Genomic DNA, 142,768 nt, shown 5'->3' with positions numbered 1-142,768 from the left:
AAGCATTGATAAAATCTTTCTTTGATGACACTAGGGTAAAATCAAACCATACCATGTGAATGTGAACTTCATGTGAAAGTAAAACAAAATCTAGAAGAAATAACATTTATAATTGCTTTCTTATAAAACATTTTCAGGAAAAGGAGTACTTACTCAAGGGCTGAAAATGCCAGATATTATGCTGTTAAGAAAGTGAATACAGTAGGAGGACAGAAGCCATTAAAAGCTAAAAAATATATTCTCAGATGTTTTTAATGGCACAGAATAGCTATCAACAGAACACAAAATAAAGTTAGCAGAATTCAAATTCCCTGTTGCATGTGTGCCAACACATACTTAGAAGCACACTTAGATGAAAACTTAAGGAAGAAATTAGACTTACTGCTCTGAATCCAGAAGAGAGTACTGATACACTTTTAGAATGGGTCTTTTGTCTACCAGCTCCAAAAGAGGAAGCAGAAACCTTTTACCCACACCTTGAGCTTAAAAGACAGAAGGAGAGGGACTTTTTATAAGAGAATGAAGTGACAGAATAAGGGGAATGTCTTCACACTGAGAAAGAGTAGAATTAGAATGGGTATTTGAAAGAGATTCTTCCCAGTGAGGGTGGTGAGGTGCTGGCACAGGGTGCCCAGAGAAGCTGTGGCTGCCCCATCCCTGGAAGTGCCCAAGGCCAGGCCGAAAAAGGCTTGGAACAACCTGGGAGGTGCCTCTGTCCATATCAAGGGGTGGGATGAGAAGAGTGTAATGTCCCTTCCAAGCCAAACCATTCTGTGATTTCATGTTCTACCCATCCCCGAAGGGACCAAGCCTGTACAGATCTCCTCATATCTACCAGGAAGAGTGTTTCTTAATAAATGCATTTTCCCCCTCTTCCTCTCATCTCACCCTCATTAATTCAATGGGGTGGTGGAAAATTTCTTTAGAAAGAAAATTATAGTCTGTGAAATTTTAACCTAGACCCTCTAAACACAGTGCTTCCCTGTAAATATTAGGCTGTGCTCTGCACCCATATAATTTCCTGACAGGATATCCAGACATGGGAATACACTGAAGTTTAGGGATGGTATTTTGCTGTGAATATAAACAATAGAAGGGTATCATGGACAGGGAGTTGGGGCTGTAAGCTTGGAACATAACAGACAGCAATGTAAAGGCAGAAGTGAATAATTAACTTCTATAGGAAAACCAGGACTGATCTAGGGGCCCTTCTAGGCCTTGGGGGGTTAGAGATGGCTATCAATATTTCTTTACTTACAGAGAAGGAAAGTACACATGAATGATAAATTTGGCTGGAAAAAAAATTCTATCCAATTTTACCGCCCTAATTGTTGATCTAAAAAACCTTAGTCTGCAAAAAATGTGTACAAAACACATTAATAATAATAATAATAATAATAGTAATAATTAGCCTAGGAACAGCTTATGAAGAAGACACCCTTCCTTTGATTGTCTGGTGGTAATTCCTATACAGAATCATCACCTGGACCTGCTATGTGAGGTCTTGCAACAACATTTTTTCAACTACAGAAATCATCAGACTGTAGGTAATGCTGCAGGAAACATAAAAAAAAGGGAATGCCAGCAAATATGGACAGAAAAATTAAAACTTCCAGTGCTTATGCATGCACAACCCTCCAGCTCCTCGTTTGCCAAAGCAGGCTGTAAACTGCTTGTGCCAGTGGTGGAGAAAAGAGTTTCACAAACAGAAAAAGTGATTTCAATTGCAGATGGATGATTTACAGCCAGAATATAAACCTGAAAATGATCTTGTGTCAGCAGACACTCTGTCTGAGTTTTCAGTAAAAGAGAGGTGGTGCAAACACCAGAGTCTGATGTTGCTCATGTAAATAGGTTCAAGAAATTTTCTGGGTCTCAGGCAGGATGCGATCGGTCACTGCAAGAGACAGAAACGCAAAAATGAGACTTTGCCAAAGGTAATGCCAGTGATTGAGGCTGACTTCTGAGTGCAAACCTACTCCTCTTAACAACTTAGAAGGAGAAATTTATGTGGCATACAGCACTCTGCTCAGAGGTTCTATCATTGGTGCATAAAATTGTAACGTAGGAAACACAAAAGTGAGTACATGCAAGGTCCGTGGACACCAAAAATGGAGGGTTTAAAATCACAAGGTGTTTGATTCCAAATTAATGCAGATTCAGGGGAGAATAAAGCCCTAACAATACAATAGCAAATGCCAAAAATAGGAATATTCAGAAACTAGAGGGGTAGGGGAGAAACTGTAATTTTAAACAACGTAAGACCTCTAGACCTCTACGTACATAGACAAATAAAAATTCATGTTTTGGTTGGCAGGACAGGCAGATGGAGACTCAAGATGTGCCAGAGGAAGTTTAGGTTGAACATCAGGAAGATTTTCTTCACCTACAGGGATGTTAATCATTGGAAGGGGCTGCCCCGGGAGGTGGAGGAGTGTCCACCCCTGGAGGTGTCCAAGGGATGCCTGGATGTGGCACTCAGTGCTTGGTCTGGGTGACATGGTGGGGATCAGACACAGGTTGGACTCAATGATTTTGGTCTTTTCCAGTCTTAAAAATTCTGTGATTATATGGTTATTCCTAATTTCCAGAAATATGATCATTGAAGGTCAATGATTGTATTCATACTCAACCATGAAATTTGTGACCACACATACAAAATCTCTGTTTGCATAGAAGTTACTTGCCTTGGAGAATCAAAGATGGTATTAACACATTTTTTGTAAATTTGTAAATATATTTGTAAATGTATTGAAACAAACTGATACAGAAGACACTGTGACAGTATATCACATGACTAAAAGTCTTTTTATGCACATAATAGCACACTGAAGATACGTGACAGCAAACACAGTTATGAAAATCACTCGTGTCCTGTAAAACAAGTTCATTCATTTCTCTGAGATTACTGAGAAAGTCCACACAAATAGTGTCCCCCTTAAAACTGCACAAAAGAAAGAGGGCAAGCAGACATCCTGAGGCTCCAAGATCCCAATCAGAGCAGACTAGAAATGGAGAGGGAACTGGCCAACACCAGTCTGAGAAGTGAACAAAGCATTGTGGAGAGCTACAACCCAAGGAGCACCAGCTCAGAGCCCACTGGACAGCTCTGAAGAATTTGCTGCATCATCAGGTAAATTTTGCCCCCCCTTCATGAAGAAATTTAAGTCCTCAGTGAGGTCCAAGACCTTATTTTAGTTTACACCTACCAATGAGCAGCCTGACCTTGCTCTGGGAGCCATCTCCTTTTCCCCAAACTCTTCCTTTGAGCACTTGTTAGCTTACTTTGAAAATGCCAAGTCATTTTTTTTGGCCACCAGCTGAAGACAAAGGATGAGCCTCATAGAGCTTGGAGTTCAGGTAGACAACCATAATGATGGTAGATGGGAAAAGGGAAGCAACAGAAGCTGATTGTCAAGAGGCAGGCAGAGGGAAAGGAAACCATCTCATTCCTTCAGTATGTTACTAAAAGTTTCCATTTTCATCTCCACCAGAGTATTTTTCAAGGCCATCTTCTGGGCAAACTGAGTTCTGCAAAAGAGCGGGTGAGAGACATGCAATATTTGTAGGTTATATAATAATTTGCTTCACAGGAAACTGCCCCAAGGCTTTGGGGTGCAGCTGTTCTGCAAAGTCTGCTCCTGCTCAGCTGCATTACTCACCCAGAGTTGATCAATATTAGCAGCTCAAGATCCCTGAAGTAACTTTCTAGACTTGCAAGATTTATTATAGCCATTTTGTCTTTATCCCTCCCTAGATTTCCCCCCTGTTTTGTGTATTTAGACGTCAATGGAGGAAAATAATTTAGAAATATACTTAACATTAAAGATGGGATTAATGCCTAAAGACATCAATAGCAGGTAAGCACATAATTACTTGTGTCTAAAATAAAGATGAGATTTGTGCACTTTAAGTGCATTCCTAAAAAGATTTCTTAAGGGAGATTTTTTTTCATCTTGCTCTGCTCTCCTGTAAAGTGCCTAGCACAAAAATTTCTGTTAAAATAAGGAAACAACAAACAGAAAAAAACCAAACAAAAAGCAGAAATGTTTCATTGCAAAGATGTTTAAAAGAGAAACAAGATTTTGATTTGTTTGGAACACAGTATATTTTAACACACATTGATTTTTTCAAACATTTGCAGAATCTGTATGAGGGGATTTTCAAGGCAGTGTAATGTATCTTTTGATTTTTCAAGAATAGTATCTATGCCTGTACTTTTGATTTGGCCACATTAAATAAGAAAGTTTCCTTCCCTTTTTTTACAAGGCCTGTTTGATGCAGTTTCTTCATCTTGAATTAGTTGTTGCCTCATATCAAATGCAAATCAAGTCCTTTTACACTATGAATCATCGCTGCCCTTGGTTAAGGGGTAAGAGGAGATGAAAAGGGAAACAGAGCATTTCTGGACAATGCTGATGATTGAGGGCTGGCATGACTCATACTTAGGAGGTCTGCTGCATTTTCAAGTCAACAACTGAGGAGATTAAGGAGCAACTTCAAACAGGGTTTTCAAAGGGAGAAGAAAACAGGAACTGGGGTAAGGTACAGGGAAAGGCACACAGCCACATCCTGGAGCCCTCACTGATGCAAAATTCCCAATGATGTTACCCTTATGGTTTCCAAGCACTTAGCCTTATGGTTTCCAAGCACTAAGCTTAGAGTTCATGGTTTAAGACTGGCTGGGAGTTCCAAAGAGCACAAAGTCCAGACCGTAAAGTTTTAAAATTATTATTTCTCGTAACAAACAGGAATACAGAGAGTTGTATGTAAATTTCCTCAAAAAACACTTTTTCCCCTCTCAGCATTGTTATGAAAAGTGTTGGCATATCTGTGGTTAGAAGGAAGCAGATATAAACAGTAACATTTCCATTTGCTGAAAATCAGGTGGGGAGGAAAATTCTAATAAGTATCAAATCAATAATTTTTGTATCCTATCTAATTTTACTCTATATGGAAATTTAATATGGAATTAGAAAAAAAGCTGTCCATGCAGCAAGGCATCTCTTTGCTGATGAGAAAGAGACAGAAATAACATATTACAAAATCAGTAAAGTCAGAAGTGTGCCCACTTTGCTGTTTATCACTGACAGATAACATTTTTTCACAAAAGTGAAGAATACAGGTTTTTTTTTCAGTTCTAAAAATTGAAAGAGGTTTTTGACTATCCCCTTTTACCCTGTCTGGGGGAGGGAGGTGTTTGGTTTTTTAATCAAAGGTAATTCCATTAATTACTTTCCTACCTACCACGTACATTATGGCACATGAACCCCTGGTGAACCCCCTAGGTTTGATTGCAAAACCCATGCTGCCCTCTTTGGAGGACAAGGAATCAACATGTCTTTTGTACATGAGCTTTAATCCCATAAAAATTTTCTAATTGCTTTCATATTCTTGTCACTGGTGTTTAAGAAAAAAAAAATTTGGCCAAAGGGCTTAAAAAAGCCTTCCTTGCACAAAAGTTTAAAAAGAGCAAGGAAGAAGAGATTTACCTATCCTTAGAGCAGCAGTGAAACAAATGCTTTTACTTTTAAGAGTCCAGATGACTTAGCTGAGATTAATTTTGGATTAAAGAACAAACACAATTAGGATTAGTTGGCAATTACACTGGGGTACTCAGCCAGCAGCGATCCTGCACAGAGATATCTTACTGCTATCACTTCTGCCCTAAGGAGGGCATTGTGCTGAGTGCCAAAGATCCAGCCTGAGCCTGCTATCAGCAGGCAGCTGTCCATCAGCCCTCCTCCTCCTCCTCCTCCTCCTCCTCCTCCAAATTCTCAATCTTGTCCCCCTCCTCTTCACCATCTGCTGGGGATCCACGGGAGCAGGAGCTGCTCTGGCTCCATCCCCTCCTCTGGACGGTACCAACCAACTGCACCAAACCACACATTCTGATATGACAGATTAAACACCAAGAATGAGGAAATCAAACAACACACAAAATCTGCCAGGCGAGTTCCCTGGACAAATATTTCCAATTAACTCTGCAACGAGGGCCAGGTTCAGTGGAGCTGGCTCTGAAACCAGAAACCTCACAGGTGGCCAGGTGGGTTTCATGTGGCTGTGCTGTGCTGACACTGAAACAGCTTCTGTAAAATATACCACAGATAGCTTCTAATTTGAATATATTTGCATTAATAACAATGTATTTCGTGTGCATTCAGCCAGCTACATCCTCGGTTAAAAGAAAAAAGCTTCTGAAGTGTTTGAGAGAATCAGTGCACGGAAGGGACTCTACATTTGTGGTGTCTGTTCTTATCTGTATAAAATGAAAATTGGAAATCAGGTTGCTTAGGTTTTCCATTTGAACATAATTTTCTAGTTGCCATCTGATGCCAAACTGCTAATTACACCCAGGTGGTGTAACAGTCAAGTGGTGAAAGTTTGAGGCTTGTGGCACAGAATACTTACAGTGTGCAAAGGCTGTAACATTTTCCACTGGGCAATGTGATACCGGATTTAGAGCCATAAAGTTGTGACCCCAAACTCCCACTTGCAAAGACACAGCCCAGTGAGTAACAACTCCCACTATCCAAGAGTATCTCTGTGCACCTCACATCAACCTCTGATGGAACTGATGCATGCTTGTCATTCATTTAGGTGAACTTATATTGGCTTTTCTGCTTTAAATTAGGTAAACTTATGTCTTGGGTTTTCCTGCTTTAAATTCCTCTCTTTAAAACATTGATTCAGATATCTTAACTTTTACATGAATATGCTGGAGGAATAAACTCCCTGTCAATTTCTATCCTTTTTTCCCCCTTTTTTAAAATAAATAATGTTTTGTCACATGTTACATAACAGCATTTTCTGTTTCCTCAAACAAAATGAGATTATAAAAAACCAGCTGTGCTAGGCTGCAGTCTCACCCACACCTTCCTTTACATTACAGCAGAGCACAGATGTATCAAGGGCAGCTAAATGGTCTCTGCTGCTGATTCTTTGCCCTGGGGGTGGCTGTAGCAGTGTTGCTTTGCCTGGCTGGATCAGGGCATTGCTTTTACCTGGATGTGTGGAGTCTGCAAGCCCTGAGGAGCAGCTGCTGCCCTGTTCGTGTGTGTTGGACTCCTCCACTTCTTCTGGGCTTGCTAAAGGCTCCTGGTTCCTCCACCCTCGTTGTTTGTGACCCCAGCCTGCAGACACAAGCTCCTGGAAGTTAAACTGCTGCACCCAGCCCTGTATACACCCATTTACTCAGGCCACCATACATAACTGATTAACAGAAAGGAACATTCAATATCAACATCCCCTGCTCAGGTCATTCCAGCCTAGATTTTAGATTCATCCACAGGGAGCTTCAGTTTGGTCCTGCATTTATTTGCTCTGAGGTGCTGTCACCATGAGCTGTGACCAGGATCCCACCAATTAGTCCAAAGGAACATGCACAGGAGCAGCAGCAAGAAGCAGCAGTGCTCCAGAGAGCAGCATGAGCAAGGAGGAGAGGTGGGAGGACAAACAGATGGCAAAGACACTAGACAGCCTTCCAAAAGGCTGGAGTAATTTAGGAGCAGAAGTCTCACTCACTTTCAAGAGGGCCAAGGGAGAGGGAACAAACCCAGGTCCCCAGTTTCTCTCATACAAGAAACAGAAAGTCACATATTTAAGGAACAATCTTGAATTCTGGTTTGGGTTTTCTTTGATGCAGTATTTTATTTTTCTTATAGTGTTTTTTTAAATTTTTTTATTCTAGCATGATGCCAGCAATAGCAAACTATGTGCTGCAAGAGATGGCTGCCCGGGTGAGTTTTGAAGGGGTAAAACAAGAATTCCTAATGTCTGAGACAACTGGCCTGGCTTTAAGGTGCTGAAGGACAATCAGCATGGGGGACAATCAGTCCCAGCCTTCATCCAGTGAGTGGGTTAAACATAATCCAACAAAACTATCTGGAATTTTCCAGACTTTCTCTAGACAGCCCCAAAAGACCAGGCAGGGGAAATGTTTATGCTGTGCTTGGAGAAGCGATGGAGGAGCCACCAAACCCCGACTGCTGCCCAGGAACAACACACACCTGCACATGCACAGACCCAGGCGGTCACTCCGTCACACAGGGCAGCCCACCATCCATCTGCACGTGCAGAAGCTGAATTTTGTGAAGCTATCCTTGCCCTGCCTTGTGACAGAAAGAGAACTGGGGAAGTTTGAGGGCTAATGGTTTTAGGAAAAGGAAGTGGATGACAGAGGTACAAACGTGGAGATTGCTCTGAGCAGAGAAGCTTTTAGAAAATTGAGTGAGGCAATATGGACCTCCTCTGGTGACAGTGGTGTGCATCTTCACCTGGGGTGCACACACATTTTCCCCAAAAACACAGCCTTGCAGTGAAGAATATTCCGAATTTGCACCACCAGTTTCTCCTTCCTGTAAGAGAAATTCAAATAGTCATGTTACCCACTCCACTGAGCTCTGCAGAAACACTCAGGTGACTAATGTGCTTCTGTAAATGATCCTGTTAAACAGATTCACAACTGGCAATTTAAATTCAACTATGTTTTTAACTGTGGCACAGTCTGTTAGTCCTGCTCCCTCTTGCTCATGCAGCTGCCAGCTACGTGATGGCAATGTTCAATGGAAAAGCATAATTTTCTTTTGAATAATGGCAGGTATCTTCCCTTGGAAAAATCCAATCCTGCAGCTTGGTTTTGCTCCAAGCATGCCAGCTCTCAGGAGCAGAGTCTGGGGAGCAACTCCTGAATTTTGCTGTGGGAAAGGCAGGTTGTTTTGCTGAGAGCTGTTTGCAGCCCAGTATGCAAAGAAAAGGGAAAATAATTCAAAATAATGGAGCATTCAAAAATCCTTTATTTGGCTAACACTGGCAGTAAATATCTCACTTGAAATACTGCAAGGAAATTCAGCTTGCCTGCATGGGAGAGCTATGTCAGACTGGGATGTTAAACACACAGTAATTAACAGTGAGATTATAGCTCTGACAACATAAAGCACAGCACAAGGAACTTTCTAATATTTTGCATTTATCTATAAGAACAAGGGTAGAGTTCAAAATAATGCAGGGGCTTGGGTGAAAGTTAATCATTCAACAGCAGCTCCTAGCAAGGATCCCCTGAATCACTTCTGGAATGGTGTTGGACTCTTTGTGGGCATTCAGGTCTACATAAGTAGATCATGTTTTGCAAAATTGGTGCCTGATATGCCAGCTAAAACAGTCCAGCCTTATTGCTTATGCACAGAGTGGTCTGAAGCAGATACAATAGAAGTACAAGGGAAGGGATACAGGACTTGCCTGATCATTCAACCGTAAGGGTGTGCTGAAAGATTTCTTTCTGAGCCTCCTCCAGCACAGCCCCACAGAGAAAGCTCCTGCCTGGGCCCACAGAAGTCTGATTACTGTGCACACCGTGCACTAGCTCGGCAGTTAAGTCATTCAGTAGTCTGATTAAAATAACATCTTCTAATTCCCTTTTTGTTGTAATTTACAGTCCCTCTCCTTTGGCTGAACCTGCCAGCCATCCTGGAGGTGAACAAAGAGAATGTGCTAAAGTTGCCAATTCTGGGGCCTGGTGTGAGAGAAAGCTTTTGTTTCCAGAGGTTGTATTTACTCTGGAGACAGTTAATCAAAGCTCCACAGAGCATTGTAATTCTTCTGTTCCTTTGGTAGGGCTATGAACTCTCGGTGTCTGATCCCTGCGACTGTCTTTCAAATCCCCTCAGTAAGCTCACTCCAATGAAACTCACACTAGGGCTGGTTAAGAAAGATCCAAGCTTTTTCAAAATGGCTTTAGATAATGAAATTACATCACTTGTGCTGTTGTATTTCCTATTAGCACCATGGACACCAGCTAACACAGCTGAAATGAGTGTCAGGTACATTTCAGCGGGAGGACATTTAACACTCACAGCCCAAAAGGGGACCTGGACGGAGGCAGTTCCATTGAGGAAGTGAACATTTGGGACTATATGGAAAATTCATAAAATGGCTAATGTAAAATTGAAGGACAATCCATATAGAGATATACAAAACAGACAGGTGATAAAAGAGTCTCACATCTTCTTATCTTCTTAATTTGTTATTAACCCTCCTCTAATATTCCACATTGCCTTCAACCATAAAACCTGCGTATAGAGAATCAATGTGTGATAAGTCATTTGTCTTTCAGCTAAAAATCACACAGAAAACTCTCTCTAAAGTCCTCTGGTGACTGTCTCACATACTTTTTTTCAAGTACAGCTGAACAAAATAACAATTCCAATTCAGGCTCTTGATTTGATTTAACACCACGTCTGGACTCTATGACAAAAGACCAAGGCAGAGCAAAACTAAACTGGAGCAACTGGTGCTGCTGAGAATCTGACAGGTCTCATTTTCTTTGTTATGTCAGTAAGTTTTACTATAAAGCACATCTTCCTCTTTTCAGCATAGAATTATATAGGAAAGAAACTTTCTTGATAAAAGAAATTCTATGCTACTCAACATGCAAATATTATAAGCCTCATTTCAAAAACAGATACTTAAATAAACAGATTCATAAAGGCAGCAAAGGTTTTTTAGCATGGACATGGATGCCAGTTATCCTAGATAAACATTAGCTATGAAGATCACTCACTTATTTTTAAACTGCTATTTATTTTTTAAATGGTTCCATTACACAAATGGAAACAAAGCAGGCCAGAAACAGAGTGCTCTGAGACAAGTCCCCTGAGCACTGCCTGCGTGCATAAATCCAGCTCAGAGTATGCCCTATGGGCAGTGAACTCCAAATAATTTCAGCCTATCTCCTTGGAGAGAATGCAGTAGTATCTAGGATCAGTTCTGGGTGGTCTCCAGTTGCATTGGAGAGACTGTTTTAATACAGATAATTTAACATTGCAAAGTATTTTGGACTCTGGGGAACAATGACAGTGAGACAACTGTGGAAACTGTGGTATTTGACTCAGCTCCTTCACCATGAGATGAACCACACCAACACCTGCCTATGTCACCTTCAGTTTGTTTGGACTGAAATTCAGCCAGGTGATTCCAGTGTTAGCCAGATGCTGGAGCTTGGAAAGGTGCCCCAAGGCACCGAGTTGGGTGGAAAAGGCATTGAACTGGGACACAGAGCTATGGATTGAACTGGGACATTGAGCTGGGACACAGAGCTACAGATTTGTCCTGGGCTCGCTCACTCCTGGCCCTGGTTCACTTTGCCTCTGCTCCAGTTTTAGCTTTGGTGATGTCTCAGCACAGTTTTGTAGGACTATCTGCAGCTGCAGGGGCAGGCTGGGGCTGGTGTGTGTTGCAGCCCTGAACCCCAACAGCAGCAGCAAAGCACCAGACAGGCTGTGCCATGAACTGCTCAGAGGAAACCTCACACCAAAGCACAGAAATAGCTCAGAAACCAACTCCCACCTCTCCTACAGGGAAAGCATCAGGCTAGTGCAGCTACACTCCGTATTCCCCAGGCTGAGGCTGCTGAAGTTGCCTCATGGTGTGGCATTTGCTTCTTGCCTTCTGAGCAGTGGAAACCATATATACAATATCTTTCCTGCTCTCCCAGGATCACATTTCTGTTAAAATCATTGCAACAGATACTACAGAAGCACAGTCTGTGCTCAGAAGCAGCAGGAAAGGCGATCTGTGATACAAGCTTTGTGTGAAAATGTAGTCCACCACACGAATGCAATCAAGTCTCTGAAAGATAGGAGAGGAGAGCAATACAACCCTAGCCCACAAACCAGGGCATTCAGATGCATTCACAAAAGATTAGGGCCAGTCACACAAAGATACTTGAGCACAAAGCCCTTTTGTGGCATCAGAAGATGATTGTTATCTAATAAGTTCAGCTCAATATCACCTGGAGCACTCTCGATTTGCCTCTGTGCTTCCTCACTTTTGCTTTCTAGCAAGAGGTCCAATCAAACCTGAGAAAAGCTGTTTCCAATGAGCCACCTAAATTCTTATCCCATGCACTTTCTCCACACTGTGCCAGCACACACCATGCCAATAAAGTAACAGGAGGAATTCTACAAACAGTTACATGAGGGCTCCTTTCTTGTGCAAAGTGCTGCTCTTCGAAGTGGCAGCATTTTGACTCTGTCAGGAGCTAAGGTTGTGGCACTGAAAATCTATGGTGAAATCTGTTCCCTACTGAATGGCAAAACTCCCAGCAACTTTACCAAGGCCAGGATTTCATGTCCTGTATCTATAGCAACTCAGAGGCATAAATTGCATTTGTGGGACCTTAAAAGTCAGAAAGCAATGGGTGGTAATCATAACAAAGTTGTTTTTCCCAGGATTCTTAGAAAACAGAAGACAAATAAATAAAAAATTCAGAATATTTTAACATTTCATTTCCCCAATCCCTGTTCATGATCAGCTACAAGTCCTCAGATTTTCCCACTGCCAGTGGTCAATGATATCATTCACAGTGATTTTTCTACAACCTTCATTAGCTGGCCTTTCTTAGAGTTGTTAGTTTCCTGTGGGCTTTGGTCCGACTTGTGTTTTTCTTGGCTGTAAGCTGACCTGAAAATATGAGGCTATTTCAGGCAAAAGTATCAAAAAATAAAGCATGCTTTTTCAAACAAAATGACCACACCCCTGTGCCTCCTGCCATTCTGTCCAGTTAGTATTTTTTAAAGCACTTTATTTATTTATTTATTTATGCATTCAATTGAAATAGCAGGATTGCTGGAGGCAACCAGAATATAATTACAGAGGCAATAGAAATCACACTCTTTCAAAAATAATTTCAAGTCCATGGGGCCAGATGGGATCACCCAGGGGTACTGACGGAGTGTTGGGTGCTCTGCAGAGACAGGCTGGAAGGAGGTTATAGTAAGGTGAGGTGTTGGTAGCAAGGGACAAGACAAGAAAAAATGGCCTAAAGTAGTGCCAGGAATGTTTGTGTTGGATATCATGAGAAATTGCTTCACTGAAAGGGTTATCAAGCTTTGGAAGTGGTGGAATCACTGTCCCTGTAAATGTGTAGCTGGGACACTTACAGCATTGTCTACTGGTTGATTTGGAAATGATGTATTAACTTGATGATTTTTGAGGTCTTTTCCAACCCGAATGGTTCTATGATTTTAGAAGTTCTCACAAAAAGACACTTACAGAAGCTGTGCCGTGTTTCTCCATAGTTTCTCCCATCATCCAAAACTGGCTCCTCTTGCCACAGGATGCCACTCCATGCCCCTGGAAAAGCAGCCATGTCCCTGATGACCACCAGCATCACTCTGTATGTTCTTTGGGATTTTCTTTCCCATGACTTTCCCCATGAGCAGGTTCTGATGAGGTGGCAGGATTAGGCGATACCACAATACATGCTAAAACCTGCACTTCCAGCCTCCCCTTCCCTTCTCAGGAACCTTCCAAGCTTGCCATAATACAAATTGACATAGCAATTTAACAGATTGGCTATATCTATGTGGACAACCAAATATATAATTGAAGGAATACTCTAATATTCAATTAGTCATATTTTTCAACTGGTATGAGCCTAACACTGTAATCATGACATTACAGGACACTTGCATAGTTTGATGTGGTTGTTTTATAATAATATACGAGGCAATGGCATCATTTTGTCCAACTGAAAATCTACATGGTGGCACTGAACCTAAGTTTTTCCAGTTGCCAAAATGAATCTCACTATTTAACAAGAAGAGATGAAAAAGTCCTCAAGTGAATTACATTTCTAATTTACTGAAAGCTGCATATAAAAGAAAACAATCTCTCACCCAGAACCCTGTAGATTTATCCAGTTTTTCTTGCATGTAAAGGTACAGTCATGAAACACCTGTAAATTATTCAGGATTTGTCCTTATTGAATAAATGCACATACTGAAGTACAGACCAGCCAAACTGCTGCAAAACTACTTTGAAATAAAGGAAATAAAGTGATTTAATAAAATGGGAACCAGTTTTACCAGTGGGATAAAGTAAGTGCAGACTCTGATATACCCTGAATTTCGTCAGGATTTTGACAGATTTGCAGGGGAAGTGATATACTCTGAATTTTGTTAGGATTTTTGACAGATTTGCAAGAGAAGTCACTTATGCTGTGATACAGGAAAGCAGATGAACATGGAAACAACTCTCTGAAACAACAGAGCCCATTCATTTACCTGGGGTAAAATTGGAAGTCTTAAAGGGTATCCACCACCTAGGTGAGTCCTGTAGAATTTTAACTCAATATAGCTTTGGAAAACATCCAGTTTGTGGCTCCAACAGCCTATCCAAGCTTGTTCTATGATCAGAAAAATTGTGGAAGAGCTGTTTGGACCAGGCCAGAGGGCACAGCAAACACCCCATAACTGCTCTGCACCTGAATCTGTAACTTTCATCTTCTCAGTGCTCACCTTCAGGAGGAGCTTTGTCTGAAGGCATCAGGACACTGGGGACACCACTTCCTTCAGACTTTTGTTGCAACACACAATTACTCCTCATTTAATAATTTCCTTCAGCTGCTCTAGTGACTCATTATAAAATCAGTGATACCCACCCACATAAATGCAAGCTCATAGGACTTCAGACAAAAAATATGCAAAGCTTTTTATCTCTGCTTTTCATCTGCAGCTGACTTCTGTGCAGCCTTGCTATGGCTGCTTTGATCTCACATTGGCCAGCTTCCATGCCATCTTTCACTTCATTTGGGAAAGACTGCACTGAGTCATTGGCAGCGTGGTTTTATGCCAAGCTCCTTCTGCTCAGAGATGAAATTCCCCAAGTGGTGCTCAATTCTCCTTTCCTAAATTCTTATTTGAGCACTTTGGTTTTTGGTTTTCAAAGTTTTGGAGTAAAAGGCTTCTTCTGACAGGAGCTTTCAGGTGCAAGCCCAGCTTTACGGAAAACATAGGTCTTGTTTTCATGTTCCTAAATAGCAAATTAGAATTACAGGTTTTCGTTTGTGGGTTCAAAGATCTTGACAGGAATGCCTATCCACTGTTTATGACCTACATCATTTGGCAATCCACATCATTTGGCAGCAATTACGCAAGTTGCCACGAGCAGTTTAAATCTTCACCAGTCACATAATTTGCTCAATGGAAAGCAAGTAGCTGGGTAAAATCAGATGGTGCAGGACCAAGATGTGAAGAGAGTCCACAAAGCTGGGTCTAATAAATACAGTTACAAGACCTCTAAATGATACCAGAAGTAGGTGAGCGCCACATCACAGTTCCATAACTTCATTAATTTTCTAAGTATTTCTGGACTGCAGCATATTGCTTTAGAGTGGGATTTGAAACTTTCATTCATCTGTGTGTTTCACCACCATAAGATCTATTTAAAATTATTTCATGTATTTACCATTAACTCTGTGAAACACTGACTTTTAGGGTTAGTCTGGATTGTTAACCTGGCTGTAGAGCAAAACTCACTCCTTTTTTGGATTGGCAGCTTCTAAACCCAATGGTATTCCACAGATTTAAGGGTATCAACACTTGAAGTGGCTAAATCATCTGAACCTTGTTGAGGCACAATTTCCTCTATGGACTTTTAGGGAAAAATAAAAAATGGCCCAGTACTCATAGAGTAGCTGCAGGCAAAAACTTTGCTGTGGAAATGCTCCTCCTGGACTATATTAATTTAGGAGATAATTCCCTGGACTAACCTGACTACTGTACCTTGATAGGGACTTTTGGGATTACAGAATAAATTTGTAATGATTGGAGACCACCTATTTCACTTCTTAGCCAGTGATCCTCCTTTCTGATCTACCCTTCCTCAAAACTCCCCCTGCACAGCACCATGTCCTGCAGCTCCAGGGCTCCTGAGCCAGCCAGCAGAGCCTTTACAAGGATGGGAACTGAGATGCTCCCAACACTCTCAGTTTCTAACTGGACCCCAAACAGAGGCTTGCCCTCCTAAAGATCCTACTGGGCAGCATCAGCCAGGAAAAGGAGAATTTCTTTGGAGTACAGCAACCACTGTGCCTGGTCCACTCCTCCAGTGCAGTGCAGTCTTGCAGCCAAAGCCTAAATTGATGTCAACAGCCTCAAATTTTGTGCTTTTTTTTTGTGCCACTGTTGTCACTCAGTATTGAAGTGACGTAAAACCAGACATAAGAACCTGACAACTTTCCCCACAAAAAGCAGAAACTTTGCAAACACCCCCAAAAGTTTACCCTGGGGGGTAACCCTGTCATAATCTATGATGAAGGCTCTAAGTTGTTAGAAAGCTGCATTAAGCTGATTAGATTTCCTTCACATCCCTACCTTTCTCCTTGTTAATCTAAGGTAGCTAAGGCCAATGCACAAAAAAATCTGGTGGAAATGTTAATCTTGATCTCTGCCTGCCAACAAAAACTTGTAGGCTGACTGGTACAAGTTTAGGACATTTCCCATATGCCTACTAAAATTAATGGCAAAAGGTCTTGTACAAGCATATTCACTGCAGTTTTTTGATGGGAGGCGTGATTTCAAATCCTATTGTATTTAATCTCAAAATTAATTAATTAACATTTGCATAATTACATCTACATTTAAAATTAATTAATTAACATTTACATCATAGAAAAAAAAGAAAACTTTACTTTTAAAAGAGCCACTACTCTCTTCTGTCTGAGCTGTAGGTGAGAGGTTTGCTATTATCTCTGTGATATGGAATAACACTTTCTCCCATAGGAACTGGAGTAATATGGCTTTATATGCCAAGAATTGTCCTTCAAAGCTGCATCTTCTTCTCCTGAGTCCAAAACCAACTGTGATGTTACAAATCACAAGCCAAGGGACATGGTCTCCATGCCTTTGGTTCCTTGCAGCCATGCCCTGTGTGAATCCAGGACAAGATCATGGTACTGGAATTACTGGAAAGCTTCACAGAAGTCAGGAAAAGAAACATCAGTGAAAACAATATTAAATCAATGTCGTGCTACAGCATCAAGCTGCTCCAGATGGATTGTAATGACCAAAAGTGCAGCTGTTCTGACTGTCAGCTGTACTAGAAATCTAGGCTGAGTCTGATTTGTAGATTTTTCTTCTTCACCCCCACCTTATTTTCATCATGTCCTTTTAATCGTGTTCTCAAAGATCTCCAAGTGAGTTTGGTTCCTTTGGAACAGAGCCCTGAACATAAAATTATCTAAAGCAATCTTTCTTTTATTCTAATACTGACATTCATAATCCTCTAAGGACTTAGAAGAAATAGAAGGAATAATATCAATTATGGGAAAAAGGCTTTCATAAACTGAAAAGGCGTTTTGATCTATTAAAAAAAAATTCAGTCATTTGCATTACATTTCCCAGGCTAATCCCTGGTATAATTCAAATGAGATGGTTTAGCACACAGAAAATCAGAGAAATCCTTTTTATGGGACAAACCCACAAGGTTTTGTTTATTTAAGATAATTGCAGCTGTGGGATAAAGAACTTTCACTGTACCAAATTATCTTCATTCAGATATTACCAGAAATTGCTTCTCTTCATTCCTTTTAGAACAGAGAGGTGATTACAACGACAAAGAAGTCTAGAAAATTTTAATTGTAGACTATTACAGCTCTCTGGAAGACACAGGATCATCTATACTGCCTTCAAGGATACAGGAAGGAATAAAAAGAGATGCCTTGAACAAGTAGGAGGACATCATCCTCCTCCTTCTCCTCAGACAAGTGTATTAATAGCCCTGGGTGAGCTGCCTTTTGAGAACAGGTCTTTTATTTTATTTTTTTTCTCCAATTTTTAAAATCAGCTTATAGCTAATGCTCCAACTGCCCAGCTATTGAGCTGTACCATCCACCCCAGGGAGATGCTCTTTGTGTGGTAGTTATGGTCCTCCAACTTATATCAGAGTAAACATAATCCTTGGCTCTAGAATGCCTCATGAAAACACAAGTGTTTTAGGAATAAACCTAAAATCGTGGTTCTTCTCCCCACTTCTACCTATGCTTTCACTCTAGCACATAACCAACAAAACCAACTCTAGCACAAACCAACAATGACCAACAAAAATTGCAATTCCACTAATGGGTTAATATTTGGGAGGACTTAGCTTAATTCCCTGCATTTCCCCAATTTTTACATTCTTCCATGTTCACTGAAAGAATGTGTAAAACAAATAAACAAAATATTTAAGTCTTTTTACACTTGCCTGAAGAACAAACTAGGAGCAGCCCTGAGGTCTGGTAGCCATATGCTTGTTAAAGCTGGGACAGCCTGAGGAATCATGAGTCTAGATTTTATTTTATATCAAGGTATTCTCATTAAAGTGAAGAGCAGAACCTTAATCCATCCTCTGGGCATCTGCAGTTAGAGTCAGGACTGGCACTAGAGTCAGGAAAGGATTCACATTTCTCTGCTCTAGAAAGGGCACTTTCTACTCCTCTGTATCAAAACACAACAATCTTAGAGTTTTGCATTTGCTGTCAGACTAATTATATCCCCAAAGCTCATGGACTCTGCAAGACTCTCTCTGTTCCCCTCAAGCCCAACTTGGAAAAGTCATGTGCAGTTTATGAATGCTGAAAAGGGGTGGTGAAACCCCAAAAGAGTTGCCCTAAGCTATTTTTTTCCTTTGACTGCTGGACCCAACTTGTCCAGCTTTTCTACTCTGTCCTTCTGTAATTCCCTGAAGAAATGTTCTTGTGCCACATCCACTTCCAGCTGAAAGAGTTTCCAGGCAAATACAAAATGGAAAAGTGTGGGAGCAAGGATGACAGGAGCTTTCCCAAAGTTCATGCTTAACTATCAACAGAGCAAACAGCAGCTGAGGTGAAGGTAAGAGTGATGTATTCACTTTTTATGAACAGATTTCAAACCAGTTCATATTTCATGATGGTTTTATTATCAAACTCTTTAATCACATAGAAATATCATCTCTCATTTTAGCATACTCCAGTAAATTATTATAAAGTGAGTTCCTATATCAGGTGGACACCAACTGCATAGCTGACAGTCAAACAAACAAAATGAATTGGCATTACCCTGTTTCTATGGAGTTGCACTGACATATCTCACATTATTTGATGTCAATACATTTTACAGCCACCAGGAATTTTTAGAGAAAAATGTATTGCCAAACCAGATAGCTGCAAAAAAAAGCTAAAAACTGTAACCAGTGTTTATGTCCAAGGTTCAACCCTGCCAGTTTCATATTTTTGCATTCCACATTTTTAATCCAATCATCAGATTTGCTTTTTTCTTTAACTTTAGCAAATGCAACACACTTAAGAAGCACAGGGCCTTAAAAGTGCTGTACCATTAGTTTCACCTATGGATACTCTGAAGCCAACTAGCTCCCAACCATTTACTCCAAAACTTATCAAATCTTTAGATAATTTAAAATGCTGAAGATTTCTGTAAGATTCAGAAGTTCAACAACATAGGGAATATAAGCAAGAGGAATTGTCTCCATCAAAGGCAAACAGATGTTGCTATAACCTTTTAAAAAAACCCTTGCTCTTGGAAGTGCTATAGTAAATATGTAAATATACTTTGAAATTGAATATTCTTCCTGAAGTGGAAGGCCTGGAGTACAAGAGCTCTTTGAGAGTATGTTTTGGTTTCATGGGGTCATATGTATGCAACAGTGAGCTGTGCCTGGCAAAGCCTGGAGTCATTGCTACCATATCCTCTGGCAAGAAGGTTGCAGGGAGGAGAGCTGTCCCAGGGAAAGAACAGGTAATAAATGTGTGTGCATTAAATAATAACATATAACAATTTATGCATTGCGATGGCATCCACATGCCTCTCACCAGGCACCCAAAATATATACATACCCCCAAAATTCTGCCTTGATATAAAACAATCTGAAGCATCTTCCAATCTCCTTCATGTGGAGTTCATGTTCACCTCATGCAGCTTTTCACTTCTCTGTTTACAGATATAAAACAGAAATTTCATTGCCATAATGAAATTAGAAAGTTGTTGCACTTTCTTTGTTTACTTTCTTTTAACACTGAATCACAGGCTGGGTGAGGTTGGAAGGGATCTCATCTGGTCCAACCTCCCTGCTCTAGCAGCGCCATCCCAGAGCACAGGGCACAGGATTGTGTCCAGAGGGTCTGGAATATCTCCAGTGAGGAGACTCCCCACCCTCTCTGGACAATCTGTTCAGTGCTTGGGCCCTGCCCAGGACAGAAGTTCTGCCTCATGTCCAGTGGAACCTCCTGGGCTCAGTCCCTGCCCGTGGCTCTGGTGCCATTGCTGGGCCCCGGAGCAGAGCCTGGGCCTGCTCTGAGCCTCCCTGCACACAGGGGACACCCAGGGCTGAGGGCCCCTCTCAGCTGGGGCTCCTCTCCAGCCTGGACAGCCCCAGCTCCCTCAGCCTTTCCCTGCCAGGGTGATGCTCCAGGTATAGTATCTGGGCCTATCCAGGTATTGTATCTAGACCCTTCTGGGCCTAGTATCTCCAGGGAGATACCAGGCCCAGAAGGACTAGCCAACCTGCAACTAAAAGCAACCAAAGCTGCCACCACCCTCCACTCCGGCCTAATCAAAGCTTACTTAGGATCATTCGCTTTATCAATTCTCATCATCCTCATATCCACATACAGAAATCATCTCTGCAGCCCCTGCCGGCCCTGCTCCAGGAGCTCCATGTCCCTCCTGTGCTGCTGATCCCAGAGCTGGACACAGCTGTCCAGATGTGCCTCACAGGGCTGAGCAGAGGGGCAGGATCACTCCTGCCCTGCTGGCACCGCTCTTCCTGATGCACCCCAGGGTCCCACTGCCCCTCTTGTCCCCCAGGCACTGCTGGTTCATCTTGTCCAGCAGAGGCCTCAGGTCCTTCTCAAACATTTTGCCATCTCAGAGGTTTTCCCGCAAAGGGTTCTGGCTCCAGCCCACCCATATGCTGAAGAAGATTGAGAAGCAGAAGCAGCCTTTGGTCTTTGTCCCCAGGAGACTGTTCCCAGTTGTGGAATATGGGTTAGTGCTGCTCTGCTGAGTTATGTCCCAGGTGAGATGCAGGAAAGGACATTTCTGGGCCAGGAGAAAAACAGAGCAAACACAGATGTTTCACAGTTTTGGGGTATTCAGGAGGAGCAGAAACACAGACACCACGTGGAAGAGACCACACGGTGCTGGGACCAGAGAAAGCTCTCCAAGGAGATGGCACAGGATGATGATAAATTGTTTTCTGTCAGTCCAATGCACTGAACTTAAAAACTCTTCAAGGGTGATATCTTCCCCTTGCAAGCAGCCAGTCTGAACAGTGGGTAGCTCACAATCAGCTCGAATGACTGAAACAAAATCATGTTACAAAGCATTTCATCTTCTGCTCAGCTCCTCTCATAAATTTGAGGCGGGGGATTCATAAGCTACCCATTGCTTGTGAAGTATCTTCCACAAATATTCCCTTGGATCACCTCCCAGGGAAGAGCACTCTCTTTTTCAGCTCTGAAGCTCCTTCAGAAACCTACAAACAGCATCTGGAGGAGCTCAAATGCAGAAAGATCTAAGAACCCTCTGCTTTAGGGGTGTAACCCCAACATTTCAAAGGGCTTCTCAGAGGGGTTGCCAAAACTTTCCCTGTTCCCAGACAGGGATCAGGCAGTAGCACAGCAGTGCCCACAGCTGTAACACCAGGGTGAGGACTGGGCTGAGATGTCACCCTTGACCAGCGTGGGGAGGCTCCTGGCACGACTCCAGGGCTCCTCTCTGGTCTGTCCCACATCAGGGCTGGGCTGCAGCTCTGGCAGGCAGCCCTGAGGAGGAGCCAGGGGAAGGAGCTGAAGAAAAAGCTCAAGGAAGAAAAAGTGACTGTTTGGTTTTGCTTTTGCACAAGCAAGATAGGAAACAACTGATTTACCTAATCATGTTTCTAATTATCACAATGGGAAGACAGGGCACATTGACAGTGCTGAATAATCAATCCCAGACCAAAATCACCCAAACTGCAGCTTCATCTTTTATTTTTGCCTTTTCTGCACTCATAGAAGGGCTGGAAGTTGATAATGGGGGAGGGTCCTCATCTGCACTGAACTGACTTGCAAAGGCAGTCATCCAAAACTAATATTCTGGGTTGAGTTCCTGGAGAGGGATGTTGGGGTTTTGTGGTGGGGAAAGGTTGGCAACCTCGACTCTGATCTGTAAAATTCCTCCTTTAGCCCTTATACATTTATTAGCTTGTTTTCACACCTTGCCCTCTTTGAAGGATTATATGCAGTAACACGATGCAGTCTGCAGCCTCAGCTTTTAAAGGTACATTAAGCTTGAAGCAAACCCTGACACCCCAGAAATTTCCCCCACACTGAAGGTCAGATCTGCATTGACTGGTTTCCTAAACTTTCCCTGCCTCTCTGTTTTTTTTGTAAGAACTGTGCAACTTATGTGTGTTCTAACACATCCTTTTTAACTCAACAAAAATGCCATATCTAAAGCTTAAACTGCCATATGTCCCATATAGGCATATGAAGCATATTTCTTTTTAATTCATATTTTATTGGAAGCCTTACAAAGCACACAGAACAGATGCCAGTACATCAAATTCATCATGCCTAGCCTTGATTACACAGACCCAGAAGCCCCAGCCCTGCCATACAATCCTTCCTTTCAGGAAATAAAACCCAAAGACCAGTTTTCCCGCAGGACCACTTGTGGGTAGAAGCTGAAGCCCTTATTACTGGAGGTTCCTTGGATACAATTTAAAGTTTGAAAGTTCCTCATATAGCTGTTCACTCATCACAACGTGCCTCTCAAAGCCCAGGCATGCTGCTCCAAGGAGGAACGCCCGTCCAAAACCAGGGAAGCACTTGGCCAAATCTCTACCCCAAGCTTAGCAGCAGCTTTCTCTTTTTCTCTGGGCAGGAGTGCAGCAGATAAAGAGGGATATGAGAGTGATAACCACCACCAGGAGCTGCTGCTATGTGTGAGGAAATGCCACGTCAGTCACAACAAAACAGGGTTGTCACCTGAACAAAATCTACTTTGCAAAGAGATTTGAAAGTCCCCTGAGGCCGTGACGTGCTATGCCATGACAAAATACCAATTAAAAATAAATTAACAGAGCAGATTCTCACTGGCCTGGAATTTCCTCCTATAGTTTGTGGTGTAAATCAAAGCGTGATATGCTGCAAAATTTTAGATGTATTTACATATGTTTGGGCTGCCCATGTTTACTCACTCAGGGTTTCCACTCCACCACTTGTTAATGCATTTGGCACGGTCTCATGTAAATACATCTAGGATTTCAAAGGAAGGTCACTCTCTATTCCCCCCTCCATAGGGAGGGAACATGCCAGAACTGTGCTGAGGATATGGAATGAGATCACTCAAGATCAGAGTCACTGTGGGTGGGTAACCATGAGCTTACCCCTATGGCACATGTCAAAGTATTGCAAACCCTCATTACAGCCATGATATGTTCACAGGAACACAACAGCCCCATCTTCGAAAGTGTTCCTTGATTTCAATTCTACTTGCTGCTTTATGGAAGTCCCTCCTGCAGTAATTTTCTGCTGGTGTAATGCTAAATGGCAGCAAATAGGGGAAAAAAGGCAGCAGGGGTCATGGATAGAGGAATTTTCACAACAGAGGAGTGCAGAAAAGGGAATGCAAGGAAAGGATGGTGGAGGAGAATGGGAGAAAACCAGGACACCAGCATGCATTTGAGGGTGTAACTTCACAACAGTTGTAAGCCCCAGTTTGTAAATTCCTACAAGGAGTCAGCTGTGTGTGTGATCCCAATGCCCAGTGGAGCTTCCCTGCACTCAGATTCACTGCTCTAAGAATCAGACCTGTCCACTCCTGTGCTTCTCTTTCATTATTTAGAGCTCTTCAGTCAAAGCAAAGCTTCTTGAAACTCAGCCAAGCAATGAAAGTTGCAAAAATTTCCACGGTTTTTGGTCAAAAAGGCTTCAGTGCTATATAAGAAAGGAGATGCCACTATCAAATATAAAAATGCTGTCCCTACAACAATTTCTTTCCAGGCAATTGCCCCGGTCCTTGCCCAGGAAATGCTCCTGCAATGCACAAACATCAGTTCTCATCCCATGTGACACAGATTTTTGTTCATATTTATTCTAAACTGTTGTGGAAATAAAGTCTATGTTGGTTTTCAGCTTTATTTTTTAGACTTTATGGTAAAGAGTTTTGAATTTATTTTTCTTAGAATAGAATTTTATTTCTTTAAAATACATCTGGCTAGTTGGCATAAAATGAAACTATAGCTGGCTCAGTCCCTAGAGTTTAAAGGAATATTTCTGGTCACAGGGGACTTAGCTCAAAATCTATTTCAGGATTATGCACTTGAGGATTAAGGCAAAATACAGCCCATGCAACACTTACTATTTTATATTTAAAATTTAGAACTGCTTTGAAAAGCCCAGCCAGAACTTTTTTTTAACTTGTAAAAGATTACTGTTTATCTTTCAAATTTTAAAGCTGAATTTATCTTTTTAGGAACTGTGCACATCAGTGAAACACCTCTTTGCATAAAATGACAGGATTTGTTGAAGTCATACTTCAAATGGGTTTCTTTGTTTTTTTATTTCTTTTCAAGAATGCAACACATTGACACCCCTAACTCTTCTTCTGTAATTAGGATGGGATTTCTGAAAGCTCTTTTTTTGCATCTAACTTTAGTCCAGCTCAATCCCAATAGTGGCTTAAATGGGAGCAGGATTATGTAATTTCAGAAGACATTTGAAAGTCCAAAATTGATGTCCATTTTTACTTAATTTAGATCACAACAACTCATTTTTTTGCAGGGTACTGAACTAACCCTCTTAAGATGACAGCTTTCCATTACTCAAGAGGAATCTAAGATGGAACTTTGACATCAGGATTTATGAAAGCCCAGAAACATTGAGCTGTGTGTGAGAGACCAGCTGCAGGACGGATGCCCGGTGCTGTGGAGCTCACAAGGCAGGTTTTGAGCAGGTGTAAAAAACCACACACAGCTCCTCTGAGACATAAATTTCAGTGAAACTATGGCAGATGAGCTCCTTGTGTCAGGCTTAAAAGAACCTCTATCATTTACAGATTTATTTACCTCTATCATTTACAGGTTTATGTCACTGAGGGGCAGTTGGTACCCTTAGGTGAGACCTCACCTGCAGAGCTGCCTCCAGCCCTGGGGCCCAGCTCAGGAAGGACCTGGAGCTGCTGGAACCAGGCCAGAGGAGGCACCAAGATGACCAGAGGGATGGAGCAGCTCTGCTGTGAGGAAAGGCCGAGAGAATTTGGTTTTCTCAGCCTGCAGAAGAGAAGGTGAGGGGTGACCTCATTGTGGCCTTCCAGTACCTGAAGGGAACCTGGAACAAAGATGGAGAGAAACTATTGACAAGAGCCTGGAATGGCAGGACAAGGAGGGATGGCTTCAAATTGAAAGAGAATAGGCTTAGACTAGATATTAGGGGGAAATTGTTCCCTGTGAGGGTGGTCAGGCCCTGGCTCAGGTTGCCTGGAGAAGCTATGGCTGCCCCATCCCTGGAAATGCCCACGGCCAAGGTGGATGGGGCTGGGAGCAACCATGGACAGGGAGTGCCCCTGTCCATGGCAGAGGGTGGGATGAGAAGAGTTTAATGTCTCTTCCAAGCCAAACCATTCTGTGATTCCATGATTTTGATATCCTGATGGTTCCCAGAAGGAATTCCTAGAGAGGAGAGCACAAGGCCTGTCACTGACTCCAGTGATTCACAGAAAGCAGGGTGTCCACACCATGACAAACCTCACTGCTGCCCTGTCACATCCTCTCCATCCTTGTGTCTCCCACGTGTGTGCCCAGCTCCAGAGCCAACCCTAAAACTCCTGGCCACACAGTCCCCAACAGCAGCATCACCCTGTGTGCATTTCAACCAGTCCCAGCTAACGTTGCAACAGAAATAGGGTACAAAAGGGTCAAAACATCTCTTTTCTCACCAAGCTACACATCAGCAGCTCAATATAACACAGCAGATAAAAGATTTTGGAGAACTGAGAAATTTAGGGCTGCTCCTAGGATAGGAGTATGCATTATAGGTGCACACCACTTCAGGTGGCTTCCAGGTTTATGTTTCTGTAATTACTTGTCTGATGCAACAAAATTCTCAAGTATATTAATCTTCATGTGAAAATATACTGAAAAAAATCCCTATATCTTAAAGATCACAGATAGATAGATACAGGTTGATCTGATTGCAGATCAATACAGGTTTATGAGCTGATTTCTAAAAAGCAAAAGCAGAAATGTAAAAATGAACTTGTTTCCTGCCTTCCAGTGTTAACATCACTTTCCCTACATCACATTCAAATATTATCTTGCCCTTTCAGCCGGCTCCTACTCGAGCTGACCACAGCAGAACTAACAGCTCTTTTTTGCCATTTGCCAGTTCAGCTGAATTAAATTTTTGTATTAAACTATGCAGCTTGGATGAGGGGCAGTTTAAATAGTTCTTGGGAAGGCAAAAAGCTGTGCTAAGAGGGATATAGCACTTCCAGAAACTAGCAAAAATAGGAGAAACTCAGAGAAGCTCATCACACCAATGAGCAGTGTGAGGCTTGACAAACCCATGTTGAATGAAGGAACCATGGTAGCACATTCAGCTCATTGCTTCCCTTCAGAACAGATATTCTATATTTTTTTCCTTTTTTTTAACTAAAATTTGATTGAAACTCATCATAACCAAGCCCATTCACTCACCCACGGCTTCACAGCACAGTAGTTGTGTTTGAGAAGCACAAGTGGTTTTGTGCAGGGTTTGTGGATATATCCCTCATGGGAGGAGGAACTATTTCTAGACATGTCCTGATGCCTCATTGTGTTTATGTAGAAAATTTAAAAACAGTTGGTTAGAGAAAATTTGACTTCTCTGTTAGCACATGAGTGAGAGCTGACTCACATTTTTATTATCTGAGTGGGTCTCATCTACTGGAACCACTGTTTCCAGTAGTTGCATCTAGCACTTCTCACATCATCAGTTCCTCGTCTGCATGTCTCTCCCACACATATTGAAACTTTTGAATATCAAGAATAAGGGAAGTGAAAACAGCATATTCATTTCAGGATGCAAAATAAACCTCTCTTTTGGGGTTAAAATCAGAACAGCAATTTCAGGATATAGTTACTGGTCAATTAGCATCTCCCAAGTGCTCTGTGCAAAGGTTTTCTGGAAGATCAGAATGAAGCACCAGCAAGCAAAGGCTGCCATGATTTTAACAGGGAAGTCTTTGCTGAGCTGTGCCCAAATAAAGTAAATTATGAGTGATCTTTAAGATATAGGGATGTTTCAGTATGATGTTTTCACATAAAGACAACAGTAACAGCAGTACATTTTATAGCTGTTAAAAGTATTTGCTGAAGCAGCTAGACTCTACAGCTAATAGAATATTTTAAGGTTAAATCCTATTTTATTGTTTGTGACTAGAAAGAAAAGGAGGAACTTGGTATTTATTGGGATGGTGGGTATATCTTCTTATATAGGAAAATGTAGTTGTTGATGGGTTGATATTTGTTATGAATGACTTGTATCAAAATGAAATCTGCATTCACAAAGATGGACTGAAACTTTGATGTTACCTGTTTTCCAGGATGCCATGATTTGAGAATTGGTGAACCTTCAAAGCATAATTATTTTATTAGGGAAATGTGAATGATTTTTTTCCATGCTGTGTTACAGTAACCATAACTAACTGGTGGTTACTTTTCATTATCTTGAAATAATGTTCCTAAAGACAAGTAATTGCAGAATCATAAACCTGGAAGCCACCTGAAGACAATTTATAATGTACACTCCTATCCTAGGATCAGCCCTAAATTTTTCAGTTCTCCAAAACCTTTATCTAGCCACTCATGCTCAGTGATAGAAATGACACCCATTTCCTAGGCAGTCAGGTCCCAGTGATTCAGATTTTTATTATTAGTTTCTTTTTCTAATGTCTCTTTAAACCCAGCCCTTCTTCTAGACCCCTCTGGCATAACCACCAGTTTTGCTTTTCCCATTGAGACTTCCTACTATGGTAAAACAAAATTTCAAGTAAGAGGAAACATTTCCAGACTGTTTTCCAGAAAACAAACCCAGTGTTTGAGATTGCAAAACATGAGGCCTTCCTAATGTTTATTTCTTTGTTTTAATGTTTGCATGCATGTCTTTTCTCTCTGGTTTTAGTCAAAATTGTTATGAAAAAAAATAAAAAAGGTGGTTTTTTTGGTGTTTCATAAATGGAGTCCCAATCTCATTATGCAATAAGTCAGAAAAGGCAAGCTACTCTCATGGGACTGAAATGCTGCTTTCTGGACCAGAATGGTTTCAGAAAAGCTAAACATTAAGATTTTTATCTGAACCAAGCTATGTGAGGCTCTCCCATCACTTGTTGGTATCCTGGTTTTTCACCTCCAGAGACTTCAGTTTAAATCCTGGTTTAGGTCACAGTGAGAATGAGAGTTTGGTGGTTTGCATCCTAGTGGACTTCTGTCAACAGTGAAAAACCACCATACAATCCTACACCACTGGAAAGTTCTGCTGAAGAGAAAGCCTGGACTGGAATATCAGAGGTCCTTGCAAGTCAGGACAGAAGGGGAATGCCAAAACTGCATGGGGAATTGGGAACAGTACCTGACACAAAGAAATCCAGGGACAAGCACTATAAATTCATTGCTGGCTTAAACTGAGACATATTTATCATTTTTCCAAACTCAGTGACTTTGTCAAACTCATTTTGAAACAATAACTTCACCTATTATTCAAAAAAAATCTGGTGAAAACCTCATACGCAGCAATGGTGACAAGGAAAGCAATCTCAGGCACTGCACTTTAAATCAAATGGCTTGGAATGTGCTTTACCATCATCCCCACAGAAAATAGCTGCTAGAGAAATTATTTGTTGAACAAAAAAGTTTCTGTATGAAATTTAAAAGTTTGATACCGTTGATCTCAAGGGAAATACAAAAAATAAGGGAGATAATAGAAAATGGTGAGTTGCAGACCAGCATATGGATTTTACATTTACCATGCTAAAAAAGAAATAAGCCTAAAGTAAAATAAAAAATTGCAAATAATATCTTCCTTACCTTTTACTCCAAGTTGCCCTTTTCTCCTTCAGTCACACACACACAGAAAGACAGAAGCCCTTCTCAGCTGCTCTGCAAATACATGGACACAAAAAGAAGTAGAAGCACTTTTGTTTATAGGCAGATGCCAAGCACAGGTTTCCCAGCTCAGGTGCTCCAAAGCTGTGAAAGGGCTCCCTGTCCTGTATCCCAAAGGACTAAGAGGATTTCCCACCAGCTTTCAAAAAAAGTTCACAGGTGATTTTGGACTAGAGATGATAAGTTTCTTCTCCCCATAGGAGTATCTGAGGAAAAACCACATGGAAATGAACATATTTTGCTGTGAGTGTGGATGTCACTTCAGGTACTGGCAGAAGACTAGGAATTCAATAATTCACTCACCTGTGCTGGACCTTGCAGCTTTTAATAGAAAAATACCAGAAAAATTGTGCTTTTTTCCTTTTTTATTTTTTCTACCACAGTTGCACTAGATGTTTATACCCACCATGGCAAGGGATTGAAAGTATATGATCTTTCAGATCTTTAAGGTTGAACCATTCTATGATTCTGTGATTTAGAGGACAACATAAATAAGTTTAAAAAAAATGTTTTCTTGAGTTTGTGGTGTGCCTAAAATGAGACTGGAGTCATGTGAAAAGTCACATGCATCTCAGCAGAATATCAGCCATGAAGAGGGAAGCTAGAGTGACCCACAACATCTTTCAATCAAATTTATTTGATTGAAAACATGAAAAAAATCCCTATGAAAACTATGGCACTGATTTTACCATTCATTTACAAAAATGAATTCAAAGTATCTATTTTTCTGGTGCTATCACAGCTTTGTCTATGGGTTATTTTCTGAAGAATTCAAGTTCAAAATACATTCCACCTTGACAGCAGCTTTCTCATACAGTGAAATCTACTGCATAATACAGTAACCCTAACAAAACATGTTCTTACAATAGTTTTCATCTACTTTTTAAATTCTAAATTATTGACACCCACAGCCCATAGCAGATTGCCAGCTGTGGGACTGGATCAAAATTCAATTCTGCAGTCCCTTATGAAGGGTACAACAGATATTCAACCACATATCAGCTGAGGAGAGGTAAAAGAGTTTGCATTCTCAGCAAGAAGACTGATGGATTTATGCAAACAGTGAAATAAAAATTAACGTAAATGTAAAAAGAGTTAAAAACACACATTAGTTTTTTTTAAAATGGAAACACAAGAAAGCAGACTTTGGTAAACAAGCGGATTGTCTTTACAATGAAAGGCTCTTGATTGCCTCTTCACAGCAAAAGTGAAGGTTCTACACAGGCCAAGTTCCATTGTTGCTAATGTCCACCTCAGAAACATCAGGGATCAGCTGGATGCATTTGAAGCCAATTGTCACAATCCCATTAATTGCTGTATCAGCTGTGAGCACAATTTAAGAGCCTGAACCTAATCAGACCTCAAGCCTTCCAGGAGAGGATTGACCCCAGCAGTGAGCTCCTGCTTCCTAACCCCGTTTAAAGCATTTATTTTTGAACGAAAAGTAACAGAAACCTCAATTCTTTGAAGCATTCAATTCTCGTGGTGACTTTTTCTGCAAGTATTTAAATTGCCAGATGGGATTTCTGCACCAAATTCCATTTCAGACAATAGCAGTTTGAACACTTAGGTGTAATTTTGGGTTGAAATGTTATTGCCAGTGCCTTGCTGTGGTGCCATTTTCAGCTTGGAAGTAGACATTTCAGGAACTGCAAAATGTTCTTGAGCATTCAGGACCTGCAACAATCTGTAGCATGCAGCAATTGAATCAGCATGGTAATCTTCTGTTTGGAGCCCATTAAAGTCAAACTTACAAGAGCAGCCTGCTTCCAAATAGAGTACAAATGTAGATCTAATGCAATGATCAGATAATAAGATCAAAAACACGGAGGAAATGCTTTCTTCCAAAACACATGATTAAATTGCAGACCTCACTAATACAGGAGGCTTGGGATTGAGATAAAAATCAGAGAAATACAATGACAATACATGTCAGTAGCTATAAAAAACAGGAGTGCAGACTGAACCTCTGGCCAGGAGAAGCACCAAGAGAAGTTTTTAAAGTAAAATGCAAAATTTCAAGGGGATTCCTGTGCAGAGACATCTTTTTCCTCCTGTCCTGTTCAGGAGCAAGACAAGAATCAGAAAGGCAGCACATTGTGGTATGGAAAGTTGTATGAAGAGTTGCATAAAATTGCAACTCCCTCCTTTCTTAGTCATTATGGAAGTGCTGAGCTTTTTGCCTCCAGACCATAGCTGTCACCTGAGGAAGGGTCATTGCAAGTGACAAGCTTTGTCTTCAAGCCAGGCAAAGATTACAATTAGCCCCATCATTACTGGCTGCACACATTAGGGGAATTGTCTTAATGAAACAAAAATATGTGGGGACTAATTGGGTTTTCTTCCCCTTGCCTATCAGTCACACCTGGAGCTGGAATCAGTAGGAACAAATGGGGTTGTCACTACCTGGGGCTCCCCCAGCAGCCAGCATGGGTAAGTCACACACTGTGGTCACATTTTCCTGCCTGTAGGGCACTTTATTGCACATTATTTACAGAATTCTGCAAGGGCAAGGGAAGTCTGGGTCTGCCCATGAATTCACTCAGATAAATACACCATGCTACTTCTTCAAAGTGACTTTTCTACTACATTTTTCCCCCTGGGCCATTCCATGGAATCACAGATCCATTCAGGTTGGATCCTCCAAGGCCATGGAGCCCAGCCTGTGACTGATGCCACCTTGTCACCCAGAGCAGAGCACTGAGTGCCATGTCCAGCTGTTCCTTGGACACCTCCAGGGATGGGGACTCAGCCCTGCCAATGCCTGGCCACCCTTTCAGTGAAGAAATTCCTTCTGATGCCCAACCTGCACCTCCCCTGGCACAGGTTGGGGCCATTTCTTTTTGTCCTGTCCTTTGTTCCCTGAGAAAAGAGCCTGACAGCCCTGGTGGACCCTCCTATCAGGGAGCTGTGCAGAGCCAGAAGGTTCCCTTGAGTCTCCTTTTCTTCACCCTGAGCCCCCCCAGCTCCCTGACCTGCTCCATATAGGACTGATTCTGCTCCTTTACTATTTTCCTACTGGGATATCACAGCTCTTTCAGAATCAGTGAGAAAAATCTTTAAAATGTAACTCCATGTATTTCTGCACTATTTCAGTGCAGGCTGGATGCTGAAGTGTCAGATTAGACAAACAATTAAGATTCTGTAGGCTTTACTCCCAATTATAGAAATGGCTGAATGAGCTGGATGGGGAAGAACTGGAGCATTATGAGACTTGTGTTTGTCTTTCTGCAATTACAGGGGAGAATTCAGATGAAACCATCCTGCTGTCTGTGGCTTTAATGAAGACCACTTGCCTTGCCTAATCAAAAAAACAAAAAGTATATAGTTGAGATCCAAAAATATCTTGGTTTAATGACGCACACAGGCAGAAGTTTATAAGTGGGCAAGCTTCTTTGCTGCACAGCCTCAGTGCACCTGTGCAGCAGCTGGGTTCAATCTGTCAGGAGCTGTATTTTAGGCTGGAAACTGAATAGTGCCCCACCCAGCCATGTTCCAGTCCACAGGCTTTTAACATTTCAGTGAGGGCAGAAAAATTTATTCTGTGGGTTAAAGAAATCCAGGGATGATCTATGTGGTGTAGGGTGTTTAAAGAGAAGAAAATGAAGAAAAAAAAATTAAAAAGAGGGCAATTCATCTAAGAAGAAAACAACCTAATCACCTGGTCTGGTGCAGCAAACAGAACACCCAGCATTACCAATAAACATGATTGATACTTGTGCTACTTTCATTACAGAACAGAATGGACAAACAGGATTCTGATCAATACCACCTAAGTTTATAATTTTCAGTTTGATTAGGAATAAGATCTGCACTTTTTTCCATATCTTTCAGCAGTTACATGTATTAATAGTCTGCACCAACAAACACACAGACATAAAGACCAAATCCTCTGTCCAAGGGCCAAGCACAAATAGCTATCAGCCAAAGACAGCAGGGTAAATAAACAAGGTTCTAAAGCCTACAGGCTTTCCCAGCAGTGATTTAGGAGACCTATTTTGGACACTTTTTTCTTCCTCCCCCTCCAATCGTGGGCAAGATGTTGATACCACTGACCTAAGTGGAGCCAGGTTTTTAACCATTAGCCTTGCCATGCACACCCATCTGCTGCACAGATGGTATGAGGTCAGGCTATGATCTCATACCTTCTCAGGCACAGCATCAAACCCCAAGGCATCCAGAGAAAAGGATCTGCATGTGACAAGGCCATCTCAGCACCACTGCTTCACCATGAAGATGAGCAGAGCTCTTTCCCAAACTTGCAGAAGGCAGGTTTTGCAAAAACAACCATAAAAATGTTGGTTGGCCTGCTCTGTGAGATCTGACACTGCAGGGCACTGTTCCTAAGCCTTGACACTCTCCTTTATACACTGCCCCTTCTCCCTTCTATTTCTGAAGCCACTCTTTTTGCACTGAAGATTGCTGGACTGAAAAGTGAAACACATAATAAAATTAACCAAAGCTATTACTGAAAAAATAAACCCTCCTTAACACTGTGATTAAACTGTCAATTTATGGCCATGTGGAAAAGTTATTCCTCCAACAGCCAATCCAGTCTACTGCTGCTTCCTACCAACTCAGAAGCTAATACAGCATCTCAATGCTATCTGGCAATGGTCTGTTCTATAAATCACAAAATCATTTAGGCTGGAGAAGATCTCTAAAAACATCAAGACCATTTGTTAACCAAACACTGCCAAGGCCACCACTAAACCATGATCCCAAGTGCCATATTCATGACTTTTAAATGTGTCCAGGGATAATGACTTCACTATTCTCTAGCCAGCCTTTTCCAGTGCTTGAAAACCCTTTCTATGAAGAAATTTTCCTTAATGGCCAGCTGAACCTCCCCTGGCACAGCCTGAGGCCATTTCCCTCTTGGGCTCTCTAGTTGCTCAGAGTGACCCCAAGATGTGTTAGAAAGTCTCTTTTGCCAGCCCAGCACTTGAAGAAGGAGTCAGAGCTCTTCATTTCACGGTCTCAAGGTTGTTTGTTGTATCTTATCTATAAAATTCTTTCTCCTGACCTGCCGAGGTCTGTTCAGCAGGACAGACAGAGGCACTCTGCCTGCCCCTGGGTGTGTTATCTTTTTATGCTAAAAACTATGTGCACATTATCTACAATAACTTCCCAATACCTATCACCTTTGTTAGACAGTGAGCTTCTACTCTAAACCAATCTAAAAGTGCCAACATCACCCAGAAGATGGAGGCCAGGAAGAAGAAGGAGAAAGGCTGGACACACCCAGATTCCTCTATCTTGCCCCCTGAACCCCCTCTCTAAAAACCCTAAAAATCTGTTTTTCACCCTGTGATAAATTCACTATCACTACTTAAACTTTCGCAGGTTGTAATTCTTCATATAAGGTTGGTAATTGTTTTTTCCAAGGGCTGAATCAAAGGCACAGGGGTCTTGGGCTCTGTGCTAAGGTCTCTGAGCCCCCTGGGCAGGGGCTCGAGTCCTCCAGGGCAGCCAGAGGAATTCCCTGGGTTTCCACATTTCCCCATGTCCTGTCTCCTGTTATTTGGGATAACAGACCAATCCCAACCTGGCTACTCCCTCCTGTCAGGGAGTTGTGCAGAGCCAGAGGGTTCCCCCTGAGCCTCCTTTTCTGCAGGCTGAGCCTCTTTCCCAGCTCCCTCAGCCTCTCCTGGTGCTCCAGCCCCTTCCCCAGCTCCATTCCCTTCTCTGGGCACTCTCCAGCCCCTCAGTGCCTTTCCTGCAGTGGGGAGCCCAGAGCTGCCCGTGGGATTTGCAGGAACCCAGAAGTGCCAGCACAGGGACACTTTCCCTTTCCATCAGCTACAGATCCACATCCTCTCATCTCTCCATCTCAAACAAAATGAAGCTCTTCCTTTCAAGGGACATTGAAAATTTATTCCTCAAGCCATGACATTCCATTGGTTGGGCATCCACCAGGGGCTGGGACCCTGGATTGTGTTCCTTGTTTGGGGGCCTGGATATGTGTGACCTCAAGGTCCATTGTAACCACAGAAATTCAGGATCCTCCTGAGTCCAGTGGCCAGGACCAAGCTCTGGGAGAAGCTCTGCCCTAAAGCTCTGCTTTAGATCAAAAAGGTTGAATGAAGTGAGAGCACTTGCTTTTCATTTTAATGAGTGAGAGGGAGGGCAACTAGCTGCAGTTGACCTGAAGCAAATGTTTTTTCTATAAGTTTTGCTGAACTGGAAAATCAACTTTTCACAAAGCCCCTAATCAACACAGAGTTTCAAGTTGAATACAGATGGATAAACCCCCCCACTGTATATTGCATTTTTTTCCTTAGAAATACTATTATTTTCTTCCTCAGTTTCAATTTTTCTCAGGATTAGCGTCACTTACACTAACTTGAAAGCTTGAGCTTAGAGGCTTAGAGGTGCAAGATGAGATTCCTAATCCCCTAGTGCAATCACTCCATGGAAATTAGAAAACCTTTTCCTTTTAAAGATTTATCTGTGAGTTTCAGTTAATCAAGCACAATAGAAGGATCTCAGCCTGCATAGAGTTTAACATTAGAAGGAAATGCAATTTACCACATATGTATTAAAAAACAAAAAATAAGCAAAACCCCAACACTTTGCCCAACTAAACCAGCAGATTTCTGATTTGCTGAGGTTGTGAGGTGAGGAGACGATGCTGAATTCCCGTGGTGTAAGAATACATGTACACAAATTACACCTTGAAACATATGACACATGGTGTTATTTGGAGGATGAAAGTTTCACCACAAGAGAATGTGAGAGCATCTTTCTGTCAGTGACAAGCCCTTTCACGTGTCTTTCCCTGAAAAGAAAGGAATGCCAGCACACCAAGCCACTTCTGTATCTTCTGTCACCATAATTTTCTTTCCCATGCTCATCTTGGGCAGCTGTGACATTGTCCCAGCTCATCTCTATTTGAACAGCTTGATGTTCAAATGGTATTGTGGATGGATTTCTGGAGCAGCAAGGCAGCCCTGCCAGGCCATTCCCATCAGGCAATTCCCATCCTCATCCACAGCTCTTGCTGGTCTTGGCCATATTTCACCACATAAATTTACAAGGATAGACAGAAAGCTGCCTGACTGACTTACAGACAGATGGCTGGTGGATGGTGGAGCTCTGAAAGTAAACTCAGACTCTAAATTTCATTTGTTAGTGGTTTAGTTCTTCTCAAGGGCTTCAAAGCAAAAATTATCACATTTTCTCACAAGATTTCCTGCAGAAATTCCTTTTGCACAAATTCCCAAGATGCAGTTTCAACACAGCTTTAGGCAAATCTCATTTTTAAATGGCAGCTCTGATTCTTCTACTCACCTTTGCTTTCATAGAGCAACTAGAGCTTTTGGCAATTGACATTGGTGCTCACCATATGTCAGCTGTGACTCTATATTACTATGCCATTTTTTTTCTCTCAAATATTTATCTTAACAATACCCCTGAATGGTTAAGAAACATTTTGAATTCCCCATCTGTAAAATAGGAATTAGGAAACTTTCCCCAACAAACCCACAATAAAAGGCAAAGTCAGAACATCAGCATCCAATGTCCTCAAGGTGAAATTTGGACTCTAAATCTGAGTGCATCTTTTCAAACACTCTGTCTAGACAAAAGATTTTTCAGTAAAAAGCCAATAAATAAGTAATATAGGTTATAATTAAGTAATGTAAGTATAAGTAATAATTATTAAAAAATATTTAGATTTTCCTACTATACTTGCACAAGACTGAAAACTTTCTGAAACCTCAGAAAAGACAGATTTCATTCTTATCTCTTGGAAAAACCTGTTTGGGGGCTACATACTAGGAGGAGTCTTAAGGTCTAAAATTGTTGAAGGAATCTGAGCATACCAAAAACATGCTTCTTATACTGAGTTCAATCCCAAACCCAAATGACTTTGTTTTCAGCATCTGAAGAAAATTTGTTCAAATAAATATACCAATATTTATTCAATTATTATTATTATTCAAAATATTGTTCAAATAATGTTTAAATTTGTTCAGTTTTATCTGAACAGGAGACATTGGACTTGGGTTGAATAACTGTGATGGGGCAAGAATTGCATTGAGCTGAAGAAAATAAAGGTGGCAGCCTCAGCACCAAGGCTGCATTGCCCAGGAGATACAGGCACTGTAGGGATGGAGCCATAAGTGAAAGATGAAAGATTCTCTGGCCACAGGCAGGTGTAATAGCACATGTCACTGACCCTAAGCTCCCTCCATCAGGATGCTCCTTTGTGGGGGCCTGAATATATGTTGTATTGTAAGACCTTGTGGTTCTGAGTTGCTCCAAACGAGCTGCAGCTGCAGGGTCCTTAGTTGGGCAGCAGCTGTAGCTCGTAAAGGCAACTGAGATAAATAGGGGTGGGTCAAGAGCCCAAGAGGAGCCCCTGAGAAGATAGAAGAAGAGCCCCGGCAGAGAGGGAAGAACAACGCTGCAGCCAAACAGAGAGAGAGAGAAGGTATGGAATCCCCCGGACAGCCGAGAGCTGTGACAGCCTGAGAGCTGGGACTTTACGTGTATGGCAGCCAGAGAGCAAAGATTACAACACTCTTCCCAACACAGGAGCCAGAACTCCTGCAGAAAATCCCCCTCAGATTATTTGCATCTACTCGCGCAATTGCATTCGGTACACAAGAATCTCGATTGGCATTAAGAAAAGCAGATCACTTTGGCCAAGACCTCCCTTGCCAGAAGTGACAACTCTGTCTCTCGCTCCAAACCTTGCTCTCAGCTCTCTCTGTGTCTCTCAGCCCTCCATCCCCTTGTCGTGCCATGGGCTCAGCTGTGACAGAGGTGAGCTGTGCTCTCGACCACCAGCCCATATCTCTGTAATTCCTGTGCAGCTGCTCAGAGCTCCAGGCCTCTCCACAGCACCGAGCCTTCAATCAAAACAAATTGTTTGTTTCTTTCTGACCACAAGAAGAAGTCTGGTTTCATCGTTTTCTTTGGCTACGTGGCCTGGCTACAAACATGCTATAATGCCAGGAGCTCCATGCAGCCCTCTCTGGAGCTAAAGTCACGCAGTTTCACTTTGCAGTTCTGACTGACAAAGCAAAATAACTCAGAACTGCTTTTGAGGCAATGGCACTCACCAAGCAAGCCTTCTTTGCAGCCCTCACTTACACAGGGAGCTCCCTCACAAGCATGAAGACGCAGATAATCAATAAAGGGTTTTGAAGGATGGCATGAGGAAGAGTTTCCAGGGACCTGCAGTGCAGAACACAGGAATACCTGAGCTAGCATGGGAATGGAATGCCACCCAGAAGTGGCTCCTCAGGCATCTCTTCAGCCTGTCCACAGCACCCAAACCTCCTTGGCTCACCCCAGGGTGAAGTGATCTGCTTCACTACTCCAACAGCAGCCTGGGAACAGAGAGAGAAATAATAGTGTTTGGAAAATTTATTTCCCAAGTTTATGCTCTTCCTGGTTGCTGGAAGAGCTGCTCTGAATCTTCCTTTTTCTTCACACTTTGCTGCTGCCTTTGTCTCCACAGTCCCCAGCTCCCTGGCACATCTCCTGCTGTAAAACAGAGCCCACCAGCAGAAACTTGTGATAAGTCTCAGTGTGGGTCCGTTCCTGCAGTTAAAAGCAGACAAAAACTATACTGAACTGGGACAAATCTGTAAATTTAACTCCGCATCTTTTGTATTATCTAACAGAATGTCAGAAGACCATAACACAGCCTGAAAGAGGGTAAGACAATGTGGTTTCCTGAAACTGGGAGGGATTGGAGCCAGTGACCCAGGAGGTCTCATCCCTTCCCATGCTCTTCTTTTCTTTCCATGCTCCCTTCTTGCTGCTACACATCTAAATTTAGGCTGTAAACTAATTTTAACTGTTAGGGGCATGGGGTTGACTCTTTTGAGCGTCTGACACATTTTAAGAGCAGGGTAAGTAAAACACAAACGCTTATGTAAATCCATCTTTGATTTTGTAATCAATTTAGTTCAGTAATTTGTTGCAGGGATAGGCCGAAGCAACATGCCAGAATTTTTACAGCCTCTCTGCCATAAAACTGACAAGCGTAGGTTTTCTGGTTTTGTTTTTACTTCCTTTCAAGTGTAATAACTTCCCTTTTCATAAAATGCCAACATATTCTTTTAAAACTGTCAGGCTGCCATCAACCTGGTCACGATCCAGTGCCAGGCCATAGCCAGACAAGATGAGTTACAAGGTAATCTTTTCTCTGCCAAACAATACAGAGATATTGGCACCTTTTCTCAGTGCTGCAAATCAGCTCAAAGGGCCACAGAAATCAGAAACTCAAGGAGGACTTCTTCCGCTTTTTGGGGTTTGCCTTGCAAGGAAAGTGGTGTTCTGCAAGGAATCTAATGTTTCATTAATAGCATGCTGGCTTCTTCTCTTTCTCCAAGACTTTTCCTCCACAGAAGTCCTGGATATAATTTTGATGAAATTGAGGACACCCTCCCCCTCTCCAAGTTACACACTGGATTCCTCAAGGCTGGTTTCAAGGAAACGCTGCTCCCCAGATGAAATGCAAAGCAGCTGCACAGCTTTGGCAGGGGAGAATGCAAAAATGCCACCAGAAAGTGAATCACTACCTCAGCCTAACTGGAAGTGCATCAATATTCCTGCTCAGGAAGGTCATGCAGCAGTGGAGACCATCCATAACATGTAGAAAAAATAGCACAAAAGGCCACAGAACCAGAGGACAGGACCCTATTTTTTTCATTTGAGGTTTTTCAAAGCTTCTCAGCCAGTAAATTAATACTTCAGCATGGTCAGAGTTTTAAGAGAGCTCTATAAAGCAGTGGTATTTGCACGTGACTTCAGGACTGCACCTACATCCTTTGCTGCTATAATCCCTCCAAATTTGCTTTTAAATGATTTGAGATGTATGTGGATGGTACCAAACTTCCACCTCCTTCCTCCATGTCTCACTTGGGTACTCAAAGGAGGGCATGCTAGCTCTTAATTTAATAGCTCTGGAAGGACATCAAGAGTTGGGATGAAAACAAGTTCCTCCACACAGGACTTGCTGGTGTAAATGCAGAATCACCAGGTTTGCACATGCAGGGACCAGGTAGAGATTGTAAGAAGATCCAGTTAGTGCTTCTGGGAGAATATTCTTTTTTTAAGAAACATTTTTAATTGTATGACCATAAAGTATAGAGACATTAGTACATCAATCCTTCCTCATGCCAATCTGTTGTGCAACACTGCCCTGATGCTTTGCCAAGCTGAGAAAAGTTCACCTGGACACTGACAGGAGCCAAGCTGGTTTCCATTTTGCCTACATGGCACCACTGGGAACAGAAATTCCAGGAGTCAAACCCTGATTTCAACTCAATGGGGACAACTCCCTGTTTCCCACAAGGCAGAACAATGCTAAGCTAAAGACAGGATTTGCATCCACAGCAGCAAAATAGTTTAAAATGCCAAGGCATATTGAAAACTGAGACATCCACACACTCTGGCAGGCAATAAAGTATAAATATTAATTTCTTTCACAACAGCAAGCATGTAGGGATATATTATCAGGTGTTTGCTGATAATGGTGTGTTATGGAGCGATAATGGTATAGAGGAAAGGTGACCATTTTTCCAAATGACTTCTCAGAGTAGAAAGCATTGAATTAACTAATCTATTAATGGCATTTATTGCTATAATTACTTGGTATTAGAACAAATATCCACATATGGTACTTGCAAAAATGCCCACACAGTTACAGTATCCATCACACACATCCTTTTTGAAAACTGGGACTATCACTGGAATTTAGTCAGATTTGGGCTCTACACAAACTATTTAGCAACACACAATAGCCATTTATCAGAGAATTCCAGCAAGGTATTATCTTTGGGAAACCTGAAAAAGAATTTTCAGCAGGAGGTTACAGGTCCCCAGAGTGGTAAGGGCACATAACTCCAGAATTGTGAATACTGGGGTTATGTGTTTGCACCTTTTAATCCAACACAAAAAATCATTGGAAAGGTGAAATTTGCAGTCATGTTGGAAATCCCAACCCCCCATGCACGCAATATTAGGGAGAAGGTAGCTGAATATCAAACACACCGAATATTGAGGTATGAAGTATGAGACAGGCACACAGAAGATGATAGGAAATCTTTCACAACACTTCAGCTCGTTCCGGAAGCATGAAAAGAATGATTAAAGAAAATAAAAAAAAGAAAGGTGACACAGCTCACTGAAAGCTTGGAGTGATTTAGGAGTTTGTCTAGTTCTGCTTAGGAAGCCAAACGAACCACTCACCAGAGGAAAATGATAACCAGTGAGGAAAGGAAATCAGATGAATATGCAATTTACACACCATCTAGATAAGAAATATTTACCTTCAGATAACTTTAAATTCAACTACTGAAATCAAGCATTTCCGATCTCCAAAACTCTTGTGACTTAGACCAACATCTTTATAGCTCTAATCCATGTACTTGGAGATGAAAAAAAAGGAAAAAAGAAAATTAAACAGAGCTTGAGGTACCCACACTTCAACTTGATCTGTTAGTGGATACACAGCAAGATAAGGTACAGTCAACAAGGAAGTCCTCAGGCAATCTTCTGCCTATAGAATACCCCAAACAAAGTAGCCCTCTTTTTCTTGCTCAGTATATTTCATTTGGAATGTTTAACTAGAAAATGGGATTAGATCAAAAGCAGATTTACAAGGAGAGCTGCACTTCAGCTGCACTCCAAAGCTCAGTGCAAAATATTAGACATGCAAGCCATGGTGACGGAGAAACAAAGTTTCCGCTCTTAAACTTATATAGTATAATTAGCAACAAATCTACTCAGAAAAGTATTTCAAATATATTTTGGTGGTTAAGCAGCACTTTCCTATGTGATTACATAATGTTATTCTTTACATCAAATCCAACTTCACCCAAGAGCTGCTTTTGACTTAAAGTGGAGTATGGTAGTATAAAAGCCTTTTAAAACTGATGTGAAGTTCAATTTTATATTCAAGACATTTTGAAACTACAGAAGAATCCTCTAATATATGAACAGCAGCAGTAGAAGGGCAGCTTGATATATTCAGCATGTGGCACTGAATAATTTTAAGTGAAGAATAATAAAATAGGTCATGAAATGTCACCAACCTACCTTGAGCACAGGGTGATATTTTTAAATTATCTCTATTTGTTTTGATATTTCTTAATTCTCTATATTTGTTTTGATGTTTCTGTATTTACTATTTACCCACTCTTTTACACTAACATTGAACCAATCTGACTTTATTTTAGCAGGCAGCACTTTATTAACACTCTAAAGCTTCATGTTTCCTCAAAAATGCCTTCAACATGCAATTTGGATGACAGCCAGGTGTGAAAAGCCACCTCTAACAGAAAAGCACTAAGAAATGGAATGAACTTTGGAATGGAGAGTATGTGAAGTTCAGTTATTATGAAAACACAGCAAACATGAAGAGTAGCTGGTGTGCCACAGGGAAAAGCCTTGCACAGGCTGATTGCCTAATCCACATTTCTTCTGTGGACTCCTAATGATAACACACTGGTGAGTTACATTCACACACCAACTCAAACTTCAACATATTTTCCTTAAAGAAGAAACAGTCCCGTGGTAATCCCATAGTCTACCTCAATCCCCCCACCCCAGGTACCCCAGAGGTAGCAGAGGATCACTTCCTGCAGCACAGATAGGAGTGGGAAAAAATGAAATACACATTGAAACATTTAGTATCTTTTTAAAAGTGTGTGTCCCTTTTCCCCCTCAATGCCGGACCCACACGGCTGAGCTCACAGCCCTGCTGCAGTGCCTCTCTCCACTTCAGCTCCAAGGGTGGCTGCAAACCTTCAAAACCTTATTTTGCCCTGGGTTGTTAGCTTCAAAGAGTAATAAAATAATTTAAAAAAATAGAAAAACCAAAACAAGGCACAGCATTAACACTGTCCCTTTCCCTCCAGTGGCTGAGCTCTATGACCAAGGATTAGCTCCTTTGCAGAAATCCTCTAGAGGAGAAAGAATGAAATGTTGCTCTTTGCAGGGGTTTAAAACGTGGTCAGATTTTAGGAATTGTACCAACAGGAGAGGGAAAGTGTTCTCACAACTGTGTGCCTTCCTTGGGTTCTTCCCCAAGATTCATGAGACGGAAATAACCCAAAGAAAAATACCCCTGCCTCACCTGGTCATTATTAATTACAGAGTTAATCAAACTGGAGAGGCCACACAACCCCATTTAATTAGAAACGTGGAGAGAAACCACTCTTTTTTTTTCACTGTTGCTTTTAGGCAGGGGGAGAGTAATAAGAAAGTCTCATTTTTTGACTGTATAGACAGGCAAAGGCCAGAACTGACTTATTTAAGATGGGAGGAAAAAAGGTGAGATTTCTGGTGAATATCAGGGAAAAAAAAAACCACCTGTCATATTAACTAGAAAGAAACCTGCTAACTACTGTAATTTAAATACTCTTCTTACAAATGAATTGAAACTTTTTCTTTAAGGCCTATCTAGACTTAGGAAGCAATGGCAAATATAAGCAACAGCCTTAGTGTAGACTGCTTGCTTTTTTGTATTTGGGTACCATTATCAAAAGTGGATGCACACAGCTGAATGATAGAATAGCTATAATTGAGGGGAAAATTTGGCCTGGTCTCAAATATCAAGCAAAAATTATAGTTACATCCATATTAAGTAGAAAAAAATCCCCCAACCATTAGTTTCCTAGCTTAAATCTCTTGCTGAAAACACACTTTAAAATCTGATACTAAACAGCCCAGCCATAGTCCTGATACAAAATACAGTACTACAGATGACACACTAGGAAAAATAAAACAAAATTAACATACCAATGTTTGTGGCTGGACCACTGTACCATTACTGGCATTTTGCTTATGTAGTGATTCCATTGGTGTTTTGCATTACATGGCAAAAACATAGGTTCCCCTTCTAAGAAAAGAATTGCTTAATGTGCCAAATGGTACATCTGGAGAGAAGAACTGCCAGCCTGCAAGGATAACAACAAAAACAGATTCATCCAATGCTTGCTGGCTGGGTTTCTAGATGATGATGTTCCTATTAAGAATCATATATTGGTGTATTACTTAAAGCTTTCAGCCTGGAAAGCATCCTTAATCCATTATTTGATGGCTTTTTATTTCTTTTTTTTTGCAAATCCAGCAGCTGCAGGGGAGGTGACTGTGGGTTTGGTGAGGTACCATGCATTATTAGTGCTTTGCTTTAGCTTTTTAATTAAATTATTCTGTGACCTTTCACTGTCAGAGACACTATCGGGTACAAAAATAGTTTCTTCAAATGAGTAACATAAAAGGAAGCTTTCTGCCTGACAGGGTTGACAAAGTGTCATGTGGTATTTAAGGTTCAGCACACGTATAAGAGAAAAGAGGCAGAAAGGATCTACTAGATCACACATGAGCCATATATATAATTATATTATACATTATATTATAATTATATAATGCATTATAATATGTATTTCCAAAGCCTATTACACTCCTACCATATAAGGTCTAGCAGGCCCTTACCAACCAGCAGTGGCTTTGCTACATCTTTGGGAGGTTCCTGCACAAATCAATCCTCTCCTGGGATGGGATTTCTGCAGGAGAGGCCTCAGTGCCCCTTGTCTAACTTGTTGCAGGGCTCTGTGTGGCTGAAATGGCTGTGCAACTCAGCATGAAAACCTGCAGTGCAGCACACCTCAGCTGGAGGAGCCTTAAATTTAAATTATGCCTCCTTTTTAACAGTGTTTTCTTCCTGACAATTTCACTGAAAGAAAGAAAAGACATCCCCAAGGATTTTAGATTCCAAAGACTCAAGTTGACACTGAAGGATACAAAGCACAGCCAGATATGCTGATTTAACCCCAATAACACAAAAAAAATGTTGCTCAAAAAATTGTTCTGGAGTTGTTCACAACCAATCTGAAATAGTCTGTGGATTGTTTTAAATACTCAGTGGTTTAAAAAACAAAAGGTGTTTTGAGATAGCAGAAACAGGATGCTTAACAGGGCAGTAGAAATGTTTCAGGGATGACACATCAGCGCATGTGGCAATGTAGATGCAACACAGGTGAAATATTTGAAATTCTGTAAAAACCTGTGGGTTGTTATTATTACACTCTGCTGAGGGCTGGAGGGGTGAGCAAAGATGTGGCTTTCAGGGTTCCATCCCTCGGGAGCTGCTTTTATGCTGTAAAACCTCTCATCAGCCAGAACAAAGGCACTGCAGGGTGGGACTGGGGGCACTGCTGGTTGAAGAGCACATGGATGGCCCCAAATTGCCCAAATCCTCCCTGTTTGGGTGCATAGGAGAGTGCTGCAGGAAACTGCTGGGGAGTTACACTACCCAGACTACAACTAGGCAATTACCACCTTGCATAGTATCAATAATACTGAAAAACACAATTAAACCCAAAATTAATTTCTCCAAAGTTGCCATTCATCCTCTCCCCCACATGGACAAATTGACAATTGTCACAGGAAGTTTCCATGTTCCATTATGTGAAAAATGTAAATAGTTTTGACATTTACCAGGGCTTCCTAAAACTGAAAGCGCCTCCTCATAAACTGACCATGCACTTCCAAAGACAGACTTGAAGGTTGTTTGGCAAACAAACTCACCTGTCCTCCAAAGGTATTGACATTTTTCCTCTCACACAGCAGTTCCTTTACTTTCCCAAAGATCGGAATTTTTCCATTCCAGCAGATATTTCTCAGGACTGCTCTTGAGTTCCTTCCTGAAGAAACATGTTTGAAAATTGATCTAAGTTATTTCCTTGTCTGACACAGAATACTAGTGGAAGTTTGAGCAACAAATTCAGAGCAGCATGCCTGTCACCAAGGGGATGAGGAGTGCCTACAGTGAGACCCAAGCTATGGAACTTTCCAAACAGCTTTGCAAGGCTGATCTCTACCAATTCTTATATTATTTGTTTACTTTCAATGCCCAGACTTGTGCTTCATTTTATTGAACAACCAGCCCTGAAGTCTTTCTAGTGGCATTTAACATGCATCTCTTATTTTAGTGTCAGACATCAAATCCACAAGTCTAGCTTGCACAATGCGCATCATGAATTTCTGCCTAACTTACTTTCATGCAGTGAAAATATTTTTTTCCCTGAAAAATGTAATGTAAAGAATGTGTAATAGCAAAAGAACAAAGTTCACAGTGAAAATGGTGTGGCATGGCTTTATCCTATGATAACACAACAGTTCTTTAATATTTAACTTTGATAATAACAGCTGAATTGGATCCATGCTTCCAGAGACACAAACTGTTCCAAGCCTGGCTGCTTCACAGGGGGTGGATGCAGAGATTAAGGTACTGCCTGAAAGTAACACTGGAGCTCTGTGGCAAAGCCAAAATCTGATCCAAGAGCTCCCAGCTCCTCTCCCTTGTGTGCACCACAGGGCTGTTGTGCCTTTTGACTAGTGCTGTTATTTTGTACCTGTAACAATGCTTGTCCTCACTGGCATTGTGGCTCAGGAACCCCTTTCACATCCAGTCTGGGATGCCCATGCTCACCTGGTGCCCTGCAGCTCCAGCTGTAGCAACAAGCTGTCCCTGCTCTTGGAGGGACTTTTGCAAGTATATTTTTGCAGAGCTTCATTTCCAGAGAAGATAACCCCAAAGCCTTCACCTTTTATTTGGGATAACTGAGAACATGGAAACTGAAAGACTGTACGGGAGGGATTCAGAAAAATTCAACTGGGTGTTAACCACTCATGTTACTGGCATGTCAGTGGGAAATAAACACCAGACATGGGCCCTCCAAAACTTCCCAGGTGTGATTTGTCCAGAGCTGCAATACAACCAGAAATACAGTCTAGGAATTGCATGGCACTGATTACTGCAGAAGAGCCACTGCACCTCATGTTCACACAGGACTGCCTCACTTAGGGCCCTCCGAAGTGAAGATAAATCATAATGTTCTAGAAGCCATCAAATCCAACTTCCATAGATCTGCTAAAAATGCTGAAGGAAAAATGTTTGGAAGGAGCAGTAAATGAATATGTAAGTCTACAGTACATCAAAAATCTAAAATTAATCACTATTTTAAAAGCAGTGATTATTTCCCTTTTTACACCTCCTTAGTTTTCACAACCCCACATACCTGGTTTTATTGTTGCATAAACCAGCTCATTCAGCTTTGTTCCTCTTGTCCAGATTCTATAACTTACAGCAGATGAAAAACAAAAAGCTGGATTCTGTCCTGTGATTAAAAAAAGTTTTCAGGGATGAAGTTTCCCGAGTAACCACGGAAAAGCCACATATTGATCATTTGTGCTCAGAGCTCTCCCTTTCCCAAGGGAAAGGACATAAAAACATGCATCTGTTTATATCAGCTTGAGAGGAAGTGGTAGAAAGGATGACTGTAACAGTGCCCTGTCCAACATGATTTCCTGGAGCTCATCTGCTGATGCTTGAAGTGCATCTGCACAAAGTGGACCTTTGCTGAACTTCTCAAAATGTATAAACCTCCAAGTATTTCAGAACAACAAAATCAAAATTAGGTGATAATAGATATGTAAAACCAAAGCCATCTTCTCCCTCTCTCCCAGTCCACCTGCAGGAGTCAGCAAAGCATATCCAAATTTGTGTTTGAACCCAAAAGCACCAGCACAAACATGATTTTCAGAAATCTCACAACAATAGCATTTATTTCATTAATTTCTAGCCCCTGTCTCCAGCTGGAATAATTCCCACAGCAAGCTCTGGAAGCTTTGAAATGGCAATGACAGCAGAGAAGGGAAAGAGGATTACCATCACAGAGACTTACCCTACAGTGATCACATGCCAATATTAGCATATGCATAATACTTTTAACATAGACATAGAAATGACAAGGAAATATGAAATATTCCTTTCAAAATATTAAGTTATCCCCAGGGTGATGGCTTTGAAAAAGTGGAATACCTTATACTATTCACTAATTTAATTGCACAACATGGAAAACAGCAGAGTGCTTTTCCCAACAGGCATCAAGTGGAGGGGCTCTTGTGGAAACTCACACTGTTCATTTGATTGGTAATCCCTGGAAGACACTTTGTCATTGCCATACATTCCTATTCACTGATAATTTCTTTCTCTGAATACCTGCTTTCACTTCAGGTGTGCTGAGCAGCCTCCAGCACATCACAGGCTCCAGAAGATGCTCCTAAACTCCCAGTGCTTTGTAGGCTTTGGCAATGATCAAAATGAGAAGGGACAAGATGCTGAGCATTTTCTGTGAGGGTTCTGCATCTTAGCCATTAAAAAATAGGATCTGTAATCCCATTCATTTACCTCACCAATAAGACAAGATATTTTTTTATTTTAGGTTTATTTTCATTGAATGATTGAGAATAGCAGGATGTCAGTGAGGGAAACTGAAGGCACCTGCTTGGCATTCAGTGCCTGATAGTTTCTAATGCCATGGGTTGGAAAAGTTCAATCTAGAATTTACTTTAAAAGAAAGAGGGGAAAAAGCCAGTTAATAAATCAAAAGAGGGGAAAACCAGTTAATAAATCAAAGAGATATGTGGCGGTCACACAGGGATCCTTGGGATCTGGCATTTGGAGAACCAGCAGTGGATTTGGCACCCAAGGAGAAGTAGCACTGTTGCCTCCCCACCAGCTCTCACCAAATCCTCCCTGCTATATCCAGCACAACCTTCACAGTAGCAAGCTGTCCTTGGTATGACCCACAGGACTTTTCCAGCTAGTGAAGTCCTCCTCTCTTCCGCCTATTCCCTCAGAAGGCATCAGTTTTCTATTTTAAAAATATCAAGTCACCCTATCTCAGCTGCATTATAAACAAAGACAAACAAAACAACCCAAAACAGTTTCGTGTGTGTGGAACAAGAAGAAAAAAAACACTTCAAACCCAAAGAAGTTTCCAATAAGTCACTCATTGAAATTCAGGAAGAAAAAACCCCAAAGGGTAAAAATACCCCCACGTATCCAAGTTCTCTGAGGCCATTTCTTTCCCTCATCTGTGTTCCATCATCTTCTTCCTTATCCAAAAAAGTTGTGGTGTCCGTGGGAGTATGAACAAACATTGGTGTGACCACGGAAAGGAACTCTGTGTCTGGCAGCAGGAAGCCGTGCGTTATCCCGTCTCCAGGAACCCGGCCTTCCTTCGATGGTCATAAATATTCTCTGATGACAAAGCAGAGGGTAGTCATTCAACCAGACTGAATAATTCTGCACAACCCTGAAAAGCACACTGGGATCTGTGCTCTGTCCCCAGCCACAACAAAGATCCAGGGGAAACAACCCGACTGGCCTCGTGTGTAGGACACCCTGTGCTGATTCAGGCAGGAGAGCTGGGCTTCCCTCTTTGGAAAGAGGGAAGCCTGGTGGCCATAAAATTTATCTGAGAACAGTGTCATGCAGAGCAGCCCTTAGGGAAGGACTCGGGGGTGGTAATAGGTGAGAGCTGGGTGTGCCCCAGCTGTGAGTGCTGGGAGCCCAAATTCCCTTTGTGCTGGGCTGAGAGTGATCAGCCTCAACCACACATCACTGAATGACACACAAAGGTGGAGAAAGCACCAAAGCACAGGCTAGCTCATTAATGATAGCTAGTGTAAGCTATTAATGAGTACAAGCAATTATGGCACCTTTTTAAGTCACACTTTGTCCTTGGGAATTTTCAGTTTTACAAAATATTTAGACACAAGTTTTTTGAAGGGAAGGGAAAAAAAGACTCCTTACACCATTACCTTTACACTACACTGGGTAATCAAAGATCTCCTAATTTTCAGGAGAGCGTTGCTTGACATCTTGTTGCATAAATATTCTGCTTGTGCAAGCAGATCTGGGAGTTATCAGTAATATATATTAGAGTCTTGCCAAAGTTATTGATGAGGAAATGATCTTCATGACCAACCTTCCCCTAGCCAGAAGAAAAAAAAATCAGACTTAAATGTAAGTCACTCTCTTCTGCTGGCCTCCCTTTTCACTCCCCAAACCCCAAATTAATAAATTTAGAGCGAATAAACAAATAATCACTTCATGCTTACCCATATGCCTTCTTATTTTATGGTAGCCTTATAAATTAAATTTAATCTTGCCCTTCAAAGTAGAAACAAGTAATAAAACGAACCTGTTTATTAGCCAGTATAGTTTGAGAATTATACTGGCATTTCTGCCTTTGAGAACGTGAGGGATTGTTGACACAATGGAGGCCAAGCATGCATTTATGGTGCATGATATCACTGTGGGGCTCACACAGGCAGTTTGCTTATTCCACAGATGACTGCCACAAGAGAATGTAATTGCTCAATAATGTGTCAATGCACCCATGGGAAGCATTTAAGTCATCTGAGACCTGTATTGGGAACTTGCCAGGGACCCCAGCACTACCTCCAGCTTGCACGAAATGGAGGAATTGTGGCCATCTTCTGCAGCAAGGATAAACAGAACAAGGGAGAAAGTCTGGACAAATCAAAAAGGCACCCCTTTCTCAGAAAAATGAACACAACTGGAAGGGGAAAAACCGTTCCCCAGATTCAGGAAATAAAAGCTGGAAGGTGAACAAACTTCCAAGCAGGGGAGAGTCAACGTCAGTGTGGTGTACTCCAGCACACGAGATGATCTGCACTGGGGAGAAATTACCTCACCAAGAATTAAAGCCTCAGAAATTGATGAACCTGATGAACCTGACTGAAAAGCTTTTTATGGACAATGAAATCCTCATCTCCATCAAGGCTTTATTTTTTAGTCATAAATCGAGGTAAAGTGAAACGTCCAAGTGATTGGATATTAGTGTGAGATAAATAACAATTAAAACTCTCTGAACACTGCAAATCGAGAAAGAATCATGTAGGATCAGCTTAATAAATCAGTCTTTTCCATACTTCTCAAGAATTAAAGGGTCATAGGAAGAGATCCAACTTTGTGAATGCCCACTTTTAAGCATGTAACTACTTCCATTGATTTTGAGAACCCTACCCAAATGCTTTAGCTCAGGTACATGAGAATATCTGGGTGGGTGAAAGCCTTGGTAAGGAAGTCACCACTGGAAGCTTTGGGAAGCTTTCCCAACCAATAGAAATTGTAATTCCCTCCAATAATATCCACAACAATGTAAAGAGACCCTGCAGATAAAGTGGGAATGACCAGAGTCCCCAGTGGCTCAAACAAAACAGGAATTTGCAGCTTTTCCCAGCATTCTATTAGAGAATCTTCATGAATTTTAAAATTGTTTACCTTTTCTGTTCACCTTTCCTCAAGACACAGCTCAGAAGAACCTGTCACCTTTTAGCACAAATGGGTTCAGTCCTCAACCCCACAATGAGCCAAAGGATCTGACAAACACATCCACTGTGCCATGCCTTGATGCTCAGCTCAGGGCCCACATGTGACCTATTCCATGTGAAAAAAAAACCCGCAAAAATCAAAATTCCTAGTTCTGCTAATTTCAGGTTAGTCTTTCAATCCAGTTTTTTTTTCCCCCTAGCCCTCCCTCTACTTCTCCCTCCCACCCTGATCTGACTTTTCCCATTTCAAATGAGATTTAGAAGTCTGCCTGATGGCAGGTGGGTGGAGGCACTCCAGATACTCTGTTTGTTGGTAGCCCAGCAGTTATTTGTGGTTGACTTTTTTGTTTGCCCACAAGAATTTCCAGGGTGGCGTAAACAGACAGATGTGGGTTCCCTTCTGCCATACAGATCACACCATAGAGAGATATCAAAGGAAAAAACCAAGCCCATGAATAATGCACTAGTGAGAGCATTTGAAGCTCTGAACTTTAAAGACTGGCCTCTGAATTTATTGGTTTAATTGTTAGGTATGGGCACTCAGGCTGCCAGATAGCTTTTGAAATCAAAACATCATGGAAAGATTTCCCGGATATTTAGAAGTTTATTCAAAGTGTAAGTGGGCTCAAGCACTGGCAAACCCCAGGCTGGTCCCACCCTGAGCACTGCCCTAATCTTACATGCTAAAATTGTTCTTTCCCTCAGTGGCACAGTGGTTTTATTCTTACTTCAGTGAGGCATCTCAACAACCATCCCGTGGTTCACTGCTGCTGTAGCACTGCCATGCTGAAGGGGAGGGTTTCAAAGGTGTGGATTAGTAAAGCTCCACTGATTTCAGGCCAATTCATACCAGCCAGGAAATTCTGCCCCTTGTTCTTTTTTTTTTTCCTTTTGCTTCTACTGTTACCATATTATGCAAATGTTACTTTTGCCATGTAATTTCTATGTGCCTTGTTCTCACCTCACACATCATGGCATTTTTAGCCTTGAGACGAACAATTAGCCCATGATTAAAATCACATTAAGTCAACAATGCAACTTGCTAATCATTTTTACTCCGGAGTTTCCAGCTAAAGCTTTTCTCATCATTTATTTTTCCAGGAGGATTTGTATATGTTTCTGTCAGTCTGTTTTGGAGCAAGGCAGGTTACAGAGGCACTTTGATTCATGGCTGGACATGGATTATTTTAAGTAGAAAGGAAAAGGAGACTTGGCTTTAATAGCCTTGCACTGTCATCTTGCGGTCACAGTGCTCAGTTCCTCACCCTTATTTGGAAATGCCTTGAACAAGAATTCTGTTTGAGCAGGAAGAAATGGTGATAGCCCCACTCCTTGGGCTTTGGTTTGTTTGGAGGCCTCCTTCCTGACATTCTGAGACAAGACAGAGTGACCTTGCCAACTGTTTCCACTTTGGCTTTTTCCATGTCCTTCCTTTTGAGAAGAAAGCATCACCTCCTCCATAAAACCATCATTATTTAGAAGACTTCATCTCCTCAGCCTGCAAGCAGCAATTATTTTTGCCTCTTTTCTGGACTGCTCAAGACACCAAGCATGGGATTATCCTTGTAGACCCTTCCTAGAGGTAATTTCCTGAGCTTGTCCAAAAGACAAGAGAAAGCCCTGAGTCAGGCTTTCCCTTCATCTCCAGCAGAGCTGTTCCCAGCCAGAAAGCTGGTCTCCCACCTGCTTCCTTAAATCCTACTCTTGGATAAAAATAAACCAAATTCCACAAAGATAGCCCAAATCCATCCCCTCCCAGTGAAATCTGGTCAGATCACCTATCAGTGAGTGACCAGAAATGAGGAAATCAACTTAACTGGTTACTTGGATGTGTGCAGCCAGATGTTATCCCAACCTAAACTACAGATTCCAAAAGTTGCATCCCTGTCCTCCTCAACAGCCAATACTTATATCTCCTTTTATACAAAATCCTCCTTACCATTTTACCAACACCAGCTTAAATTTTTAAGCTTAATCAAAAGCTTAAAAATCTTCATTGTTTCTGTTTGTGCTATTCACTTGAGTCATTTGTCTCAATTTAGAGGTAAAAAATCCTCATAAGGTCACTCTTGTTACATTCAGTTTCAGCATCTCTATTTGGGCTGCCAATACCTTGAGGAAATGTTTATTTTTACAGAAACCACAGTTAACATTAAGAGTCAGGGGCAAAAAATAAAAAATGGGTTTCTAAGGCACTTACTTTAGTACTTGGGAAAAACCCACTCTATTTTGATTAGAATTGTGTTACTCTCCTTCCCTTGAATGAATTCAGAGTGTGAAAAATGAACTCACCATTTTTGGAAAGAACTGTCTTATAGAATAAAATGTTGCAAACCATATTTACTTCAACTTTTCTTTAACATATGAAAATTTTCATGATTTTTCAGACAGATTGCCACAGATAAGATTTGTTTATCAACCCAAAATCTTACTGCAGCTCCTCTGAGGGCTTTGGAATCCATTAAAGCTCCATCCAGAATCTCTGTGAGGGTTATACTCTAAAACACCCAAAATACAAGAAATATATGCAAGATTTTTTTTTCAGCTATAAGGGATTATAAAGGATAAGAATTATCTATTTTGTCCTCACACTTTCAAAATTACTACATTTTAGTTTAGATTTAGAAAAAAAAAGAAAACTTTAGATAAAATGTAAAACAACTCCAGAAAGAGGACTGCAAAATAATGGGGTGGCATGGAAACTTTGGGAGCTGAGAGTTACCAGAAATGTGACTGTTATCAGTTGTAACAGTTACAGATACAGTTATAACTACTGTTATCAAACAAAGGGACTGAAATCACAGACTCATGGTTGGGAAAGGCCTCCAAGGCCATGGAGCCCAGCCTGTGACTGACCCCCACCTTGTCACCCAGGGCAGAGCACGGAATTCCATGTCCAGGCATTCCTTGGACGCCTCCAGGGATGGGGGCTCCACCACTTCCCTGTGGTGCCAATGCCTGACCACCCTTTTGGTGAAGAAATTCCTCCTGATGCCCAACCTGCACCTCCCCTGGCACAGCTTGGGGCCATTTCTCCATGTCCTGTCCCTTGTTCCCTGGGAGCAGACTCTGACTACCCCACTCCAGTCAGGGAGCTGTGCAGAGCCACAAGGTCCCCCCTGAGCCTCCTTTTCTCCAGGCTGAGCCCCCCCAGCTCCCTCAGCTGTTCCTGGCACTCCAGGCCTTTTCCCCAGTTCCATCCCCTTCTCTGGACTCACAAATGTGAAGAATCTCTTTTTTGGCATGCTTAGCAGAGATGTCAAAGGGTGTGTAGGAAATCCCCATGCACGGAGGTGCCATTGAACCGAGGGACTGATAACCTGCAGAGGCCAAGCAAAACCAAAGCCAGCTCGGCACTCGGGAGCTGCCATCACCCCAGAGAGCAGGAACACACATCCCACAGGGCCAACAGCACCAAGCCCAGCTGCTGCTGCTGCTGCAGGGCTCCAGGAGCAGCAGGACCACCTCTGACAGCAGCACAGCACTCACTAATTCCATCCCTGCCCTCGCTGCCAGCCCGGCTGAGAATTGGCACCGACCGCGGCTGTGGTTGCTGTGATGTGGGAGCTGCTTGCCAAGAGCTGGACTGAGACCACCAACTCACTTCAGACAGGCCACTAAACACCCATCTGAGGGTAACCACGAGGTCCCTCTCAGCCTGGGCTCGATTCAGGCTGGGGACTTGGAGGTGAAAAGGCTCCGCATTCAATTACCAGTCCCCTGAGTCATCCCATCCACCCTCTATAGTTATTGCAAAGTGCTCTGGTAAGCAATATCTGAGAACATTACATGTACTCAAAATGCTAAAAATACACGTCTAAGAAGGCAGGGAAAAGTTCAGATCACTCAAGAGTACATTTTCCTTTCTCTTTAAAAAGAAAATTTAAAAATTTTTCAATTTTGCTTTTCTCTTTTTTTTCCAAATATTTTTTCCACACCCTGCCTTGCCATTCCAATTAATTTCTTGCAAACATCTTTACAATACTTTAAATATCTTTAGAATACTTAAATATCTATAGAATCTTTAAATATTTTTAGAATACTTTAAATATCTTTAGAACACTTAAATATCTTTAGAATCTTTAAATATCTTTAGAATTTTTAAATATCTTTAGAAAAGAGAGACTGTTCTTGGAAAAAAAAAAAAATGTTCCTTTTACCTTTGTATTTTCCAAACAGCTAAATCAGTACTAGAAAGAAGGCGAAAGTACTTTCAGGGGGAGGGGGTGTGAGAAGGGTAGCAGGGCACAAAACAAAATGTTAAAAGATGGATTAAAAAGGCCCCACACTGAAATGACAAGTCCCAGGGTTCCTCAAATGCGAGGATTTGTTTTCAGAGTGGTGCTGCCCTCTGGTCCCCCAGGATATGGTATTTTCAATGCAGCTCCAGAGGGTCACCAATCCATTTGTGTCACCTATCCTGGGATCTGACAACTCTCCCCAGGGGCTCAGTTAAACAAGGCTGCAGTTTTTAAACAAAGTGGATTTTAATTGAGAAGCACCTGTGGTGAGAGCCTACCAGCATTTATTAAAAAGCAGATTTATCACAGTGAACCACAGAGGGGGGAGGTGGGGGAGTCCACACGCACGTCATACCTGCAGCACAGAGCCAGCCCTTTCACAGAAAACCCCCAGAGAAATGTGTAGGATTTGACTGCATCCCACAAAGAGTGCTCTTCCCAACAGGCTGTTCCCAGGGTGCTGAAAAGCTATCATTCATAAAAAATTATTGAGGGGGAAGGAGGTAGCAAAAGGGAGTTCAGGAGGCCAGGGATGCCAGTGGGAGCTGCAGAATGAGACCCTGTGTGAAGCACGCACCTGTTTGTGGCCACCATAAAAGCTTCACTAGAAAGCCTAAAGCTCCAAACTGGGGGGAGAAAAGGGGAAAGAGGGAAAACATAATGAAAGCTTGTCTTAATATAAAAATAAACTTTAACCCATGCAGTGCAGACTCGCAACAGATGGCTGCAATTTAGGAAAAAAAGCCCTGGCAATGAGAAATACACAGAACTGAGGAGGAAACTCTTCCAGACACATCTTGGTATCATCGAACATGGGTTTGGGGCAAAGACTGGAATTGCACTGCTTTATAAAATATGTGGCTAAAATACCTGCTTCTAAAACAAAACTTAATGTTGGCCTAGAGAGCAGCTGATAGAGGTGCAAAGGTCTGTTTAAATGTAGTAATAAACAATTCCACTAAGGAAGAGTTTGCAAGACAAGGAGAAAAGAATGAAGCCAACAGTTACCTGGTACACAGATGTTTACAGTGACAAGGGATGTGCTGTAATTTTAATGACACTATTAGTAAGATCCCTTGGGGATTTGTTGCAGCGTTATGCACTCACTTTGCCCTTGGTGAGGGGCAGAAATGATGTGCTCAAGCCTGTTGGCCCAGTTTAGAAGACTTAAAGTTAAGGGTGAGGCTGCTCAAAGGAGTCACTAAGGATGCTTTTTACCCTCAGAAATTAACTGGCCATTTTCATCTATTATTTCCTTATCAATGTTTTCCCATTTATTGCACACACAACACTGCCTTTTCTCCCCCTTGTGTGTGTAAATCAGCCTCACTTCTAATCTGTGATGTTCATAAGAAAAGAAATTCATGGTGCAGAATAAATGGGGCAAGGAACAGAAATATCAGCCACTTTACATCCCATGTCTGGGAAAATGTGGTTTTGTAAATGGTTTAACAACAATTTCAGAATTTGGTTATTTTCTCTTTTAAAATCACTGCTGAAGTAAAAACCTACTTCTCTGCCACAGTGCCTTGATCTGCATGGGTTATTTCAACTTTTTTTGTTAAGACACTTTCAGCTTGGACTTGCATGGAGAGAGACTATTCGCAAGAACATGGTGTGACAGGACAAGGGGGAATGGCTTCAAACTGAAAGGAGTAGACTTAGATTGGATATTAGGAGGAAATTCTTCCCTGTGAGGGTGATGAGGCCCTGGCACAGGGTGCCCAGAGCAGCTGTGGCTGCCCCATCCCTGAAAATTTCCAAGGCCAGGTTGGACAGAGCTTGGACCAGCCTGGGATAGTGGAAGATGTCCCTGCCCATGGCAGGGGGGTGAAATGAGATAAGCTTTAAGGCCCCTTCCAACACAAACCATTCTATGATTTTACAACTGCTTAGATCTCTTTTTCCAGGGATTATCTTTTTTACTCAGCCTATCTTGTATATCCTTCCACCATGCTCCTTCCTTCCTACACTTTAATTCTTACATTTAACATTAACAGCTCAATAGCTCTGAGGCAAATGTAGATAACTTCTTCCACAATTAATACAGAGGTAATCTAAAGCAGCCAGCTGATTCTTCTCCTTCAACTCCCCCTCTCAAAAAAGCCCATGTACACTATTTCCATCACCTGTTCTGTGAGAGAGTTGCCAACACAGAACATGCAACTGCTCAGTGTTAAACTGATTCCTAGTCAAATTTGTTTAAATACACTTAAAAGAAGCAATAGACATAGGATTTATCATGAAAGCCAAATGCTTTTCTAAGCAGCCATTGAACAGCTCAGTGTGCAGGCCCTGCTGAGGCACTGTGAATTTGGGAGCCTGTTCTGGGTCCCTCACTGCAGGAAAGGCACTGAGGGGCTGGAGAGTGTCCAGAGAAGGGAATGGAGCTGGGGAAGGGGCTGGAGCACCAGGAGAGGCTGAGGGAGCTGGGAAAGGGGCTCAGCCTGCAGAAAAGGAGGCTCAGGGGGGACCCTCTGGCTCTGCACAACTCCCTGACAGGAGGTGCAGCCAGGTTGGGATTGGTCTGTTATCCCAAATAACAAGAGACAGGACATGGGGAAATGGCCTCAAGCTGTGCCAGGGGGGTTTAGGGTGGCTGTTTAGGAAAACTCCTCCTGGAAAGGGCCATCAGCCCTGGCACAGGGTGCCCAGGGCAGTGGTGGCATCCCCATCTGTTCTGATCTGCTTAAGCTGAGCACAGGTGAGTTTTGCCCCAGTCTAAAACTGCAGAAAGGAATTAGGTTCTCAGCATAGTGGAAAACAAGATTAAAACCCAAATGAGCTTAAATGTTGGAATCCAAAGTGATAACTCAGCTCCCTTTTTTTTTTTTTTTCATAAAGATGGAAAGAAAGAGATAAAATAGCAAAGTAGGAAAATGCCAAGAACAATTACAAGCAGCACAGGAAAGGGGTTATTACCTCTGTGAGTCCACTCCTGGCTCATGGAGTGCAATGTGGAAAACCAGGGACTCAGTGATGTCCCTCCAAGAGCTGCCAGGACTCAGCAGCAGGAGCAGCAGTGTGGGGCACAAGCAGCCTGACAGGAGCAGCCAGGACAGCAAATAACAGCACACACAGCAAAGACCCTCACACTCTGTGGGTTTTACAACCTGCAGCAGGTTGGGTACTTGCTTGTAGAGTGGTCAGGTTGTACCTACCTTAGAGCAAGAGCATGTCTGGGGAGAACTTCATCTCTGCTCCCTTGAAGTTCATTGGCTGCTCACTGGCATCCAGGCAAAGTTCCTTTGATGCATGAAAAAGTTTATTGCTTGCTCTTCTCATTTATCAAAACTTTATTGCTTGTTTACCTGATGTATCAACAGGTGATTTTAATGGCCTTCAAACAGGGTGCCTTATTTTCTAAAACAAAGCCATTGCTAATATTTTTATTAGAGGCAGTTCAAGACTAACTTTCAAAACTTAATATTCAGAGAGGCATTGGAGAAACACTCCTTACTTTTTACCTGTTCACTACACCATCCCTGGAGGGGTTTAACAGCCATGTGCATGTGGCACTTGCAGACATGGCTCAGTGGTGGCCTTGGCAGTGCTGGGGGAATGGCTGGACCCAATGGTCTTAAGAGATCTTTTCCAATCGAAACCATTCTCTGATTATAAGCACTTCCAGTAAACACAGTTTCAAAACCAAAACTGCCCAGCACAACAGCTGAAAATCCCCTTTCCACCCAAACTGAGGACTTGGTATGGATAATTTAATTTATCTTAATTTTTTTTCCTCATTACTGTGCTATGAATACTACATAACCATATATTTCTGAAAACAAGGTCTGCAGTAGAAGAGTGATAATCACCATTTGTTCTGCTTATGTTTTAGAGTTAACAGTACCATGGCAATGTTCCTCTCAGTGACTAATGCACTACCACTTCAGAGCTTTATCAAGACTTTTTCCCTTAGGCAAACATAGCTTTTGTGCTTACCTTGGTCCCATTTTCAAAACTCTAGAAGAAGAAAATGTTTCAAGGACAACCCCACAAAAAACCCACACAACTGACTCAACTGCTTGTCTTATAACAAATACTGACTATGAATGTATGCTAAAGCATGAAGATTTTCAGAACTCTCAAATTACTACAGAACTAAAGGCATTGTGTAACAATTCTGCAAGAGGAAAAACAGGCTGAAATACTTCGTGAATGACAAAATGAAAAAATCAAACACAAATCCCTTTTGTGCAATAATGTTTCTACATTAATATTTACTTGTACCCAAAAATGAAAGGAAACTTTAAAGTTTAGCATAAATGTGTTATGGACGCCATCTTACATTTAAACAAAACCAAGTGCAACTTACTGTGTGTCTTGCTCAGGAACTTCTGTGACATCTCCATGCCATCACTGGTGTGGTATCAGCTCCACTTTTGAACTGATATGAGATAAGAAGCCATGCAGCAAAAAACCAGGAGGTTAATTTAAAATGCTCTGGGCTTCCCTTGGTCTTTACCTCCAGCTGTGTTTTCCTTTCCCATGAAAATCCATGCCAAACTAGAATTCTCTAATTTGTTTGTATATTTTTCTCTTTGCTATTTAAATATTTTAACTATTTAGGTATTCTCTGAATAATATACTACTTTTAGAGTAAGCTGTAGAGGCTGCAGAAAATGCTGAGCAAAACTCCAGCGTATCCTTGATAATCTTGGAACTCTTTTCCAACCTTAATGATTTCATGATTCTGTAAAGCAATTAAAAGCAATACAATGCCAATTCTGTCCAAATTAAATTTAGGGTGAAAGAAGACAACTCTTTTAATGTTAGTCTGGAGAAGGGGAGGCTCTTCCTAAAAAGATGCTTTTTGGACAGCAAATTTCTGCAAGTGTCCAGACAGCAGGAGGGAAGATGCAAACTAACAAGATGCTCTCATTTGGCTGACAACGTGTTTTCCATCTACCAGGAGTTCTCCCTGGGACCTGAACTCCTCCATCTCCCACCCCACAATCCAGTTTTATTTGCTTCTGCCTTCTCCAGTCTGGTTCTTAATTCCATGCTAGATGGACACCACCAGGCAGGTCGGAGAGAAATGCAGGGATTCCCTCAGTTCTTGCCTTCTTTTGCCAGCACCACCCTAGGGAGGGGCAGCAGCTGTGGGAAATGTCCTTACAGACACTGGATCCATGACTAGAACATCAATTCAGCAAAATTAGCAGCTCAGCCCCCATGTCTCTACTTTCAGTGTATAAACTAAAATTTTTCCAGAGCTTACAATGTGGCAAAGTTCAGGCTGGATTATGCAAGAAGAAAATTCACTACCCTCATTTATCTCGGGAATAGCCAAAGCTTCCAAAAAAAAAAAGTTGTTCTAGGGATACTAAAGACCTATTCAAAAATCATTGCCAGTTTCTCATCCTCATAAACTGCTGGATGTTATCAGAAACCATTGGGAGAGAAACCCAATAAGCCTAAAGCAGGATGAACCCCCCCACTGGAATGTTTATGCCTTGGCCAAGCTGCAGGAGACTGGAACCAGCTCTGGACAAGGAGAAGCTTATTCCAGAAGGAGCTCCAGAGAGGGGGCAGCTCTGTCAGGACCCTGGACAGCACCGCAGGGAGCCGGCGGAGCAGCCTAAGGGGGACACGGGGATTTTCAGAAGGAAATGGAAAGTCCAGGAATCACAGACCCACAGAATGGTTTGTGTTGCAAGGGACCTTAAAGATCACCCAGTTCCAATCCCCTCTGCCAAGGGCAGAGACACCTTCCAGTATCCCAGGTGGCTCCCAGCTCCATCCAACCCAGATTGGACATTTCCAAGGATGGGGCAGCCACAGCTTCTTTGGGAAATCTGTGCCGCAGACTCCCCAGCCTCACAGGGAACACTGTCTTACTAAAATGCTTCTGCATTGCTTCATAAACTCCCCTATTTAATACAAAGAAGTCCACACTAAGAAGACAGGGATTCCTAAATCAACAAAACCCAACGACACAGCTCAGGCTTGGTACAAAAACTGAGGGTTATTTTGGGCAGAGCCTCACATTTTTAGTAGTTTCTCATTTGCAATCAAGCAGACTCTTATTTTTGATTCTCACTACACAAGCACTCGCATCAACCTCAAAATACAAACTTTCTGTTAAATAAAGGTTGTGACAATGGCACAAACTGCCTGTGACTTTTTCTCCTTTTTTGGGTTGTATTTAAAAACATATTTTACTTTAGGCAAAAATCACTTAAATTATTAAAACCATATTCAGAGCTTTGCAAACATTTCAGGTTATCTCTCACAATTTGCCAGAAAGCTCTTCCAGAATCTCTCCACTTACGATGAAAAACCAACTCCCTATTCTCTTTTAATAACAAATGGACCTTAAAAAAAGGGGAAAAAAATCTGATCACTATTGTTTGAAAGCACTCGAAAGCAGTAAGATGGTCACAAGACTTGATTTGCCTGTTCTGCCCCTTTACAAACTCACTAAAGCTTGCTTTTTATGACTGATTGCTGTGCTGTATTAATCCCCAAGCATATAAAACGAGTCTATTGGAGACCAGGACTCCACTGGGGGAGGACAGGGAAGCTGTTGTCTTCCAAGAATTAATCCATCCTGGAAAATCAAAAGCCAGCCACTCACAATACAGTAATCAGCATGTTCTCCACTATGAAAGCCCTACATTTCCCTTTTAGAAAACACAACTATTACTCCATTATGTACTGAAACACACAAAACTCTTTTAACCTTTTTTGTGTTTGTTATTATTTGGCTTATATTTATGGGTTCGTGTGTATTCTATCGGTGGGTATACAACCATCAAGTTAAAAAAAACCCCACCCTCTCTATTCCTCACTGCTTAAAAAGAAAAGGGACTCCCACTGCTTTTTCCACAACCAAAGTTCTCTCTGGATTTGTTTTGTGAACAGGATTTTAACTCTTTATCACCCTAAATAAAAGGAAATTCTTTGCATTTTTTCCCTTACACAGAAAGCACAGAAAGTCCATTTTCTGTTCAGAATAATTTTTTCCCTCACTTTGTTAAATTATCTACCATGGGTTTCCTAAGTAGTGGCACTAAAATAAAATTGTTTGTATTTTTTCTAATTACCCAATTAAGAACAACTTCACTTTATTTCAGATACTGGCATATTTGATGCTCCTTTGTTAGCAAAAGTTTAATGCCTTCATTTTAAAGTTGAATGATGCAGTCTTCCAAATAACTGCTTTTTTTCTTTCTCTGTAAGAGCAGATATTTTTTCCATTTAGGTGCTAGAAATATGAATCTTCCATTGTGTTATGGAGATAATATGAAAACCTCCTACAAACCCAGCTGTAAATCTTATGTGACAGTAATGAAAATGTTTAACAAATTCTGGCCTAAACACAATCAGTAAGGCTTAAGGAAATCACTGAGAAACCATGTGCTCAAGAAGAACCACAATCACATTTCCATTCAGCCAGCAAAAGCCAAAAAACCTACCTGTATATGACAGCACTTCCAACATAATTTTAACACTCAACAAAATAGTCCTGTCAATTTATTTTTAAAAAAAAACAAAGATATTTGCTTGTATTCACATTTAGTCCTTGCTAAAGCAAAGAAAAACTTTCTCCCCTATTTATTTTTTAAGCAAAAAGTCACTAAAAGAAATTAGTTACAGTCCTAGTTCCTATTGCCACTATCCTTTTTCAGACAACATTTATTCAACAAACAGCTGTAGACAGGAATTTTGTATCTTTGCCTTTAAAACCAAGAGGTGTCTAAAATCCCACTGGGTCAATTCCACAGTCCCACCAAGCTGGCATGGCACACACCAACATCTTTCTGTTAATTTGAAATTCTCTCAGCAGTCCAGCTCTACTCACCATCAGTTTTAAGCAGTACAATGTGTTTCTCAAAGCACTGTGTACTTACACTGTGTAATTATTAAATCAAAAATTCAGCTGGAGGAGCAAAAGCTCACGCACATGGATGAAGGTCTGTTTACATGTAATATAGAGTTTAGGGACATGAACTTGCCTTCCTATTTAAGAATGGGATTAAATGTCAACAGGAACATGAACATGTTAATTTTTCCGAGACCTCTGAGTTAGACATGGGTGAAGACAATCCAATGACAGTAACCAGCAATATAAAGCTGTAATTCCTGTTTTGCCTGTGCAGGGAGGATGATGTTTTTTGGCTTCCAGGGCAAAGCTGTGGCACACACAGAGTTAACTGTGCCCTCCTCCCCCTGCCCCCCAGTTTCACCCCCCCTTCTCCCCCATCTCATTCATGCCACATTCCACAGTGGCAGGGTCCAACAACAATATAGGAGGGTACCCAAAATGAAGAGGCAGGGCCTTCTATTCTTCTGCCTCTCTTGAATTAATTAACTGGAAATGAGTTTTGTCAATGTTTTGGAAAGGCAGAGGGGTGAAAAGAAACTGCTAGAATTAATCACAGTGAGAAACTACCTCTTCAGCAGTCTGCCAAAGTTCAGAAAACCCATGAGAAGTGCAAAATAAAAGGAAAGTGGGCTGACTTACCCTCCAAAGGAACAAATAACATTCAAACAAACACCCAAGTCTCCAAAACAGAGACATGCCCCAGTGCAAAGGAATGCAGCATCTGTTGCCACAACAGCTTCAGCTTTGGTTTTAATATACTTGTCATGAAGACTGATAGGTATCAAGGTAGAAAAGACAGTTTACTAATAATTTAAACAGACAAAAGCCATGTTGTGTTTAATTCACTAAATATTTAAGTACATCCAACATTCTCTTGATGCTTATATAAATATATTTAGGTCCCATTATTGAAAATTATTAACTTTGCTTGTTTAGCCCTGACTCAGCACAGATCTTTTACATGGAGAAGGCAGCCTGCAAAGGAGCTCTTTCTTTGAAGAGTTTTTTAATGATAGTTATCTCCAGGTTCAGCAAAAGGAATTATGACAAGTCGATACTGCATGTGTGACATTCTTCTAGTGATGAAAAACGAAGTGATGAAATTCCAGCCAACTGACAAGAAGGACCTGATTCACTCAGGTACATAGAAAACACACAGGTGACCTTTTATTTACAGCAAAAGGAGGCAGAAACATCATCTGGCAGCTTTTCTGAGAACAAACACAACATTTTCAACAAACTGGGACTAAAACTGAAAAAAAACAGTTGCTGAGCAAGGGAAAATGTTTTGTAAGAGAAATACCCTTTCAGTCTATTGCTGATATTTTTGCTCAGGAGGGCTTTTTCCTGGTTGACTGCAGGATTAACTTGCCATCTCTCTGCTGTATCTCCAGGCCCATGCTCTGGAGGGCAGAGCTGTCTGCCAGCCCCTTGCGCTCCATCTGCGCGATCAGCGCCTGGTTCTGCTCGTTCTGCTCCGTCAGGTTCCGGATGGCAAACACGGCCCACTGGCTCACAACTGTGGGGCACGGTCAAGGAGCATTCATCTATTTATTTAAAGATGAAACATTTTGATTTATTTCTGCATTCACCTCCCCCAGCACTCCCTCCCCCTTAAACTCAGCAGAAATGAAGGGTTTGAACAAGATATTTACAAGTGCTGACGCTGAACCTGCAAATACGTGCATATGAGGCAATTTAATTCTAAAAGAGGTTTGCCCTTAAATTTCACACAAATTTACTAGAGTTTTTATTAAGTAAGAAAAAACCCAAAACCCCAAGCAAACAAAAACCCCCAACCAAATTAACTGCAGGAATTAAAAGGACATACTGTTTTAAACCAAAATTACAGTCAATTGAAATGTTCCAATGATCTTCCTAGTGAGTTTAAATAAATATAAAAGTTGTTTATGATCTGAACACTTCAACACTACACTTCCAAGCACCTGCAAACAAAATAAGCTATACATCATGCATAGGAAAGATTACTATTATTTTCACTGCAAAAGTTGAAGAGATGTAGAAAAAGACAACTTATCCAGGTTAATATCTGAAAATGGCACAAATAATATCAGAGACACTTAAAATTCTTTGACTTCCAATATTACCTAAACTCAGTCCTTTATGCCTGGGTGCTTTCACACACTTGCCAGGAGACCAGACACTATGATCACTGGCAGGGAGCTCCTGCTGATGTTTAAATGGGCACAAGCTGCAACTCATTCACCTCCCAAGGTGGTCCCTTGAGGCCAGGATTGAGGCACATGTCAGGGATGTAGACAAAGGATTTAAATTCCCAGGATTATCAGCCAGGCATCTTCCAAGTGAACTACAGTGCTCCTTTTATGAAGTGTCAGAGATGTTGGTCCCAATTCTGCAGCTGAAAAGTTGTTATGATATAATCTTTCCCGAGTTACCCATACAGGAGCCAAGCCTTTCTGAATCCCATGAGTGGTTTGCCTGCAGGGCACCAATTATTTACTACATGTAGCTTCACATCCAGTAGAAGAATATGCATAATTTACTCATCTCCTTGACGTCTTTTGGGTTGGGGAGCATCTTAAGCACAGAGATAAATGTTCTTGTGGGCATTTGCCACAGGGTGACAGGAGGGGGAAACTCAGACAGAGGAGAGCTTCAGACAAAACAACAGAAGAGAGCAACTGGACTTAAACAATCTTACACAACCTCAACAGAGAGAGAAGAGTTTAGATGAAAAGCAGCTTGGACATAAACATAAGGGAACAGCCCTGCATTGGCATGTGTCAGTGAAACAGCCTTTTTGTAGTAGTTTATATTTATTTTCAAATTCAAGAAGTCCAGAATTGAAAATGAAAAATAATAGTGTTGACTACTATGGAGCTTTCTTTCTTTTTCTGATAGACCTGAACTTTGTCAGGAAGCATGCTGCACATCTTCTTTATTCAGAGAAATTCCAGTGTAAGGTAATGACAGAGAGAAATTAAGACCAAAACAAATTATGCACCTCATCAAAGGCTTGACAGGTGAACACAACAGAGAATATCAATATATTCTCTTCTGTCAGTGCATCACTACTAGAATTAAGTAAAAAGACAAGTGCCAATCTACATTTAAGTTACATAAATTTGGTATTTGCACTGAAGATTACATTTGACTATATAAAACAGTAAGATGCTGAAGTAATAAAATCATGTATGTGCAGACTCTCAGTCATTAGTGCCAATGGTGAGAACAGATTTCACAGCAGCAAAGCAAGCAAGCCGATGAATGCAGACAAACCAAGGCTGACACCCACCAAGTCTTTTCCAGGTCTGATTTAGGGCATGAGTGCCAAAAAGTAACACCAAGTTCTCCCAGTGGACTGTGAAAATCATCTTACCACCCTCCCTGGCTCGGCTCTTGGATGAGAAGCAGACTTCCCTTGTTGTGTTCCCAAAATACAGCTTCTGCATAAAAACAGTACTTGCATAAAAGCATATTTTCTATAATATTAACAGCAATTTTCAGAGACTGACAGTTCTCAATCACACAAAGTGCCACACAGACAAAAAAAAAAAGTACTCCCACAACTTTTGTGCATATTAGCCTTGAGAATGATCCTGCTACTATAGTCTTTATGTCCTTCAACACAAACCCGCTGCTAAACCCCATGGCAAATGCTCTTTTCCTATTACCAGATCCATTCATGCTTACATAATATCTAAGACATCCCCATTATCTTATGAACTCTATCACCATTGTGGCATTTATCATTACTGACTACTGTAGCTGAAGCTGCAAAATGGTTTCAATAACATTTTCACTCCTTCAGAAACCCCTTTCTGTGTGTAGGTTTTCCATTGTGACCACAGCCATGAATATTCATCACCTCTTGTTCGCAGGCTGGGGAGGGATGAGGCCTTTGGACAGCTGGGAGCAGAGCCTGGCAGACTGGAGTGTCTGTGGAGATTAAAGCCAGTCCCCAGCTAATACTCACATTACCCTCTTGCTCCTCTCCAAAGACAGAGACACAGAGAGAAAATTAAACACATTCGAGAGTCTCTAATCCTACCTACACTTTCGGCACTTTATTGTATGCTCAGCTTTAGAAAGGGAGCTTCTAAAGTTGCCATAGTTACTAAAAATATGAGTGTGAGCCGGTTTGTTGTGAAACTGCACCAAAGAGAAGCAACACAACAAGCACAGCAGATCTGATTGCACAGACTTGTCTAGATTTTTCCAACTGGGCATATTACACTCTCAAATAAATTAATATTATAGACAAGTGAAGATTATGATATTCTGTCACAGAGGGCATACAAAAAGAAGAAAATAATTCTTTTTTTTGTTTGCAGAAGCCTCATCACTAAACTATCTATGCTTAGGGACTGAAAACAAACATTTCTGTGCATTTATAGCAACACATTTCCAAAATCTTTTAGTACTGTGTGCTCTGGAATTCCTATGCTATTGTGACTGAATCAACTTGTCCTATTTCCATACCTAAGTAGCATCTTTTCTCCACAATTTAAAATTTAAAATCGTCCTCTGGGTTGTAACTTGGACTGTCAGGGAGAGGGGAACACAAAGAGAAAGGAAGGAAGGTGGAGAAAACTGTCCCTTAAGGATGAAAAATATTACTATCTGGAGGCCATGGAAATCTGCGCCACTAAATCCTGTGTAAGTCTTGTCCCTGACTGCAAAGGGAACTTTTCACAATTCTCCCAGTTCTTTTCACTTGGATTCTGCTACAAGAGGTTGCTGGAGTCAATGCAAGAGCACAGGGACTGGTTTGTAAACTTAATGGGGTGTGAAAATACAAGGATGTCCTGCCAGGAAGCGCTAGCCAATACTGCTGCAGAGCAGGACACACAGACCATTTCTCAGGGAGAGGTTCCACCTTCTCATTCTTAGCCCAATCAGAACTAAACATTATTGACAAGCCCACTGCAGCCACCAGGACCCAAAAGAATTGTCCATTTGTCCAAAGCAATTTGGATTCTATGGACAACAGAGGACAGAAAAAATTATTAATGAGGTTGGAAGCTGATGAGGTAGATAAAAGGCAATGCACAAGCAATCTCAGAAGTATGTAGCTTGAAAAAGGCAAGTTTTAGAAGTTAATTACCATTAACTAATACAGGATGATACTGAAGGGATGACAAGGAGAATGAAATACCTACATCTGCTTTCCTAAGTCCCCTTCACAGTTATTAATACTGAAGGATCTCTAAATATAACATTCTTAGTGGAGAGTTTGATTTATGACATAGTCTAGGGACCTTTTTTTTTTTTTAATTAGACTGTTTCCTGCACTACAGTCAGTTTTCCATAACTAAATTATTATTTAGGAACGTTCTTCCTTACGAGTAATTAGGTCTTATGCGAAAAAGAGGGAATTCTTTGCCCAATCCCATTACCTCATTTAAATAAAATTTTTTATTATTTCAATAGCAACTACATTCTAATCAAATACAGGAAGAGATACAAGATATTAAGACAGCCAGCACTCACAGGTTGGAACCCTCATCAAATGAGCTGCTCATGTAATCCCCTTCTTAAAGCCACCAATTTTTCTAAGACATATTCTGGAACAGGGCTGTATGACTAAAAAACAGAGGTAATGAAAATACAATATTTGTATAGTACAATAATTATAATTCTTTATGGCCTTCAACAAGTAATCCAATCACTACCAGAACCTCTGCAGACTGGAAAGAAATACTGAAGCATCACTTTAGAGTCACTTCCACTTGCAGACCTGACTGGACTGTACTGAAAAGACATAAATCATTTTTCTTTCCAGTCTTTCAGTTCTTTCAAGCACTTCTGTTCCACAGCACCTTGAAAACAATTCCTCCCACCACTAAAAAACGTCTCTAGCCAACTACCACAGTTGTTTGTCACAGTTTGGAGCTGTGATGGACCACACATAGATAACAGTCAGGACTTTGGCCGCTCACCATGAGCCAAACTGCTTACAAAGCTCTACAAGTTTCTTCCTGTCTGGGGTTTTAGCATTTTAATGAAGTTCTAGAAGCTGTATAAGATCAGAACAATTCCTTTTAATTCCTCTATATTTTTATGTGACGTCTACCTGTGATTAAGACGTGACCAAAAAAGTAACAACAGAAAATGTAATGAATTAAATGCTTTATCTTAATTTACTTACTTATTTTCAAAAAGCTAATTTATACTTTTAGAATTAACACTTTAGACTCTATTTATACTGAATTACCAGCACCAGAAAACATCAGGAATTCATCCTATACAAACTTATAATATTTTGCCTACAAGGTAGGAAAGAAAAAGTCTACAATATTTCAGTTGCCTGCATTTTCATTTATTCCACAGCTGTTCTTATCACCTGTGATTGCAGCCACTACATTCTGGGTTCAAAAGCTAGAAAAGGGCAGCACTGTATGAGCTGGGAATGTCCCTTTCTCCCCCCTCTGTGTGACTTTGCTCTTGCAGAGCTGATGTCCAGAAGCCTCCAAAATACAGAGGCACTGCTGGATGCTGCCAGAGGCATTTACTCCTGATCACACATTTCAGGGATAAGATTTGCAGCACTGGGGAAGTGAAAGCAGATGTTTGTGCTACAGGCAACTCTCACCTGGCCCAAGGATCAGCCAGAGGGTTGGACCATCCAGTGCCAAACAAGGCTCCAGCTCCACCACAGCGTGGCAGCAAAGCCTCACTGGACAGCACGTGTGCCATGAGGAGCCTGCAGCCCTTCCACTCCCCACCTGCAGCCCTCCCCTGAGGAAGCTGCTTCCACAAAATATTCCAGGAAAGACAGAAAGCCCATCCCCAAAAACCTGAACTGGGGTTGGCAGTTTGAATTGCACCCTGCAGAACATGGCTTTGGCAGAGGTTTTAACCTTCACCATCTCAGAACAGGCAAATGGGCAAAATCATGTGGTTTAAAGGCACTGAAACAGCTTCAATGCTAAGGCAATATTCTCTGTAATTCACAGCCTACAGAGAACAGCACAAAATAATTGTACATGAGGTACTTTTTCCAGTTCTGTAGCCCTCACTATCCTCCCATGCCAGTAGTAGAAATTCCAGTTCCTCTTGCAAACACCATCCTTCTGACTACTTGCATTTATCTCACTCTCTGAGCAGTCTACCCAAAATCTGCAATGATGAATCCATTTCTTAAAGTGTGCCTGGTGGGACACAGGCTTCTTTAAAATGGGACTTACACCTTCTGTATAAACAGACACATTAAACATAACACAGACACATCAAGCCTCATGTATGACTTCCAGTGACAATTCATCCATTTAAGTATCTATGGCCAACAAATATATTTTAAAGACCAGAATGGACAACTAAACCTCTTTAGCCCAACACTTCTGCATAAACACAGAAGACCAAAGGTCATTCATCTTGAAATCAAGCCTGTAAATTCTGTTTTGTGTACAAGATGCTTTCATGCCTTTTCTCTGAAAAACTTTCAGTGTTGAACTGGAAGATTTCACTGTGTCCCTAAATAAACTTTCCTAGTGGGTAAATATCTCACTCGCTACAGCCTGTGATTTATTTCTGGCTTAGATTTGTTTAGAATTGTTTCCAAACACAGCTTTTCAGCATAGATTAAAATAAAAATTTCCCAGATCATAACTAGTATTTGGTGATTTTGCATGAACTAAATAAAGAAAGAAACCAAGACAGCTATTCCAAGTTTTGCATAATTTTTGTGTCTCTTCCCTCAATTTATGTTTTTCAGCATTTTTTTTCAAGGACAGGCATCAGATAAGTACTAAAATCTGCCAAAATTTGCTGTATGGAAGATTACAGGTACAGCAAAGTTTCCTGGCCCTTTGGTTGTGAGTAGTTCAGAAAAACAGCTCACAATATCCAGCTGCTGGATATCTATTAGATAATTATGAATATAAACATATATGTTATATTTACTGTGCTCCCAGAAGTGGAGTCCAAGCTCTCCAGCCTGTCACATTTTCACACCTTTCCAGCACTGTCCAGTACTGACAGCCAGGGCAGACCATGAGGCTCATTTGAGTTCCAAGGCTTCCCTGTTTTAAACTACATCCTCATGTCAACTGATGTCCAGCCAAATGGCACCCTATGTTCATTAAATGAGGTTTACTACTTCAGAAATTTGGAATTTACTGAGACATTTCTTAACTAGAGCCATATAAGAATTTTTCTCCCTAGATCATTGGTATTTCTGGGTTAACAGTTCTGAGCAGTATCATGCACCCAGATTGATATTAGCTTTTAATGCCTGCCAACTAAACATTTGATCTATATTCTATGTGCAGCCTTCCATGTTCTGTGGGACTCAAAACCCAATGCCAGGACATCTTAGCATACTATGAACTTGAACAAAAAATTTGGGTCTAGCACTTCAGAGCTACAAAAGCCATAGGACACGTTTAGCTCTGTCAGGCTATTTTTATTATAATGCCTTTTATGCCAAAACTTACAGAACTTTCAAAAAAAATTAAGCCATAACCTCCAGCTTGTTTTCCTTTTCCTATACTCAGACTTGTAATACTAGCTTAAAACCAAGAATATGACACATCCATTTTTTGCTGCTTAGGCTGCCAATTTTTTTTAAAATTATGACTTACATTTTTAATAGAAACCCATAATTTATGAGGAACTACAAATCATCTGGTTTTAAAACAGAATCACACTCTTGATCGATCTCAAGCTAGTACTTAGAATATAGTACTTAGTTAGAATACTCAGTTCTTTCAATCCCTTCTTTTATAATAATTCCATTTTAAGATTCATAATTAAATCTACTATCTGAAAGAGGTACCAGAGCTAGCAGGTTGCTGTGTTAAAAAGCTTCAACTGCTGTTACCTTACTTAAAAATGCCTTACCTTATCTTCTCTTCCCAAGTACAGAAAAAAAAATGCAACATTTCATTAAGTTGAAACTCATGCATCAAATTACTATTAAAACCTACCACAAACACTGAGATGTGGAGCAATGAAGCACAGGGGGATGGTAACTGTTCACAAACTGACCATCAGGCAGGCTGTAGTCCTGTTAAATTTCCTGGGACACGGAAAGAAAAAGGCTCCACCTTTACACAGTAATACATTCATGTGTATTTACATGCAGAAATAAATACCTTTTCCAAAATGCTTTAAAATGGCAATTACAGGAGTCAAATAAAACTTTCAGAAAATTGGCACTGCACTTAAAAAGCCTATCTAATTCATGCCTGAGATGTGGTTAAGCTAATTATAATTCAGCACTCTCAGACAGATGATGAGTTGAGCTGACACAATTTGGACTGAAGCTCTTTCTCTGTTTAGAAATACCAGAGATTCATCCATTTATATAGATCCAACAAGGGTTTTATGCCACCTTATCTTTCAGCACAGTACATGTGTATTTTATTAATTCAGGGTCTCTGAGTAACTTCTGTGGCATACCTTCCCTCCTGCTGCTTATGGCCATTTCAAATGTCACTTTATGACAAATAATCATAACACTGAAGGTAAATGAAACTCCAGTTCCATGGTCACAGACACCAAATGATGCCCCATGTGCATCCAAAAATAACAACCATTAAATAAATGGGTGTTCTGAAAGATGCAGCTAAATTATAACCAGCTATTTGTTTAGCAAAATAGCCATTAGCCACAATCCTGTCTACAATTTCAGGGAATGGCTGCACCTCCTTGAGGAAATCTCCACACTCCAAAAGAAAGGAACAAATCCACAAGTGGAAAGAACTGCAAATATATCTGAGTGAGGAAGGAAAGGTTTTAAAAACCATTAGCAAATCCAAAGAACAAATTTTAACCAAAGATCTGAGGAAGTGAGAGGAAACAATTTAAAGCTCAGGAAGAGGTTACACAGGAGAACACATTCACCAGCTGAAGATAAAACTGTTCTAATTACAGTGATGAAAAATGGGGCAACAGAAAAATGCCAGAATAAAAATATTATTCGAAGCATTGGCCAGATGACATCCAAATATTCTTTGGAGGTATGCACAAGAAAAAATGCCAAGAAGACAGACTGAAATATGATAAGGTGGTTGTAGAAGGCATTCCATTCTCAACAATATTTCTGAACCACTCCTAGCTTTACTTAAAAAAACCAAAAATCTTTGGCTCTCAAATTTCCAGTGCTCCATCTCAGCCCAGAGGGGAATTTTTCAAAAGTAAGTGTACAGAAAAATCAAGGAAGCTGTTTGAGCTATAAAAGCAGTGATTTTTTTTTTTTAGGTGCTCCTGATAACTAAAGACCTGTTTTTTTCAAGAATTCAAGCCTGTCATGGATTTAAATCCACCAAGAGGATTAGAGAAGAGGACAAATATGACAATATTTGGTTTAGAAATAGACTTATTAACTTTAATTCCTTACTTTTACATGCATGAGTTGGTGCCTACAGAGATTACTCCTCACAAGGGATTAGAAATATTAGAATGTAACATTTGAAAGAGCCTTCTCACATTCTGTACAGCTCTGTTTGATTTCCTTCAGCTTTAAGAGGGACCCTGTACATCACATGTATCTTAACAGTGATAGCTGGGTAGAAAGGAGATACTGAAGAATAGATTCATATTACATCTCACATATTCACAAACACAAATTTGTGTTAGTATTTTATAAACTCTCAAGGAAATTACTAACACACCCCCCCCAACTCTGGAGTTCAATATCTTAAACTATTTTAATTATTTTAAGTATTTTAGTCATCCTGCAGGTGGTCTAAAAAATGAATTTTAGGAATTACACAATCAGCAAATTTAAATATATAACTACAAATTGTAACTTTGTTAAATGATAAAACACAAAGTGTGATCTGTGGTCATTTTTGGAAGACAAAAAAGGTTAAGTCCTTTAATTTCTCACAGTATCTATTTCTGTACTGCACACTGCATTCTTTCTGTGGTCTCAAGTATTTTTCATTTGAGGAGAATGTTACATTTGACAGAAGAAAAGTTTTCCTGGGCAACAGTGTGGAAGACAGATTTAGCAATATAGAGCATCTCACAAAAAAACTTGGTATTTTTGTTTTCATTTTAAAATAAACATTTTCTAGCAATAAATACTTGAGAATTACAGTCTTTGTGGCAGAATTTAGATCTACCAAATATGCTTAATGTGGTAGGTTTTTCCCTTGGTTCTCCAAATTTAACTGAGTTTTGCCCCAAAGAGTTTGCAGCATCCAGAAAAGATAAACAATGAGTTAAGACATGGAAGCTATGTTATCCCAACTCTTGGGATGTGCAGCCAATGTTTAGTGGGATTTAAAACAAGGTTTAAATGTGCCCTTTCCAACAGGGAGCAGCACTCAGTTCCTCCCCCTTTGGAGCTTTTTAATAATCCCACTCAGGGCACTTTATGCAATATACTGAAAAATCTACTTGGAATTAGGATCTCTTTGGTCAATTAAAGCTGATGTAAGAAAAGACTGGATAATCTGGTAATGTTCCTTTCAAGAGTGTAAAAAATAGCCTTGATAGAGAGTGACAGCAGTAGGCACTGCTAGGCAGGTGACCTTCCCAAGTACAACCACACATGGTGTTTGGAAAGAGCTGCTTGGCTGAAGCCTCTTGGGAATCACTTCAGAAAACAGCCTGCTAAAGCCCCACCCTGAAACAACATTGAGGGATTCCCCTCTAAACCCCACAGGCCCCTGGTCTCCCTTAGCCATCAGCAAAATACAGCTACAAAGAATTCCCAGCAACTCGCAGAACAGCGCAGGATTTCATCTACTGAATGAGGTGAAAGAAATAAGCCCCTCTCAGACTGCTCTTGCTCAATGAATAACCACACTTGTACCTGTTCCAGCTTCTGGTCTGACCAGTTCTTCTCTGCACCTTAAAATTACATTCAGACAGAGCTCAGGTTTGTGCATATGTCACCAGGCAGGAATCCTCCACTCTCTCCACTCTCTTTAAAAACAACTCTCAGCACACAGGAATTCAATTGGTCTGAACTGATGCATGGAAATACAGCAACTTTTTGGTTTCCTAGTTCCATCTATGGTGGAATCATAGAATAGAATCACAGGGACCTTAAAGCTCGTTGAGTTGCAAATCAGCTCCACTTTTAGTTCCAAACTCATCTAATTCCATGGGCAGGGCCACCTTCCACTATCCCAGGTTGCTCCAAGCTTTGTACAACCTGGCCCTGAACCCTCCAGGGATGGGGCAGCCACAGCTTCTCTGGGCAGCCTGTGCCAGTGAGAAGAGGTAGAGCTGGCTTCCACTCAGCTGTTATTTGATTTTGCCTTTGGCTCTGTCAATGAAGGGTTCAGGCCAACCAATTTTTATTCTTAACCCATCCTGACAAGTCCCATTCTTCCACTGCTGACCTCAACCACTGCTGGTTAACTCACAGTGACACATTCAGTACTGGTTGATAGAAAGTAAGATGTTTGCAGCACTCTCTGTCATCCCTGGATGACACAGAGCAACCAACAATAATGCAAAATTATTATCTCTACCAAAGAATGCACTCTCCCTTTTACTAGGTAGCCTTCAATTGTGCAGCAAAGCAAGTGTCACTGTGAGGAGGAAAATGGTAATTCCATTTCCTGAGTTGGGAGGGCCAAGTTCTTTCCAAGTGGACAAAACCTGACTGGGCATGAGGAGACCATTACAATTCTCATCAGTGGATCCTTTACAGTAATGCTATAATAACATGATTTTATGTATGCTTATAAAAATACAGAATCAAATAGGTCACATCAAACTTCTTAATAATGCACAGTCAGTGCCTGAAATGAGCTTTCCAAAGAAAGGCAACCATTGCTGAAGTGACATCGTGCTGTATTTTCTCAGCAACACACATGGGATATCACACGCATGAAAACACTCAGATCTGTGATGGTTCACTCCAAAAAGTCAACTCACTCTCCTATTTTTGCTTTCTACTGGCTCCCATTCAGTGGTGAGGCTGTTTTACAGCATGTGGCCTGCTTAAGGTTGCACTCTGTAACTTAGATAAAAATGTCTGTCAGCTCCCCAAAAGTCCTTGCTGGCATCTTGCAAAAACAAACTGCCATTGTTGTAGACCATAGCAACTTGATTTCCTCCAGCTTTAGCCAGTTTCATGAACCACAATTATACTTGCTGCTGCCATGAAGTCAAAAGTATTTTCAATCTACCTCTCAGATGACTGAATATAATAGAAGCAGTTTTGGAAGGAGTATCTGGAAATTAACTTACTCTTTCTACATTTTCATCCATTATTCATACTTAGGGATCTGTGTATGGAAATTCATATCAACCTTTTCCTTCCCATATCAAGCTTTTTCTTTCAGAAATGACGAAAATTTTTACTCCTATATAACACATATATAACATACATATGTATATATACACACACACACATATATATATATAAATATATATCCTCATAGCAGGATACATTTTCTTCATGTACGAATGATTTCTTGGCTAATAGAAAACTGTGCTAATTAACAGTTTAAGTAAAATAGATACTTATATAAGGTCACTCTGATTAAATCCAGACATTCACAAAATCAATTTATTGAGACACCTATAAGAATCTCAAAAGGGTAATCTTGGCAAGCAGCCTGAAAAAAACAATAATATTCCATCTTCAAAACTGCAGTTCACTTCTGACTTTCAAGTTTTACCACTAACTAACAGCTATTATATTGCACTACTCTGGATTACATTTTTCCCCCCAAAATAGTAATAAATATTTCTATGGACAGCCACTGAAAAGCAAAAAAAGGCACATCTGTGTGTGTTACTCATGAGCACAAATGTTAGGAAGCAGTGAAAAACCAAGCAGCTTAGTTAAGGTAAACTGAAAAGTCTTCAATAATAAACAGGTCAGTTTATTTAAAGCCTCTCATAAGCACCTGTTTTTGAGTGATTGGGGTCAAAAGTATTTTGATCAGAACAGGCTGACCTCCCTGCTCATGTTTACCTTAAGGAAATGGAACCTGTGAAAGGGCAGAAATGAAGCTGGAAGGAGCAGGAAGAGCTTAGGATGAGGTAAAAGGCAGGAACAAAAGGAAGGGCTCTTGTCTGATGATAGAGCCAGTCAGAGATGAGGAAGATGATGATTCAGAGAGCAAAAGAGAAGAGATTTAAATTTAGAACACCTTTTCAACACAAGTAACCTGAAAAGCAGGATTTGGAGTAAATTTTTTACTGGTATTACCCAGATAGGCATCTCCAACCCACTCTGCTATCCTTTAGCAGGTTGACTTTATTTATTTTAAGCACAGGTTACAAAGGTAAAGCACGATGTTCCCACTTTTCAAAAGCAGAACAAGAAACTGAATTTTCAAAAATAAAGATTAGCTCATACAGGAATCTCTCCTTAATCTAAAGGCAAATAACTCTGCTTGCATTTTGAAACACCGTTTTCCTTTGAAACAGAAGGAGAGTTATGACTAGGACACAGCCAACCCATGGAAGATTTACCAGGTATAGAAAAAGTGGTATTAAACCTTCTTTGAAGTTTAACTCTTAATGAACTGCTTCTCCCCAGTCTCACTCTGTTCACCCTTTGTCCTGTGCTAAGAGCCACAGAAAATCTGGCACCCTTCAGCGTCTCTCTGTTGCATTTACATGCACAGTTGTAGTAGCTGGAAAACTAAAACACCAATTCAAATAATTGCAGAGGTACAGTAAATTTGTTTTTAACAGTCCACAATAATCTTCTTGTCTCTAACTATGAGAGTGGTGGTTTGTTTGTTTTTACTCATGAAATATCCTGAAGGAAAAAACCTGTTTGCTAGTGTAAGTGTAGAAGTTACAGGTCTGAGATATAATCAGATAATGTAACAGTTCTCCCAAACTCAGACTGAAAGATGAATTTAAACAATTAATTACAGCAATGCAAACATGTCAGTTGAACTTTGTAAGCTACAAACTCCCTGGTATTTCTATGCACATTAAAGAACTGTTCAGGATCTCAAAGAAAGCAATTTTCAGGTAATGACAGGTTTACAAAGGAATTTAATTTAGGATAAGAGCACACTCATTTCCTCTTTCAGTATACTTCCATATGCTACAAATAAAAAGATTTATCAAAGAATTTTTCCTCTCAAATGTAATAAAGAGCTCCTATAACATCTACCATGGTAGTCCAGCATCCCCTGATAAATTGCACACTTTAGGGAAATTATTTTTTTCCATCCAGAAAAATATCCTATTGCTTTTACTACAAATGTTACATTTTTTGGTGAGAAATTTTGTATGTGTAATTTGAAGGCAGAACTTTTCTAGTAAAATGGAGAAAACATAGCAACATCTTTACTGTAGAGCTTGGGTGACTCCAAAACAGATTCAACAAAAATGTGCATCTACCAAGACTTAGTAAGAAATCTAAGAAGGTATTATATCAAAGGACTCTGGGTGAAACTTTTTCCAGTCAGCTTTATCCAAGGAGAAATTCCAAGTTACACAACCTGAAACCACAAAAAACAGGCACTAGGAATAAGAATGTAAAATGAACTTTCTGGACATGTCTTCCTGAAGGAGCCATGTCTGAAGAGCTATGCTGAGCTCTTTCTTGCAGCTTTCCACCCCTCCTTGGAAAACTGCAGATGAGCCCCTGTGGTTCCTTCCAGCCTTACCCATTCAGTGATTCTGGGATTTGTGCCAGGCAGGACTGGAGCACACAGAGAGTGCAAAGAAACTGTCTAAATCTCTTCAGACAAACACTATGCAATGGATTGAGGCATCAGGCGTCCAGAAGCAGCAGAACATACTGCAAAGCAGATGAAAGTAGAGACAGATCTGAACTGCAAACTTGTCCTCTGCTTCCCTGTGTATGACCTGCTGGGAAGGCAGCAAATGAGCAATGTCAGAGGCAGGAGAGAAGCAGGGGAGCATTAACTTCATGCAGGACAAGAGCACCTGGAATAGCAAGAGGTCACAACAATAAACAGAGCCATAGTCAGTATGGCTTAAGAGACAGACCTGGAACAGAGGCTAGATAAAGGAATAAAGCAGATATTTATTAGAAGGCCTTCAAAGGCCTTCATCTTGGGCAGCACAAGAGCCTGGTCATGGCTCTGCCCAAGATGGATGAGCAGTCACGAGTTCTCACACTTTTTTAAGTTCTGGTCCATTTACATATTGGGGTCAATTGTCCAATTGCAGCTCCAGGTAATGAAGTCCCATCTTCCCAGATTGCTCTCCTCAATTTGCCATTCTTTACACTTCTGGACTCTAAAGCTGTAATTGTTTTCCTTGGTTCTCAGGCTGCAAAAGGATTGTTTTATCTGACTACCCTGTGAAGAGAACTTGCTAACACTATATAAAGTTCAGAGTCACACACTAAGGCAGTACAAATCTAAAAATTATGACAGCTAAAACTTTAGGCATCACCAGGAGCTGCAATCCAGAAGCTGATGCACAAACTCTGTCACAGCAGGCCAGTCCTCCCTGTGCCCATGTGCTACTCACTTTTCCATATCCCCCAATGCTGTATGCTATGGATCACTGGTGAAAGCTCACATTAAGACGTGTTATTATGCTTTTAAAAACCAAGCAAACAAAGTTTTATCCTCTAGTAAGTTTATGGTATAGCCATAAAATGTCAGCCTGTATCAAAAGGTGCAAGAAGTTCCACTTTGCTCAAAACACAGTAAAGACTCTTGTGGTATTTTATTTTCCTTTCATTAGAGACCATAAATTACTCTCTTTGAGAGTCTCAAACTTTATCCTCTTCTAGTACAGCTAAAATGAAGGATTAATCCTAGAAGTGGTTGCACAGCTGTGCTTTCCAGCAAAGAAGAGTCACCTGGGACAAAAACTCCTTACCAGGTTTAATCAGGGCTGCTTTTCCACTTAGGGAAAGGTAAATTTCCCTGCCCATCCCACCACATCCAGTAGAGCCCATTACCAGACCTGGACCATGGAAATACAATTGTGTCACTCAGTGCACTGTCAGGTCTCAAACTGCAGGAACACTGAAGATGTAAAACTTGTGGATATAAAGCATCAACCTGAATAACTCAAGAGGATACTTACCACCCCATTGTTCCTCCACCCAGTTTGTTAAAATTGTGCTATCATCTACATTATTTCATCACTTTAGGATTTATTTATATGTACATGACGTTCTGCAGGACACAACTGGGAGAATATGAAACATTTTCACTACTCCTCTTGTTTGTTTGTTATACTTGCTAAAAAGAATATGCTTTTTCTTATATAATAATTTGAAAACCTATTTCATGTGTTCAGTATAAAAAAGCTGACATGACTCTGTACAGGAAAGACATTTGATTTCCAGATGCAATTATCAGAAACTTACAAAGAGCTAATGATTAGATGACACAAAATCACAGCTCAGTCACTGAACACACTTGTATTACTTGAAGAGATGGATAACTCTGCTTAAGAACTACTTATCTTCAATATAAGATTATTTCCCTCTCATAGCAATCTATTTTTGAAAGTTTCAGCTATTAAATTCCTGGAAAAAAATCTGTAATATGAAGCACAATGGCATTTATATTAAAATCTCCCCAACATTTCAGTAATTTGCATAATTTATTTTCTCAACTATACAGATTTTCATAACAGGCTTGCTAGCCTTGTCTTTGTGCTTAGAATAAGCTCCCCAATCTGATTTAACAAGTGTAGAGAATTGATGAGGTACTTATTTCAGTTTCCTGGACAGATTTCGGTGGAAGCAAAAGCTCTAAAATCTGATACAATGACCAGAGTCTGAATTCAGATTTCTGACACAGCTCCTTGAATAGGCACCTGTAAACCAGTAATATTTATTATTTTAGGAAACAGACTATAACCACAGTTAACTTATTCAGAATCCAGTTCATGGAAGCCTATTTGTGCCCTTGTTCACTTCTGAACCATTTAAATAAAACCTAGAAGCTCACGAGGCCAGTTCCATTTAGACACCCTGTGAAAGCAATGCTGGCATAAATCCACAAAACCCCCACACCTTTTCTCTTGAGTCATATTCAATAAACAGAATTATTTGATAAAGGATACAAGGATTGTTGTCATCAATGCTGCAATTGTCCAGAATCAAGGAAATGCCATCCAAGTCATACACCTAAAAAAATCCAAAATTTTAATTTAGCAGACGTCTCAAAAATACTAACAATATTCCATGCAAGAAATATATAAAAATGTAACAGGGATGTTTGTTTCATCAAAAATTTTAAACATGTTAACATGAATTGCAGAGTAAGCCTGGTGTTTTCAGCATGGGTATCACAAAACAGTAACACAAGTGGGCACTAATTTCATATTCTCCCTTCATTTAGCAAGTGTTTGACTGAGGTATTTTCTGTTTCTCTGAGCCAGATAAGCTATGCTCACTTAAAGCTCCCGCTTGCTTCCAAAAGGAAAAGCCATCAAAAGCAAAAACAGGAGCAAAAAATGGGGAAAAAAAGAAGTTGAAAAATACACCCACACGCACACAAGTTTGTATGATACCACATCTGCTGTACCTTCAGTAGCAATGTGCTCCTTGTACATACCCAGCACAAATTCTTTATATCAAGTAAAAGCCATGGATGTTTTCCCTTTGAGAAAATGTTCCTTATGTTACTGGCAAATGAGCAAAGGTGAGATCTGGTGCCTTTAGTTCCTTGTGCATACACACACATGGGAGTTCATGAATTGCACAGCTACATCTGTGTGTGTGTATGAGATAACAACATAAAATCCTAACAGACTCATAAACATACACTCTACCAAGTACTTGGGACAAGTGATCTTAATAATAAACATGGAACATTAATTATCTTATGGAAATATGTTCCATAAGAAATTTATGTAGACTCCTAAGGTACACTGTAACATCACACATGCATATTTATAGCTTCACATGTCCCTTCCAACCTCAACCATTTTGTGATAGCCAAGCTATACTTGTCAAAATCTTAAGTTCTTTAATTTCTTAAAATTTAATTTCAAACCAACAACTGCCAGCTCAAGGAATTTAACGTAATGCCAATTTAGGCTGTGGCTTGATGATGGTTTTCTCTCTTCCAACTTTTCTGCCCCAAATAAAATGCATTTTTATGTGCCAAGGAAAACAATAAATCTCCAAATTTACACTGCAGGATCATCAGCTTTCTGCAACACAAGTTTTGTGATAAGAGAGGGAAGTTGAGCAGATTTAGATGGGAAATTCCAAACAGCCTATGGATCAATGAAACTGAATTCAGAGACAAAGATGAGCACATGTCTCTTTTAAATTCCTTTTCAGGTAATGTTCTTGCAGAGTCTCAAGCTACATGAGAAAGCAGCAGTGACAGACAAACAGACAGGCAATGCTTACAGGCATAAGAAGCACTGCTAGGTTTTAAAACCCACCTTGCACATCTGTGCTAACATGCCTGACTTTACCAACATGAAACACAGTTAATAATACAAGTTTAAAAATATCCACTCTTTCCACTAAATGTTTGTGTTTTCTCCAAAGGCACCATGCACAGTATCACACTTCAAAGCCTGAACAAGCAGTGACCTTTAAGCAGCACAGCACTTGCACATGCCTGGGAAATGCTGGTTCTTTGATGTGCAGGCTGCAGCCAAACTCTGATGTGCCTGCAATGCTACCTCCTATTTCCCACCAGCAGAAAATAATTGGGATAAAGTGCTGTCAACAGAAACAAACCATGCAATAATATGCTCCAGGTTGATTCAAATGAGATGTCTACTTGATAGAGTAAGCATTTTGCAAAGTACAATTCTAATTAGGATCCATCAACATTTCTAAAAGTTACTGCAAGAACAGGACAAGATTCCTTCAAAGTTATGTGGGAACAGCAGCAGCAAACCACAGCCTCAGTGATACATACCTTAATGGAAAAACAAGTTGCTAACTACCACTGCATTGCACCTCTCCCCTTGGAATTTCTTTAACATCATACAATCCAACTGTACACCCAATTTGCCTGAGTTAGGCACAGCTTTTGTCACCACAATGACAGCTTTGGGATGCCGCCTATGACTTACTACACAGGGAAATGGAACAAGAAGAAAAATCTTACAATGCACCTACCCAGACAATCCAAGTGACTCATGAGGTGAAGAAGTCAAATCCTGAACAACCGCTATCAGAAAAGTTCCAGTCCATGCCAGCTGTTCCTGAACCTTCAGTGGTCCGCTGAAAACACATTTTATGGCAACCAAAAATTTGTGCTCTGTAATGAATTCAGCAACTGCTCTGCACATAGCAGAGCCACCTGCGCAACAAGAGTGCCACAGGCAGTCAGGGGGAAAATTCATTGTCCAACCCAGTGTCTCACTTACATTGCTGAGTCTCTCAAATCCTGTTGCTCTCATCTCCTTTCCTCCCAAACCAGCACATTTTGCAAACACTGAGAAACTGTCTTACACCTCAACCTTTTACACAGATGCACTGGAACTGCACTGCCCAACAGAAAGTGCTCTGGGAACTCTTCCAACTAATTATTGGTCTCAAAGTTCTTGCTTTGAAGAGAACTGTCTGTGAAATGCTCAATGTAAGCAAGCAAGTAGAGCTTTTGCAGTGATCCTCTGCAGGGCTTGGGGAAGGAGTTAATACTGCACAAAACTCTAATCTTATTTTAATTATGGTGTGACAGTCACACTAGAATGCTAAATTATGCCAAAGAAAAGGATTCCAGTGAAATATACACTTGGGATTTGTTGCCAGTCTTTGGCCAACACTGAAGATTTTTAAGCTTTACTCCAGAACGTACCACAGGAGACCACATAATGACTTATGTAGTGAGAAATACATCCTTCAGACCCTCACACCAAACAGGCTGACTAACAAGAGTCAATTTTTCTCCAAGACCTCCTCAACAAATGGTTAATGAGTGCTTAGACATCTGGGCAGGATCCAGCATTCAATGTGAATAACAGAAGAGCTCAGTAAGAGTAGGAACACAGCAGCTGTTAGGTTCCCAAACTGGCTTCTCTGCATCTGTGATGATACTGAAAAACATTATTTCATTTATTTCATTTCTGAGTCTTGGTTTTGGGCTTTTTGTTTGTTTTTCCAAGGTCCACTTTGACCAAGGCAACATCTGCAGAACACTCTTCCACCTCTTCACCACCTAGGGAATCATGTATTTAACATTGTAATGTCTGAAACTCAGAAAAACTCAGAAATCACGGCAACAAAATCTGTTGCTCCTGCTATGTTGATTTCAAAGATATTTGTTCTCTTTCAGCATTATTTCCCAGAGAGACATGAGGTTTATTTCAACTCTCCCAAAAGTGGAGATCCTTACCACTTTCTTGGAGGTAAAAAATAAAATAAAAAAATCTTAGAATCTAAATGTGCGGTACATTTGTGATGTCCTAAACCTTTCCTCAGAGAACTAGTTTAGAAAAAGAGGGTTTTGGCCTTATGGAAGAGGAAGGGATGAGGAAGGTTCCAAGCACACCATCAGGCCTGAGCCAAAATAAGCAGATGCAGAGTGCCCAGCTGAGAGGAGAGGGTAACAGGCTAACTCAGCTGCTGAATCATTTTTTCAACTAGTGTTTCCAAGAGCAAAACACAGGAGTTTCCAGCCACTGAGATGATAATACAAACACTGAAGAATTCAGAATACGTTCCCACAAGAGACAGTAACACAGCTGGAACATTTGCTTTTTAAACAATGCAGCTTTCCTGTACAACTCCTAAACCAGAAGCCACAACAGATGGATGCTGCCATGAGAAGCAGGCTGTTTGCTCTGGTATGGTTTAGATCTGTGACTTGACGTGGATAAAGTGAGGTCCAACACAGACTCATTTTGCTTGAAACACACAATACTTGCTAGTATAGTCTTTGCCTGTCCTGGCAGCAGCAGCAGAAGAGAAAAATGGTGCTAAACATCATCCAGTATTCAACACTGCCCTCCAAATCAGGTGAATTTGTACAAATTTGCATCAACACCACAGTATGCATTAATGTACTTCTAGTCACACACTCTCCTATTCTCAGTCAGTCTTCATTTGCTGATTTTCAACCACTGCTATAAAAGTGATTCTTCTCTTGTCCTTTTTCATCAGACCAAAAAGAAACTAGATGGAAATTAAGTGTTGTCTCTAGTCTCTCATGTGACTAGAGACAACTTCTACAAGACCATCATAACTTCAAAAATGTATTTAGCTCTAAAGCAAAGTGAAAACTGAAAACTTCTCACTTTGAAGTTCTGAAAAAATACAGGGATAAAGGTTGAATAACAAATCACATGATACCTTTCAGCCTTTTTAATCACTGTTGTAATAGGAAGTTCCAAGTCAGTCTGGCAAGCTGCCACTGTTTTGGTGGCTACACTATTTTTGTCTTCCATGTCAGGCTTTAAAAAGCATTTTATGAGTATCTCAATTAAAATGAGTTGGTTTTGTGGGTTGTGTGTACAGGCTTGTTATTTTTTGGGGGATATTTTTTGTTTGTTTGCTTAAAGTTTTGTTCTCTTCAGTTTTACATTTTGTATTACATCAGAATAACTTTTCTTTTGGAACAGAATTCCAAACAATCCATAAAAAATCCTGATTTTGAAAATCACTGACATTGACAGAAACAGATTACCACTAAATGCTCCTGTTGAAGATTTCCTTATTACTGTTCTACACTAGTGACCACACACTCTTCAAGACAAATTTATTTCTGCATAACTAAACTAATGTCACAAACTACTTCAGCATCAATTTTACTGAGACAACAATCACACATCTTACAAATCAAACCCCCTTATGATTAAGAGCTTTGCCTGAAGAAGATACTCTCTTGAAATCACAGTATCCCAGACAGACTAAATGATCTCTCATATGCTGAAACAAAACAAAGAAAACAGAAGGCTTTCAGTGATGTATTTAAAAGATTTGGTAGCATTAAAACAAGGGAAGCTGTGGCATGAGTGAAATACTTTTCAACAGAAAAAATGTTGAGAAGCTTTATTCAAGTTAACATTCATTAATGAATGAATGTTCACCCTGAGGAAAAAAGGTGACTCTTTCCACAAATGTCATTTTCCACATTTGATTTATTCTTTTAAAATCAATTTTTACTCAGTTTCTAATCAGCTGTGTGTTCTATAATCTCTTTCCTTAATGAAAAGCAGAGATGTACTAACCAAGGTGTTCTGGATTACTGGCTGGTTACAGAGTGGCAGCACAGTATGCAAATATAAAATCTAGAAAACACCACTGTATATGATCATGACAAAGAAGCCTTCTCTGTTTTTTAAAGAGAAAAGTATTAATCTAAGGTTTGTAAACTGGTTGAATGCAAGTGTTATTGGTGGACAGGGCTTGGAGAACCCTGGTCTAGTGGAAGGTGTCCCTGCCCATAGCAGGGGGTGGGATGAAAGAAACTTTTAAGGTCCCTTCCAACCCAAACCATTCTGGGATTCTATCACTCTGATCAGCTTAACCAAAGAAGAGGGGGAAATCCCTGTGTATGCATATTATTGAAAAGTTTAATATTTCTCACACTGCAGAGCAGAAAGGGGTTTACTTTGGTTTGGGGTCTTTTTCACACCTTTTATACATTCAGGATAATTCCTCGATGATTCCAGGATTTTGTCAGTAATGGTGTTTCATTTTCAACTGCAAAAGAAATTTGAATTATGATCTTTTTATGATGGCTCATCATTTTTGACATTTGCAACCCGTTTTGCTGATGTAACTGCAGTTAAAAGTAACTCACAGAGAATTTTTCCACTGACAATTTTTACAAAGTGTGATTCTGGCAGCATAAAGTTTTCGTATCTTTTCCATTATAGTTTTGGAAAGTTCCAAACTGCCAAACCACAGAAGAATTCAGAAAACAAGCTGAATGATACTCTAGGTTACAGTAGTGTAACAGTTTAGTATTTGCCCCCTTACAGCAATTATCTACAACCATAGCAATAAATAAAAGCAGGATAAATCCTTGCACCTTACACTGCATCCCCATCACCACTGGGGACATCAGTCACCAAATGGCACAGTCCACTTGCACCATAACACAGCTCAGATCCACAGAATCACTAACATTGAAAAAGAATTCCAAGATCACCAAGTCCAACCTGAGACTGATCCCCACCTTGTCACCCACAGCAGAGCACTGAGTGCCATGTCTCTGAACATCTCCAGGGATGGGGACTCCACCACCTCCCTGGGCAGCCCCTTACAATGTGTGCCCAGCCTTTCCATGAAGAAATTCCTCCTGATGTCCAACCTGACCTTGCCCTTGAGGCCATTTCCTCTCATCCTGTCCCTTGTTTCCTGGGAGCAGAGCCTGACCCCCACCTGGCTGAATCCTCCTGTCAGGGAGTTTGGAGAGTGAGGAGAAGTGAGAAGGTCCCCCCCGAGCCTCCTTTTCTCCAGGCTGAGCCCCTCCAGCTTCCCACAGGACTTAGAGAATGCCCAACTGCACTCTAAACTACCATTGCTGATCCTGAATGCCTGCCCACCCTGGACAAACAGATAAATGCACTATTTAACAAACCTCTCAGTGGGCTGGGAGCTGTTTTTATTTTGAAAACTATTTCCAAGGAAAACAAACTACTGGATAGGTTAGGAACCAGAGAATGTCATGAGGCTATTACAGGAGCAGGGCATATTGCAGATTGAAAACCACATGTGGTGATTCAAGAGGTGAGCAAATGAACTAGCAATGATCTGCCAAAGGTTTACCCACATAGAACACTTTGAGGTGCAGGTGTCCACTGCCCAATCCAATGGGACCCAAGGTCTAATCCCTCCAAAAATTTTACAACAACCATTACAAGAGGTGTGGAACGTAAGGTGGAAAGAAGGGCAAGATTAATCAACCTCATCTGAAGTGAACAATACAGTAGTGAAGTCTGAAGGCTGCAATAAACTTGGGTTGATACAGCTCATTTCAGCAGAGCTTCTGAGTGCATGAGCAGAAACAGAGCTGGGATGGCAGAATTTGGCACTGCCTTGGTGCATTTTTCAGGTGGTCCCCGGGGCTGCTAAAAAACCTCCACTGCTCTGGGCAACACGCAGGAACTGCTGAGTACACAGTGCAGGCCATGGGCTCTGCCCAGGGAAAGGAAAGGCACTTGTGTGATCTGATTTTGGTGGGAGATTAAGGGGAGGAAGAGGAGAATGCTGGGATGTGCAGGTGAGCTATGCCAAACTCTGCAATTTGCCCTCAGGGCTAGAAATGCTCCCTCAAACACTCACTTTGCTGTACCTACCATGGACTGGCCCAGCCCTCATGTGACATTAACACTCTTTCTTTACTGACAATCCAGACTTAAGAGAAAGCTGAGCAATTATTCTCTGCATTTACCTGAAATTCTAAGAATACACAAGAATACACATTTCCTTTTAATGACTCACCAAGCATAACCTTTGCACAGGATCAGACTCTCTTATTAAGATAAATTTAGCCACCTTGTTGAGATTAAGATCAACTCTACATTTAGAAAACAAGACTCCTGATGTTGTGATTTATATGTCTATAAAAGCCATATATGTGGTATGCATGATATACAAAAACTCAGGAATGCATGCTCTAGCACTAAATTTCATGCTGAAAGCTTGCTCATGCCTCAGGCTATTGAGCGAGATTATACATGAAGCTGCACACAAGGAGATTGCATAGTTGGTTCTTAATTTGCCTCTAAATTACAACTACCAGAGGGTTTTCTGACTATTTGTGCCTCTAAATGTCTTGTAGTCTGGTAATAACAACTGCAGGTACTACAAAAGTAAGACTCCCTATTTCTAGCTGAACTCCTGTATCTGTGACAAACAAAATTCTAGGTTTTCAAATTTGCAAAAGTGTTGGTCAAAGTTCAAATTGTTTTAAAAACTCCATAATAAATTTATCTTTTAATAGGGTTAATTTACCTGAAAATATTATTGCACTACATATATATATACACATATATATACTCAAGCATTAAGTCAACTCTTTATACAATTTTGAATGTTCTGTTTCGCTTTATTTATATTGTTATCTAATTTCTTGCCACAGATCATTAATTTGATGACAGCCTATAAAGACAAGACTGTATATTTTAACTGAAAAATAAAAAGAGTTCTTGTTTCAAGACTGCTTCATTAGTCTACATTAAGCATATATACACCATGTTATTAAAAATTATTTAAAGGAAAGCTACACAAGCACAGCCAAGTTCTCCTAGCAAGTCCATTAACAAGAAAAAAAATCTTGTATGAACAGAGCTAGAGGGTACATTTCCATAGATGATATTTGTACCCTAATTAATGCAATTATGAAAACTAGAAACTTTTTCAAAAACCTTTGAATTCTGTAACTCAATATTTTTTACTATTTTTAAAAAGAAAGAAAATCTCTATAGGAGCTTAATAATAAACATTTTCATTTGAAGTTGATTTTCAAAGGAGGAGGTCAACACTTTTATTGAAATGCCTGCAGGAACAGGTTGACAGTAATGGTGGGTCAGAAGGTGAGAGGAGAAAAAGCCTTGAATCAGAACCTCAATCAGCTGACACCAGGTTGATCTATTATAGGGGAATTATAAGGGGTTTTTTTCTCAGCAGCTACAAACTCTAAAAGCACTTTTTAAAAAGTGCATTGAATGGTAAGGTGCTCATGAATCTGTATAACTCAAGAGGTGGAACTAAGATGTGACACTCCCAACCACCAATACTCCATTTGGATTGTGGGTTCCTGAAGAATGGGCAGTAGTCAGTGTCCTCCCAAACTGCCTCTGCTTCCTGTGCCTGCAGCTGTGGGGAACAGGCAGAGCTGAGACAACAACAGACCTGGCTGGAAAATACTGAGGGAGTGACATTCAAGTAGCAGGGAACAAAAGTTAGATCCAGGTTTAAAGGAACATACCAATTTATGACTAATTACACTGAGCTGTTTGCGTTTTTGTTTGCAGGCAAAACACTGCTTTCTTTATGATTACTATTATTTTTAGCTACAATGCTGTAGAATTGCCTTCAATATTTCCAAATAAAGCCCTTCAATATTTCCAAATCCAAGTACACAATCATACATTTCCTGGACTCAAGGATGAAGAGATTTTCAGAGAAGTTGGAAACTCTCCCGTGTAAAATTTCAAGCCCTGAACAGCTCCATGGGTAGCAACCCTCATTTTCTAAAAAGACAGGAAAAAATTGATTTGAAGGTAAATGTTATAATTTCCCCTTATTAAAATTCAACATGTGTTGCCAGCTTCGATATGAATCCACTGAGCTCCATAATTGTGCTTTAGAACAGTAATTGCTAGACCAAAATCTAAATCCTTCTTATTCTGTTATAGGTAAGATTAATGTCAAACCAAAGCTGACTGTAATGCCAAAATGCAGAGAAACATAGAGGAGAGGCACTTATATTCAATATTTATTCTAGTTTATGTGCCAACCTGTTGTCTGCTTCCTTAGTGTCCCTCAGGCTGAACCTATGGGGACCTGAACATGCAGTGACTCTCAGCAAGTTTTTCCTCTTGTCCCATTGAGTGACCCCCTCATGAGCAAGAAGGAAAATCTTGGTGGCACAGGTTTCTCTGTTTTTTAGACAAGAGTTTAGTGTCAGCATATGTGATGGAAGGAATCAGCCTTGTGGTGTTACCCACTGGAAATGCTTTGGGGCATAACGGAAGGAATCTTGCCGGCAGGAATCTTTAATTAACTAAATCTTAATACATACAATCAAGCCATCATCTTGGCTTTTGCATATCTACCTCATTCTGCATTTCACAATCAGCAGAGGATTAATTCAATATCTTCTTGTGCTCTTACTTTCAGCACAGAGATGACATACTTTGATCTTGCTCCCACTGCTACAATATCTAAATATAGGCCATGCTCCATTCAAGGAACTTAAACCCAAATGTTTTTCCAGTGTCTTTAGGAGATCTTTGGTCAACGTCCCTTTGAAATCCTTCCAGCAAACCACTTCTGCCATAACAATCTAACAATCTGAACACATCTGATTGACTGCAATTATGAGGCAAACTTGGAGACTCACAGTTCTAAACATTTAAATACTCATGAATGAGGCAATTCTTTGTCACTTCTTGATTGAAACACTGAACTTTTTTGGTTAAAGAATAGAAGGCTTTCAAACAGCACAGTTAATGTGAATAAGCATGCTGAAGATATCAATAGACTGTAAAAGGAATATTAAGTCTGTTCCCTCTCAAAACACAGGCAGAAGATCCTGAATATTTATGAAGCCCTTAAACAATGCAAGAACTGAAGATATTTTTCTAAAATCTCCTTAAAGACTACAAGTTCTTCTCTTATCACCTGTTCTACCACTGCTTACATAAAAAGCTAAGTAGGTTTCTTCCAATCATTGGTTAGCAGGCAGATTAAATTAGTTGATAAAAGCATGCAGAAGTGACCACCACTTATTTTTATATTATTGCAACCCTCTTATAACATCAGGGCTTTTTGTGGAGCCCACATTTCAAGCAGAAAAGATAAGTAAATGGAGTTCTTCAAATAAGAGCTGAATGGGCAGAACCTTTGCTTACATGGATTTGTGCAACCTCATCCCCAGCCTCTTTAAAAGTGAGACCAGTCCTTTTATTCCTTCAGGCAGAGGCATGAATAAACTTGGCTAAAGCATTGCCATGCTGAAGAGCAAGAAGCAGAATCCTGCAGGGCTACAATTTAGAACAAACAGCATCACCCAATGGCAGAAATTCAAATCTGCAGATGACTATCACTACACTTTCTGGCTCTGCTGAAAACAGGAAAAATGGGAAAAAAAACCTAATAAAATCAAATGCTTGGTCTCTGTCTGAAGACTAGGTGCTCTGATATGGCCTCACATCCTTCAACAGGAGTTTTAGAAAACAATTAATTAACAGCTGCAGGTGTGTCAGGGGAGGTTTAGGCTGGATATTAGGAAAATATTTTTCCCCCAGAGGATGGACAGGCACTGGAAAGGCTCCCCAGGACAGCAGTCACAGCCCCAAGGCTGCCACAGCTCCAGGAGTTTCAGGCACAGGGTGGGATTGTTGGGGTGTCATGGGCAGGGCCAGGAGTTGGACTGCATGGTACTTGTGGTTCCCTTTTACCTCAGGAGATTCTATTCTATAATTCTAATTTTCAGGAGTGGTAAGAGAATTCTCCTTGGTGCTCTCCTCACCCTGAATGCAGCAGTGTGCCACTAAAACCAAGTCACTGCAGTAAATTCACCACAAAATGCAGTCTTTCACATGTCATGCTCCATTATTTCCTTCATGAAACTGTTTTATTTCAAAATGTGGACTGAGCTACATTATAAGCAGTGATGGCCAAATTTCAACACTTTAAATATGCTTTTTTTTTCCAGTAGTTCCTATAAACTTCAGGATTATAAACTGAGAAACTTTAATATCTCACAGTAACCAAAACTTAGTCACTTCTCAGGAAACAGAGGAAAAAATGAATGATTCCTGTGCCTCTCAGCAAGCACAACATCTTTTAACTGGAAAGAGAAGAAAGCTGTATATCCAAAAAGGATCACATTCAACACTCACAGCATTATCACATCAGCCCATTGTGAAGTCTGGTGCAGCTTTAAAAATCCAAAATCCAGTAAACAAAACATCCTGTATGCAGGATGGCAGTTCAGAGAAGATGGAGAAATTCAGTTCATGTTGAGGTTAGGACAATGAAAAACAACACAAAACTGATGAAATTCTTTTTGTAACACTGGAAAATACGTCACTTGTATCTGATACCAGTGAAATTGGGAAGAATTTGGATTAACAGCTCAGATCTGAGCCAGAGAAGGAGCATTCAGAATGGTGGATGCTCTTCCACATATGGGGCTCCTACTTCCAAGAATCTCTACCACTGGCAAACCCCAGGAACCACAGATAACCCCCTTCCTGCAATACAGGGTACATTAGATATTCTGAACCTCTTAAAAAAAAAATATTAACCACATCAGAAGGTGTTATTTTAGTAAGTTTTTCTAACATTGTGTACTCCAAACAAATCCTGTTCTCCATCATCTAGCAAACTAGCAAGGAATGTTCTTAGTTGATGTGGTGCTCTTCACTTCACTGAGTATGATACAGGTAACAACAAAAATCTCTGAAAATCTCTAAATATTTCTCAAGTGACTAGAAATTTAATAATGCATGCCTTACAGAATCATTTGAGGATGAAAAAAGGAAGGAGCAGCAACACAAAACCCTTTGGTGAATACCAAGCTTAATTCATGTTTGAAGTAGTCACCACAGGTGTGACAACTATGACTCAGCCTGCTGGACCAGGAAAGAAGTTGCAGAAATCTCTTGAGAACTCTTCCATATAAAAGTCAATTACCTTATTTTTAGATTTTTGTCAGGGAAAATGAGTATTTTACACCTTCAACAGGCACATTAAAAGAAATGCCACAGATGCAGTTTCAACACTCAGGTTAAGTGCAGAAAGAGGTCTGGAAAGAGCTGTTTGACACTGGTGTAGCAAGCTTTCCTTTAAAAAAGACTGGAGTCCTGTGCTGTACCATGGTGATGATAAGGTTCAATACTAAAGTGGGCTCAGAAAAACCCCACCAACATCCAAGTCAAAAGGAAGCCAGGAAGCCTACAAGTTGGTACTGACTCTCTGGAAATGTATACAGAGCCAGCTTGTTTTCTTTTTTAACTTTCCATTTTTTGTATGATCAAGGTTTCAAGTGAAATTGTCCAAACTGGATTAAGACACCATGGATCAATTGTACCTATCAGCTGTCAACAATTGGAGGGGCAGAAGAGGGAACAGGAGCAGGGCAAGAGGGAACATTAACTTGCTGTTACTAAAGGGGCAGCACAGCAAAATAGAGTTTTGTATTATTCCCTAAGGACAAATGAGTCACCTTGTTACAAAATAATCCATTGCTTCACAAACAATACTGCACACTATGCATTCATCTCTGACCTCAAGGAAAAACCTCACACCAATCCTTTATTACTCATTTTGTCCTGCCCCTTGAGAGAGAGCCTGATTCTCTTTTTTTTACCAGTCTCTATGCTTTGATGGAAATCTTAGCACCTTATTAAGGCTTCATGATTGCAACAAAGCTGAAGACTAAGATAATAACATAATAACAACATGGGACCAGGACAGCTCCCTTATATGTCCCAACAGATATTCTAAAAGACATTCTTGAGCCACAGACACTTTGCTAGTTGGTGTACTTCTGTATTAGCTAGGTAGAGCCCCCATCTCCACAGCAAAACCCCTTTTAAAAGCTTTATTAAAGGCTTTTTAAAGGACTTCTGCCAGAAGGTGCATTTTCACCTTTCCTGACGACTTTCACAGTGCTATACCCAGACAAAACTTACCAATTACAGAGCTCAGTCCTGCAACAACCTCCATGTTTTGTCCTTATCTAGCAAAGCATTAAAAGATACAGAGAGCTCCATGAGAACAGTCCCACCCAACCAGTGGAACCATGCAGAATTTTTGGTAGGTGCTCAGGAGCTCCACTTCAGAGCATTCAGCTCCAAAAGGCTCCATCTTTTGTTCAACTGTAAACCAAGAATCTTTCTTCCATTTTAGCTTCTGTTTAACATTGGGAAAATATAATAACCACAATGTTGCAAGTTTCTACTTAAGAAACCCAAGAGGTTTAGTTCTCCCCCCACCACCTCTGAATAGCACATGCAGTTAAATGTGGGATGATGTTCACTGCAAGTAATTTCAAATCCTCCTATGCCAGAATGTAATTATTTTGAAAAAGTTACATTCATCCTGAAGAACAGATAAGCTCATGGAGTTTTTCTAAAAACCTTAGGTGAGAAAGAACCATTTGTTAAATAACTTAGTGTAGTGAAAGGTCAAGGGGGAATGGCTTTGAACTGAAAGAAGGTAAAAGTTTATATTAGGTTTTATGAAGAAATTCTTCCCTGTGAGGGTGGGCAGGCCCTGGCACAGGTTCCCAGAGCAGCTGTGGCTGCCCCTGGATCCCTGGAAGTGCCCAAGCCCAGGCTGGATGGGGCTTGGAGCAACCTGGGATAGTGGAAGGTGCCCCTGCCCATGGCAGGGGGTGAAACAAGATGCTCTTTAAAATCCCTTGCAACCCAAACTATTCTGTGACTGCAAAAACAAAGCATGTATCTTCAATAGGAGCTTTTCTATTTTATAATCACTACAGCAAGAAGTATGAAGTTGAGGGTCTGGGTGGTCAGAGTTTGATCTATGGATGTTGGCACCTTTTGCTAACTAAGTGGATTCGTTGCACAGCTTGCCCCCACGAAAAAAAAGGAATTGGAAACTGAATTCCAAACAAGTCAAATCTTGTTCATATATTCAGGCAGAACAGTCGTCAAATTAGGAAGCCCGAATCATATAAAACAATTTGGCTTAGAGATCTATATATACATATAAATCCAAGCTAATTTAGATACACCAAATAGCATCCAGATGTCTTACTTGCTACTTTTATTATGATCAATTTTAACAGTAGAAGTGTTTTTCTTTTCTCTTTCCTCCCAGAAGACTTCTTTTTTTCATCTCTGCAGTTTACAGCCTCTTAATACCCAACTTCACTGAAAATATTAAGCCTGCATGTTTAATTGCTCCAGGGGCATTTGAAAATCCCAGCAAAAAGGACAATAAGCTGCAAATTAACCTTTTCAAAATGAAAGCAACACTCTCCCCTCTGCTATCATTAGGTATTCCACAAAAATGTATTTTACTTACACAAACACATACCACATCATAATGGGTCAGAGACACAGCTAAGCAAGAGTTACTAATAGTATTAATAATATTTTTCAGACATATTAAAAGCTTTGATTACATACTCTTAATATGAATGACAAAGTGGAAAATCATTCCCATTTTATCCATCCAGAGGATCATATTACTAGAATTTGTCAGACAGACACTTTTGGAAGTGTTTTTCTTGCTGAAACTAAGATAGTCTAACAAATCCTGGAGGAAAGCCACACCTTTTATCACTAAAAAAAAATAAATTAATATTTAAAGCTTGCTGCTGTTTTCTTTTTCCCCACTGCAGAAATGAAACTGATTGTCTATATAGGAATTATAAGATAAAGGGTTTCAAGTAATTTGATAAAGGCAAACCCTGATTTTTAAAGTGATATGAAAAAGGGAGAAAAAACATTAGACTAATTCAAAGATTTAAAATTAAGTTCATGCAACAAATCACATCCATTTCCCTTCAAACTGAAGATGAAATTTAGTTTGAGACTTTTCAAAGAAGGTGCAAAAGTGAAAACCACAAAGGAATTAGGAACTGGCTTGCATTCTACAGGGCTGAAACAAAAGGCAGGCAGGCAAACATTATATTGCTATTAAAAAGTCAGCATAATTGTGATAGTAATTCATAGGCACAAAAAAAAAAAGCCTCCTTTACACAATCAGTTCTACAATTTACAAATCAATTTCTAGACCAACAATGTATTTCAGTTACCTTTTAGTCAGGCATCAGTTTACATATCAGAGCTGTGCCAGAAAAATGTAGAAGCTCACCTTGTCTTGGTTTTCCTTATTCTTGTAACACAGATTTCCAATCAAACGAATGAGATGGGATTTGAAACCAACAGCTGGATGTGAAATTTCCTCCTGCCCTGTCACAGCATGGGTGGCAGTGAAAATATTTACAGCCTGTTTCCCAGCAAGGTGAGTTAATCTCAGGGTATCTAGAGAAAACATTTTAATACATTACCATGAGAAAATCCATCTCACTTGGCAAAGAGCTTTATTATTAATTGTGGAGTTCAACAATAAGCAATATAATTTCTGATATTCAACATCATGTCAAAGAACTTTGAAAGTTTACCTCACTGTGTGATTTGGGCCAATATAACCAACTATAAAAGACCAGCCCAATGTCAGAAGACATTTTTGAGTATTTTTTACACCCTTACATAGTTGACACATGAAGGCTGATGGCTGCTGCTATTGATCTCCACCTAAAGAGTTAGAATAGAGCTGTTTCAACCTCTTTCTTTTTTAATTTTTTACCTATTTGTCTCAAAAATACACAAACTTTTACAATTTTCTCACAAAATGGTAGCATATCTCAGTCTCAAAGTGCTAAAATTTAAAAAAGCACAGGTCATGTTATGTATCACCCCTCCTTCCTCCCTTGAGCATCACTGGAATACCTTGGCATAATTTTATTTATGTACAGTCCTTCCCTTGCTGCTTCTTAGCTTCTTTAAAGCTGACCTTTTAAAGTCACTGGATTTGGTTAATAACATTCAAACTGTACTTAAATTTCAGGAATCTGGGAAACAGAAGGGAACAGGCATGGAGGAAAAGTCCTTTTTCTACTTCTTGAAGAAACTCTTCTACACATTCAGCCAGTGGAAGGAGGTATGAAGCAGCTGTCCCTTGCAACACTTTAAATAAGGAAGGAACATTGCTGATACTTGAATCCAGGCTCTGCTGGGCAACACAGGCCAATAGAGAAAGTGGAGAAGCAGAAAATTTCCAGGAACAAATCAAATATTTGACTATGCAGATTAACTCCATCTTCTATTTATTTATCTCATTCAAAGGTCAGAATTAGAATGGCCACCAGTGGTGAAAAACATGTTTTCATCCACTGAGCACCAACAGCTAAGCCCTGTGGCTGTTCACTCACCTACAGCTGTTTCAAGCAAACCAGGGAATGCCTGCAGATGTTCCAGCTGGCTGCTGTTTGAGGTCATTTCACAAAGCACATCGAGGAGACGAATTGTCACCAGGGCTTCCTGGAATGAAAACTGCATTTCTGAAAATGGCTTATGAAGGTTATCATAAAAACACAAACCCAGAAATGTAAACAGGGGACAGGAACTCTCAGCTCCTCAGGTTCTGTGCAGGTCTTCCATACTGCCAAGAATAAATTTATGTAAAATTAGGGCAACTTTCTAGAATAACAATAACGTATTAGATTGCAATCATTTCTTTTCTACAGTTAGTGTTATATCTGCCTGAAAAATCATGGGGGAACCAAAACAGAGCCATAAGGGATAAAATTTTAACAAAAACACAGTAGCTTCCAAAAGCAGAAATACAGAAAATTACTAGCTGAGAAAATTATTTCTGTATAAATGTTTTCTTTGAGTTTATTCAGTCTGAGTGTTCCACTTTAAAGACACAAACACCGCCTGCAAGACACCAATTTGTTATCCGCAGGAATTCTGTAAAGTTCTGTGGTCAAACAAACTTTGGCTGTGAGAATTTACATTATTCTTGGGTAAATAGGATTGTGATCAGAGATGCAGCATTTTGGTTAGGGATGAGACACAATTTCATTTGCATATTATTTATTCAGCCACAGAACTATTTTTTCTCACAGAATATGTTGGTCTTGCTTATAAATGACAATCCAGCACTTCCAGAAAATACCTTAAGAGCACATGACAGAATTTGGAACACCACATATTGCTCAAAAGCCAGGCTGTGACTGCAAGATGATCCCACTCCAGGAGTGTTACATAAACTGCAAGTAGCCATGAAAAGGCTCAGACATTGGTCACAGTAACTATTACTGCCTTGTCTGGTCCAGGAAAAAACAAAAGGTTTACTTACCAACAGTGTAGTATTTTGGATCCATAGAATGTTATTCAAATCAACAACAACAGTGTTCAGTAATTAAGTAGTACAATTATATTCATTTGTTGCTCCTTGACAACACCAAATTGCTACAGGGCCCAGGTACTAAAGCTGTATTTTCGGTTTTTGACCCATACAGGTGTAGGAAAGTGCAAGTATTGGCCTAAATTATTCAATAAACTACTTTCATCAGCACAAAGACAGACTCTAAATACATCAACCATTATCCTGTTACAAACTAATAATACCCCAACTTCATTTCAGAGACAGTAACCAGCTTTTCACAATTTTTAAAATGAACAGATTATTTAAAAACCATGAAAGAACTCCCAAATTTTCATGTATATTTGAAACTTGCTAAGTTAAAAAAAAGTGTTCCTTCCTGCTGCTGACTTTCCAAATTGGGGTTTTTTTTGCCCTCCACCTGTACAAAAGAAACGCAGTAAAGGAAAATACTTCTTTTGAATTTCAAAACCCAAAATGGTTTGAACTCTGACAGACATCTTGCTATGGATAAAATCTGAAAAGTAAATAAGGAAATAACTGAAGACTTTTAAAAATAAACATATTTAGAGAAAGAAGCAGAAAAGATGCTCCTTATAAAGACATGAACTAAGTCCAGGGAAGGGTTTTATTTTGGAAGTATGGCTGAAAGTTAGTGCAAGCAAACTGATGCTCAAGTCAGGCCTAGAATGGAAAAGCTATTTTAAACATTGGTTTAAGCACTGCAAAAGCATATGATTAGCTGCTCATGGGTTTAAGATGCAAGCTACAAGACCTGATGTTCCTTACGAAAACAAAGCAGTGTCTACACTTAACAAATTAAACAGTGGATGGGACACCCAGACAACATTCTGGGAGTCAGGCCAGTCCAAGGACTGTTCCCAAAAGTTTTTAAATGTGGCCTCAGAGTTCTGGAGTCCAAGGCAGCTTACTACTGCAGACATGGCCTGAGCAAGGCACTTGGCTTGTGGGCCACAGAAAAGGCCAGGCAAAGCCAGGCTGAGCATCACAGCTGCTGCCTAAAGCATTTTTAATGACAGACTCTCACGCACAACCACATTTTTTGCAGTAAAATACAACTGCTATGAAAAACCTAAAAATACTTATACAAATGAGGAGAAATTGGTGCAATTCTTTGTAATTTCTTGTCAGAAAGTTATGAATTTAGACCGGCATTTCTCTTTTTCCATGGCAATAATATGTTGTGAACAAATGTGTACACAGATATGCATGCACACGTATTGCCCTCCATTTATTCATCTATTAGAATTAGCATTTTCTATTCATTCAATGAGCCCCATTTTCCCACCAAACAGTGATACTCAACTTATACCTCTTGTTTATGTGAGAGAAGAATGAGAAGTCAGTGTCAAGCAGGGCAAGTTATGCAGAAATATTCACAATACTGCTGTCCCAGCACCTTCTGGCTGGACAGAGACCTCCTTCTGGTGTGCAAACAAACAGCTTTTTTTCCATGAACTGAAACCACAGAAAGTTGTTTGGAAAATAACCACAAAGGATAAAAAAAACGAAAAAGGAAGGCAGGGGAAAAAAAGTAGAGATGGAATTGTCTCAATCTAAGTCCTCTCACTGCCAAGTTAGTACCTTTTCCAGAAGTAGCCAATTAAGTTATCTGACATAATTTAGACTAAACAGCTGGGGCAGTGGGGAAAGCTGTGTTTCTTGGACAGATAAGAAGAGATTGTGTGCTTGCTGGTTTGTGTTTTGGTTTTTTTAACACATCCAACTACCAACTCCCCATAAAGTGATTTATGGTATTTCTTCACAACACGTCTCAAACCTACTTTTCAAATCCTTGTGCCTATTTAAACAAAAAAACCCAAGCAAATCCAACACTTTTTAACATTATCATATAAAAGAATTTAAGATAAATGTTTTTTTACTTTGATAGTAAATTACTTATGATGCTTCTTCTCTAGAGTTTCTAGAAGTGAAACTATTGCACATTAGTTTTGGATTAAAATGATCTAATGATTGACATTAAAATGATTCTGACTACATGTCTATTACTGCTTCCCATCTATGAACAGAATAAATATTTTTGGTTTGGTTCACATTTGAATCATAGGGTCATTGTAAAATCACAAACTATTCTGAACTGAAAGGGAGCATCAAGGATCATCAAGTCCAACTCTGAGGTGATTGGTCCATACAGAGATCCAGCCCACAACCTTGGTGTTATCAGCACCATGCTCTGACCAACTGAGCTCATCTCAGTCATGGTCTGAGTTAGGAGGGATCTCAAAGCCCATCCTGTTCCACCCCTGCCTTGGGCAGGGACACCTTCCCCTCTCCCAGGTGGCTCCAAGCCCTGTCCAGCCTGGCCTTGGGCACTGCCAGGGATTCAGGGGCAGCCACAGCTGCTCTGGGCACCCTGTGCCAGGGCCTCACCACCCTCACAGGGAACAATTTCTTCCTAACATCTAACTCTCCATCAGTGTAAAGCCATTCCCCCTTCTCCTGTCACTACTTCTAAATTAGAATGAATCAAATCGACAACTCAAATAAATTACAGAAGTGATCCTTGATAAGATAATAAAATATCCAAATATGTGCCAACGTGAACTATTATTTAGATTTTGAAATATTTAACAATGAGGTAGACTTATTTTAATGTACCATATCCTTTGCCATCCTCAAATTGAAAGCAAAAGTTGGCTGCTGTCCTACAGACTCTACTGAGTGCTCTGCCACTGCCCTCCCAAGGTAAACTGGAAAAGATACTGTTCTGTGTGTCCCCCTGGGCAACATGGCAATGAGGATTTACCACATCAAATTCTGGTACTTCAATGGTTACCAGTCGTACCTCATCTTCTGCAGCTGCTGCAGCAGTTAACTTGAGCACAGCTCCACATTTCTCCTGGAAGCAGTCTGCAAGGAAGTCAGCATGCCTTACAAACACATTCATTTCTTCACTGCTAACTGGGTTCTTCTCACTTACTTTCACCATCATCAGCTCTAACAAAGTAACTCTGGAGACAGAAAACAATTTGTTAGCCAGATTCATTGAGCCATGCACCATTATCAGTAGAATAAGCAATTAAAAATGATAAATAAGTATGAATACAAATAAAATGATAAAAAAGTATGAATACTGGCAATCAGTTTCTGTCTGATGGGATTTTTTTTCTGTACAGAATTAATTGAATTCATCTTTCAATTAATACAATCTGGCGAGACAGTCAATATTTTTCTCAGGTCTATTTCAATTTATACTTTCTTATGTTGTAACAAAACATAACTGAGATTGTATATTCCCTATATCTAAATTTTCCAGCAAACCAGCTGTTGTAAGTTGTTAAGCACAGCAAAATAAGCACAGACTATTTGACAGTTTCTGTTTGAAAAATACAGGTTTTCACAGTCCTTTATCAAGTCCTTCACTAACTTTCCACCACAATCCCAAACCAGGGAAAATAAAAATTGATAAGCACATTGTTCTTTATAATAATTTTACAATTGTTACTAGATGGACTAAGCAAATCCAAGTTAATCACTCATGTACCACTCAGAGATATTCAATGTATGAAGTTGGCAAGTAATGAGATACAAAATGAAGCTGCTGTATGAAATCTGCCTGAGTTGGGATTTTAACAGCTTTAATGTTATTTTATTTCCAATGTCCTTTCATGTTATCAGGGCAAACTAGAAGCATTTTGTGGAAATAGGATTTGGACATAGCAGAGGCTCTCCCACAGGTCCCTGCCCCACTCCAGCACACAGAGACTGGTGAAGTCTCACTGTCCTTCCTCTAAGAACACTCTTTACTAAATTAATTCAAAAGCCAGCTCAGGATTTTCTTCCAGTGAAATATTTGAAATTCAGATGGAACAAATGACATTCAAACATGTGGAATAGCTCAAATGCTTTTTTCTTTTAAATTTACCAAGCAGGTTGTCAGAAGAGGAAGAGAAATGTCTTTTTCTGTGGAAAAAACTTGGTCACTGCTTGATTAACCTCCAAGAACCCACCTCTATTAATCACAAAACAGCTACTTAGTCCTTGCTAAACTCAATTCTCAGTGTCATTAATACAGCTGCATTAAACTATTATCTGGAGGAGGACAAAAAGCTTTTCCAACACAGGAGCACAGAGGTGGGGCCGGCACCCTTGGCAAAGGGCAGGCTGTGGGCAGGAGGCTGCAGCAGCCTCTCAGGGGCTCTGCTCACTGTCTGTTTGTCCTGCAGGTTAATACAGCCAGGTAACCCTGCCCACCTCCAAACAACCACAGCCCAGCCCCCCAACACTCACAATGAACAAAGGCTTTTTACATTTGGCATCCTATACAAAACCCAACCCCACAAATCTGTCATTTGCCCCCGACACAGGGTTTGACATGTCAGTTTTCACCAAGTTAAAAACTTTCAAGCATATGCTCAGCTAAGAACACAGGCTGGTCACAGACCTGATGAAGAAAGGAATTAATCCACTATTTCTATGGGTTGACCCTGGCCAGATGTCAGGCACCTACCAAAGCCATCCTCTCACTTCCCTCCCCTCTCCTACCCCCATTAGCTGGACAGGAGAGAGAAAACTTCACAAAGGGTTCATGAGTTTAGGTAACAGCCATAAGAGATCACTCATCAAATACTGTCATGGATAAAACAGGCTTGAAATTAGAGATATAACTTAAATTTATTACTAACAAAATCAGAGCAGAATAATAAGAAGTAAAATAAAACCTTAAAAACACCCTCCTTCCACCCCTCTCATTCCCAGCTCTATCTCCTACCCCAGTGGTGAAGGGAGACAGGCAATGGGGGTGATGCTCAGTCCATCACCCACTGTTTCTCCTGCCTGGAACACCTCCTGCTCTCCTTCACTGACCTTGGTGTCTGAATAGTTGTGTCACAAATCCTCATTACACTCTTCTCTGGCTGCAATTACAACTATGCAAAACTTCTTTTTTCCTTTCTTCTTAAATATGTTATCACGGAAGCTTTAACACCACTCCTAATTGTCCCAGCCTTTGCCAGTGGCCTGTCCATCTTTGGAGCTGCCAGGGATTGGCTCTGCCAGACACGGAGGAAGCTTCCAGAAGCTTCTCACAGGAGCCACCTCTGTAATCCCCCTGCTACCAAAACCAGGCCCTGCAAACCCAAAACAAATACTATCTTCTGCCTGACAGGATTCTAGTCAGCACTTCTTGCACCAATTACTCAGATAATAAATGTTTAAAACTAACAATCCTTCTGTAAACAAGCTGGAGAGTCACTTAACTTCCATAAACCCAAATTAATAGATTAAATGGTGAATAGGGAAATTTTTTTGCACTACTTTTTCCCTTGCAATATGAATGGAAGCCTTTTTCAACAACTGCAGTCCTTCTTTAAAACACCACCTGAATGTTATTTCCTTTGAAGTTTTCTGGTCTCTTTAGGCATTCGAGTCAAACCATTTTCCTGAGTTTTCTTCCAGGCTCAGTCATTCAGGACATGCCCATCTTTCCCTGAATTTCAAGCAAGTCTTGCCATTCAGCCAGTAGTTTTCTGAGAGTGCAGTTCTTTGTTCTGGTGCAAGTTCCCTTACATTCCTTGTTTCCATTGTTTCTCTCAGTTTTCTTTCAAAATTTGCCCTAAGTTTTCAAAATTACTTCTCCCAGACAATGCAATTTGCCCATTTCTTTTCAATGATCTCACAACTGTTCAGGCACTCAAATTACAGCATCTCCTCCTACTTGTCTGCCTGCAGCTAAATACAACAAATATGACAACTGCCAGTACCAGCTGAATTTTTGCAAACTCAGTTCAGTATCTCAGCTCTAATTCTGTGTATTATATTTACAATTCTGTTTGGAAATAATCATGCCATGTCGTCTTCCTCTTCTTTAGGCATCACTGAGGGAGACCTTCTGTCAATCTCTTGCAGTTTTTTCTCCCATTAGCCAAATTTAAACCAGTTCTTCCTGAAGCTGACTAAATTGGCATAAACTGAGAACAGAACTATAAGGTATCTGCAGTCATCAGTTAAAGTTGTTTCCTGCAGTTTGCAAATAAACAACAGAATTCAAACGCAATTTAAATCTGGAAGCTCATTACTGCACAATAAAATGCTGCCTCACTAAGCCTAAAACTAACAGTTTAAAATTCTATTGATTTTCTTAGCATCACACAATGTTTGCATCAAATGTGCTTTGTTTATAACCTCTCAGCAAGGGCCAGGCACTTGGGACATTCTTCCTCTGCGACTGAGGCTTCTCCTTCCTGAAAACTTTCACTTCTTTCATCTTCAAATGATACTTGCAAGCATCGCATGAAATGAAAACTGGTAAATTTGTGAGCAACTGCAGATCAGTGCTACCTTCAGCTGCTTTATGTCTGTGAGCATTGCCAGGAATAAAACCATTCCAAGCACTGACAATGGCAGCCCTGTAGCTGAGCATGAGCAAGAAGTGGTGCTGCTGACAGGAGCTGAGTGCCCTTTCCTGGCAGGCAATTCCATCAATGGCTGCATCCTTCACTCTGGACACTTCACCTGACAACACTAAAATCAAACCTAGAGATGCAAGTACTTGAGCATCTTAAAAACACATGAAGCTGCTCAGCTGCACTTTTTCATGCTGCTAATTAAAGCAAAACCCCTTCTTGGAAGGGACAACAACAGATGTGCTCATTTTTGAAGATTTTATAATTAAGACAAGCAAGGCATGAACTTAGTGTGTCCATGCTCAAGGCTAACTTGGATCAACACAAACCAGGCTTCTTCTAAATACTTTTGCCAAATACCTGTACACACATGCAGAAAAATCTCAAATCTGGAAAAGAATTCAAGAATCTACACTCATTTACCTCAATGGCCAGAACCTTCCACAATAATCCCTTCTAGAGAACCAGCAGGCATTGTCACACCACCATGCACTTCTCCAGGCCATAATATCACTAAAAACCTGATCACATTTACACAGGATTTATTTCAGGCCTCCTTACCATTCCCATCCCTATACAGTAATGGTATTTTGTTTACAGTTCAAACCTATTGCATATTCTTTCTTTGTCTGAAATCCTTTCAGTTTTCTATCATCTCCAATCAGTACCTGAACCCTGACCTGTGGTAACACTGGAAACAACACAAAACACAGAAAAAAACACAAAGGCACTGTTTCATTTAGTGCTTTGTCTTTCACCTGCAGAAACTACAGAGGAACTTGCAGCTTCCCTGGGTGGATGCAGAACAATGCAGGCACATTAAACACATAAATGAGACCACAAAATCTGCAAACAGTTGGAGGAGCTGCAGAATTCTAGCAGTGTTTCCCAAATTTGATTGTCTTAATAAAGTATCTTCTTTAATCTTCCTCAATTCTCTATTAAAGCAATGAGCATTTTTCCATTATAGCAGTGGCCATTTCCCATCAATTCAGCACACATTTACTCTAACACTTGAAGGAAGCTATCAATGCTTTTCCAAGGTGAAGGTTTGTTGAAGCTTTTCAACAGTGGAAACATTAAAGACTAAGTAACCACAGGCTCATCCATGTTTTGTAGGTTCTGCTAATCAGCATGAGACACACTTCCATCTTTCTTAAAGGCTTCCTCTTAATTTCTGGACATAACAACTCAAGTATGAAGAGCTCTGGACATTTCTAATCGAGCTGTAAAACTCTGCAGGGTGTGGTGCTCTTATGAAATCAAGACCCAGGCATGAAATCCTGTCCTTTTTTGTGTGTGAAGTATTTCTTTACCGAGTAATGGCGCCAACCTGGATTCTGCAACCCTACATAAATCACTGCCAGTTGTGGCTAAGCTGTAATGTTAACCAACCAATTTAAAACCATTACTGACATAGAAACATGTATTTAGAGATTTTGTGCCAACTATGAAACCACACAGTTTTTCAATCATGTGAACAGGATACTCTATATGGAATGCTAAATACTAAAAGCCACACTGGTTTTGGGGTTACCTTTCTTGATTGCTCAGTTTGGCATAGAGGGCTTTTACCAGCTCTGGACATTTCAGCAAATGTTCTGTAACAATCAGGAACCTAAGGGAAAAGAAAAGAAAGTCTTATTACAGCTATAAAAGCAATGTCCACATTTACTCCAAATGGTGCTGGTTAGTTTTACTTGCAGATTAATGTATGTTGTGCTTTTGGTGCTACTCACTAATAGATACAAATTGGCACAAAATAATTGCATGTTGTTCTGCAGGTTTTCCCCTAACATAGCAATGCCCATTTCTCATCAGTTCAGCACACTTGTACTCACATGCTTGAAGGAAAGCTGGCTGGAGTCTTAGGCCAGTTATATACACAACAATTCAAACAATGAAACACTCACCCGATGGTTTATACAAAAAGACAAAATTTAAGCTTGAAAATTATTATTCTATTCATCACAACACTGTCTGTAAGCCCAAACAGTCAAAAAAGTGCCCAAATAATATATTGATTTTTCTTTAAAAAAGGGCAATCTAACAAAGCATCAAAGCAAATGGGACCTTCTTTGTCAGATGCAAGGCAGCAAAGCACTTTTCTCAACTTCAAAAACATACCCTCCTTGTGTAATAGAGACCTAAGCAGAGAATCAATTCTAAGTTCTTGCTTTACAAGGCAGGTAGATACAGAATCATAGAGTCTCATTCTGGAAGGGACCCACAAAGATCATCAAGTTCAACTCCTGGCCCTGCACAAGACACCCCCAACTTTTACACAAGGATCTCTCAGTCAAAATCCAGTGAAGTATATTCTGTAATAAATTATCACTGCCTTCTCTTTCTCACACCATATTCAGGGTTTCTGTCTAGAACACAAAAAGACCAACAAATGACTAAAGCTGACAAACCAGTCACTGGTTCCCTCTTCCTCTTCACCAAAATGTTGCAAGGGATCTATAGTATCAACCTTCCTCCAAAAAAAGTCTATTTAAAAAACAATCTATCCAAAACTGGCAATGGCTCATTCTTTCTTCTTAATATCTTCTCTGGAAAACATGCTCAGCCTTGGCCTTGTGCTAATGCAAGTTATTATTTTCACTGTTTGCTCTCCCAAGCACCATCCACACCAGGTGACACTCAATTTCAACCCAGACTCATAATCCCAGTTATGGAAAAAAAACCCAGAGTAGGTAAAAGTATTTAACTCTTCAAATCACATCCCCAGGAACACTAGCAGTGATATTTGTGGTGCATAGGTACACTCAAACTTGAAGATGCATTTCTAAAGTAGCTTGTCTAGGCTACAATAATTACAAGGTGAGTCTCAGAGCTGATGAAGTTAGAGAGAAAGAACAGCTAAAATGATATTAAAATCAAGTGATTTCAATACTCCCTCCACCTCCTCCCTAGGCTTCCCTTTGCTGACAGCCTTTATTTTGCACAGCCATAATCTATTACACAGCTGATAAGAAGATGACAACAAAGCCTTCCAGCTGCAACAAAGTATTTTTTGGACATGTACTCAATGCCAACTGGGCAAGTAGGAGAATAAGAGGTCCAAAAGATTAATAACTATTGTATTTCTAATCCTAACTGTGGACATAGCCAGCACCTGATTCAGTTACTGAAAACTTGACATTTTTAAGAAGGGGAGGAAGAAAAAATATTTTCTACTGCACTTCTTTTTACTGATATTCGCACATTCATTCATAAAAAAAATATGCAGGGGCGTAAGGAATCATCAACTTCAAATTGGCATGCTGAGGGGTGTAGCATTGATCCAAAGCGTTTTTCAATACAAATTTCAAAGAACACCAAGACCTGCCCAAAGTCAGCAGCACGAATGTATCCAGCTGAGACTCAGCTGTAACACCCAAGTGGAGCCACCAGAAGGGCACTCAAGGGCAACTCTTCCACAGCTCCTGAGCTAACATCTCACAGCCACCCACAGTTAAATCTTCAGAATTGTCACAACCAACTTCATTTTCCATGGATTTAAGCAGAACCACAAACTTTTGTGTGGAGCTGCAGAAGAAAATAGCACAGATCAGTGCTGTGCAGAACACAGAACTTGGCCTAAGAATGTACAAATTTCAGCTGACAATGCAGTAGAGAAAAAAAAAAAAGTGCATTTGAGGAGATAGCCTGAAGCCCATTTTTTCTATTTTGCAACTGGGACTATTTAATTTAAAGCTTAATTTTCACGTTTAAAACTAGGTTGAGGAAACCTTCTTGCCTACTTGTCTTATAATTAAAAACTGATCAATAATTATCACAGAAAATGATCTGCTGCTACCAGGTTCATGTTCCTGATCAATCACTACTGCAAAGTGGAATGCCCATAGTTCACCTGTTCCCTGGGTCAGAATTGCTCCTGCATTTCCTCCAAATTAGTTTTGCATTTTGCACATTCTGTGGACTAGACCTCTACTGCTTGAAGAGCTTGGAATATTTTAAGACTAAAATTTCTGATTCTTACCTTCTGGTTTCATGATGTGATGCAAAAGTTGAGAAAACAAAAAGCTGTGGCTGCTCCATCCCTGGAAGTGCCCAAGGCCAGGCTGGACAGGGCTTGGAGCAACCTGGGATAGTGGAAGGTGTCCCTGCCCATGGCAGGGAGTCCAAGCTTTAAGTCCATTCCAACCCAAACCAGTGTGTGATTCTCTGAAATATCTGCTTCTGTATTTAAGCGTCCCTTTTACCACATCCACTTTCTCCACTACTGTATCACGAAGAACAGAGCATGAGCATCACCACCAAGAGATAACAGAAGAACTAATAATGGAGTAAAGCACTTCCAAATCTTTCACCATGCCTAGAAATTTTGGAGGTAGCTAAGCAAGGATGCCGCAAATTCAGTGTACTATCTTTAGTCCTCTCAGCACTCCTGCTTTTCATTTGTGGCACGAGAAAAGAAGAGGAAAAGTAAGATCATCCACAATTCTGAAATATAAAAAGATATTCAGTTTTGGGTTACTGACTGAACATGGCATTTCAAATGCACACAAAAGGCTTTGGTAGGAGATTTAAACTCTCTTTGGGGGCCAACAGCAGAACCACTGGAATAAACTGAAGACCACTGTAATTTACTGAAGGAAATCATGAAAATTAAAGCTGTTATGCAAGCCTAACACAGTAAGAAATGAATAGTGTTAAATATGCCAATCTTCTTGACTCTTTAAAAACTGTTTGGCTAAAATCCTAAAAAAATCAAGTGCTTCCATAGTAGATAAATACAGGAGGAGATGTTCAAAGACTTTACAGCAGCACAAGGGCTGCATTGTACCAAAGTGCAGTTCCAAAGCAGCCAAGACAAAGTGGTATGAGCTGCATTTGCAGTCAGTGTATTCCAGATGGCCACTAAGCTTGCTCCAATCAAAGCTGGGTGTAAGCAATCAACTTTATCATCAAATGTCATGCTCCACATTAAGTTGATTTTATCCCATTAGCAAATTTAGGGAACAATTTCCTCAGTCTCAGGAAAAGAGGAAGACAGCTCCACATGTTTTCTAAGTACAAAGAACAAGACATGGCAATTCTCTATTTGATCAGCAAACTTCTTTTTCAATCTCAAAGCCAAAATCATTTTTCATCACCGTACAATAATGCCACTCTATCCAAAATATTTAGTAAGAACTAAATAGCTATCTTTTTACTGTAATTTAACAAACAAATGCAATAAATCATCCACATTTTGAAGAAAAGCAAAGAAGAAAGTTCAGCTATTTTCAGCTTCAAACTCTCATCACCAGCCTTTTTAGATGCTAAAAAGGCAATATGCCTCATGAGGAATTATTTGGAATCAGAGCACATTTTAGAAGAAGCATATTTCATCCTTGCACAAGAATAGAATAACACTACCAAAACCATTTAAATAAACAATTACAAGTATAAAGCTATTCAATAACAAATGGAACGTGTGCTGTCATAAAATCCCTAGAAAAGAGGTAATTCACCCCATTCCCACACCAGCACTTCTTGCTCAGAAGGAGAATAAAGAAACACATTTTCATATGGAAGGCTTGGTCCTATCAAACATCAAACATCACAATATCCTCTCCTGTGCTGAACCAAGCACAACAGTGAACATCCTTCCATCTTCCAAAGGCATTCTCCCAATAAAAGCATCCTCCATACTGGCCATGATAGCCCCCACCAAGTAAACTCTGAGGTCCAAAAGACTAAATTCAAATTATGTGCAGTATTTCTCTGATTCAGAAGATACTCCCACTGAAAGGCACTAAACAAAGATTAAATCTAATTTATATGTAAAATTGAAATAATTTTTTTCTGAAGAGCTACCAAGAAATAAATGGAAGATGATTAGCAATGGCTAATAGCACTTCCTGCTCCCCCCTCTCCACAATACACACAAAAAGAAAGAGGTGACAAGATAATTAAATGTATGAGGCTGAGCTTTGAAAGATTGAGGAAATCTGTGCCAATTCACTGCTACTGCAAATAGAAAGTAGAAGTTACTCAGATCTCTAGAACTAAGGAAACTTTTCCAAGTGTCAGTACTATTTAAAACCACAGCTGAACTTGGAACCTTCAACGTAACTTCAACTTTCCTGGAATTAAAAAATAATTATTTTCTGGAGAACAGAAGAAGTGGGTAGAGGACATTCTAAACTGTTTGACAGAAGAAACTGAGCTGCCAGCCCAATGAAAAAAGAAAGTTACTTCACACCCCACACGTACACACCCCCACACCCCAATTAAGCAAAAAGAGTTCTATCCTTGCCTTTAAATCTTGCCCATAGTCAAGACTCCTTGCCACAGGAGTACCAGTTTCTGTCCACACATATTTCCATAAGCCAGGACAAAAAACCCAAAGGCAAAAAATTGGGGAGGGGTAGCCCCACATCCTAATCTTTACAGTAATCATTGAGCTGTGGTTTCAGAAAGAGAAAGTGGATGTTCAGCAAAACTTACTGCAATGCCAAACAGCTGACCACACTCCTAATATCATTTTTCTGAAAGCCAAAAAAGCACATTATGCCTCTTCTTTTAAAATGGAGGATTTTTGTACTTCGCTCTTCAGGAATCAAAAATACAACCTGTTTTTCCTATCCATACTGGCTTAACTGCCCCATGCACACACGTGGAAAAACTGATGACACAAGCTATACTCCCATCTCTAATGGAGCCACCAAGGTATTTCTAAAATAAACAGCTTTTAGAACACACATTGATCTAGGTTAGGATAAATTACAATGTATTTTTTTTACTACTTTTTCCTAATTATTTTTGAAAGACATACTTTTCCAGGTTCACATTCTAAAATAGATCTCATGTGACATTCTCTGTTGGTTTCTTTTCTAAATACTGTACCTTCTACACTCTGTGACATACTTTGCTACTGATTAACACAAACCCAAGAGGGAGTGAATGTGGATCTATGTGGAAACACAGAGAAACAACTTTTGTAAGGATCCACAATATTCCAAAGCCAAAGGCTCTCTGCATGTGTTCAGGAAAAGCTATTACTGAAAAAAAAATAAGACAGAGCATTTCTTTGAAGTTTGTAACAGAGGGCTCTTCAGGTCTTGGTAATATTCACACAGAAACAGAGTAGAAAATACCTATCAGTTATTGAACAGTTACAGTCAGTTATATTCCAGCTTTCTTTCCTAAAGGATGGATATGTCCAATTTCCTGACAGCATCCTTTGGTAGGAAGAGGCTGTTGAAAGCAAGCAGCACCAGAACAAGAATCAGCTTATGGAGGAGGTTTGCTTATGTGTTTAAGATACTTAAAAGTTAACATATTTAAACTGTTGGAGCAAGTCCAGAGGAGGCCACAAAGTTGATAAAGGGACTGAAGCACTTCCCTTAGGGAGACAGGATGACAGAGTTGGGGTTGTTCAGCCTGGACAAGAGAAGGTTGTGTGGAGACCTCACAAAACTTTGCAGTATCTGAAAGGGTTACAGGGATGATGGAGAGGGACTTCTCATCAGGAACTGTAGTGATAAGACAAGGGGGAATGGATATAAACTAACAGAGAGTAGGTTTAGATCAGATATAGAGAAGAAACTCCTCCAGTGAGGGTGGGCAGGCCCTGGCACAGGGTGCCCACAGAAGCTGTGGCTGTCCCTGGATCCCTGGAAGTGCCCAAGGCCAGGCTGGATGGGGCTTGGAGCAACCTGGGATAGTGGAAGGTGTCCCTGCCCCTGGCACTGATACCAAAATTGGCCTGATAGAAACTTCCTAACACAGTTTGAGTATCAGAAAGCAGGAATTCTTTATGGCAGCACTGGGGACTTAAGGGGATCTTTCTTTCAACTGAGTGCCCCCCAAGCATTAGATGAACACAACTTTTATCAGACACTGATTACATACCCATGAGCTATTTCCACTTCCTTGACTTTATTTGACACAGTCACATCCCTTATTGGAAGTCCTTATCTGATTCTCTGGGATCTGTCTTCAACACCCAGTGTCCTTTTTAGGTGGTGGCTCCTTGACCCCCACTTTTGAGGAAGTGCAATATCATTGTTTTGTATTAACTTCCACTTTGTCAGCCTTGCAGAGCTGAGCTGGCATCCTGCTTGCATTTTGCATGAATTCTGTTTTGTCTGCTTCTCCAAGGCTACACTGGCTCTTATTTGATAAGAGTAAAATGTTTTTGTGTTCTGCTATCCTTATCAAGTGAATAAAATGCTGTTCAGTTCTATTTGTCCTTATCAGCAGGGAACTGGAACTGAATGAACTTTAAGGCCTCTTCCAACCCAAACCATCATACAATTCTTTATATTCAACTCGTTATATCAACAGCTCAGAATTAAATTTGTGTATCATCAGAGATACTCTGGAAAGAAGGAAGATACACAGAAAATAAATTACTGTCACAAAAGGGCTTGAAAACCATGCTCATCTCTTTGAATAGAAATGTAAGATGGAAGAGAGGGATGGAAGAAGCAGACCCAAAAGATGTAGAAAAATTATTAAGATTTTAGGAGACAGCAGCTCACTTTGTGAAGAACAGCATGTTTTCTAGAAGACAACTGCACAGCAAAGAATGATGGAGGTGATAGGATCAGTTAATCAGGCTATGCCAGAAATTAGATCCAAGAAAGGAAGCAAACTTGTTTCTGCTGAGTTACTGTCTTTGCAACGACTTACTCTTTGAAATGCATTCTGTAACATCATACACCTTGCAACCTTCCAAAGCAGCAAGCTCTGGGCACTCTCCACAAGCCCAGCTACAAAGAGGTACGAGCCAGTCAGACAAATATTTTTAAGAGCCTCAGAACTTCTACACCATCTCAGAATTTAAATACCATCTGCTTCCTCAGACCATTGCTTTTGAGAGTCAGACCAGCAGCTGCAATCTCAGATGAGCTCCCAGCACTCAAGATTACAGGACTGCTAGCCTGACACAACTTCAGGAGCTGTACTGAAGAGAAGTGTAGTGACAATGTAAAAATACATTGTCTAACAGATGTTAATTAATATTATTTTAATGTGCCATTCAGCATCTAACGTTAAAAATGGCAAAGACAGCAATCTGTAAATAATCCTGGAGCTGTTGAGAAAATCCAGCTTCTAAAAGAGAAAGGGAAGGATGCATCAGTTCTTTAATCATTAGAATATTTATTAAATGTGTGTATTACATTCTCCAGCTTCACAGATTTCAGAGATAGAAGCAATTCTGAGGCTGACAAGTAACCACAAGCTTAATTAAATGAGCCTTCAGACCATCTGATCCAGAGAAACACGATCACAGAAGAAATGAACACAAAATTTGACCAGGGCATTCCTTAGAAAACTAACTTTCTCCTTTATTAACTATTTCTTAGCCCAGAGAACGTCACAAAAATACTTAACAGAATGTGCATCACTCAAGAAACACACTCAGATGTGCATCACAGCACTGTTACCTCTCATTCTTTCAAGTTCAAAGGCAACTTTTTGCTATGTTGTCAATGTACAAAGATTTTAAAACTGCATCAGTGCTTAGTCTAGAAATTCCACTATGCTGATTTGTAAAACAGCTCTTCTCTGTTTCAGAAACTGCTTAGGAAGAGAATGACTTGGCTTTCCATCACTGATTAGAATCAGAAGTTGCTGAACTGAAATCTTATTTCCCCTGACCCACCCCTCCCAGGAAGCAGAGCCAACACCTCAGATATTCCCTCTTTCCTGACCCTGACCCAAAATCTTAGCCTTCTACCAAACGTCTTGTGACTCGAGAAATAGACAAAAGTGACAGGAAAATTCCAGAAAGCCACATCCAACCTTTACAGACCCCTCCTCTGCTCTCTCTGACTGGAGAGGAGTTTATGGCAGACAGAGGAAGAACACCAAAAGTTCTGCTACCAACTGCTGCCTCTGAAAAAGAAGCTCTGAGAAACTGCTCAGAACAATCTCAGATTTCCTTGGATATAAAGTTGCTGTGGAAGAGGCAAAAGGCATCACACTTGGAAGGAGGTTTCTCCTGAACTTTTCCAAAGGACTTTTTCCAACTAGAAGATGGGAAACTGGACTCTAAACACAAATACAGGATTATTAACAGAGGAAGAACTGTCAGCTCATCAAAATAAAGACATGAAAGGTGTGCTTGCATTCCTGGGATGGGTGAGGAATAGAGAACCCAAGTGTGCTGGCTGAATGGAGTAGTGAGCACTCCATGGAAGAGACTACATTTCAGCCAATGGCCTTAAATCCAAATATTTATCCTGGATATCCTCTCTCTCTCCTAACAATTCACAACAGCAACTGCAAAAATATTTTGAGCATCATAGTTGTTTACTTGTGAATGCATTGGGTACTGTCTTAAAATAACATTAATTTTATAAATTTCAGTGTAATATAAAAGGTAATAAAATAATGAATAGAAGTTCTGCCTATGACCAAAACTTACCCAGTTATTGAAATAAGAGTTCCAATACCTAACAGCAGCAATTGACAGCAAGAAAGCTCAACGGGAAGAATAAACACACATGTGGCAGTCACTTCTTATTTGCTGTAACATGAAATCAGATGCTCCAGCTCAGAGACAAGGAGGTAGGCAGGAATTATGTTGTATTTTTAACTTTAGATAAGACCATCTTCATTTCAGTCACTGGTGAATAAGCATAACCACCAAGAATAATCTGTATTTCAGTCCAGTCATATATTACCATAGAATGGTAACTTGTAACTGTGCACTTTTGCCAGCTGTGGCACAAGAGACCCAAACCTTTCCAACAGGACATTCAGACTCTGCAAATGCCACAGCCATGTAAATTCCTTTCAGCAATCCTACTGGGATGTAGATGCACTTCAGTGAGAGCTGAAATACAGCTGCAGATTTTCAGTGTTAAGTATTTGCCCCTTTTTCATTTCAGACTCCCCTGAAAAGAGACCATTCCCTTCCCACATCAAACATCCACAGTGGAGGTAAGACATTTTCACCATAACATCAACTGAATCTACTTCACACTAGTGAGATCAGGGAAATGCATTCCTCAGCATTTATTTTGATGCTGCATTTATTATGCACTTACCTGCAAAACAAATTTGCCACTATGACTTTGGTATCTTAGTCAAAACAAATTTCAAAAATTAAGGATAATCTGGATAATTATCTAAAAAGCAACACTTTACACATGTGTTATTGACAGATGAAAAAACTAAGGAGTTGGTTTGTCACTTTTGAAACAGAAGTCTCATTGTGTGACCCTAAACTTACATTTTGCTTTTTGAAAACTACTTATGTCATAAGCCAACTGCCCTTGCCATTAAAAAAGCCCAGCCACAAACAAATTTTGGGTCATTTTTTTCAGTATGAAAGCAAACTATAAAATGACATTTACTGTTCATTCAATCATCTCAAGTCTATGTTGAGACTTTCCAGATTGCTTCTAAAACACCAACCATTCTTGCTAATTAAATTTTGAATTTAAACACGACCTTAAAGAGAATTCTACAAAAACACACAATTATTTTCCCCTTTGTTATACATGGTGTAACAATTAGCTGAATGTGTGTGCATCCTAGCTATGTAGGGCAGCACATTTATCAAAGGCATAACTGACAACAAGATTTAGAAGAATGGCCATTAGTAAAAAATAAAAAAGTTCAGAGGGATAAAACCACTGATGAGGTGCTCTTAAAGTGTGAAATGAAGATTCACAAAAAAAAGTCTTCCCTGTTTTGGTATAAAAATGACTGCATGTTGCAGTAGAAAATGGCTATGTTAAAAAAGGAAAAAAGGAAAAACCCCAAGTTTTATGTAGCACTCCCAAGCAAGAGACATATAAGTCTTCCTAGAATGACCTGTCTGTGAGACTATTCTGTGCTAAACTTAAAAAATCCCTACAAGTATAAATTAATTTGCAATCTAGAACCCCATTTCATTAATGAAAGAAAACCAGACCATGATTTGAAAATTCCTATATCCTCAACAAAAAATTTAGTCTTAATTTCGCAACAATCAAAAGAGTCATGAAACTACCATGGAAATTCTCTGTTAGAAACTACTAATTTCTAATTAGATCTTCATTTACTACTTAGCAGTGTCACAAGTTTAGACATTTTAACACAGTGATTTACACCAGAAAAACACCGAATTAAGAAGCGAGGAAAAAGAAAATTTAAATAAATTAAAAAGAAAATTTAAGGATACATACGACCACTCAGAATCCAACTGCTCTTTGTAGACTCTCAGGACATGAAGAGCCACAGGCAGGTTTCCAGGATCCAGCAGTTCCCTCACTCGCTCTGAATTCAGGCAGGTGAACAGAACCATGCAGCAATAGGAGACAATTTTCTCATCACTGTAGGTCAGACATGTCCTTCAAGAGAAAATAAGGAGTTAAGGGCAAGATGAAATGGATTCTGGAAAACCAGGCAAGGGGCACTGAGTTTGCTGAGCTGTCCTTTGCTGTCTTTTAGAGAACTACAAGTTTGCCATTGCCTAAGAAGGAGAAAGAAGGATTTTCCTTCACCTGCAAGGAAAAATACCCAACTCACAGCTGAAGGTCAAACTTTACAGGACGTTTACAACACTAATGCTCAATTGGAACTGCTTTTCTTACCATAAAGTCTTCCTACACTTTTTACAACTGGGCTCCAAAACCCCACAGAGAATGATTATCAAATTGAATCAAAGTGCCTTTGTTACCAGCTTACTACAAAAAAATCTGGCTGAACACATCAACAATGCAGTCATGTGTCTGCACAAAATAGTTTATGTAATATTTCCTTACACGTATGTCATCAAATGCCCAGGAAGATATTCTGGTGAGGTTAGGAGGGGATGGAAGGATTGAAAGAGATGAAGATTAAGGAACTTTAATAGATTACATCTGATCCACCAATACTGACAGATCTGCAAAGCAGCAACATGAGAAAAGAAAATGCTGAGTTTTTGGAAATTAGTGTAACTACTTGAAAACATGTCTGAAATAAAGCTTATGTTTGAAGCTCGTAATTTAAAATAGCTTTCTTCCAGTTTCTGTTAAATTACATCTATTTACTGATAGTTTAGAACAAGCAGGTTTTTAAAGGTCTGACTCCTGTGGTTGACTAACAAAAACCATCTACAGGATATGGTCTCAACCAGCCCATTCTCACCAAAGTTATTTTTCAGAGTTTCATGGTGCTAGCAAAGGCACAACTATCATGTACAAAAGATTTGAACACAACCACAGAAATGACACTAGAAAAAAAACCCATCCATGCTTACAAGAAGAGATCTGGGAAAGCACACTTCCAAATGCTATTCTGGGAATCTCCATTTCCTGCTGCAATGTTTCCAAGAAACTGAAGACTACAACGAAGAGCTGAAAGAAATCCAGAAAATATATTAACAAGAATTCAAAGAAACACTAATAAATTTCATAAAAACCACATACTTCAATATTCCAGATAGACACTGCAGAATCCATCTCCAGGAAGCTTTAGGTGCAGTATTTCACAGGTACTGTACATAAATATTTACATTTTCTCTTCTAATACAAATAATTTTACGAAGTATTTTAGAATTACACCCAAGACTTGTCTGATTATTACACATTAGCTGCTGGTGATTACAAGAACTGACACTTGCTTCTCACATTATATTCTGGTTAGCTGGAAAAATCATTATAGACGATTATGATGTGCTCAATACCTTCTATCCCAGAATTTCTATCCTAGAAAAATGAAAGCCAGCTCTCCAAATAGCTCTGCCTCCATTTTGGACACTGAATTTAATATGGCTGATTTCTGTTCTTACTCCAAAGGATTTATTTTAGCCTCCTCCCAATACAGATTTAAAATACAAGAAGATGAAATTTCACCCCACAAGTTAATATCCTAGAGCAGCCACCAAAAGGTGTAAAGTCATAAAACACAACAGCATGAACCCAAAGACTTCATGAAATTAAAACATTTATTTTGTCCCTATCAGCAGCTCTCAATAACGTGGCCCTTATTAATAAGTTGGCAAAGAAAATTGAAATTACATTTTCAAATTCAGTTTAACAGATAGTACAAACAACAGCCTAATACATATGGAGGTGGCTATTATTGCCAGGTTCTGCACATCTAAAATTAGGTCTCTTGGAAAGGTGCTGTGCCTCTGTGCCAGCTGGCAGCCAGATTTCCTAAACAGGTCTGGGCAAATGTCCTCTTGAGAACAGGAAGAAAGCAAGTCTGAGAAGTGGTCACTTGGGCTTATAAAAAGTTACTTTTTTTGCCATATATATAGATATATATGCATCTATATATATATATATATCTATATCTAGATATATTTAAGCCCAAAAGATGTATGTATTCCCCATGATGCATCTTCAACTATATATTCCTGAAGTTATTAAGATCTCTGTTTTCTCCCCCTGCACATCTGCACTGGTTTATTATTTTCTGCTCATCACTGTGCTTCCGTTTCTCCCACCCATCTGGTTCCCATCTTGCTGACTAAGGAGTTTCTGAAGGACAGCAAGCATGGACATGCCAGCAGATATTTTATGGAAATACTTCCTTGCTAGAAAAAAACAAAACTAGGCAGTAAATCCTAGGAACAGGGTATTATTTCCCTTGGTGAATTCCTTACCTATACAGCAATAAGAAAGGTTTCCCAAAGGAATAAGGTTGGTTGACTATATTCCAATCTTTCCCTGAAATTTGCTTGAACTTTTTCAGCTACTACACCTTGGTTGTCAGAGATTAGTCTGTCCAAAAAGTTCTACAGATGAAGGAAAAATGTTCAAGATCTTGTAAAGCTACCATTTTTACTGTACCAAAGAGGAAATGCCATGAACACATTTACAGTAGAGTAATAAACAGCCACAAATTTCAATATTTGTGAAACCAACCAACACTGCCCTTGTCCAACAGTGATTTCCTGAACAAGGAGGAAGATACAGGAAAAAGCAACAATTCTGTGGATGCACCCATGGAAAAAAAACTGTTTCATCACTAAGTGCTGCTTCTTAACTAGTGAGAGTTGAGATTTTTCTTTTCATTAGAGGACACAAATCAATGTATGGGCAAGTGGATATCCTGTAAGACAAAACCTATCACATCTATTCCCAACTAAGAAGAGAAAGAGGATGCTTTGATAATGCAACATTTCGCCATAAAAACACTCCCATACGAAGAATCTCAGCAATTTGGAAGATGATTCTACAAACAGAAATAAGCTCTCAAAGCAGCTGAGCAAAGCACAGGGTCCAGGTCACACACCATGTCCAGCAGCCACAGATGAAGAGGCACAAACAGCATGAAAAGCCATCATACCACACCTAGAGCAGCTCATCACAGCAATATCTGTTTGGTTGTGTTTAAAGAACCAACACCTCTCCCCCAGAACTCCACAGGTGGTGGTCTTGGAATACATAAATGTCTCATGCAGTGCTTCTCTCCAAATATAACTCCATGGGAAATGTACTAACCTAGCACCAAGCTACCAAGACAGTCAGCTTTCATAGAAGCATTGAAAATCTATAGTATGGTATTTCTGCTTTAAATAAGAAATTCACCAAAAATCCAACTGGAGAAGTTACCTCACAGCAAGGTGTGTGTGTGTTAACAAAAGCAAACACTGCCATAAAAGGAAAGTATTGCATTTTGAACTATGGAACTCTTTTCTTAGCATTCAGTTTCCATGTTTTTCTTTTCTGTTTTACCTCTGTTGGACTTGACTGCTGCAACATAAGATTGAAGTATGCTTGGGTACCTGTACAATAAAATACTGCTTTTCTCCTCTTTAAGAATTTCTTCACCATAAAATCACAGAACTAGAATTATTAAGCTTGGAAAAGACCTGTAAGATCACGAAGTCCAACTGTCCACCTAGCACCATCATGTTTGCCACTAAAGCATGTTCTCAGGTACCACATCCACACCTTTGGTGAATACTTGCAGGATGGTAACTCCACTGCCTCCCTGGGCAGTCCATTCCAATGCCTGCCCACCCATTCCACGAAGAAATTTTCCCTGATATCTAATGTGAACTTCCCCTGGCACGATTTGAGGCAATTTCCTTCCATGGCCCTTCCATGTCCTTACAGCAAAAGCAAGAAAATGTAGAAGCAGATTAAGACAGATTTCCATTCTGCCATCCAATCAATAAGCCATGAGCTTTCTGAAAAGAGGGAGAAGAAAAGAAAAACATAAAAGAGCAGGAAAAAAAGACAAGAAAATGTCACTTATCCCTGAAAATTTACAGACTTTTACAAAGCTAAAAACAATATTCTTAAACAATTCTGTAGCTATCAGCATAACTAAATTTTACTTTAAAAAAAGGTTATTCTGTGTGTGGTCAAGAAGAGTATTTTTAACCTGATGGTCAACCACCGTGAAATTGCATGTACTAAGATGTAACTTGTGATACAAAAATCAACCCTGGAACTGAAGAGATTTCCCCTCACCAAGATTTCAACAGCTCCTGTAAAAGCAGGTGTTCTTTAGCAAATACACAAATTACATGTTGCTTTCACAACCACCCTGCAACGGCTTAAGGAGACTTTTCTAGGTTCTACAAAAATAACCTCTTTACACAGCAGGGCAAAGGGTACAAGCAGAAACACTGACTCTTTACCTAATGAATTCAGCTACCTCAATGTTTGCCTGCATGTAAACTGAACATTTAGTCACTCAAGGCCACCCCTGACAAAGGTGAGACAGCTGGTACTTGATGGCTCTGTATGAAGATGGATTAAATGTATTCCAGTAGTTCCATATGTTTAAGATCACAGTTCCCTTTCTTCCTTCCAGTCCTTTATTATCACAGAACAGAGCCAGCCTCCAGTGCATGCTTTTCATTTAATTATTACATTGACATTATCTCATTTAACAACTACCTGATATGGTCTGAAGGCACCACAGTGGTTCACTGGTCCAACCTCCCTGCTCCAGCAGGGCCATCCCAGAGCATAGGGCACAGCATTGTGTCCAGAGGGTCTGGAATATCTCCAGTGAGGAGACTCCCCACCCTCTCTGGACAATCTGTTCAGTGCCTGGGCCCTGCCCAGGACAGAAGTTCTGCCTCATGTCCAGTGGAACCTCCTGGGCTCAGTCCCTGCCCGTGGCTCTGGTGCCATTGCTGGGCCCCGGAGCAGAGCCTGGGCCTGCTCTGAGCCTCCCTGCACACAGGGACACCAGGGCTGAGGGCCCCTCTCAGCTGGGGCTCCTCTCCAGCCTGGACAGCCCCAGCTCCCTCAGCCTTTCCCTGGCAGGGAGATGCTCCAGTCCACACAAAGACATCATTTGACACAGTGCCATTTGCAGAATCAGATTGTGTATTAGATGAAAATTAAAATCCCTGAAGTTCTAAGGACAAAGACTTTAAGCATTAGGATTTTAAAATTCAGTATTTGTTTCCTTTTGTTCCACATGGTTAGAACAGGAGCCCACAAACGTGCTCAGCAATCATTTCAAAAAACAGCAACTGCAGAGGCTTAAAACAGTCCTAAGAGATTTCCATTCTCTTTTTTTGGGTCAGACAACACAGTGATAGCTATGAGTACAAGTCTCTGCCTTTATATATTATAAAACAAATAGAGATTTAAAATAGACCCAACCATAGCACATACAGGACTGCACAACATTGCTTGTCAGACTGCAAACATAAGACTTACAAACTTGCATCTCTCTTAATACTCTAACCAGTAATAACACAGGAAAAACAGAGCTGGAGTGCTCCCTCTGCCCTGGGGCAGGCACAAAGCCTAGGAAGTCCTGGGAGCACATCCCAGGCTCCCAGAGCCTGCACACTTTCAGAGTCTCCTGTGAGCTTTGCAAATCTGAACTGTGGGCTGTGAGCTGCCCTAGCTGTTTGTACATAATGGCAGAATGCTCTGTGATAGACTGCCTGTCCCAGAAAAATAAAACTTCCAACTCAGCATAAGGTGCAGACCTCTATTACTATAAAATGTCAGTTTCTACCACTATCATCCGGTCATTGACTTGTTTCCTTGTGGCTGCAAGTTAAAGCAACTTCCAGTCATAAAGAGTTATTTGCCTCTTCACCACCATGAATCATACCGCAAATACTGATGAAAATGTATTTTCCTTGGAAAACAGTCTGTCTAGACTACTGAAATTGAATGTACAATACATATATGGGCTCTGTCATTGAATGTTATTAAAATAGTACTTAGTATTTTATTGCTGTAAATAAAATTATTGTCTAGCTACCTTTTATACTTCCATTGGTGTTACTGCACTTGCTGCAGTGGAGCCTAGTAACCCATTTTTACCATCTGTGGAACACCAAGAACGCTGTGTTTAATAAGTTTCTGCTCACCCTCCCCTCCATCTCCTTTACCTCAGAAACAAACTCCCACTCTTATTTTTTTTCTTTCCCTTTAGAAGTGCCAACTATAATTTTAACAGAACTTTATGTGCATTGATTGGACAACCCCTCTGTTCCTGGAAGATAAATGTCTAGGCAAAACATCAATACTTTGTTCTGACTAAAAAGGAGAATTTGAATTAAAGGCAAGTAAAATCCTTGCGACACTATTAAAAACATGAGTTACAAATAAATTAGAAAGGAGCTGGAAGAAATCATCAGACCACACATCAAATTAGCCTCTGATGCAAATTAACTTCCAATGAGGTCTCATAATGGGAGATTAAAAAAAAACTTGCGCATTTACTAAGAGTCAGTTTGGAGACCTCTTGAGATCAGGTTCAAACCTACTCTGATTCATAAGCACTAGCAAGGCTTATTAAACACAGCACTAGAGCAATTTTCTCTATCTCCTGTTATTTTAACTACATCATTTCAGTTTTAGAAAGTAAACATAAATGTGCTCATTTCTTTAACAAATTATCTATTAAAATCTAAAGGCATCTGAAATGGGACTGTTACATCCCCACAAGTAGCAAAAGCACATGCCTGAGATTACTCTCCTACGTGAAGTGAAACACTTTTAAGTGTTTGCAGACCCGGGAACTACCTTTATGAGCTTTCTGCAGGCATTAGGATGTAAAATCTTGATCTTGAATCAGCCCAAAAACTGAGCCTAAATCTAATGCAATGTCTCTTTAAAGGTCCTGCAGCAGTGAAATCAGCAAGTCTGAAGTACTGGGGAGTTTCAGACCAGGCTTAAACCATACCAGGAAACCAAGAAAAATAAAGAGGACTGGCCACCCACTATGCACTATTAGTGGTGTCTGACTGTGAGACACACTCCTCCTACATGATACTTTGCACAGGTCTGAAAAAAAAAAAAGAAGAAAAAATTATTAACATGTAAAGTACTAACCAAGATTACGAACAAATTTCTTCAATTACTTTTGATAGCATACTGTGTATGTTGTTTTATTTAACCCAAAATTTTCACTGAAGTGCTTATACTTGCCCTCAAAGAGCTGAATGATCTTTTTCTGTAAGTCTGTGCAAAGAGTTTCAGACTTCCTCCCACTCATTTGTACCATTTATATTCTGTACATGTCTAATAAATGGACCACAGTCCTTTTGGAATACAGAATTACTAGCAAACTTACACTTACTTAGTATTTTTACTTGCATATCCACATTAATGTACAGCAACAGTTTTAGCATCAACCTTTTTGGGCATTATAATTTCTTTTTATACCTGTAAAAGCAGCTTACCTGTTCTCATTGCCATATTATTGTCCCTTTTGTACTACACATGGTATATGCCCAGAGGATGGAAGAAAAGGAAAGATCTCAATGTGCCTCACAAACTTTTTCATGTCTCTACACATCATGCAACTTGGCAATACTCCCTGAACTTCTCAACAGAAAGGCAGAGACACATTTCTCTCCAAGCCCAAAGCTGCTAGCAAAAAAGGGTGCTGCGGCATGGGAAATGAAAGTCTTGTAGCTTTGTGTCTGGAAAGCCATGGTTAGACAATTCCCTCTTTTCCACCAGAACAATGCTCCTGGGGAAGTTGTGCCACGGCAATGATAATCAAACAGCTGAGAGAACGACATGTGTAACTCCTACATAATTACAACCACTCGGATTTTTATCCCTACAGGCAACAGATGCCTCCCATTGCTCCCTCTGCCCAGATCTTCCTCTAGCTTCTCTCCATCCCCTTTCCATCTTCACCCTCCCTGGAGGAAAAAATACAACCCTCTTGGGGCCTCTGTGGGAGACTCTTGAAAAGGGATATTTCCTCTCAGCACATGTGAAAAAAGTTAAGCTTCTTCTCCCTACATTACATTTATGATGCCCTGTCTTTAGGAAGCTCTCTGCAATTAGAAGGTTTGCTTGTCCCATTCTTCCCACCTTTATCTTGAGATCCTAATGGCCCTGCAAAAAAACACTGTGACCATCTTAAATCTAGGGATGTTTCTGCAAGGTTTGATTCACATATACTTGTGCAGAACAGAAACCTGCCTCATTATGAATCTTGCTGACATTATTTGCTGGGGTTGGGTAGGGGACACTAAAGAGCAAGGAAGGAAGGAAAGGACTTACAGAACACTGTATTTAGAGATCCACAGAAATATAGGCATTACCATTCATTTCAAGCCTCAACCAAAGTAACCAGAAACCATTCTAATTAAATAGACATCAGCAAACTCCTATTTCCTTTGTGCTCCAAGTGGATATCAGTCCACATTATAAAACCACTGTGCATGTGGCATAAATCAGCAACATCTTGGCAGGCTATACTAGAAAGCCTCCAAATTGCAGGAGCAGGAAAAAAACAAACTAGCTCTACACACTGTCTAAAAGCTGTACCAGCAATGAGACCAGGGAAGCCCATAGGGCAGCCCACTGACCTACTAATTGTTCTGACTTAGAGATGTTCCCTCAGGTTACTCTCTGTCCTAGAAGAAGTAAAATGATTTACACTGACACTCATTATTTACACTGCCTCTGCCTCCCAGTACAGCAATCAGAACATCTTTCCACGAGTACCACCAGAAGGACAGTTTTGACCATCAGTACAAGTATCAAACTGCTGGGAAGCACCAGTTTTTTAATCACTATTTCAAAGCCTGTTTCCAATGCCAGCCATGACAGAAGAACCTCATTAGGAAGGACCTGGTCTGTAGTTCAAATTTTGCCTCCAAAAGTTGCTTCAATAAAATATTTTTATACTCACATACACACAGTAAATAAAATAATTTAGTTCAGCACAGCTTAAACAGAGAAAAACAATTTACATGGACCTGGACTGACAGGACAAGAGGGAATGGCTTCCCACTGCCAGAAGGCAGGGTTAGATGAGATATTATAGAGAAATTCTCCCCTGTGAGGGTGATGAGGCCCTGGCACAAGCTGCCCAGAGAAGCTGTGACTGCCCCATCCCTGAAGTGCCCAAGGCCAGGTTGGATGGGGCCCAGGTTGGAGCAACCTGGGACAGTGGAACCACAGGAGGAGGTGTGGATGATCAAGATAATCTTTAATTTCCACTCCCACTCAGGCCATTCTGTGATTCTAAATCACACCTCTACTGCAGAAGCAGCAAGACTCAAGGAAAGAATCAAGCCCACAGTAGGAAAAATCCCCACTACCATGAATCACTGCATTCAAACAGTAGGACATAGAGACCAGAGTTAGGAAAAGGTTTTAAAATGAGATGAGAGCCTTCCATGGGACTAAAAAGGGATAAACACAGCAAACTGGAGCTTACTATACTTGGACACCAGAGCCTACAACTAGAGTTGCCTGAAGTAATGAAGATCCCAACCCTGCTGGAAGTTGGAAGCCCCATTCCCTCTTCCTTTTTTTTTTTTTGCCATTAAGATAAGAAAGTGCTGCACTTAAGTAGAGTCCCTGGTCCTACAGTGGATCCTACAATGGCCTTCCTCAGTGGATCTAAACTCTCTCAAATCCCACTCAACTTCAAATGTTAAAAAATGAAAAAAGAAATGAAGGCATGCATCAAGTTCCCACATTAATACCAGAAGTTACAGCTAGCATCACACAGACATGTCAGATTGAAAACACTGGTAATATTGGCATTTACTCAAAATCTCAGCTCCTGCTGTATGACACCCACCAATGTACACAAATACCCCAGACCTGCAGAGCACAGGGAGCTGTGCCCATCTGCACTGTGCAAGATCCACTGGGAACTCCCAGTGAATGGGGCAAGAGTTAACCACTGCAGGCAGGGCCAGCACTACATGCACCAGAGCTAAAGAGAATTCTGTATTTGCAGTCCGAGTGCTCTTGGTCCAGGTTTGGCTCCTTTTCTTTCACAGACAGCTGGAAGTGGTGTAAAGGTTGATTCCCTGTTTTGGAGCTCCTGCAAAAAGGCCAAAGCACAAAGCCTTGGAACAATGACCTGAACCAAGACTCACCCAAATCAGAGTCTTTCCACAGCCTCCCATGAATTTTGGGCCAAACTACAAGAACCAAGTTCCTGTCCACAGGAGGTTGACATGATTTGGGACCAAGAAGTGGCACAGCTGGAATCCTTGCTGTAGGTGTTCTGAACACAATTAATTAAAACTCTGTAGCAATATTCACCAAAACACAGCAGAGACAGAACATTGTACAATTAAAACTTCCATACAGGGCAGGAATGGAGCATCTGTGCATCTGGTAACTTGCCAGTGCCCAGCAGCAAATTCTGCCTGTACCTTTAACCAGCCAAGGGACAACTGCCCATTGCTAGATAACCTCACAACTGCTTCTCACCATATATGTTTCAGGGAGATGTTCATATTCACTTTTAAGAGGAACTCAGACTCATTAAAAAAAAAAAAATAGAGGTAAACACAAGGAAAAACAAGAACAACAACAAAAAACCCCAAATGGTACAAAAGAACAAACCAATTGCTTAAAACTTTCCTGTTTGGTAAAGCAGCAAAATGCTCTGAGCTATAGTAATTAGGGGATAGCAAAACTCAAAAAACAGAGGATTTTCTTAAGCTATGGAAACATGAAACCAAAATCCCAATACAAGTGCAACTAGCAGTTTACTTCCACCAGATAGCATATCAACTGATTGTTAGGGCACACATTCTGCAAATTCTAGAGACCATGAAAATCCCAATATTATTTTTACAGATTGGAAAAACACAAAGGCCAAAAACAACACCAATAACTCAAATAAAAAACTCATGCTTATGTTTACATAAAAGTTTGATGAGTATAATATATTCATCACACTCCCACAATTATTCCCCGAAAATACTATAAATATTATTTTGACAATGTAATTATAGTTTTTACTTTAACAGTGGCAGCAGAGTATTGGCACCAGTCCCCCATACAAAAACCCTAACAGACAAAGCAAAGATCACACATTGAAACTGGCAACTCTTAAGGTCAGGGCTGTCCTTTATTTCTATGTCTAAAAAAAGTCTGTTTAAGTAAGCAGCTGGTTTATTTAAGCTGTAGTACATATGTAGTTTTAATTATGCTAGCTGTAAGCAAAAGGAAACCCCAAATACAAAAATAAATAGTAGTGCAAATTTTTTAACTCTCTTTTCTTCCATGCAGCTGAGGCATGTTCTTTCATGCTGCTTTTTGGGATTTAATCCACTCAGGACCTGCTTTCTCCCTCTTCCTCTTCCTCAAAAGTAAAGCTAATGTGAACCTAAATTGAGAAATGTCACCTGCCAACCATTCATGGTGACTGTATGGCAGCTAAAATAATTCAAGCTTTACACCCACTCACTCATTCCATGTAAATCAGCAAGTAACATGACTAGTACAAAAAAATCTGCAGCACAATAATTTACTGGTTTTGGTCACAAACACCCCCAAGATCTCCAACCAAACAGTATGAATCCTCCTTCATAGATAAATATTTGGGGCACTGATGTGGGAAGAGAGGAAAGATTAACTTTCCTTCCTTAATCCTGTTGGTTTAAATTTAGTAGCCATTATCTAAGAGAGTCTCCAGGACACAATTTGGAAATTACATCTTCTCCAAATCCCTATAAACAGGCCTGTGTTAAGACACTTGCTCAGTTACAGGCCTCTTTTTATAGACAATAAAAATTTAGCTTCCCAAATCCATTGGATGAGCTCTGCTATGATGTCTGTCTAGCAAAAAGCTACTACCGCGCTTTCTAAGCAAGTTTTCAAATATTTATTTTTTACATAGAAAACATTAGCAGTAATTTGGAAATTAAACCATTCAGTGCAACACGATTAAAGAAGTACAAAAAAAAAAAAAAGCAGCAAAAGCAAAATGCAGTTTTTTAAAAGAATAAAACAGAAGAATGAAAAATACTGGAGAAGAGATAAAAGGGAAGCAGAAAAGATGAGAGTTGACTTTTTCAGTCAATACTGGCATTCATTTAAGAACATTTAGGTTCCATAACTGACCACTCTGTTTCCTGTTGATTTAAAATACTTTGCTGATTGACCAGACATTTAAAATAATTGCAAGAATAGGTAAAAGCTAGTTAGACTGTGATGCCAGTACATAAGCCTCGAATGCTCAGATTTTCAAACTAACTAAGCCCTAAATGCCCAGATTTTTCTACTCACTGGTTCTGCAAAGGTACCACTCCAATGCATTTACAAAACTTCAAGTATTTACTTCTAGCTCGTTCTCCTACTACCAAAATAATCTTTTTAAGGGAACCATAGCCTTAAGGGAAGGCTTCTTCCCCCTTTTCCTCTAAAGGAGGAAAATAAATAAAGAGATAAATAAATACAGACAAGAAACAGGAAACAGTTAAGGACACATGGCTGCCCATTTAAGGAGGAATACAGGAAAACCAACTCAGTGTGCTTTGGCAGGTCTGAAAGCATTTCCTTTCCTTGCTCTTCTGTACCTTCAAAATTAGCCAGACTTGATTTTCCACTGTAATTCCCAACTGCCAATCCTTGAGTGCAGAAATGGAAAAGGTTAGAGCAAAGAAACATCTCCTGTTTTTTTTTTCACTGAGGGAGGACAGAACTGAAAGTTTTGTTTCCTCTACGCCCTCCTGAAAAAGTAGAAAGCGCTTCACTGGTATTTACCCATTTTTGTTTTCAGGAATATTTTTGCAACCATAACAATTTAACCCTGTTTTACTCACGTTCTTCTTCAGCAAAACAACATTTGATTAACTATATCCTTTCCTGTAACCACTGAAAATTACTTTGGATTAAAAACTTTTTAGAACCAAGAAGGTACCAAATATAGCAGCTGGAAATTTATTTCCTCTTGCCATTTATCCTCAGCCATTTCTCCCAAAGAAATATCAATGTGATTTTCTAGTACTACATGAGCACCTACAGCTTATATTTAGTGGCTTTTGAAACCCAGCATGTCTTCACCTTTAAAAGCTTACCAAAAAATCAAGTATTCTTCTCTGCTCAGCCATGTGAGGTTCTCCTGTAGACCTCAGAGGAGCTTTTGTCTTCTCACTTCATCAAAGATTAAATTCTTCCATCCCATTTGGCTTTTACAAGAAACAATCTCTGGAAACTATAGATAGGCCTAGGTCCCTTACATGTCATTTTTGAAGCACATGGACACCCCTATGCTTTTTAAAATTTATTTTTAGTGTTTATGAAGGAGTGATATTTTTATTTATACAAAGTTCTGAATTCAAAGGTTACTCAATGATATCTCATCTGCAGAATGCTTCTCCTCCACACTGATTAATCATAAAACACTTCCAAAGGCACTTTCTTCTCAGACCATGAGCAACCCAAAAAGCACCATGGGTCAAGAATAACTGGGTTTTCATTAACTAAAAGGAAAATATGCATGAGAACCAATCAGGCCCAAAACAGAGGGAGTAGTTCAACAACACTGACTGAGGGTGAATCCATGGTACTATTAATGGCCCTGATGGACAGAGGAAAAAAAGGCAGCTGAAGAGAGAAAAAAGAAGGATAAAGGAAAAAAGGAGGATGAAAATAGGAGAGAGAAAAAAGGAGGACAAAGGAAAATAGGAGAGAAAAAAAGAGAAAAAAAAGAGAAGAGAAAAAATAGAGAAAAAGGGAGAGATGGAAAATGGTACAGAGGAAAAATTGAGAGAGGGGGAATAAAGAAAGCTCAAAGAAAGGAACATTTTTTTTATAGCTCCCTTATAAGAACAGAGCATTTGTAGTACTTGAAAAATGTTTAAAATATCACATATTTTCCCACACATCCTCCCTCACCAAAGGAAGCATGAACAGGTGTTAGACATATGATATTCATGCTGCTGAACTTCCTACCAGAAAATGCTCAGGTTACTATAATAAGTGCAGTATTAAAAAATTTACATAGAATCATCTTTCATCACTGCTTTTAAAGGCATGCTGCAAGTTCTGTTCTGAAGAGAGTATCTGTAGCTTCTTAACTACCCTTGAACACACTGCAGAAAACTGGAAGCAAGGTCAAATTCCTGTTCATGGATTCAAGCTACAATCCAATACATTTTAACCAAATTTCTGGATTTTGTAGAATTATGAGCAGAAACACCCCAAGCCTTGCTCTAACAGGCAGCACACCTGGGCACAGGTTTTGGCTGAGATCCCCAGAAGTGTCTGTGACACAAACACAGGCTCCAAACATTCTGTACCAAAAAAAATCTGTACCAGCAATGGTGTGGCAAGGAGAAAGAGTGGGGGCAAACAGGCAACTCTAGCAATACATAAAAGAAAGGACTAAAAATGTTTGTGTTTTTTTAATGCAAGTATTAAAAAGAAAGAGACTCTTATTACAGGGACAGCTGGCTTGTACATGGGATTGAACAATCTCTGAATGCTGTATGTATAAATTAACTATTTTTCAACTTACCTGAAGTTCCAAAGAGCTATTTCAGGACAGACATTCTAACTCACCTTCAAGGATTTTGGCCCACTGCCTTAGTGGTATATTATGTAATCAAAATAGTCACTTTTTCCACAGCTAGCTGGGACAAGTATTACAAACATACAGTAATTTATCTCATTTTTTAAAGCATTGAAAAAAAGAAGAAGTAAGATCTATGGTAAAAACATGCAGTAGAGTTGTTTCAGTAAATACACTGAATTGACAAGCCAAAATAACCATGTATATAACCCCTGGGCAACTATTTTTAAAGTATTACTCATAGCAGAGAGGATGTAAAGGAGTCTGGATTTATTTGAATAAATATTAGCAACAGTTTTTAGTCATACCACTTTGCACAACACCTCCTTTTTTGTTTCTCTGATCATGTCCTCTCCCTTAACCATCACACTGGTCACAGCAGTGGTCAAACAATTCATACTTTTATTTCATTTCTGGTTTGATCCATTTGAAACTGTACTACACTGAGCTTTCTTACAAAAATTAGCACACCACTCATTCACTAGCCTTAACAGCTACCAATGGATTAGAGTGAAAATCTGCCATAGATCAGGTTAAATGAATTTTTCTGTTTGCAGAAAGAATTTTCAATCTCAGATTTGTAAATACAATACTGTTGGAACTTCAAGTTTATTTACCCTACAATAATTTGTTCTGGAAAATTTTCACATTAATATGATCTGAAACATTATTTAGTGCTGCTCACCCTTCACCCTTACCTCCTCCTCCTTGTACTTAGTTGCTATGGAAGCAATATGAAAGTATTTTAAAAACCTTAAGAATATACACAGGCACCAAGAGGGATCATCCAATCCAAGCAGCCATTTGAGGGAGGAAATGATACACACCCAAATGAACAACTTGAAATACTCCACTTAACACCTAATTATCTGCAAGAACAAAATACACTTGCTACTCTAGCCCTGTGACCTGATTTCCTTTATGAAACATGAGAAGAATCATGAAACAGAATCACAGTTAATAAATACAGAACCATTTACTAATTTCATGGGTCTCTTTTGTTTCAGCAGTGCTATCCAAGTCCAATTTAGCAATTTGCTTCAGTAAAACTAACAGCCAAATTTAACTGTTAAGTTCTGAGGTAAACCCTGCAGAAGGAACCTGTGCTCTAGGCACTACATTAATTTCCACTTACAACAAAGTTCATCAGATCACTCAGCAAGGAATTAGCAACATTTGCTTGTCTTCAGTTTTTTTGTTGTTGTACTAACATGTGTGGAATACATAAGCCATGCTCACCTGATGCAGAGGTTCCCCAAGGAGATAAATGCTACTTACAGCATGAAATGAAGCACCTACCCTGGGCCAACACAGCAAATCTTGGTTATAACTTAGATGTATTTATTGAATGGTTATGTAGAGTAGCAGGTACAAAATAACTACAGAAATCCTGTTAAAAATATCTTGTTGATGCCACCCTTATATTCAATGTTGATAAACAGATTTTCACACCATCCTCTGGCTTGGAAAAAGTACCTGAAGCAGATAATCAAATTACTGGGTTTTACCCCCTTGGCTTTTTGCTCAATAGCATTTCCCCTCCTTCTTCAAACCCATGAGCAGAGCGCAGCACACACATGTGAGAGCCCAGCAAGGATGCTTTCATGGGGCTGAAGGTGGCAAGCCCACTTTATCTGTACAGCTTTCTGACCCCAGTGCTGTCCAAGGCCCCAGCACAGACAATGACAGGCTGGACAGTGTCACCATGATATTTTCTGAAAAATCCTCTTTTCTCACAATTTCCTCCTGGGAAGCTCAGCAGCCTCAGAGAGAAATGTAAACAATAATTATCTGACTCGCTTCTCCCTGTTTTGCTGCTTTGGAATGTGGCTTGGACATTGTTTACCAACAGGTGAATGTTTGATTGGTTCCATGTAAATTGTTTTTCTTAATGGCCAATCCCAGTCCAGCTGTGCTGGACTCTCTCTGTGCTGTCAGTCACAGGTTTTATTATTCATTCTTGTTAAGACTCCTGATGTATCCTTTCTCTTTCATTAGTATAGTTTTAGGATAGCATAACTGTAACTGTATGGCAGCTGTTTCACCTGCTTTCACAAAACAGCAGAAAAGCAGCAGCAGAACTCCAGTAAAAAACCTCAACTGAGGAACAGGAGCGAAAAGAAGTAACAGACACACAAGAAAACAAACATGCTATACTGTCTGCAACCACAAACAGTCACATCTGGAGTCCAATGTATAAAGCTCCAAGTGCACACATTGGGAAATAAAGTTTGTGAGAATTACTGAAAACCCTTAACATCCAGTGAAATGAGTAGCAACAACTACCACTAGTACTATACAGTCACATTTTCACTGCACTGAAAGAAAAAACTCATCTGTTAAGGAAATGTGAACACTACTCAAACCAGATACCATCCTGACTGGCCAGCAACTGTGGTATCCAAATGAAAATTAAAAACCACTTTTAAGAAGTCTCAGCCAAAATTTGCTTCCTAGGATCAGATAAATTATCTTAAAAATCAGCAAATAAAAAGACAGTAAAACAGCAGAAAGTATTCTGAATGGAGGTACTACAGGAACTTTTCCTTTTATAAAACTCAATTTTTCTGCTTCATATTAAAAAGTTTCCAAATATCTTTCATTTAGCAATCTACAAGGAAAGTTCAGTGAAAATACAGCTGAACTAGACTTGAGACCTTTTTCAAGCAGTCTAAGAGAGGGCCAATTTTTAACTGCAACTCAAGAAAGAATTAAGCTTATTAATAAAACAAATGCATCAGTAAAGTGACATCATACCATGCATGTAAAAAAAATAGAATGCAGGTTATACATTTAACAAAATCCCCAGCCTTACCAGTCAGCAACAATTCTTCTTTGATTTGTATTCCATGAAGCAACTTTATCAAATGGACAGATGTAGAGATGAGACCCAAGTTCCTATTATTAAATTGGGAATAAAATACAATAATTCACTTTATATGCAATACACTCAAAAAAATTTAAAAGGCTTTTCATTTAAGTTAACAGGAAATCTTTAGCATCTTCAGGACCTTTGAAACAAAAATAATTTCTCCTACATTACTGCCTCCCTATCAGCAGCCACATTACTACCATCAGAAGCAAATCAAAGGGGTTTATTGCATCATTCTGCATTTTACCAATTTTGGGCACAGAACATTCAGAGCTAAGTAGCCTTTCCTCCCTTTTTGCTATTCTTCCTACCAGACATTAAACATTAGCAAGTTATTCCTATAATTTAAACAGCTTTATTTCTGTAAAAACTTTGCTTTGTCTGGAGGTCAAGCATCCGGAACAAGAATTCTCTTACTTCATAATAAACTTGGAGGATTTTCAATGCCAACAAAGCAATTAGTGACAGCTACCAAAAAACAACAGGGCCAGCTCAAAGGGAAACATACAAAACTCTCAGAGAGAAGCAGAGAAGGCCAAGTTATCATTTATCTTTTCTCCAGTGAGGAGCAATCATAGATAAACTCTCAGAATGATCTGCACTGCAATTTTTGTGGCATTAATCGAATTCTGCCCCAGTACAGAAATTAAAACTTGGTCCCATGTCAAAATTACATTTAGTTCAATAAATCAAATTTTAAACGTCTCAAGAAACCAATTTTTAAGACTGTAGTCCCCAGAAATTCTTTGATATAACCAACTTGTGACAAGTTAGGGCATTTTTTTGTTGGTTGGTTGGTTTGGGGTTCTCATGGGGCAAGGAGGGTGTTTGTTGCTATTTTGCTGGGTTTTTTAGAAACATCAACCAGACTGTCAGGTTTGCACTAACTACAGCTGGTTGCATCACAAGCATGCCTTCAATGTTACAACAGATGCAGGCAAAGAATAGAGAGGCTAAATAACTTAAGGAACCAGATTGATTTAATATCCTTTAAGCTCAACTTGCCTGTATATATATATATATATATATATATATATCAGGATTCATATGGACAGTTTTACATGCTGTGTTTTGCCAGGAAAGCCAGACAGATTTAAATAAACCTTAGAAGACATACTAATTCTGTAACTGATTATTAAGACCATTTAATTATTCATTATGTCATAAAAATTAAGAAAGGGGGGAAAAGTATAGTTCTACAGTCAGGTTGCCAGCAGGCTTATATCATTTGTGTAATCAACTTGGATTGTGGACCCAAACACTTTGTTCTATCACTGAGCAGGGCCCCAAACTGACCTACAAATAGCTCAGCTATTTTTGTTTCTTGCATTTTTGAATTCAAGTGATTCCATCAAGCAGGAAATGCCAGTTAATAAATCAACTAACACAGCCGTGCAAAATAAGAATCTCTTTTGTAAAACCACACCAACATCAGAAGGTGGTACTTTGGTAGGGCTAAAAGGGTGAATAGGTGTACCTCAGGACATGCTGATTCTTGGCACACTCCACACAGGCATTCCTCAGACACCTGAAGCACTCTGCTATCAGCAGCAGGCAGGTGTCCAAATCTGCCAGTCCACAGGAGTCCTCACAGCTCTGCTCAATGGCACTGGAGGTGCTCGTCAGGATTTCCAGCACATCCTGAAACACGCTTTCTTCCGCCGTTTCTCTGAAATACAGAAATTGTTGCGAAGAAAAAATAGAAATGCACTCCTACCAAAAAGCCTATGACGTTGGCACTTCTTACTGTAAAGCCAAAGATGTTTCTGCAGCAATCTTTAACTATTCTGAGTATTTAACTACTCATAGTAGAAAATTTAAGTAGAAGGAGCAAAAACATCACAAAATCCTCTCATCAGCATTTTCAAAAAAGGGGCTGTAGGAGAATGGTGCTGCCTCAGTATTCCTCATAACTTTTCAACAGCTCATTGGAATTTTAATGAAAAAGAAACAAAAAAGTCTCCCTAATACATATAGCTCTGGTAGGTTTATACATGACACTGCATGAGATGAGAGGAAATGTAAAGTAGCATTAAAAAAAAATGTTCACGCAGAAAACTCCTCCTAGAGGAGAATTAAAAGTCCTCTTGATCAAACACTACTGGGTGATATGGTATTACCTGCATCCTGATGCTCACTCAAATGCCTACACATTTGCACAATTAGAAATTCTACCTCCTCTTTCCTAAGTGATCACATCCATAAATCAAACCATAGAATCAGCAAGGTTGGAGAAGATCCTTAAGATCATCAAGTTCAACATTAAACAAACACTGCCAATCCACCTTGTCCCTAAGCACACCCTTAGACATGTCTGGAGCCTAGGAAGGTACAGGTTGGATATTAGGAAAAAATTTTCACCTAAAGAATAATAAAGTACTGGAATGCTCTTCCCAGGGAGGTGGGAGAATCACCATCTCTGGATGTGTTTAAAAAAAGACTGGACATGGCACTTGGTGCTATAGTTAAGGTGTTAGGGCATAGGTTGGACTCCATGATCTTAGAGGTTTCTTCCAACCTCATTATTCTGTGATTCAGTGATTATTTCCCACCTCTGCTCCTGCCACGTTTCCCTTCCTAGACTAAACAAAACTCTTTGTCTTTACTCACAGTTCACATTTTCCAAGTTCCTTATCAGATTTGTTGCTCCAATAGTGACAATTTTATGCTAAGCTACATCTTACTGACAGTGCAGTGTCTCCAATGTTGAGGTCTGTTAGGGCCTGGAGGAAACTTACAAAGAAGGGAGAGTGCAGGAAGAAATACAACAACACACACCAATGTCACTAAATTACCACAACATTAGGTTTCAGATCTTCAGGAAGCATGTCTTTTATTCTGCAACCTCACAGTTGATCAAGACCAATATATTTACACATTCTCCATCTACACTGAAATATTAATAAGCCCACCACTGCATCACTTGAGCATTATGGGGAAGAAGCTACATTTCACAGCGGTGCAATGCTGAAGGAAAAATACCAAAGTGGCACAAAAAACAATGACCAAAAGCAGATTTTAAAATGGGACCACTCAGCCCACTATAGTTTCCTTCTATCAGCCTGTGCCTTTTGTTGGATTATCCCATGAAACCAATCATTTCCTGACACAACTGCAAAATACAGAACCCAGTGGTCAGTGCAAGACGTACTACTGTACAATGTTCACTTATTTAAGTTGGTAAAAAGAGAAATTAAAGAAGCCAGAAGAACTTTTGTGCACATTTTTGTGACTAAATGGGTAAAGGATAACAGTTATTCTTGTGCTGGAAAAGCTCCACTCTCCTGGCAGAGCTATGCAACAGAATAGAACTTTTAGTCAGACACTGGATCAGAAGCAGGCTGAGATGCTGTGACAATTTTTCTTTTAAAATTGGATTGAAAGTAAAAGAAAACCTAAGAGTACAGACATTTCCAGTAAAATACAAAGATGAAAACCTTGCAGGGGGTACACAAGGAAGTGTCTGTCCTCGGTGTAAATGTGGGAGGAAATGTTGACTTTTTACATCACTGAGAAGAGACAGAACTCCAAATCTGTCTCTTAAACACTATGAAAGAAAATCCAGACTGCTCAAGCCAGATCATTCCAGGCAGAAATCAAATCTCAAAGCCTAAGCAAGCAAGCAAAAGGAACACAGACTGACTTCAATGTTGTTTGATAGAGCAGGATTCTGTTCTGAGAAAATTTACATGTGACTCTTACACCTACGTATTCAAATACTGCAATTTGAGTGTGTACTACAAAGGAATTTAAATAAAACTGTCCTTCTGAATAAAAAAAATCCTCAAATTAGCAAGAAGACTAGAAAATATTTAGCTGATTTTAAGAAACCAGCAAAGGCCGACTTCAGAAAACTGTTCCACAGCAATGCTTACTAACAGTTTTTTTAAAAATAATTTTTTTCTAGCAGTACAACGAAGATTCACATACAAAGCAGCTATAAATATTTAAAATATATTTTTGAAATGGAAAACATTTTCCCTAATTTTCAATTTATGAAACTGCCAAAGAGCCTAAGTGGAATTTAGATTAAAATAATACATTGCAATGTAAACAGCCCTTGAAATCCATCCAAAACAGCTCTGTGGATATTCCACAAACTTCAGTTTCCTGTACCTGGGTGCAGGTACAGCAGCTCTGCAATTTGCTATTGCTACCTGTCCTTCATTTCCACATCTAGTTCTGCAGGAATACAAAAGGCAGCAGAGGCAAAGGGCACAGCAGCCCAGCTCTTGGACAAGGAAGACATCTTCTTGTTAAGTCAAAACAAAGAGTCAGAATTCCTGCACCCATGCCAAAAGGAAGATTACTGTCACTCCTTGTAAGACCTGTTTGATTGTTAAAAACTGAAACTGCAAGATACCACTGCAGAAAACATGGAGTTAGAAACAGTAATGAAACTGTGTTCAAAAGATTAGCTCCAAAAAAAAAAAAAATCACAAAATTAGTCAGGAATGACGCGAACAAATCCACAAATTTACAATTCTGTACTTCCACTCTAAGTTTTAGGTACTTGCACAACTCCATTCCTCTAAGCAGTCCCTAAAAAGCCTTTAAAGTACTTATCCTCACAACATTCCCAGAAACAAAATAAAGACATTTCCTTTTCTTTTTTTTTTTTTTGTAGCTTAGTAAAGGAAACAAAGAAATTAACTAAAAGCACTGGAAGCCTCAAGTAAATTACACAGCCATGCGTCAACAACTCGGTCAAGTAAATTACACAGCCAAGTGACAACTCGGTCAACAAGACCAAGTGCTGGTGCTGCACCTGGGTAAGGACAACCCCCGGGGATCAATCCAGGCTGGGGATGAGCAGATGGAGCAGCCCTGGGAGAAGAATTTGGGGGTGCTGGTGGTGGATTTGGGAGAGCTGGACATGCCCTGGCCGTGTGTGCTGGGAGCCAGAGCCCCCCTGTGCTGGGCTGAGCCCCCAGTGGGCAGCAGGGGAAGGGATTCTGCCTCTCTGCCCTGCTCAGGTGAGACATCACCTGCAGAGCTGCCTTGAGCCGTGGGATCCCAGCAGAGAAAGGACATGGAGAGAATTCAGAGGAGGCACGAAGTTGTTTAGACAGATAAAGCAGCTCTGCTTTTAGGAAAGGCTGAGAGACTTGGGAGGGCTCAGCCTGGAGAAGAACAGCTTTGGGCTGACCTAAATGATGCCTTCCAGCACCTGATGGGAGCCTACAAGGAGGATGGAGGTTATTTACACGGGCCTGAAGTGACAGAATAAGGGGCAATGGCATCAGCCTGACAGAGTAGGTTTAGACTGGATTTTAGGAAGAAATCTTTCCCTGTGAGAGTAGTGAGGTCCTGACACAGGGTGCCCAGAGAAGCTGTGGCTGCCCCATCCCTGAAAGTGTCCAAGATCAAGCGGGAGAGGGCTTGGAGCAACCTGGGATAGTGGAAGGCATCCTTGCACATAGCAAGCGTGGGATGGGGATCAGCTTTAATATTCCTGCAACCCGAGCCATTCTATATCTCCAGGACATTTTATGCCACCCACGATTAGAGACAAACACCTTTCCTCCCTGCTACAGGCACAAGGACGGAGCACACTGCAGCTCCTCATGGACCCCTCTGGGGCAGGACAGAAGGGACAGCTCACCCCCAAAAGCACAGCCCCAGGAGAAGGGACTTCATTCACCCCCTATGGGGGTATGGAGAGCCCCTTTTCCAACCCGCAGCCGACTCCACGAGGGGCAGGACCTCGCTGGGAGCCGAGGCGAGTCCTGCCCGACATCCACCGGCACCGCCGCTCCCTGCTCCCCTCTACCTGGGCTGCGCCTCCCGGAACAGACCCGACAGCGCCCGCACGCTCTCCAGGCGGGCAGCGGGCAAAGCTTCCGCTGCTGCCGCCGCCATCGCCCGCCCCGGCCCGGCCTGGCCCGGCCCCGCTCCGCCCCCGCCGCGCGGAAATGGCGGCGGTGCCGCCCCGCCGGGCGGGCGGGCCGGTGCGCGGAGCCAGCGGGAAAATGGCCGCTCTGGCCGGGAGATGTGCGACCTTTCAGTGTCTGTTTCCTTACCAGCTCCTTTATCTTTCCCATGTTTTTCCTTCTCCTTCACCTTTTCTTTACTTTCCGTACCTGAGTTTCCCCGGTGGGAAGCTCACGGCGGCCCGCTGTCTTCACGCAGCTGCTGCTGCGAGCCCCACACCGCGGCCCGTGTGCTCTTGGGGATACCCGTCTCTAAACAAAACAAATATTAAATTAATATAAAAATACACAAACTGCGGGAGTAATTATTTCACCCTTAACGTCCTAATTATATACAGATTTCCCAGCCTATGGCAGCGATGTGAAACTGACGATTCTGAGGTCCCTCCCAGTCCGAGGCTTTCTGTGAAGGAAATACTACTTTGCTTCATGTTTTAAAATATTTTTAAATTTAACGCTACATTTTTAAATGTTTATTTTCTAAAAAATATCGTTCAGCATTTTCTAAACATGTATGAAAACTTAACCTGCACGCGTGTGGGTGGGAAATTAGCTTCTGATGGTTAAAAAGACTAATTGTGGCCAAACACTATAGAAAGCTTTATTAGACAATCATTCTCACAGGGAAGACACTCTTAGAGTTCAACCGTCCAGCCAATTTTTATATAGATTATAAAATTTAATTATTTTTTCCACATTACTCACGGCTGTTGTATGTTAAGCTCATATGTTGTATGTTGAGCTGATCTACCTAATTCTGTGAAAAACAGGCAGATCCCTTAAAGATGCAGCTTTTCCCACAGAGAGTTTAGAGTCCAAATAACATTTATTTTTCTTAGCACAGCTTTAGGGAACTACAAGAAAGGAAACACTCCACCTAGAGCCAACTACACCTGAAAATAAAGTTGCGCAGAACTTATTTTAAAGACTTCTCCATCAAATTAAGAGATAGACTATACTCTTGAGGCAACAGTGTTTGAAGCTGGAAAAGGGAAGGACCTCTCTTAGCTAAAACTCTGGAAGAAAATTGCCCCATCCAGCAAATGCTGGCTCTGCAGGAGGCAAAGCAGGTCAAAGACACTGAATCCCTCCTATCTATCTCAAATGTTGTGAGAGGGCCACTTGCTCTAATCTCAATATGTACACTGACTGTGCCCCTTTTTTATTGGGGGCAACTTCCATCAGAAGATAAAATTTGGGCTCTGGAAAAAATTACAGTAAAGAAGCAAATCCTGCAGCATAAATATTTTATATGTTTCCGGCATAAATACTCATTTTCAGACTTATTTTGGGCCTGCATTATATTAAGTATGATTTAGCCCGCACAGCTTTGAAGCTGTAGACCAAAAGCTTTTATTTTTGTTCTGTTATTTAATGGGATCTAGTGAAATTGATCGATGCGCTTGGAAAAATGCTTTTCATTAGCCTCTGTTGCTAAATCTGTGGAGCACGCCCTGCCATCATGCCCTCAGTTTCCTGCTTACACTGGGCAAATTACAGGCATTCCTTACCTTGCCAAGGAATTCTGAACACCTATATTAAGACGAGGAAGAGCAGATCTGAGAGGAGGTAGCACCATCTTTTTAAACACCAGAGGTAAAACAGAATCCCTATGAAATGGATACTGCAGACTGTCTCAAACCCAAGAATAACTACTGCAATCTGAAGCCAACTACAGAGTTTATTTGGCTTCAGGTGAGGTGTTACACATGTGTCTGAAGGCCATAAAAGAGCAGTTATTTTTGATGTTGACATTTATGTGTCACTTGTTTGTTATGTAATATTATAAATAAATTTAATTCTTTATAAGAAAGAAATCCCTCCATCTGGAAAAAAAAGCTTGCAAGGCCTCAAAGGAGATGTTCAAAGCCCTTGCATTTTGTCCTGGAAACAAATGATGTCTTCTGAGAAGGAGATGCAGATGAAAGCTGTCAGCTGCACAGCTGCCAGGCTCTGAATCACTGCAGGGACTCTTGCCTCATTTGTTAGATGCAGTCCAGTTTTTAGAGGCTATGAGGAATTTTGTGACTGTCATCTGCCCTTCACAGAGGTTTTATGCCACATTTGCATGGAATATTTTTGTTGGAATCAGCATTATCCTCATCATATGGCATAAGCATGTGGAAAGACACTATGTTTGTCCTGGTCAGCTGGGTCAAAGAGATGCTGCTGAGGATATCTGGTACCCAAAATCTGGTTCCCTGGGGAATTTCATGGTACATGAATTCATGTACCAGTTGATTTATAATATGTAGAATTTAGAGACAGGGGTTTGTCTGGTACAGAAGAAAATGAAGCTGAATTGTAAGAAGGAAGGTGCTGAATTCAAGGAGGTTTT

At 40.3% G+C, this 142,768-nt stretch overlaps 1 protein-coding gene and 1 long non-coding RNA gene across 2 annotated transcripts; both read right to left on the bottom strand.

Annotated features, from left to right (window-relative positions):
- Nucleotides 1–7,740: 7,740 nt before the first annotated feature.
- LOC135456431 (uncharacterized) lies at nt 7,741–13,129 on the bottom strand. The gene is made up of 3 exons (XR_010442544.1): nt 13,051–13,129; nt 12,378–12,459; nt 7,741–8,357 (listed from the first exon to the last, which is right to left on the bottom strand). It is a non-coding gene; the product is annotated as an uncharacterized LOC135456431 (long non-coding RNA).
- A 51,204-nt stretch (nt 13,130–64,333) lies between these two features.
- ATXN10 (ataxin 10) lies at nt 64,334–140,381 on the bottom strand. Its single transcript, XM_064736747.1, has 11 exons — nt 140,271–140,381; nt 135,975–136,166; nt 134,441–134,523; nt 118,151–118,247; nt 117,093–117,257; nt 106,505–106,585; nt 101,409–101,574; nt 97,623–97,731; nt 96,503–96,672; nt 81,121–81,184; nt 64,334–64,711 (listed from the first exon to the last, which is right to left on the bottom strand). The coding sequence occupies exons 1-11, from the start codon at nt 140,357–140,359 to the stop codon at nt 64,524–64,526; spliced, it is 1,404 nt and encodes a 467-aa protein (XP_064592817.1). The 5' UTR covers nt 140,360–140,381; the 3' UTR covers nt 64,334–64,523.
- Between the last annotated feature and the right edge of the window lie 2,387 nt (nt 140,382–142,768).

The sequence above is a fragment of the Zonotrichia leucophrys genome, chromosome 1A (assembly GCF_028769735.1).
Source record: "Zonotrichia leucophrys gambelii isolate GWCS_2022_RI chromosome 1A, RI_Zleu_2.0, whole genome shotgun sequence".
In the NCBI taxonomy this organism is placed as follows: Eukaryota; Metazoa; Chordata; class Aves; order Passeriformes; family Passerellidae; genus Zonotrichia; species Zonotrichia leucophrys.
Note: the sequence above shows the minus strand (reverse complement) of the source record. Positions and strands in the feature narration are given on the sequence as shown.

Coding starts and splice junctions, on each gene's coding strand:
- ATXN10 (XM_064736747.1), bottom strand. CDS start 140,359: ATGGCGGCGGCAGCAGCGGAAGCTTTGCCCGCTGCCCGCCTGGAGAGC. Junction 136,167..140,270: donor TTCCGGGAGGCGCAGCCCAG/GTAGAGGGGAGC, acceptor TCTGTATTTCAG/AGAAACGGCGGAAGAAAGCG. Junction 96,673..97,622: donor TTTGCTTGAAACAGCTGTAG/GTGAGTGAACAG, acceptor TGTTTTCTCTAG/ATACCCTGAGATTAACTCAC.